The sequence below is a fragment of the Chiloscyllium punctatum genome, chromosome 40 (assembly GCF_047496795.1).
Source record: "Chiloscyllium punctatum isolate Juve2018m chromosome 40, sChiPun1.3, whole genome shotgun sequence".
NCBI classification, from domain to species: Eukaryota; Metazoa; Chordata; class Chondrichthyes; order Orectolobiformes; family Hemiscylliidae; genus Chiloscyllium; species Chiloscyllium punctatum.
Genome location: NC_092778.1, coordinates 55,965,387 through 56,109,565, shown reverse-complemented (window position 1 = coordinate 56,109,565; position 144,179 = coordinate 55,965,387). Strand labels below are relative to the sequence as shown.

Sequence of the window (144,179 nt, the reverse complement as noted above, 5' to 3'; positions counted from 1 at the left end):
GTGGAACAACCTGCCTGAAATAGTAGTAGACTCACTGACGTTAAGGACATTTAAATGGGCATTGGACATACATATAGATAATAATGGAACAGTGTAGGTTAGATGGGCAGATTATTTTCACAGGTCGGTGCAACATGAAGGGCCTGTACTGCGCTGCAATGCTCTATGTTGTAGGTATTCAATCCTGCAGTGTTGCATCAAATGTTTGAAAAAGTGAGAAGTCTTAAAACATTAACATTTCTTCTCCACAGATGCAGCTGAACCTGCTATTTCTAGCACTTCGTCTCTAATCTCATTATCTTTGCTCTTTCATCTGATTATCTTTGCTCATCTTTCTGATTTTTACTTTCCTTTTCTGTTGCCCTTTGCTTGCAGCTGGGAAGTACCTGTACTGTGTAATATGGCAGTGCGTGCTGGGGGAAGGAACCAGCAATGACTGTATGCCCAGGTGGTTGCTCTCAGTTCCCTGTGCAATCACATGCTTCCTTTTTTACTTTCCTTTTCCTACCACCATTCCCTCTTTGAACTGTTTGTTTAGCTGATTTATTCCCTCTTGCTCTGATCTCAATTCATTACCTCTCAAACAAATCTCCATCTGGTTCCCCACCTACTCCACTATTAGGTTTCTGATAAAACCTGATAACCAGCGACTTAATGTTGACATGTATTGGTCGCTGAGATTAAACTTCATTTCAGCACAAGAGACACTTAATACATTGCTGTATCCAAGCATCTGAACAGAGGTTTACATGGTATAATTATGTATTCATAAAATCTCGAGTGTGGATGCAGGCCATTCAGCCAATCAAGTTCACACCAACCCTCCAGAGAACATCCCACCCTGACCCACCCCATGGTTGTAACTCTGCATTTTCCATGGCTAATCCATGTAACCTGCACTTCCTTGAACACTATACGCAATTTAATACAGCCAATCCATCTAATCTGCACATCTTTGGACTACAAGGAACCCATGCAGACACAGGAGAACATGCAAACTTCGTACAGTTGACTGGGGCTGGAATCTAACCTGGGTCCGTGGCACTGAGGCAGCAGTGCTAACCACTACCACTGTTAGCAATGTCATGCATTCTATTACTTCTTTAAATATGGGTAAAATTCACAGTAAAGTGCCTGCACTATTCATGCTTAGTGAGTACTTGGATTGTAAATATACCTTTTTTTTCCTACTTGGATTCCCTTAGAGTCATAGAGATGTACAGCATGGAAACAGACCCTTCGGTCCAACTTGACTATGCTGACCAGATATCCCAACCCAATCTAGACCCACCTTCCAGCACCCGGCCCATATTCCTCCAAACCCTTCCTATTCATATACCCATCCAGATGCCTCTTAAATGTTGCAATTGTACCAGCCTCCACCACATCCTCTGGCAGCTCATTCCATACACAACACCCTCTGCGTGAAAAAGTTGCCCCTTAGGTCTCTTTTATATCCTTTCTCCCCCCCCCCCCCCCCAAAACCTATGCCCTCCAAGTTTTGGACTGCCCCACCCCAGGGAAGAGACTTTGTCGATTTATCCTATCCATGCCCCGCAATTTTGTAAACTCCTATAAGGTCACCCCTCAGCTCCCGACGCTCCAGGGAAAACAGCCCGAGCCTGTTCAGCCTCTCCCTATTCTTACTTCCCTTTCTATAATTAAAGTCACAGTTTCACTATCGTTATTGCATGCCAATGATTGATAAGTAAATTTGTGATTTTTGAGAAGATTTGTAGCTCAAGTGAGGTTTAGGTTGTAAGTTTGCTCACTGAGCTGGCAAATTTGTCCTGACATTTTGTCACCATGCTCAGTAACATCATCAGTGAGCCTCTGGTGAAGCGCTGGTGTTCTGTCCTGCTTTCTAATGGTGTCATGGTCTGTTAAGGTGGGTGATAGTATTTCTGGTTCTTTTTCTCAGAGGTTGGTAAATGGGGGTCCAAATCGACGTGCTTATTGAGGGAGTTCTAGTTTGAATGCCAGGCCTCTAGGAATTCCCTTGTCTCTTGGTTTTAGCCTGTCCTAGGGGAGATATTTTGGCCTAGATGAAGTGGTGTCCTCCTTCATCTATATATAAGGATACTAATGATAGTGGGTCATGGCTTTTGGTGGCTAGTTGGTGTTTGTGTAGCCTGGTGAGTAGGTTTCTGCCTGAGGCATGTTTGTTGCAGTCCTTAGAGGGTATTTTGTAAATTACATTTTTTAGATTAGATTAGATTATTTATAATGTGGAAACAGGCCCTTCGGCCCAACAAGTCCACACTGACCCGCCGAAGCGCAACCCACCCAGACCCATTCCCCTACATTTATCCCTTCACCTTACACTACGGGCAATTTAGCATGGCCAATTCACCTAACCTGCACATTTTTGGATTGTGGGAGGAAACCAGAGCACCCGGAGGAAACCCACGCAGACACAGGGAAAATGTGCAAACTCTACACAGTCGCCTGAGGTGGGAAATGAACACGGGTCTCTGGCACTGTGAGACAGCAGTGCTAACCACTGTGCCACCCATTTGTTTGCTGGTCGTTGGTATAGAATCCTTTTGGTTCATCAGTAGCTGTCTGTGTGTTGGTAAGTTTGTGGGCTAGCATGATGCCAAGGGCTCAGAGTAGGCTAGTAGTCATCTCAGGGGTCTTTGGTGTATGGTAGTATTAGTATTAATGAATATGAATAAGTATTAGTAAAAGCAACTAGTTGCCTTCAAAGTTCAACTAATCCAGGTTAAACCTATATGTTGGTCATTAGAAACCTTCAGTTCTGGAGGGGAAAAAACATTGGATTAAATAAACCTCCAGAATGACGTGAATTACATGTTGTTCTCCTATGACATGTGCTGTAATTGAATTAATGAATTGGGGTCATTGTTTCCAAAGCGCAAACTTTTAAAACGTGTGTTGGCTGTAAGGTGATTATATCACGATACTAAGCATGGTTTCTAAAACACAACATTTCTATAATGCAGGGTTGCAAGAACACAACCACTACATTATATAAGAACTACCCCTATGGAAACTTAATTTCCCACTTTAAACAGAATTGAATTTATAAATCAGGAAAAGCCACAAGTTCACTTGTATAATGAAGGAGACTGAAGGTCTTAAAATGACAGATTTTTTAAAAAAAAGACTTTCATTCCTTTGGTAACTTAAGTATTAAAATACTTACCACTGTCTACAAACTGCACAAATATTTGAAATATTTCTATTTTTACAGCAGATTCAAACAATTTCTTCTTCTTTCATCAGAAAATGAAAGGCATTTTCACAGAAAACATCTATGAAACATTTGATAGCTTTATAACGAGGGTTCTGGACAAGCAACCTCTCAGAGCAGCCACATTAGCGGTCATTGGACTGGATACTTACACAAGGTAACCACAGACTAAACTTGTAATTTTACTGACGAGTTGCTACCAAAGTACAGCACACATTCCAAACTTCCAGTTGCATCAAATATTTATCTGAAATATGGAAAATGACTTTGTTGAAAGTAGTTACATGATTTCAGATGAAGTTTGCCTTTGCTGGGAAGGTAAGAAGTTTGAGTGGAGAAGGAACCCGAGACACTACACGTATAGTGTCTCCCACCCTCCCTCCCCTCCTCTCACCTAAAAAAAAAAAGGACTCAGTCGGCTGAACAGGTAAGCTACTTAGTGTTCTTGTTTTGGAGACTAAATGTAGTTATGGCAGTGCAGGCAGTGGAATGTTCCTCCTGCAGGATGTTTGAGGTAGGGGTGACCACCGATGCTCCTGCCGACTTCATCTGTAGGAAGTCCTCACAGACTGCATTAGGGAACAGGAGCTGGAGGTGGATGAACTGAGGATTATTCGAGAGGCTGATAGATAGAAGCTACAGGGACATAGTTACGCCAGAGAACCGAGGTAGCTGGGTAACAGAGGTGGGAAGGGGAGGAAGCAGGCAGTGCAGGGGATCCCCTGTGGTCGTTCCCCCTCAACAATAAGTATACCACTTTGGATACTGTTGGGGAGGGGGGGGGGAAACGGCCTAGCAGGGGTAAGCTGCAGTGAATGGGTCTCTGGCACGAGGTCCAGCTCTTGAGGCCCAGAAGGGAGGGAGGGAGGGAGGGAGGGGAGGAGAGTGCTAATTATAGGAGATTCTATAGTTTTGAGGGGGAGACACAGGTGGTTCTGTGGACATGGGCAAGCCTCTCGGATGGTTTGTTGCCTCCCAGGTGCCAGGGTCAGAGGGTTCAGAATCCTTAAGGGGGAGGGTGTGCAGCCAGAAGTCATGGTGCACATTGGCACCAACGACATAGGTAGGAAGAGGGGTGGGGAGGTCATTCAGGAGCTCGGAGTTAGCTGGAAGCTAAAAGCTAGGACGGACAGAGTAGTCATCTCTGGGTTGTTGCTGGTGCCACGTGACAGTGAGGCAAGGAACAGGGAGAGTGCAGTTGAACACGTGGCTGCAAGGATGGTGTAGGAGGGAGGGCTTCAGGTATTTGGACAACTGGACTGCATTCTGGGGAAGGTGGAACCTGTACAAGCAGGACAGGTTGTACCTGAACCAGAAGGGCACCAATATCCTGGGAGGTAGGTTTGTTAGCACGCTTCGGGGGGGTTAAACTAATCTGGCAGGGGGATGGGATCCAGACTTGTAGTCCAGCAAGTAGGTTAGCTGTTTGTCAGGATGTCCAAGGATGTAGGGAGGCTGTGGAGATGGTAGCACTGACAGGGAATACTTGCAGACACAGATGGGCTCAAGTGTGTATACTTCAACGCAAGGAGTATCAGAAATAAAAGGTGGGTGAACTTAAGGCGTGGATCGGTACCTGGGACTACGATGTTGTGGCCATCACAGAAATGTGGATAGAAGAGGGACAGGAATGGGTGTTGGAGGTTCCTGGTTACAGATGTTTCAGTAAGATTAGGAGGTTGGTAAAAAAAGGAGGGGGGGGGGGGTGGCGTTGCTAATTAGAAATAGTATAACAGCTGCAGAAAGGTAGTTTGAGGGGGATCTGCCTTTGGAGGTAGTATGGGCTGAAGTCAGAAATAGGAAAGGAGCAGCCACCTTATTGGGTGTTTACTATAGGCTCCCCAATAACAGCAGAGATATGGAGAAACAGATTTTGGAAAGGTGCAGAAGCCACAGGGGAGTAGTCATGGGCGATTTCAACTTCCCAAATATTGATTGGAAGCTCTTTAGAGCAAGTAGATTGAACAGGGTGGTGTTTGTGCAGTGTGTCCAGGAAGCTTTTCTAACTCAGTATGTAGATTGTCCAACCAGAGGGGAGGCTATATTGGATTTGGTATTTGGTAATGAACCGGGACAAGTGGTGGGCTTGTTAGTGGGTGAACATTTTGGTGATGGTGACCACAATTCTGTGACTTTCACCTTGGTTATGGAGAAAGTTAGGTGCGTGCAACAGGGTAGGTTTTACAATTGGGGGAAGGGTAAATACAATGCTGTAAGACAGGATCTGAGGAGCATAGGCTGTCAGGGAAGGATGTCGTTGAAATGTGGAACTTTTTCAAGGAACAGATACGACGTGTCCTTGATATATATGTACATACCTGTCAGGCAGGAAAGAGATGGTCGTGTGAGGGAACCTTGGTTGATGAGAGAGGTTGAATGTCTTGTAAGGAGGCTTACATTAGGTTGAGGAAACAAGGTTCAGACAGAGCGTTGGAGGGATACAGGATAGCCAGGAGGGAGCTGAAGAAAGGGATTAGGAGAGCTGAGAGAGGGCATGAAAAATCTTTGGCAGATAGGATCAAGGATAACCCCAAGGCATTTTATGTGTATGAGAGAAACATGAGAATGACGAGAACGAGGGTAGGTCCGATCAAGGACAGTTGTGGGAGACTGTGTATTGAGTCGGAAGAGATAGGAGAGGTCTTGAATGAATACTTTTCTTCAGTATTTACAAACGAGAGGGACCATATTGTTGAAGAGGAGGAGAGTATGAAACGGACTGGTAAGCTAGAGGAGATACTGGTTAGGAAGGAAGATGTGTTGGGCATTTTGAAAAACTTGAGGATAGACAAGTCCCCCGGGCCTGACGGGATATATCCTAGGATTATGTGGGAAGCAAGAGAGGAAATTGCAGAACCGTTGCAATGATCTTTTCGTCTTCACTGTCAACGGGGGGTGGTACCAGGGGACTGGAGAGTGGCGAATGTTGTGTCCCTGTTCAAATAAAGGGAATAGGGATAACCCCGGGAATTACAGGCCAGTTAGTCTTACTTCGGTGGTAGGCAAAGTAATGGAAAGGGGACCGAGGGATAGGATGTGAGAGTATCTGGAAAGATGCTGTTTGATTCAGGACAGCCAGCACAGATTTGTAAGGGGTAGGTCTTGCCTTACAAGTCTTATTGAATTCTTTGAGGAGGTGACCAAGCATGTGGATGAGGGTAGAGCAGTGGATGTAGTGTACATGGATTTTAGTAAGGCATTTGATAAGGTTCCCCAAGGTAGGCTTATGCGGAAAGTTAGGAAACATGGGATAGTGGGAAGTTTGGCCAGTTGGATAGAGAACTGGCTAACCAGTTGAAGTCAGAGTTGTGGTAGATGGTAAATATTCAGCCTGGAGCCCAGTTACAAGTGGAGCTCTGCAGGGATCAGTTCTGGGTCCTCTGCTGTTTGTAATTTTTATTAATGACTTGGAAGAGGGAGTCAAAGAGTGGGTCAGTAAATTTGCAGATGATACAAAGATTGGTGGAGTTATGGATAGTGAGGAGGGCTGTTGTCTGCTGCAAAGAGACTTAGATATGATGCAGAGCTGGGCTGAGGAGTGGCAGATGGAGTTCAACCCTGTCCATTTTGGAAGGACAAAATAAGAATGCGGAATACAGGGTTAACGGTAGGGTTCTTAGTAAGGTGGAGGAGCAGAGGGATCTTGGGGTCTATGTTCATAGCTCTTTGAAAAGTTGCCACTCAGGTGGATAGAGCTTGTAAGGCGGCCGATGGTGTATTAGCGTTCATTAGCAGAGGGATTGAATTCAAGAGTCGTGAGGTGATGTTGCAGCTGTATGCCGTTCTGGTCGCTTCATTTTAGGAAAGATGTGCAAGCTTTGGAGAGGGTGCAGAGAAGACTTACCAGGATGTTGCCTGGAATGGAGAACAGGTCGTAAGAGGATAGGTTGAGAGTGCTAGGCCTTTTCTCATTGGAACAAAGGATGAGGGGTGACTTGATAGAGGTTTATAAGATGATCAGGGGAACAGATAGAGTAGAGAGTCAGTCAGAGACTTTTTCCCCGGGTACAACAGAGTGTAACAAGGGGACATAAATTTAAGGTGAAGGGTGGAAGGTATAGGGGGATGTCAAGGGGTAGGTTCTTTACCCAGAGTGGTGGGGCATGGAATGCGCTGCCTGTGAGTGTGGCAGAATCAGAATCATTGGTGACCTTTTAAGTGGCAATTGGATAGGTGCTTAAGCTAGGACAAATGTTCGGCACAACATCGTGGGCCAAAGGACCTGTTCTGTGCTGTATTGTTCTATGCTCTATTTTACGTAAACAAGAGGATATTTTCTATAGCTATCCTTGAACAATGGAGATTTTCTGGTTACCAGTGTGGACCAATACACTTTCATTATTTTAATGGACATTTAAACTTTGTGATCATACTTTAAGTGACAGTATCAGACCAGTTTTAAGCCAATATCAAAGAACTTGCATGATAAAGCAATTGAAACATGTTCAGACCACAGCAAGATTAGTTCATTCTCTACATTTCAGCACTCTATGGCTCTATATGTCAGAGTCTCATTCTCTCTCCTCCCCCAGCAGGCCCAGAGTTTTACAATGTAAATGCAAGCAATCAAACTCAAAATATCAAAAGGTCCAAAGATCTGTTCCATATTTTATGCTGAGTGAAAGCAACATATTTGGGCACAGTATCTGAAGAAGGAGGAATTAAGGTTCCAAATCCAGTTTTCAACTTGGACTGCTGGTTGGCAAAGTAGGAAAAAAAATTATGTTCATGTGCAGATGTGTCAAGCTAAATACACCAGACTCAACGTGAACTCTGCTTTCTCTCCACAGATTTGAACAGATACGCTGAGTTTCTCCAGCAATTTTTCTTTTTGCTCCATGCTTAAGTAGCCTGCCCACACCATTTTGGCATCCATACAAAAAGTAATTTTAAGATTGGAAAGAGTTGATTTTAACACGAGAAAAAAAAACTTAACTCAGGGTTGCAGAATTTTTGCTTTGAAAACTATCCTCATTAGTCTGAGCCAAGGCACTCACTATTGAAGAAACTCTATATGGTTTGAAGACTTGATTTTATTTTGAAACTGTTATGATGCTAAAATCCATTCATTTAGGCTAGGAATATAAGCACTACTTTAATGCCTCAGAAAAGAGTAACTTTTATGAAATTATTCAGGGAAAAAGGTCTTTACAGTCCTGTGAAACGACCGAAGAATTCAGAAAAGGAGAGCATTGAAGACTCAGAGTCTTGGGTCAGCAGGGAGCTTGGATTGACTTGTGCAGATTTGGATGAGGTCTGTATTTGTATTTTACATTCGATTGTGTTCTTCCATGGACAAATAAAAATTCTTCACTGTTTAAAAACCAGAGTCAGTGGGTTTAGGAAAGGGTGGATAATGCAGTACAAAACAATTAGACACAGGAAGTGAGGTGGCTTGGAGTGCAGTTCTACAGCTACCCAAACACCTTTATTTACCAATCTTGCTAAAGACCATAAGATTAGGGTCTGCTCCACCATTTGATCTTGGCTGATATGTTTCTCAGCCCCAATTTCCTGCCTTTTCCCATAATCTTTGATCCTTTTTACTAATCAAGAACTTAGCTCGGTCTTAAATGCTCAATAACTTGATCTCTGTAGCCTTGTGTGGCAATGAGTTCCAAAGATTCACCATTCTCTGCCTGAAGAAATTCTTTTCAACTAGAAAGGGTCATTTCTGAACGGAGGCTGTGTAAACATCTGTGTAAACATTTTTTCCACATCCATTGGTATTCCATAAATTTCACATCAGAACCCAAATCATCCTGATAAATTCTTAAGTACAGACCTAGAACTGCTTCTCATGGCAAGCCCTTAATTCCCAGGATCACGCTCATGGACCACCTCCAAGGCTAACGCTTCCTTGCTTAGATATATAAAAAAAAAGAGGTCCAAAACAGCTCCCAATATTCCAAATATGGTCCACTCAGTGCCTTATACATCCACAGCAGTACATACATTCGTTGGTTGATCAAAGTGTGACACAACAGCAGGGAACTAATCATAGATTAATTTAGAATATTGATTGGTTTCAGTTATAGTACAGTAGCACTAAAGCATATTCCTTTAACCCAAACTCTTTGCATGATAGGCTGTTGTTCCATTAGATGCTTTCCCTACAGTGTCTTATGGCAATGGGTAGTGGTCCTACTTTTTCTGCCATAGTGTACAGTCTGTTCTGCCATAATGCAAGTTTTCAACACAAATTGGCTAAAAATGATTGAAACATTTAGACCATTTGTATTTCATGAGTTTTCCTTACCTGTACTAGCTATAATGAGATTCCAGTCCCATTAGATTAAATTGTGTTGCTATTTCATAGAATCGCAGGGGAACAGAACAATTGCACGTCAGAACAGACTGGATTGTAACTTGTCCAAACTGGTTGAAGATGCTGTTTTTAACATGCACTTAGGTGGGGGTTGGTGCGAAGCATTCGAGCAAAGTCTTCGCTCACGGCAAACATTCTCTCCACCCTCCCCCACCCAAAAAAATCAATCCCAAAAATATTGCTTCAAGACCTCATCATAATGAAATCAATTGATTCCCTTGGACTTGTTCATACACCTTAAAGTTTGATTAAACATAGTCCCTCATTATCTTTGAATTGGTTCTTTTTTTTAAAAAAGACAATGCAAATTGTCATCTTCCATTCAAATTATGTTACGTAGTAACAAAGTTCCATTTCAATGTGCTTATGATCTATCACAGATCAACCTGATAACCTATACTAATCAGATTTTAAAATAAGGAATAAGTTGTAATTGCATTACAAAAATGTGGAAATGCAAGATATTAAAAGCTGCTGTATAAAACAAGTAATGAAGTGGATCTGAACTACAGAGAGGCTGAACAGGCTGGGGCTGTTTTCCTGGAGCATTGGAGGCTGAGGGGTGACCTTAGAGGTTTACAAAATTAGAAGGGGCTTGGATAGGATAAATAGACAAAGTCTTTTCCCTGGGGTAAGGGAGTCCAGAACTAGAGGGCTTAGGTTTAGGGTGAGAGGGGAAAGATATAAAAGAGACCTAAGGGGCAACTTTTTCACAGAAAAGGTGGTACATGTATGGAATGAGCTGCCAGAGGATGTGGTGGAGGCTGGTACAATTGCAACATTTGAGGAGGTATTTGGATGGGTATATGAATAGGAAGGGTTTGGAGGGATATGGGCCGGGTGCTGGCAGGTGGGACTAGATTGGGTTGGGATATCTGGTCGACATGGACAAGTTGGACCGAAGGTGTTTCCATGCTGTACATCTCTATGACTATGACTCTAAGTGCATCTACATCACATCAATTTATGAACCCAGCAACCACGTTATACAAGAAAAAGTGTCATGATTAGATATTTGAAGTCAAAGTGGTCCATCATTTACAATCAGTTATAAAAGCAAAAAACAAAATTCTTGAACATCTGTCATCTTCTCAGAGTAGGGATGAACAATCGCAAGTGACACCCACGTTCAGAAAACAAAAAACACACATAAGTAGGGTACAATATTTGAAAGGGGATTGGAATACACACTAACAAAATTCTCAGGCCCATCTTCTCCCACACTCCTTAATCATGACTTCACTTGGTGCATGGAATTAGTGAATTTAACCAACACTCCAGATCATTGATGACGTTTATGTATCAAAATGCTTCTATCCAATTCAAACTTCTCTCATTTCAAACTACAAAGCTGAACAAGCATACAAGAACTACATATGCTGAGTATTGACAACAACCGACCACAAAATGGTTAAGGTTTCTCATCAGATCAGTAAAATAGCCAATATGTTTGAAGCAGTCAACAATGGTCTTTAACTGCACCATCTCACGGCAAGTGAGATGTTTTAGTAGAAATGAACAGCAGACTCCTTTTACTTTGTGGTCTAGCCCATGTCCAACTCACCTTTGTGTCAAAAACAAATTGCTGGAAAAGCTCAGTAGGTCTGGCAGCATCCATGGAGGGAAATCAGTTTGTTTCGGGTTGAGTGACCCTCCGATTATTTGGATTTCTCTCCACAGATACTGCCAGAGGTACTGAGCTTTTCCAGCAATTTTTGTTTTTGTTCGATGTACAGCATCTGCAGTTCTTTCGGCGTCACCTATTTCTATTTTGTGCTCAGGTGCAGGTGGCCTTACAGCTGCAAACACACACAACTGTTTGGTTTTTAGAGAACTGGCAACAATTTGCTGATCATATCGCAACACTTACAAAGGCAATCGCCCGAAGTCCTTTCAAGTAAGTTAAACTTAACTTTTTAAAGCAGATATTCACCAAGAGCTGTACAGAAGAGTGATGATGCTTTTTTCTTAAAAAGAGCAAATTGGGAGGAATCCGTCCTTCTGTCAGAGACAACTTAAAGTTTAATTAAATTTTCTCAAAGTGATTGGTACAATATTTTGGAATCCACAGGGTCCAGTGTTGATATTGCTGCAGAATATTTAACTCAATGCCAGAAGGAAACAGGACAGATATCAAAACAGCAAATTGAAAGTTAATAGGTTTTCTACTCTTGCTACATAATTGTGCTCCAAAAGGAAACCCTTGCCTGACAGCATTACCATGAGGGTAATGCAAAATTCTTAATATATTAAAAATAACTTAGTTTCTAAGTAAAGCGCAGCACAGTGGCTCAGTGGTTAGCACTGCTGCCTTATAGTACCAGGGTCCCAGGTTTGGTTCCAGCCTTCGGTGACTGTGTGGAGTTCGCAGATTCTCCCAATGTCTGCGTGGGTTTCCTCCGGGTGGTCCGGTTTCCTCCCGCAGTCCAAGAGATGTGCAGGTCAGGTGAATTGTCCATGCTAAATTGACCCTTAAGTGTTAGGTGCATTAGTCAGAGGGAAATGGGTTTGGGCAGGTTAATCTTCAGAAAGTCAATGTGGACTTGTTGGGCCGAAGGGCCTGTTTCCACACTGTAGGGAATCTAATCAAACAGTGGTTCATTTCTATTACATTTTTCAGGTGATTGTGAAGGAATATTTAGCCACAAATCAAACCAATGATCAATCATTATCAATGCATTTTAAACACCCCGTCCCCAACCCATGACATCTAGAACCTAGTCAAAATTCCTGATCTTTCTCTTGCATGCAAAAACCAGGATGGTGTTAACAGTGATCACAGTATGTGGCTTATTTACAGTTCTATCAACTCTACAGCACCAGAGTTTATAGAATTACAGATGATTCAGAAATTCCAAATGCAAAATTTAAACATGCTCACAAACAAATTAAACTTTTGAAATAAAGCAACATCTTTTGACAAGATACTCTTGTGAAAATAATTTTGTTTAGAAAGCAGACAGAAAAAGTGACCTTCTCGTTCTGCCCTGATGGGACGTGGTCCACTGGTGTGAAAGTGGATAAGGATGGAAAGGGCCTCCTGAAGTTATGGAAAAAACAGCTTCAGCAGCTCAACAGGATCACCCAACCAGTGGCAATGGCTATAGCACAAGCCTATCCTACACCAAAGCTGCTCTTGCGGGTAATGGCAGCCATCGAATCTCTGCCATTTCTTATTCATTGTTCATACCTGCTCTTTCTTCCCATTGATTCTACATTCATCATTCTGACAAGGTATTTCCAGTGAAACCTCAATTATCTACAATATTCGACATGGAATTAACTCCAATAATTTGATAAACTGCTTTGAAACAGATTTGTTCACAATCATTCCAGCTACATATGCAGTGGATAATTATTTAAGCCACTCCAATTTTAGCTTTAGGCCAAGAGATTGCAAAAGGTGTTTCTCAAAGAATGTATTGATTTTAAAAAAGGAAACATTGAAGTTATCTACACATTGCTATTTATCTAATTCATTTTCTAATAGAGGAAGCAGTTAACAGGAGTAGACTATTTGGATCTTCAAGCCTGCAGTTATTCGATGATTATAGCTGATCCAATGAAAAGCTAAAAACCAAGGTGTGTGTGTGTGTGTGTGTGTGTGTGTGTGTGTGTGTGTGTGTGTGTGTGTGTGTGTGTGTAGAAACCAAATTTACATTTAAATTTCTTCATTCAAATTGATGGCATTAGTTAATTGGATGTCCAACAACAATGGAGTTAAAGGGCATGTAGAGCTCAAGTACCACCTGCTACAGACATGTTAATGTGTCTGAACAGGTTAATTAAAAATATCAGGAAACTACCAGGGGGACATATAATAGATGTCAGCATCTTGTGGTGCAGTGGCAGTGTCCCTTCCTCTGGCCCAAAAGGCCTGGGTTCTAGTCACACCTCAGGATGGGATAGGCAGAGGTCCAAAACACTGTATGGAAAGTGGATGATAGATGGCCACTGGAACTTTGGGAATTTCTAGATAGGGAAAAAAGAACATGTCCCTCTGATTCCTCTCCAGTTTGGGAGATAATTGAGGTTTGACTGAACTTTCATTGCAAATAAACAGTAATAAAATCTATTTTTAAATTAAGAATTAAGCAATACAAACCACAAATGACAGGATCAGTCATTTGCATTAAAATTGTAATTTTCTTTGCTAAAGTAATGTGGAACATAATTTTCCAGTACAAAAGAAAACCATTCAGCCCACAGATATCAGATGTTCAAGTTCCATCTTCTAATTCAGGTTTCCCTTAGTTTGGGATATTTATTTGCTTTTTAAATGTAATTATTTGATTGCATTTAGCAATTGTTAGGGCATGCTGTGCCCAAAATTTAAAATCTCTTAACTTTGCTTTTGTTCTTCTGAATTTAAACTAGACAGCCAGTCACCCCTTCTTACAATGTTCAAAACCCTTTGCAATTCCTTCATTTCAACCTTTTGTTCCAGTTAAAACACCTCCGCGGTCTCAAGAGGTACAACTGGTTCAAATGCAAATGTATTCTATAACTTCTATGGTTGCATTATCTTGCTAGAGAAAAAAAAAAGGCAGGCAGCTAAAAAAGACTACAGTAGTCTATTGGAAGCCATCTGTAGGTCAAGATGAATTGGTTTATGAGGTTTCATTTGTAAAATGTACGATCAAGTGCATTTACTTTTCTGCCACCCAATTGGGAAATCTGTGTACTTGTACCCTCAAGTTTCTCTATCCCAATTACTTTAACACGTTCCTCACTACATCACACAATAAGACAAATCCCAGTGGCTGACTCTGCAACTAGAAACCATTGCACCCCAAATCATAGAGACACCAGGAAGGCCACTTGAACCATCAGGTCCACCCCACATATTCATAGTGTTAGTGAGTATCATGACAACCTCACCCTCCCCAGCTAATAAAATTAAAGTAGGCAATATAGACCCTTAAGCCCACTAATCAAGCCTGTCCATGGCTGATCCCTAGCCCCTTACTGCTCGATCCAGGGTTATTCCACAGGGCACCTTACCAACATTGCCACGTGGCAATGACAATACTCCCATTAGACTGGTTTCTTCCCTTAAACGAGGGGTCATTACATTCGCTCACATCTATGAAGCTGCAGGTATTCCTCCAATGTCTTTGCAAAGAGTAGAACATTAGTCTCGATATTGACTTTGATCCTTCAATTATTAAAACGTCAATTTCAAAATCTCCCATTAAACCTGTTTTAATGAAACTAGCTCGTGCACTTAAAGTCCTTCATCTGTGATGTCCAATTCCCATTCTAGATTAGTCAACTTGCACTGTACAGCTTTGTTATTTAAACAATGAAGTGGTCAAAGAACATTGCAGTGGTCCAATTCAAGAATGCATTGAGAAAGTTAGCTGTGCTGTTTTGATATTGTTAGAGATCTGGATATCATTTTCGGGCAATGAATAAAATGAGACCCTCCCCCAAACCAGTTTCCAACCCTCAGGCAACTGATTACTTACAATGAGCATTCTATATTTTGTCTACAATGAAGCTTCAATTTCGAGAGCATACATTTCTTAAAACTTCATTTATAAGAAGGTTACCTTTGCAATACTCAGTTATTTAGTTTGTGCACAACCATTGCTCTCTCAAACTGGATTTATTTTCTTCTGTAACTGGTTTAAATTGTATCTTTTTAATTTTTATTTCTCTACCTAATGTTTAAAAAATGTGGAAAAATTTAATTTGTTCCAATGTAATTAAGATTCCCCACCAATTATCCATTGGTTCTAATTTCTTGAATAGTGTACTGTTATATTGAGGTTTCTCCTAATCAATATTTATAAAACCAAATTTCCCATTGTCACTGTTCCTTGATGTTGCCCTACTCCTGTAGGATATACTTGGCCAGTTTCAAGTTGTACAACTAAACCCAGCATACAAGGTGAAATAAGTATTGTAATTTATGCTGAAAACATTGCAGAAATTCCACTCCACAGCACTTCTATTCATCTTACCCCAATTTATCTACGGATTATTGGTCACACTTTAATGCAGAACAAAAATGTTGCAGATGCAAGAAAATCAAATCAACTCAAACTATGGAACAATTCAGGTCAGAAACTGTGCAGTTAACATTAAGCAATTAGCATTAAGATCAAGATGAATTATTATTTCTGCAGCTTCCTAAGCTTGGCCTAATAACCCATATAATCCCTTATGCATATATTTCCAAAGAAGCAACAGTTTCCTCATACCTGGACTTTGCATCATCCCATTTCTATTCAATGTTCAGTCAATTCTAGCCCAGCTGTTAAAACTAAACATTTTGGCAAAGTTTTATGCAGATAAAAATCAAAGCTTCTTTAAAATTCACTCAATTGTACCTCAACATTTATGCATTTCAAAGGCTTATAGACAATGCAGCACAGAGTGGGAGAAGCAGAATCTTCTGTCAGAGGTTAAAGTGTATGCTGCAGGAAAACGTGTGGATCGACGAGTTGGACCGGATATATCACGCAGGTTGTATATTTTCATGACTTCGGAAAACTCGGACATAGTTTTGGACAAAAGCGGTTAAATACACGGATCAACAAACACGATTCATTTTACTGTCTGCCTTTGAACATCAGTTATAAGAGAGAGTGTAGGCAGAGTAGATATATCAATAAAATTGGTATTAACAGTTTAGAGAGCCAGACGTCCTGTTAGTAGCACTTGAAGTCTTTTGTGTATGACGTGACAAATTTTAGTGTACTTATTTAGCCTAGTACTCTAAATTTCTCATTGTGTCAGAGTCAAACAGTACAGAAACAGACCCTGCAGTCCAACTCTTCCATGCTGACTAAATTGCCCAAACTAAACTAGTCCCATTTGCCTGCATTTAGTCCATATCCGTCTAAACCTTTCCTATTAAGAGTCTTTTAAACATTGTAACCTGTACCTGCATCTTCTACTTCATCTGGCAGCTCATGCCACATACAAACCACTGTAGAAGTTCACCCTCAGGTCTGTTTCAAATCTTTCTCCTCTTACTAAAAATATGTCCTTAGTTTTGAATCTCTCCACAACAAGGGAAAAGACCTTTGCTATTCACCTTATCTATGCACCTCCCCATTATTTTTAAATCTCTACATTCCAATGAAAGAGTCCCAGCCTATCCTTATCTCTCTCTCCAATCCAGGCAACTATATGAGCAGCATATCAACACAGGCAATTCTTTTAGCACATTGACTGCACATTACCATAGCTATGCAAAAACATGCCAGTATATTCAGCTCAAACCACTTTTTGGAAAATAACTCCTTATGAGCATGACAGATAGGAAATAGCTTCATTTAAAAGGGTGTTAATTAGCAGACTATCACCGATAAAGGTCAGATACTCAAGTTACTGCACTGGAGCCTATGACTGATACCTTTCTACAGTGGACTGGTGTAAGGTAGAGTCAGACTGACAACACAGTAGAGCCAAAAAATTCCTATTAGGGACCACATTCTGAGCTGAAAAGCAAAATGGTGGGTGTAATTTTAATTCATTAGGTTAACTGATGACATTCCTTGAGCCTGCTCCATTGTTCAATAAAGTTGTAGCTGATCACATTATGGCCTTAACACCACTCTCCTGTTTATGATTATACCCTGGATTCCTGTTGAACAAAGATCTAAGCCTTAAATGTTTAATTATCCATTGTGGAGGAAGAGCACACCAGACACCTTGCTCAGAATACCAAATCAGTACAAATTCTGACAAAAAGGGGCGCTAAAATTGGCCTGGAAACTGGCCTGAAGAGAAGGCATAGCCATGAGCAGCTTCATTCCATTCTCACCTGTCCCAGCCCTTCAATTAAACTACTGTTAAAAGCTTCCAAAATGTCTTTATAGTGACAGCAATCCCAATACAGATTATGGTCAAAAGGTGAAGGAAGGACAAAGTTAATTCCTCAGTCTTTCTGACCCAAATGATAAGGCATGTTGTACTGGATCTGGTTGAGAATTCAAGTGAAAGCATTTGGAGAACAGTGGCCACTATTGTTAAGACTTGAGGTACTTGTAGGAAAAAGGGACAAGACTCAAATTCATGGGAAGATAGGTCATTCAAAAGAATGGCCAAGGCCATTTCAGCACTGTGGGCAGGCATGGGGGAAGGCGGCTAGTTGAAGGAATACAAAATGGGAGTAATAGAAAGAGTGGCTTTCTTGAAGGGAGTGAGCAAAATGACAGGCAGATTTGAAAATAAAAGGAGATTCAGTACTTGAGGAGAGGGAACAGTTGACAGATTAGCCGTCAGCCAGGAAGGGCAGGTCAATGGGAATGAAGTTGAAAAAGCAAGGTTCTGAGAAAGAATCACTAGGTTCAAACCATTAACTGTTTTCCCTCCAGAGATGCTGCCAGACCCGCTGAGCTTCTCCAGCAATTTGTTTTTGAAGCAGCAAGTGATGGATCTTTTCCATAAAGTGAGAGTTAGAGGGGGCTAAATTGTACAACGGCAGATGGGCAGTGGCAGATGTTTAAGGAGCTACTCAATTCCTCAACTAAAATAGATCCCAGTGAGAAAGAATGGATGTGGGGAGGGGGTGAAAATCATCATGGCTAAACAAGGAGGTCGCTAATATGAATGCTGGTCCATTGGAAGATGAAACTGGAGAACTCAGATGTTGAATCAATACTTTGCCTCAGTTTTCACACTGGAGGATAATTGTTTCATCCCTTTTGGAACAGGCAAGTTAATGGCAAAAATTAGATAGAATTTAGAGCTAACATTGATTGGAAAAAGTACTAAGTAAACAATTAGGATTGGAGGACAGACAAGTAACCAGGTCTGATGGCCTACATCCTAGAGTATTAAAAGGAAGTGGCGGTGGAGATAGTAGATCCACTGGTTACAATATTCCAAAATTCCCTGGACACAGGAACAGTTCCAGTAGATTGGAAAATGGCTAAAATAAAACATTCAAAAAGGGAGGGAGGCAAAATGTGGGAAATTACAGACCAGTTAGTTTAACACTGGTTGTTGGGAAAGTGTTAGAATCAAGGAAACAATATCAGGAGGAGATTTGGAAAGTCAAAATGCTATTCATAGTCAGCAGGTTTTAAGGGCACATCATGTTGGACTAATTTACTAGAGTCCTTCAAAGTAGTAACAAGCAAAGTGGATAATAGGGATGCTGTAGATGGAATGAAGGGTTGATAAGGTGCCATACAAAAGATTAATTCACAAGGTTGGATCATATGGAATTGGGGTAATTTATTAACCTGGATATATGAACTGGCTGACTGACAGAAGAGAGAATCCAGATAAGTTTTTCCTCCTGGATGGCAAGATGTAACTTGGACCCCAGCTATTTACAATCTACATTAACAACTTGGATACAGGAATAGAAAGCTCTATTACCAAACTTGCAGATGCCAAATTTAGACAGGATGGTAAGTTACAATGAAATAAGAACCTTACAAATAGATATAGGTAGGTTAGAGAGTGGGGTTTAACGTGGATAAGTGCAAGGTCATGCATTTGGATCAAAAAGTGGTTAGGCAGCCTTAATGGGGAGAGACCAGGTGCTTTGTTGCAGAGGGATTTAGGTGTACCAGTCATGAGTCACAGCAGATTAAAACAAAAAGTGGAATGTTGGCTTTTATAGCTAAGGAAATAGAAGATAAAAAAAAGGAAGTATTGTTGCAACTGCACAAGGTTTGGTGAGACCACACCTGCACAGTTTAAGTTAGATTTAGATTAGATTTCATAGAGTGAAAACAGACCATTTGGCCTAACCAGTCCACACAGACCCACGGAAGGCTAACCCACCCAGACCCATTCCCCTCTGACCAATGCAATGACACTATGGACAATCCACCTGACCTGCATATCTTTGGACTGTGAGAAGAACCCGGAGCACCCAGGGGAAACCCACGCAGACATGGGGAGAATGTGCAAACTCCACACAGACAGAGTCACCCTAGTTTAGTCCCCTTTTTTGGAGGGGAGATGTAGTGGCATTGGAGGCAGTTTAGAGGTTCACAAGATTGATTTCAAGATGAGGCGCTTACTGTATGATGAGAGATTGAACAGTTTAGACCTATATTCTCTGGAATGTAGACAAAGGAGGGGAGATTAAACTGACGTATTCAAGATATAAAGTGTATAAAATGTATATGGAGTGGATGCTTCCTCTTGTGGGAAGAAAGGTCATGGCCCTAAGATAAGGGATAGCAAAATTAAAAGTGGAGGAGAAACTACTTCTCCCAAAGGATTGAGAATCTGGGGAATTCGCTACCCCAGAGTGGTGTATGCTGGGACAATGAGTAAAATTAAAAGGAGTTACACAGATCTAATTGGTAATGAGTTGAAGGGATATGAAGAGGCGGCATAGAATGGTGGTGAAGAGCACATCAGCCATGATCAAATAGTGGAGCAAACTCGATGGGCCAAATGGCCTAATTCTGCTTCTATATTTTAACGAACATGAGAAGGTGGAAAATAATTTGGGAAATTAGATTTTATCGTGAGGAACAGAAGAAATTAGCCAAGTAACTGAACAGATCTTGCTTTCTTTATAAAATAGTTTGGGAATGGAGCAAGTCATAATGTTGACTAAATTGATATGTCCAATGAACTATTTCTCCCATTCCAAGAGAAGGGATACCAACTCTCCTTACTCTTCCATTAGAGATGTGCTCCTTTCAAATGAATTAGTTACAATTTTTTTCAAAATACCAGACTGAAAAGAAAGTGGGTAAAATCAAACAAAGTAAGATGCCTGCAACTTGGCAGAGTCTCAGATTTATGAATTATTATTTAAAAGCCTTGAAATCTTCCAGTACAACTACAAATGACATCTGCCCTGAATGTAGAAAAGTGCTCAGATATGTCCTCTGCTTAAAACAGACAAATCCAACTTGGCCATTACCACCTGTGTCTACTCTTGACCAAAGTAATGGAAAAGATCAACAGTGGTATCAAGTGCCATTTGCAAAAACTGGCCGGCTCAGATGTGCAGTTTGGGTTTTGAGGGGGATCTTTCAGTTCCTGCTTCCCCCCCCACCAGGGTCTTGGTTCAAACATGAACAAAAGGACTAACTCGAGGAGAGCAGAGATGAGTGACTGCCGTCTTATATCAAGGCAGCATTTGACCCTGTTCAGCACCATGGAGCCCTAGCAACAATGACTATAGTAAATTGGGGGAAATTCTCCACTGGTTTGATTCATACTGAGCACAAAAGAAAGAAAAATAGTTGTGGTTGCTAGAGGTTAGGTTAGTGATTTCAGTCCAAGTACATCACTGCATGGAGTTCCTTAGAGTAGTGTCCTCAGCTCAATAATTTTTAGCTACTTCAATGATCTTCTGTCCATCATTAAGTTCAGAGGTGGGGAATGTTTGCTCTTGATTGCACATTATTTAAAACTCCTCAGAAACTGACCCATGTCCATATATAGCAAAATTAGTACAACATTCAGGTTTGGGCTGATAAGTGGCAAGTAATTTTCATGCCAAGCACGAAGCATTGACAATCTCCAATATGAGTCTAACCATTATCCTCTGATGTTCAATGATATTTACACCATTAAATCATCTGAGGGCTGCCATTCACCTGGAAAACCGAACAGGACCACATAAATCACGTTGCTACAAATGAAAGTTGGAGGTTGGGCACTGTGGTAAACGACTCATGAATCCTCAATGTTGTCTATATACAAAAAGGCACAAGTCAGGATGGGATGAATATTTCTCACTTGTCTAAATGAGTGCTGCTCTAACAGTGTTCAAGAAACTAGACACCATCCAGGACAAAAGCAGCCCACTTGACTGGCACCCATCCACAAGTGTAATGCAAACTGGCAGTAGCATGTACCATCTACCAGATGCACTACACAACCCTCCTCCAATCGTGTGTATACACACACACACACACACACATATATATAATATATAAAACCATCTGGTTCCCACTGTTTTATAAACAAGTGTGCAAGAAAAATGGCAGCGTGAGCCAGTGCAGATAACAGGCAAGTCTCATTTTATGCAATAAAAAATGAAGTTCTATAAAATCAGTGTCTAGGAGATTAGTTTTGAACTGGAGGGAAAAAGTGCGAGATTGTGATCATAGCAAACAATATTAACAGCTTCCCTTCTAAAACGTCAGACTAAAATCAATCCACCTCAGCTAAGAACAGTTCAAACAATTTAGAAAAAGCCCATTTGATTAGAAGGCTTGCTTGAAACACACCCAATGTTAGCTCAACTTTACTTCAATAAAATATCTACATTATTCTGGAATGCCAAAGGCTATAAATGTTAGTGAAAAATTAACATTACAGTTAACTGAAAGTGGCAAATCTATTTTAAAAACTAAGTTTCGGTACATTTATGGCAAAACAGGAACTGCATTTGTTTCTGATCTAGAAAATTGTACGAAGGCAAAATTTGCTAACAATTTAGTGAGAGATTTATGAAATGAGTAAAAATCCATTTAAAATGACAGAAGGTAGTGGAGGCAGATTTAATTCCAGCTTTCACAAGGAATTGGAATAACACCAACAATAACTTTAAAAATGCAAGGCTGCAGGGAAGGTCCAGCTAAAAATGGCTTGGTTGGCCAAATGACCACCTGCCAATGACAGTACAAATCAGAAGAAGTAACATTAAGATCAAGAGATTTGATGGAACCATAGATTTTAGCAAAATAAACATGTTTACTGGAGAGTAGGCTCAGTTTTAGATATAAAATTTTGACTTTTCAGCCTGAGGGGTCTCTTGGAATTACTTTTTGACCTTGATCATTTGTCAATTAATGACAAAACTGCAAATGAGAAAGGTGCATCAATTGTCTGCAGATTAAAACCACAATCACTGGTTTTACCAAGAAATGGGACATAAAAGCTCAGATTAAATTTGCTAAAGCCATTAAAGTTTATGACTCGTGTTAATTATATCAAGTAGTTTACATAACATCGTGTTTGCATTGTTAATCTTATAATATCAATTAATAGCCTTTAGCACTTTTGTATGCATATGAATTGGTACATTAAGACTAAATGCAGTCTAATTTAGAATAGTCAATGTCATGAACCTTAACCGTAGTATTTTGCAATACAAGCAATTGGTATCTATTGAAAAATCTTGGAGATTTGCTATAAATTTCCAACAAACCTATTGTGCATTAAATACCAACCTCTCCTGGTACCAAGTCTGAGATAGTGTTAATGGAATAATACAATGTCAAAAAGTGGAACAGTTTCCTGCTATTCTCATGGTTAAACAAGCTACAGCACTTCAGTTACATGTCCTTTCTCCCTATTAGGGGAAGATGGGGCAGGTAGTGATCGGGAATAATATTGTGATGACACTTCCAAATAATTACAAGGGCATGCTTACAATTGGTTTTCCAACATTGATAGTTAGCGATATTGGACCAAAACTTTCAGTAGCAAAGCAACACCACACTACTGACCTCGAAGAAAGGAATACATTCTTGTGATGGGAGTTTGAGGGCAATTTTAATCAGCTACAGGCTGAAGGTGATCTCCAGCAATGTCATCATCAAGCCAGGGAAAGCAGTCCAACACATTTGAAGCACTCAAATTGAAAAGCCTGATTTCCCCCTTGCCCCCTCAATCATTCCCAACACAAAGGCAGCTGTTCAGCAGTACCTCGGAAAATTGAAATACACCTTAATGTTTAGTTTTTCCTCAAAAAAAAAACTAAAGGTCAACTGTCAGTCAGTTCTGCAGTTTCCAAGAATGGCCTTTGGTGGGCTCTTGAACAGCATGTCATGGGATTTCTTGCAAATTTGTTTTACAGTGTGCAGATGAATCTAGACAGTGCTGCTGGTTTGAGAAGCTACAGCAAATGCTGTAATTGCTAGGAGCAAAAAAACTTTCATTAATGTAACTTTAAATACTTTTTTGCAAAATTAAAGTTACATAATTAGAGAGAAAACCCAAGCTCACTGGCAGTGTGTGAGACACACTCATTTTAAACTAGAGGAGAGATTAAAAACTAAATTTGGTCAAGGAGTCTGGAACTCAATCTACTGGAAGTTTCAAAATCAGAATGCCTATATACAGTTGTCTACAGCAATGTAAATATCTTTGAAAAGAACTGTTGTTTTGATGTATTCACTTCAGTGCTTGTACGTGATTCCTATAACTTCACATTGTGAAATGCTGTTAGTAACTTTTAATAACTGTACCATTGTATTAATTGGAGTGGTTAAATAAAATTCATGAGTGTTGTATCAGTTCAAATCTCAAGTACCAAGTTTAGAATGTCAATGCCTTCCTACAGCGGTTCTAGCATTACTATCATTCATATATATTAAGTTGTATTGGTCTGCACTTCAGGAGTTACATTTTGCAATCTTCCTTTTACACAAGATCAAATTTATACTAGTAATCATGGGAGTCAGTTCACTGGACAGCTGGTTTGTGACACCAACAGCATGAGTTACATTCCCATAATGGCCAAGGTTACCACAAAGGCCCCACCTTCTCAATCCTTCCCAGAGGCACTGGAATTATTTTAGATTAAAATACATTCCCTACAGTGTGGAAACAGGCCCTTCGACCCAACAAGTCCACACTGACCATCCGAAGAGTAACCCACTCAGACCCATTTCCCTCTGACTAATGCATCTAACTATGGGCAATTTAGCATGTCCAATTCACCTGACATGCATATCTTTGGACTGTGGGAGGAAACCCACGCAGACACGGAGAATGTGCAAACTCCACAGACAGCCGCCCAAGGCTGGAATCAAACCTGGGACCCTGGTGCTGTGAGGCAGCAGTGCTAACCACTGACCTCCCAATGCTCAAGTTAAACTCCCCACAAATCATTTATCTCTACAGGGAGAACAGCTCTGTGGTTCTTTGGGACTACAGAGACTTGATATCTCAATTTTAAAACGTATAGTGTCACAGAAACAGACTCTGGTCCAACTTGTCCACGCAAACCAAGTTTTCCTTAACGGAATAGTCCCACTTGTTTGCGTTTGGCCCATAGCCCTCTAAACCTTTCCCATTCATGAATCTGTCCAAATGTCTTTTAAATGTTGCAACTGCACCTGCATCTATCACCTCTTCTGGCAGTTCATTCCATGTATGAACCACACTCAAAACTCTACCTCAGATTATCTTTCTCCTCTCCTGGCTTTGAACTCCTCCATCTGGGGATGCATGCACCTGCCATCGTCTACGCTTATGATTTTTTGAACCTCTAAACATCACTCCTCAACCTCCGGCACATTCCAGTGGGCCAAGTCCCAGCCCGTTCATATAACAAACTCTCCATTTCCAGCAACACCCTGGTACATTTTTTCTGAACCCTCTCCAATTTAATATATTCCTATAGTAGGGCAACCAGAACTGTACATCATAATCCAGAAGTGGCCTCACCAGTGTCTTGCACAACCTCAACAGGGTGTCCCAAATCCTTTACTCAGCGCTCTTTAAATCTGTTCCTACACCCTATGTTTCCTCTTAACACATTACTTTAAAAAAATTCCTTTGGTCGAGCTTGGAGTCATTTCTCAATTACCTCCTTATATGGAGATGTCAAATTTGGTCTTGTAAAGCTCCTGTATGTCCTGATCGTTCAAGTTATATTTTTTAAATTCTGGGGAGGAATGAAACCCTGGAGATATGTTAAATAATTAAGAGTTCTGGGAAAGACAAAAGACAAAAACCTATACTTAAAAAGTTAAGTAACATTGCCCAACTACCAGAAGAAAGTTTTTAAAATGACAATTTAGTTGTGGTCCTGTTCGCTGAGCTGGGAATTTGTGTTGCAGACGTTTCGTCCCCTGTCTAGGTGACATCCTCAGTGCTTGGGAGCCTCCTGTGAAGCGCTTCTGTGATCTTTCCTCCGGCATTTATAGTGGTTTGAATCTGCCGCTTCCAGTTGTCAGTTCCAAAGCCAATGTAGTGTACAAAATCCTATGAGAGGACTGCACAAAACACTACATAGGACAAACAGGAAGACAGCTAACTATCCGCTTCCATGAACAACTAGCCACGAAACGACATGACCAGCTGTCCTTAATAGCCACACACACACACAGATGACAAGCAACATGAATTCGACTGGGACAACACTACTATTATAGGACAAGCTAAACAGAGAACAGCCAGGGAATTCCTAGAGGCATGGCACTCATCCACAGATTCAAATCAATAAGCACATCGATCTGGACCCAATATACCAACCACTGCAGCGGACAGCTGGAACTGACAACCGGAAGCAGATTCAAACCACTACAAATGCCGGAGGAAAGATCACAGAAGCGCTTCACAGGAGGCTCCTAAGCACTGAGGATGTCACCTAGACAGGGGACGAAACGTCTGCAACACAAATTCCCAGCTTGGCGAACAGAACCACAACAACGAGCACCCGAGCTACAAATCTTCTCACAAACAATGACAATTTAGATTAGCAAAGCACAAGACATTCATAACCAGTTTATTTGCTGTGCGTTAAAACAGAACCAATGTTTTAAAAGATTCAGCTGAATGGGACCTCAATGTACAAAAAACTGACATTGAAAGTTAATGTTCAATGTGCAAAGTAAAACAAGAAAATAAAATGGTCCATAAAGAGTTAAAATTAATCTATTCTGAATTTTCAAATCTCAGTCACTGACTAAAAAGCACCAGCTTTCTAGAGCAGAGGAAAAAATAACAAGCAGCAAAACTTTGTTTTTATAAATCGTCTAATAGGAAAGACTAATTCAAGTTGCATTTGATAGTTATTAGGAACAGACAGAAGCTTGTCATTCCAGTATTTGAAATTTTACTAAGTAATGGTGTACAAAATCTAAAAAGGCAAAAACTGATGCTATTCTGCAATGATTCAACGAGGTCACAAATTAAACTCAAACATGTGGAATGATTCAGTAAAATAATAGGACTAATAAGCACAATAGGAGAAGTCAGAATGGGGCTTACTTTATAATATATGCCCATTTATACATATCTTAAACACTATATAAATCTGGAGCCTGAAATGGTCATGAAAACAGGTAATTTGTTTTTGTTTATAAAATGCCTTATGCCCTTCATAAACAGTTGCCTAATAGTAGCTGTAACCAATAGAACAACAAAACTAAATTGGGGACATAATTTCAGAACCATTGCTCAAAGATTTTTTAAAAATTGGTCCAACGTGGACAGAATGGATATAGATTGCAAAAAGTATTAACTACACTAAAATTTAAATGAACTATTCATTACACAGTTCCCAATCTTACCAGAGTTTTTCAACCAAGTGAATGCAATTACACATTCTTGCTGGCACTGACTCCTCAAGGATCATGTACCTCCCCGTAGTTTATCTGAAAGAAAAATGAACCTCAATCGTTACAAGCAAGCTATGACCAAGTTAAAAGAACCATCATCTTCTCAACTGGGAGGTCACATATAGACGCACACTGAAGAACGCAGACCTTCGATTCTGCACACCATGCCCCACCCCAGAATGACCAACTTTCAACACCCTAATTTTATCCAGTTGGAAGCCAACTCTCAGACAAAAGGAATCAAAAAAATCTTTAAAATCTAGATATCTCATCCAAAGAAATAGATCATGAAGCTTTTAGGCTGGGAAGAAAAGCAGCATGCAGTAAATATTTTAGACAAGCTGAATATTTAATTTGTTTTAAAATGTGAAAGCCCTACATGACCTACAAAAAGCAGATTGAGAAGAATTCTTGAAATACACAGATACTTCTTCTGAAGAGGGTCTTCAGCCATCAATCGAGCATTTCTTGCCAATCCCAGTTCACGAGTCCCCAACAGTTTGGTGGAAGGAGCAAGAAGCATTTAAAAAAAATGAAGTTGAGAGCTTTGATCATCTTGCATTTGGCTCATCATGTAGCAGCACTGGTCCATGTCCATACTAAGTTCTGCAGCTGCAGCAGTTAAAATTGCAGTCATGATTTAAAGAGAAAATCAAACCCATACACGCGTTAAGTCCGCCGGCACCTTTTCCGTTGGCAAGCTTCAGCGTCTACTAAGGAGCTGTCAGAATCACTGCCTGATGAGCTGCACGCAGCCTCTTTGCCACCGCCTTCATGGTTCATAGAAAGGACCCAACCCAATCGATTACGGAGTATGCGCTTCAGGCCTGGGGGTAGGGGAAGAACCTCCAATTTGTCACTGTGATCAGGTAAGAGCTGTCGCAGCCTTAGGCAGCAGAGATACTGGAGAGAAGTCGGGGAGAAACGTGATCTAATCACTTTCATACTGCTCCTTGCTGCAGTCGAGCAAACCATTGGGAAGAACTTCTTGTTTTGCAGCTTAGTAGCTGCAATTCCTTTGTAAAGAAAAACACTTGTTAACATCAGGTAGGCACAAGTCACCATAATACAGCAATATTTTGGATCTACTGGAAAAGGTCATACCAAATTCAAACAGATAATATAGCACAATTTGATTTTGCTAGATTAGTTGCATGGCATGAAGGAACAAGATCATTTTAAAATTCACTGATTAAAAATAGTTGCTATTTTAGGAGAAAAACAATGTTACAGTAACTACAGCTACTTTAAGTATAGATGAATTGCAGATACAATCTGGAAAAATATTGTCAAATCTTACAAATTACACTATAACAAGGCAAACTTTTCACTGCTATAATCATAATTACTATTAATACATGGCAAAAAAACTGAATTCCACAAAAATAAATTGTGCACAGAATGTTGTTTAATCTTTAGTGCACTGCAGGTGCACATACATCAGCAGTAACAGTATTACAATTTATTGTATTGTTAAAATGAAATTCAAAGACCTGGTTGTGTGCAGATCTGATACAGCGAGATTAAAGTTGAAGAAATGTAAAAAAAAACGCTTTAACCAATGTATTAGGGAGTCCTGGTGGCCATTTGGAATGAAGGAGGGCTCATGCCCGAAACGTCGATTCTCCTGCTCCTTGGATGCTGCCTGACCTGCTGCGCTTTTCCAGCAACACATTTTCAGCTCTGATCTCCAGCATCTGCAGTCCTCACTTTCTCCTCAGCCATTTGGAATGCTTAGTGGTTAGATTTTTATATAGTAGCTGAGAAATCAAGAGCATCACAACAAGTCTGCCATTTGAGGGCAGAAGGAACTTTAAGAGCCTTGCATTTAGAGTGGCAATGCATTTTTAAAAAATAAATCCCTAAAAAAAAGGTCATGCCTTGCAACTGATAAGTTAATTGTTTATAAAACACTATTTGACATTTAGATTAGATTACTTACAGTGTGGAAACAGGCCCTTCGGCCGAACAAGTCCACACCGCCCCGCCGAAGCGCAACCCACCCATACCCCTACACCTACCCCTTACCTAACACTATGGGCAATTTAGCATGGCCAATCCACCTGACCTGCACATCTTTGGACTGTGGGAGGAAACCGGAGCAAACCCACGCAGACACGGGGAGAACGTGCAAACTCCACACAGTCAGTCGCCTGAGGCGGGAATTGAACCCGGGTCTCTGGCGCTGTGAGGCAGCAGTGCTAACCACTGTGCCACCGTGTATTGTTTTCCGAGAGAAAAGTGAGGACTGCAGATGCCAGAGATCAGAGTCAAGTGTGTGGTGCTGGAAAAGCACCGCAGGTCAGGTAGCATCCAAGGACAGGAGAATTGACGTTTCGGGCATAAGCCGTTCATCAGGAATTTATTTTACCCCTCCCCTCATACTTGAATTTGCAATAGTGGATCAGTATCCAAACTGATGATCACCAGGTAACTTTAAAGCGCAATGTTTCAAGGAACACTAGGCAAGGTAAAAATTTCCAATAGACAAAAACTGCACTGTACCTATGCATTTTCTGTTTTTGAAGAATGTCAGGGTACCATGCCAGGTATCCAAATGAACACCGATGATAGAGCCTTGTCCAAATCTTGTTGAGAAGTGAATCTTGGCACCTTTGTGATGTAGTACACCTGCAAAACAAATATTTTCAGAGGCTAAAACTTAGGCGATCTGTTACATGTAAAATATACAAATAAAGTAGATTCCTTCAAATATAAAACAATTCTTATGGAAAATAGAAGTTTAAAAACTTGATGACAAAGTTTAGTTTTTGGTAAGGTTGGAGGTGTACAAAGTTTTAAGACTTAGTTGGAGGATCCTTTTCATAAAGAGCTTTTTAAAAGTTGCACCAACAGAAAGTTGTATATGCAAAATAATGCGCATTGAGTTAATCCTGTATGCACAATAATCCAGGGTGGATTACAAGAACCATTTCACTTTGTTCTTCCAAAGTGTCTTTGTGGTCAATTGTTTTTTGTTATGCCCATGCATTGTACTACAGTGTCATTTATTTATCCAAAGCATGGTGGAACAGCACCTCAAAGATTTGAGCAGTTCCAGTGCTCTGTAGTAAGAGACAAACAGTCCCATTCATAGCTCACATGTTTCCATGGCTGGAGCTGAAATGGAGAGGACAGGTTCTAAAAAGAATGCGCCAGTGCAGCAACAGCCACTGAATGTACCTGGTCTACAAATCCTATGGACAGCAAAGTAAATTGAAAGAAAAGCAAGGGCTGGTCATGTTTAAATGAAAGATCAAAATTAAAGGAAGAGTACTTTTTTTTTTAGAAACTATTTCACAGGAGTGGTACCTGTATAGGAGAGCCCCCAACTATTTTCATCTTTTCCCAGTAGGCTGCAAAAGGTATGACGAAATTTGTCCAGTTTGACATCAGTTGTTCCTATTCCTACCATCTAAAAATAGTGCACAAAATACAAACAAAATTATGAAGATGCAGATAAATATTCTAGTTACTGTTCTTGGCATCGCTAGTATATTAAAATTCTAAATATTGCTGCTCAGAACAGAATAGTCACCAATTTCTCTTGCAGGTTTTATTCAATGGAATAATTATACTTGTTTGGTGTAATATGACAATGTTTGGACTTAATATTACCAGAGAATATTGGGAGCAAAGAAAAGCAGATTAATTAGGACAAGCTGGATCATTTTCTGTAGTTAAGATTTTATTTCTGCTTCGAAAGATCCTAGCAAGCCATTCAGTAACTAAACACGAAGGCCAGCTTTCTGCAATATGATAAACTTTCAGCAACAAAGTCAATCAGTTCACAATTTTGCACATTAATTTGTATGCATATTCAACTTGATACCAAATGGTTATGTTTGACCAAATCTGCATTGCTCAATAATCAGAGCTTTCTGAATGGAGTTCAAGGATTCAGTCTCCACTTCAGTTATGACTCAAACCACAAATTTGTCTTTTCAGATGCCAACGAATCTGTTGTACAATACAACCTAGGTTGCTTAAAAAAGTGAGCAATTTCAAACTGCCATAACAGCACAAAAATCAATTACACCACTTCCATTTCATGCAAAGCATTGTGTATTCAAACAAACATGATCCAGTGAATACTGGAGTAAAATTTCACAAATTCTTAATCACCTCTAATAGATGGAGTTTACACTACTCAGCAATGATCAAATTAACAAGTTTATGAAATAAATAGCATCTTATGATCCACTTATTCACATGTACTTAATCTCCTCTACATGGTATGCAGTTACAACTTCAATTGCAATTTGCTAATCTTCATTTAATGAAACTAACATTACTGTTAGGTGAGTAAACACACTAATGGGTGGATAATATGCATTAGTTCCTTTCAATTCACTTGCTGGCTTCTTTGTTTAAAGAGAAAGGAAGAACAAATAATTTGCAAACCAGCCAAAGCATAAGCAGACTGCACTGTCCTCATTCTGCACCAATAGGGAAAAAGTGGAGAACAGGACATGTCCAAGTGAAAGCCCATTTATTGCGTTAAGGATTGATACCAATAATAAACACCTAAATATTGCTCAAGATATTAGTAATGGGGGAACCAGAATAAAGATTTATCTTTAATATTAGTGATCGAAGATGAGCATACACAGTATGAAAATGAATGTCCACAACTATTCACTAACTCGATCTCACTTTTTGAAATCAAAATATTAAAAAATACAGTTCTGCAGTATTGTAGCATTCCTTAAAAGGGGACCATTACTTTTCCTGAAAGGATCATTTCCTTCTAAAAAGGAAAAGCACTTCCAACTGGAAGGACCAACAGCAGCAGACAGATACATGGGAACACCCATTGGATGCAAGTTCTCGAAGCCATTCACCATTCTGACTTGGGAAATATGTCACCTTTCCTGCAGCATTAGAGCTGAAATCCTGGAATGCCCTCCCCAATAGCAAGGCAATCTACGGCATATAGACTGCAACACGCAAGGCAGCAACTCAGCACCATCTTCAACAGCAACCAGAGATCAGCAATAGATGGTGGACAGCCAGCAATGCCCACATCCCATGAACGAACCACCCTTGTGCAATTTAAACTTCTATTCAAAAGATAGAAAGACAAGGTATTAGATGATATTTACTGGACCTACCATATCGGTACCATATACGGGGGATGTCATTTTTATTTCCCAGAAGTGCTGACCTTCACTCATTTCCTTATCGCCACGAATTGCTGCTGTTCCACAACTGTAATCCATGTGAAAGTTCACTTCTCTGTTCTCGCAGCTCAGCAGTGTCGCAGAGGACTTGGTAGAATCATCCCACATCCACTCAAAATCTGCAGAGATTTTTTTAATTAGTTTTTTCAAATTCACACTCATCACTTTGAACACACATTTTAAATGCTTGTTAGTGAAGATAAACAAATTTGGACTTGTCACATTGTTTCAAGTAGTTTAGCACACTGGAGATAAGTACTTGATTCTTAAATTAATTATTTGAATATTCTGATATCACCTGTCAATCAATTTGGAAAACCTGCAATGTCTGCACCTCAAATACTAGTCCTTCAAGTGGAGGTTACTCAGCCTCAGTGTGCAAAGCCAGAGTATATATAATATGCAGTTAAAGACTATTACAAAATGTTGGCATTATGGGCCCACCAATAGCATTCATGATCTGTCAGATGGCTGGCAGCAATCTGTTGGCTCTAGTCTTGTATGGTTTGGATTTCAGCTCTAAAATGGTCACTAGAACAGAGGGATTAAATTACACCTTGAGACCAAATCACCCATGATTCTCCATTCAGTCCATTTGATCAGATCCAGCATTAAAAGTCAAAATTCAAGTACTGTTCACAATAGCACCAGAAATTCTTTAAACAAAGTGCAAACCTTACTGAGAACAGCTATGCCAGTCCATTGCAACCTAATTTTCATCAAGTTGACTGCTGCACTTCAAATTTGTATTTAATACTGGGACACTGTCATAAATGGGGATTGCAAATTTAATAATTTCCCAGTGAACTAGTTTAAAACCTTGATGTATGCCATATGGAATTCTGAGAAGAGCCAATGATAAAGCATTGCATCAGGATTAAACAATTCTAGGATCCTTTTATATTGCTCCCCCTCCTCCCACTCCACTTAAACTGTTGTTGCATTACACGGCTATCAAATCCCTCAAAACAAGAGAGTGTGTAATTTTTATTCATCCTTACATTCATCCTCCTCTCCACAGTGACAATCCTTCATGCGATGGAAGCTACGCATACCACCACAATATCGGGTATCACTTTGACTCGCACAGTCACAGTACGACTCTCCCGTCACAGGTAATGCTGTTGGGATTGACTGTGGCAGATGGAATTCTGGCTCAGAATCAGAGTCACTGTGCTTTAAGGAATGAAATAACATGACAAAGTTACTAATTTCTGGAATTAAAAATTTATTCTTTCATGGTGTAGACTAATTTCTTTGTAGTGTGAACTTAACTGGAAAAAGATGCTTTAAGTTAAGGGACTGTGGAAGATGTGGCAGTTTTAAGTGAGAATTACTAGGGCTTATTTGACATGGCTGCCTTCAACACAGATTAGCTTTTCCAGCCGAGATTAGCGGCATTCAGGAATAAATTCTTGATTGGTTCCCAAGATAGTGGCAGCAACTATTTGTGCAATGCAGGAGAAACATCCAGACTTTCAGGGAGAAAACATCTCCTCCTTTATCAAATCAGAAAAAATTCAGAGCAGATTTGCTCTCTGCAAATGCCCTTCTTAAAAAAGGGAGAAGAAAGAAAACAAAATCACCTTCAAAGACACTGATGGGGAAAATCCTTAATGGGAAACTTAGATTCTGTGTTCACAACCTCTCACCCACAGTCAAAAAGACTCCAGGAACTCCAGTTAACCATCTAATAGATTCTGTAATTTAGACTTGAGCCAGAATTGTGCTGTACTGTGTCTGGTCTCAAGTGAGGCTTTTTAAAAAAATGGTTCAAGTCATTGAAAGTTAACTACTAGCAATTTTGTAGTCTGTTTAAAATCAAATCTGTTTGCAATAAATAGCTGTTTTCTCGTTAAGCACAAATCTGGAGAGTGCTCTTTTAAGCTGGTTTCCACAATCAGGTAAACTATCCCAAGTTTCCAGTTTAATTAAATCTTTACACAATTGCAACAAGTTTAGGAACATGGAGCCTGCTTTCCATTGCACTATCCCAAGTGAGTCATGACATCAGAATATTTACTTGTTAATCCAGTATTTACTGCTCAGCCCTAACTGGAAGTGGCAAGCTGCCTTCTTGAAGGAGTCCATGTGGTGTAGGCACACCAATTTTGATACTGCATAAATAGATCTTCTTACAGGCTTTTGCAATTAGAAGATTGAGAATTCAAACAATAGAATTTGTCCTTTAGAATTTAAAACTAAAAATTGAAATTAACCCCCCCAACAAACCCCCTCACTTATTTTACTGCTAGAGAGCCAGTGAGAAAAGATTTTTCTTAAAGCTGGACACAAGGCTCCAGCTACTTACTTACAAAAAAAAACTAAACACATTAATTCAAGCACTGCAAAAGGAGCAAAGATTTGCACTTTACTGCAGGAACTCTTGGCCAGCTCATGCATCAACTATAAACAAATATAATCTAGACTTGCCCAACTCAGACTAAATAATTAAACTTTAGGTAGATTGTAATCAGTTTATGCTTTTGGAAAAAAGGATTATGCTCAATTTCACTGGTTAACGGTTTTTTTCCCCATTGAGTCATGCCCAATATATTAGAGAAAAATAAACAAGTTTGGGACTCAACTGTGAAAATATATTCTGAAAAATTAGCAATAAGAAATGCAGAGCATTATAAAGATGCTGGAAATCCAGAGTAAAAGGAAAAAAAAAAATCAGAAAAGGCTGGAGAAGTCCAAACAGGTAGTACCTGCGTAGATGAACATTAACATTTCACATTAGTTACATTTGATTAGCTTTGATTCAGAGATGGCTTTCATTTAAAAAAGGGAGAAGATTTACCAACTTGAAACATCACCTGCTACACCTGTTACCAATAATGTGCCTGATTATGGTACTCCCAGGATTTTGTTGTTAAATTTGCCAAGTTATTTTAAGTGGTGAGATTTTGACAGCTTCAATTTTAAAGCATATTTACATTACGCAACAGTTTATTATTTTGATACTCATCCTTTGCAAGTGAAGAAATATATTTCCATAGCTTCAACTGAAACCAAGTGATTAAGTTTCTAGTCTATAGAGCAAGTTTAGTCTTGAAACTGCCTTTAATATATCAAACTAAATATAAAAAAGTGTCTTGCTATTGAAATTTTAGAACGATCACTGGTCAGAGACTTAAAATACTGCTATTGAACTGAAATAAGTTTCAGAGTTGAAAGTGGCTGAACGCTCAATTAAAAAGCAACTGAATCCAGATGAAAAGGCCTTTATTACAGGTTTGATTTTATTATTAACACTTTAAATTTAGCTTTAGATTATGTAGGATATTACTTTAATCTATACAAAAAACAAAAGGCTAGTTTTAAGACAAAAAGGAGTCTACTGTCACCAAATGATAGATCATTAGGTCACAAACTAGCAGATAGTGATTCCTGTCTGCACTGGGCTAATTGCAACGGGCTTCAGCCAAGAGGGATCTCATGTTTGGAAGGAAATTGACATGATTTTACTGATTTGTGGACTACCCAGTCTGTTGAATAGGTTAGCAGCAATGCAATTTTTTTTTTAAATACCTACCTGACCATCTGAGTCATAGCCAGGACCAGGACCAACACCAACTGACCCATCAGGCATTACTACAGCCACAGCATCAGCATCTCGAATACCACTGTACACATACCGCCAGGCACGATTATTTCTGGTACGGCGAGACATGGTGCCCTTAAAACCTGCAGAGGAATATTTGTACAATAATGAGCCACGAAGGGGGACAGAATTAAAAATCTTAAGAACATTAGCCAATTCTTAAAAACCTGGCCCCCGTTGATACTTGACAGCATACTCCATCTACAGAGCTTGAGGTAATTAAAAGCTAAAAATTGTTAATTTGCAAAATATCGTCCATGTTTAAAACAGGTGCCACAAAACCCACTGTTGTAAAAATAGCAGAGGTGTGTTCTGAACAGGTCAGATTCCAGAATAAAATCTGGCTTGATCAATCAAGTTTCTTTAGTTCATTACCATGGCAGTTAATCACTGAAGATATTCATGAGGCTGCCAAGTATTTTGAAACAAACAGTTTATCATAGGAAACAAAAAAAATACTATACGTGGAAGGCAATGAAGGACTTTCAAACAGCAAAAACAAAAAAGTAGATTCTTCCCAATGCTTCAGCACCAATGATAAGAACTGCCATGACAAGTCCAAGTGCTTGTTCAGGACTGCCTCACTTAAATGTGGTTTGTACGTCACAGGACCTGACATTGCATCAGCCATGCCTCTTAACCATGCAGGGCCATTACTGTGGTTCCTACAACAAACATTGTCCACTGAAGTGGTCTCTTAAAAAGTCTTATTTTCAACAAATGCCAGTTCATCGCGCCACGCTCCCCCCAACCTGCCTTCAAAGTTTGGACAGCTCTTTTTGCCAGACGATTGGCTGACAGATGGTATGGAGTTGTCCTTATATAAGGAGTACAATTTGACTTTAGGAAATACTCCAATTCCCTGCTGGTGAAACGATAGCCTGTCATCTGGGACCAATACATCTGGGAGAGCACATATTGCATAAGATGCTTGCAGCTTTATTATCAACCCAGTGTTTGACAAATGAAAATTCCAACCATTTTGATAGGGCATGCCCAATGACAAGAAAGTGGCACCCATGAAAAGGATCACACGCGAACAGAGTCCAGGGTGTACTGATCATTCCCATAAATATGGGGGAAGCTGATGGCAATTTCTTTTCAATTGTTGGTATTCTAGGCACTACTCCACCAGTTATGTCTGCACCCAATTCTGGCCATCAGACATTTTCATTTTGGATAGTCCTTGATGACCCTGGAGGAACTCAGCCAATATGTGGCAGCATTTTTAAAAAAAAAACTTGGGACAACCACACTTGCTCCCCATAATGGAATGCTGCCCTCTGTTACGATCTGATCTCTCTGGGTCCAGAGAGGTTTCCATTCCAGGTGCTATGGCCCTTTTGTTTCCTCCATCACCACCAGCTGTTTTACTTTTACCAAGACTGGAACCTTTTGCGTCCAGTGGGATATGGTCAGAAATCAGAAGGGTGTCCATAAGGTTTAAAATCAGAATGGACTCTTCCAGTAGTGGCACCATCAGAAGGCAGCTCGAGGCATCCCAGGCGTTGTTCAAACTTGTAATGATAAACATTTAGAGAGAGTGTCCCCTGCTGACCTTGACCTGAAGCTATGGGCAGCAAGGTCTTTACCTCTGGAGTAGTACTAGCAGGGGCCATGACTTGTTACTTTTACAGATGCAAATTTGTGAAAGTATTAGTGGAACTGCCTCAAAATGACCACCAAACTTTCCATCTCATCTGGGCATACCTGTGCTCTGCATTAGCCAGAATCCAGAAGGCACATGGTATCAGCCATTCCTCTCTTTTTGGAGATCTTGGAGACAATACTATTCCAATTCTGTAAAGAGAGGCATTACATGTAAACATCAGATCTCACTTGAGATCAGAGTATGCCAACATCTTAGAAGATAGTTGCTTCAATTTCTTAAAGGCTGTGTCATGGCTCAGACCTTTCCAAGGCTGAAACTTTTTCCACAGATAGAAGGGTGCCAGGATGGAGGCCAGATTATGTATGAACTTCCTATTAAAAGTTTAGCAGCCCAAGGAAAAAGACACACACACATTTGATTGCACCTATTGGAAGATCATGAGGGCTACTTGGTCTTGTTGACTCTGTAGTCCAAGTCAGTCACTTTGAGTGCCTGGAACACTTTCCCTTAAAGCATATGCCTACCTTGGGGAGACATCTAGGGCCCATGCTGCTTATTGGTTTTTCCTGTTATTAGCAGGTCATCTAGATAAATTGTGACCTGGGGGAAGACCTTATAAAATTTTCTCCATTAGTCACTGCCACTTTTTCAGCAGACAATGATACCTCAAATAGCAGTCTGATGCTGGTACAAACTTATGGTTATTAATTGTAGTATACATCTGGGACTCAGCTAACCACAACTGCAGGTAAGCTGGACCTGAGTCACACTTCTTGAAGGACAACCACCCTGCCAGCTTTGTGTATAAATCATCTATGCAAAGGACCAAGTGTTTATCCAGCTGAGAGAAGCAATTTATCATTTAAGGTTTCACAAATTGGCATGACCAGTGCTACCCATTCTGCAAACTGGACTAGTTTGATGATTCCTTTACTTTCCAACCTTCTGATTTTGGCCTCTACTTTTGCATGCAAGGTAAATGGCACTGGGTACGCCTTGCAGAATCATGGCACTGCTTCCTAGGCAACATGCAAGATAGCCTTGACCCTTTATATTCAAGATATTCCTGAAAATCTTCCAGGTAATTATGACTTCACTCAGCAGCCATTTTTTTGATCAAAGAGTGTTGCGCCAATCAAGGTGAATTTCTCAATCAAATTCACCCTATCAGGCTTTGGCCACAGCATTTTCATCAGTGGTAACAGAACCAGCTGTTTCTCGTGAGACCAGAACCAAAGTTAACCTTGAGGTTTGGAGCCCAGAGCGAATTAAAGACTGGTTCTGCAATTACTGATACAGCTGTGCCAGTATCAACCTCCATTAGAACTAGGTGACCATTTAATCGGAATTTTGATTGCTTAACACAAATCAGAACCAATTTAATTGTTCTGAACCAGCTGTAGGTGGACTTTCTAGGATGTGCGCTCTCCTGGATAGTGGCCTAGGAGTTCTTGCTCCATTTACACCTCTTTTGCTCTCAAATCCACATACCAGCAGCAACTACAATCGCTTGCCAGGCCAGATCCTGAAGAAAGTTAACTGTTTAGTTAGGTTTGGCTTTGTTTTGGAGTTTTGCTGTGGGTTGACCCAGAGTCTGTCTCTTCAGGATGTATCCCAAATGAGGCTATGCAATTGCCTTCACCCAAATTGTGTCAGTGACAGTGTCCATTTCCATCAGAATATCCTGCAACTCAGCTAACCAGTTACCCTATTTGCCAATGATAAAGCCAGTTGTAGTGCCTGTCTGAAGTCCAGTTGGACTACAGCTAGGTGATTTTGCATTATCCCACATACCAAATGGGGGTCAGTATCTCATTAAGGGTTAAGACAACATGGTTAAAATAACTGGCAGAAACACTAAGTCAGAAATCCTGATGCGGATTCCCCTAATTCTCAAATCAAGTAAAACCATAGCATCTCAGAATTAGATGTGGCTTGGGGTCAAACATTTCATAACTAAATCTGTCAACTCTTGAAAGATTTCAGCATCTGGTGCCTCAGGGAAAGTTAACCTAATAACTGAAAAAGCTGTAGGTTCACCAGCCGCTGCCAAGAGTATTGTTTATTACTCTGCCTCAAATGTCATTTGCCCACATTAAAAAAAAGCACATTCTTTCCACATTCTGGGCCCAGTCTTCGAAGGCAGGATCAAACAAGTCAAGCTTGCCAAATAATGGCATGATGCCAGAAATGTTTACACCCAGCTCAGACTGGAAGTTCTTGGTCCGCCCTGACACACCTTTCGACCACCTCTGGGGCAGCCTGCCCCAATACCTGCCCAGGCTGACAGCGCTGAGGACGGCGACCCACCTTCTGGCTCTCTGTCTGCCCCTATGTACCACTGGGCTCTCACCCACCCCGCTGCACCTTCCGGCCAGTGGGCTAACTTGGCACACCTTCCGGCCACCTCTAGGACAGCCCGTACCCTTCTCTGGGATGACTGCGTGCAGGGTAGCCCACAAGCCGTCCAGATCTCAACCTGCCCCTACGCGCCTTCTGGCTCTTGGCTGCTCTGACACCTTTCGACCACCTCTAGGACAGCCCATCCTGATCACCCCTTCGCGGGATGACAGCGCTCAGAATGGCCTACCCACCATCTGGCTCTCAAGGCAACTGGCATCAGGGTGGCCTATCACCCCCCCGAACACTCCTGGTTATTTAAAAAAAAAATTTTTCCCCTCTACAAGGTGCACGAATCTTTATTCAAATTTCCACCACCAGGAAGAAAAGAAACACCCGAGTGGCCAGTGAATCTGTCAGCTGGGTTCCTTGATCGGGATTTTTAAGCTTGTCCAATCAGGGAACCCAATCTAATGAGGTCCATTTGGCTGACTGCACTCCAATCACTCTACACATTTTTTCCATGGAAGTTGGCCTTGTCCATGATGTGGTGAGACTGATGTTCAGCCAACCTCCAACTCAACACACTTCATAATTGAGCTCACTGCCACCTTTAATTGCAATTTTTTTCCTGTCCCTGTGTGAAAGGACACACCCACCTCAGCTCCTATTGCTTGCTTTCTTAGTGCCCATCCAATTTGAGATGACTTAGCATGCTGCTCAGTAACGTAGCTTTGTTCTTAATTGACCATCAACTTCAGAATCACAGCTTGACTCTGGCTTGACTCACTTCATATAGAAGACAAGCAAATTGTCAGTAGGGAACGGTCATGGTGCAGTAACAATGCTATTTTATACTGGACTGTCAATGTCACATGCCCAGCATTTGCCAGCTATCACCACAAACTGCATGAAGCTTCAACTAAAGCAGCTAATGATCCATCTAAATTGCCACTTGGGTGGATCCTTATCTGGACTAGTATGCCAAAGCATACCTCAAGAGTTCCACACAGCAGAATAAACAATGACTGGAGAGAGAATGATAACGACCATGTTGGAAAGCCTAGCAAAAGATGAAGTATGGCCACTCTGGGGATGCTGCCACATTGCCAAATGGATTGTTTGTTCTCGTCCAGGATGGTGGCCATAATCGGAGTGCTTTGTGATCAGAGTTCAGGGATCCATGTACTTCCAGCCCAGGAACTGGGCAATCCTCAAGTCGGTGTGGGGTTTGGGAGTCCATGCTATGTTGAATAAAAGGAAGAAATGCAAGTCTGAGGATGGGATAAGGACTGTGAAGGGGCAACTCCAAAACAAGAAAAGGCAGAATCCTGTAGAACACTGGAAGGCTTGGGAACTGTAGAAAGGGTTTGCCGTAGTCACTACCACCCTGGCTTGAGTCTGGGAAACTGCAGGGGTTAGTGCATGAAAATGCAGTAGGCCACAGGCTGAGGGGGAAAATAATGTCAAATAGAAGAGGGCAGATTGAAATGCAAGGAACTTGACAGCTGAAGTGATTGACAGTGACAGTTTTAAAAAAGCAACTTGAAGGATGGAGCAGATCTCCAGCTCAGGTGTAGCCAGCTATATTATCCTCAGGAGAAGCTGGATAGCATTGCATCTTCTACTCTGCACACAGTAGAGGATGGAAAATAGCTGCCAGTGCAGTAGGTAGAGCAATTTTGTTTTGCCTGTGGGGGTACAGTTGGTTTGTTTGCAACAAGAGGTCCTTCAAAAGGATAATTCCCTTTAAATCAGGCAGCTGTATGTAGTGATAGCACATGTGCAGCTCATGGATTAACAAATAGTGTACACAAATAAATCTTGGGCACACTAATAATCATGACCATTTAATTCTTGCATTTCAGAAATTTGCCAGTGATCACTTCTGCTCAAGTCTCACTTGGAATCACCAATTCTCAAGCATATTTTGAAGAGTCTATAGAGAGACAAGCCCTCAAAAGCTGGGAGGCAATGGCCTTGTCATCGAGAGATCCAGGTAATGTTCTGGGGATACAGGCTTGAATCTTGCCATGGCAGATGGTGGAATATGATTTCAAGGAGAAACTTCAGCCAGAGAGTGGTGAATCTATGGAATTCACTGCCACAGAAGGAGATGAAGGCCAGGTCATTGAATGTATTTAAGACAGAGTTAGATAGGTTCTTGATTGTAAAGGGAAATCAAGGGTTACGGGAGAAAGTGGGAGAATAGAGTTGAGAAACCTATTAGCCATGATTGAATGGCAGAGCAGGCTTGATGGGCCGAATGTTCTAATTTCTGCTTCTATTTCTTATGGTCAGAAACTGCCATCCTTACCTGCTCTGGCCTACATGTGACTCCAGAACTATAGCATTGTGGTTTACTCGTAACTGCCCTCTGGGATTGGCAATAAATGCTGACCTAACCAGGGATGCCCTCATCCTGGGAACGAATAGAAAAATCCTCAGTGAACACTATACAAGGAACAGCATGGGCTCTTGTAGTCAATGTTATTGCTTGGGTGAATTGGGGCATCCCAATGTTAGACCAACATGGCTTATGTACTGTATATTTATAGAGTATTTGAAGTCAGTGTATTGCAGTCTATGATAAAACCTCATTTGTTTGGTATAACTGCCTAGTAGAAAGTGAAGACTGCAGATGCTAGGGATCAGAATCGAGAGTGGTGTTGGAAAAGCACAGCAGGTGAAAGTGGGAACTGCAGATGCTAGAGATTAGAGTCAAGATTAGAGTAATGCTTGAAAAGCACAGGTCAGGCAGCAGAGGAGCAGGAAAAGTCGAGATTTTGGGCAAAAACCCTTCAGAGTGAGGCTGGGAGCCTCGGGGGTAGAGAGATAAATGGGAAGGGGTGGGGCTGGGGGAAGGTAGCGAGTGTGCAATAGGTGGATGAGGTGGGGGTGAAGGTGATAGGTCAAAGGGGAGGGTGGAGCAGATAGGTGGGAAGGAAGATTGACAGGTGGGACTGGTCATGAGGACAGTGCTGAGCTGGAAGGTTGGAACTGAGGTAAGGTGGCATCAGAGGCAGAGGATGAGGTGTTCTTCCTTCAGACATTGGATGGTGAGGGTGTGGCTGTGGAGGCAGCCCAGGACCTGCATGTCCTCGGTAGTGGGAGAGGGAGTTAAAGTGTTCGACCACATGACATTGGGGTTGATTTGTACGATTGTCCCGGAGAAGTTCCCTGAAGCGCTCTGCAAGTAGGTGTCCGGTCTCCCCAATGTAGAGGAGACCGCATTGGGAGTGACTGATGCAGTAAATGACATGGGTGGAAGTGCAGGAGAAGCTTTGATGGACGTGGAAGGTTCCTTTGGGGCCTTGGATGGAGGTGAGGCGAGGGGGGGTGGGGAAGAGAAGGGGAGGAGGGGAGGTGTGGGTGCAGGTTTTGCAATTCCTGCTGTGGCAGGGGAAGGTGCTCGGAGGGAAGGATGGGCTGTTAGGGGGCATGGATCTGACCAGGGAGTCGCAGTCAGGCAGCATCCAACTGTGCTTTTGCAGCACCACACTCCTACCCCTCAGATGCTGCCTGACCTGCTGTGCTTTTCCAGCACCTCACTCTAACTGTCCAGAAATCGCATTACAGAAGCAAACTAAAAAAATCAATTTTCTGGAGAAACTCAAATCTAGTAGCATCTGAGAGGAGAAAGTAGAGTTAATGTTGAGTCCAGTTACACTTCAGAACTCAGCCCGTACTGTTTCAGACTCTTCCCCTCATATAGGATGTGCATCATTCCTTTTGGAACGGTGAGCGCTTCTGCTGCTGTGCAAGTTCGACAAAGACAAAGAGGCAGGAGAAAAAGACCCAACAAAAACAACTGCAGCCTTCAGCGGAAAGTAGCCATAGAAGGTCATCCAAGAAGTGGAGAAGGAGAATCAGAACCTAATGTCCTCACTAATTTTCTCCAGGTGAAGACTGAGAATGTGTCAGGGTAACAGAATGGATTGGTCCTGCTGCAGGACTCAAAGGGGAAAGGTGGGTACCCCATTCTAGTGGGGAATGGTGGGAGTGCTTAAACCTTTCTAAAACTGGATCATTCCAAGGGTCCACTGAGGACCATGTGGAATATCCCAGTCTTCAACCCATAGATTTAAGATGTAAAAGTAATTTAGCAGAAATGATAATGGACTTGCTGGATTGAAGAGGATGTATCTATGCTGTACGACTATGACCTTCATCACCTCATGAAAAGATCAATGCTGCAACTTTGACAGTGGGATTTTCCAAGCATTGGTCATTTCCAAGTCTGAGGTACTGCAGAACTGTCTCTTTGAATGGCATATTATAATAGAGGTAATTCATTAACAGGAACAGGTCCCACCTGATTAATGTGTAACTCCTCTGGTCATCACCTAACAACTTAAAAAGTTGTCTGTGCCACATATCTGGAAATGCCTATACTTTTTAAACCACAAGCTTGTACCTCATTCCAAGGACTACATGTCACAAATAGATGGCTTTCAGAAGACTAGGGCTACCTTTTCTAAATATGGTAGATGATTCTCTTAACAAAACAATGAGGGAGAATGCAGATAGAATGCAGCGCTTTCACTAGGGCCATCAGAACAGGGGACAGGCCCATCAAGCTTAGTTTTGATTGCTGCGATAGGGTCTTCAGTATACTCCAGATGAAGTGTTGCATTCTGCACAAATGGAGCAAGGAGGGATATTACTTTGGCCAAGGAGCTGGAAGAGCAGCTTCAGAGGAAGACAAGATGACTGATTGGGAGGAACATCATTACAGCATAATTAAATACATAGTCCAGCACAAGCCAGATAACCTCTTTCACACCAGCATCCAAGAAATACAAATTGGGTGATGACATCAAGTTTAAAAAAGTCCTTTTTGTTGCAAAGGCAAACAGTCAATAGTAGGAAAATGCAAACAGTCTTACTTTCTGCTAACAACTATGAAGTTTTGATAGCATCTTCATTCGATTTGTACACTTTGACAGATTATAGGAGAAGCAGTCAACAAGGTTTCAACATTGGATGGGCCAAGGAAAATATGATTGAGGATAATTCATTCATTAGTATGAAGAGAACACTCTGCACAGCTCTCAAGGGTCATTATCAGTTTCAGACAGCTTGCTTAAGTACATTTCATTCCAATTCTATAGTGGAACAGCTGTCCTTAGCAAATTATTCTGATGGGAAAATATATTGCATGAGGTAGAGTTTGAATCTGGACATCACCCATCCATCCTTGAATAAGAGTGTACTCACCTGTAAGACACCTTGGTAGAATGAACCATTATATTTAGAGAAATGTGCACTCAAATGATCATGTACTGACACATACACAAAGTAACCACACTGTAGGCACAAGTAGGGACCAGGGCCTAGATACAAGATATTCAATGAGGAGATGGAGAGGGCAAAAAAGATAAAATGCTGTGTGTCTTGGCTGCAGTTATGAACTTTAGGGTTAAAAATGCCTAAAACCTGCTCCCGTCCAGATGCTTCAAATAAAGCAAGCCTAAATAGGAGCACAAACCCCCAAGTACCTTCCCCTGCAAGTGGAAAAGATGCAAAACCTGCTAGCACACCACATCCCCAGCTAGGGCTCCAAACAGTCCTTCCAGGTGAGAAGGAGGTTCACCTTTCTCTCCTCCAGCCTCGTTTACAATATATGATGCTCCCAATGTGGTCTTCTCTACATCAGGGAGACCAAACGTAAACCCAAGGTACGTTTTACCAAACATCTCAGCTGGGGCTGCAGGGGCTGACATGACCATAAAGCCAAAGTACAAAAGGGATCTGGGAGTGCTAGTAGAGGATTCTCTAAAGGTGAACATGCAGGTTGAGTCCGTGATCAAGAAAGTGAATGCAATGTTGTCATTTATCTCAAGAGGGTTGGAATATAAAAGCACCGTTGTGCTACTGAGACTTTATAAAGCTCTGGTTAGGCCCCATTTGGAGTACTGTGTCCAGTTTTAGTCCCCACACCTCAGGAAGGACATACTGGCACTGGAGCGTGTCCAGTGGAGATTCACACGGATGATCCCTGGAATGGTAGGTCTAACATACGAGGAACGGCCGAGGATCCTGGGATTGTATTCATTGGAGTTTAGAAGATTAAAGGGAGATCTAATAGAAATTTACAAGATAATACATGGCTTGGAAAGGGTGGATGCTAGGAAATTGTTTCCATTAGGCGAGGAGACTAGGACCCGTGGACACAGCCTTAGAATTAGAGGGGGTCAATTCAGAACAGAAACGTGGAGACATTTCCTCAGCCAAAGAGTGGTGGGCCTATGGAATTCATTGCCGCAGGGTGCAGTGGAGGCCAGGACGCTGAATGCCTTCAAGGCAGAGATTGATAAATTCTTGATGTCACAAGGAATTAAGGACTACGGGGAGAATGCAGGTAAGTGGAACTGAAATGCCCATCAGCCATGATTGAATGGCGGAGTAGACTCGATGGGCCAAATGGCCTTACTTCCACTCATGTGTCTTATGGTCTTATGCCCACTAACTCCGCTTCCTACTCCCTTTCCGACATGACCATCCTTGGCCTCATCTATTGCCAGTGAATAGAGATTGCAAATTGGAGGAACACCACCTCACCTTCCACCTGGGAGCCTACAGCCTAGAGGACTAAACATAATTCTCCAATCTTAAATAAACTCCCTCCCCATCCCCTCACTTCCATTCCTCCTTTCTTCCAGCTATCAACTGGGTTCATTCCTCCCAACCACCAACCAGGCCACACCCTCTACCCGTGTTCACCTATCCCTACCTCACCAACCTGCTCCTGCACTCCCCCCACCCAAAACCCTCCCCCACCCCTCCAGTCCTGAAGGGTTACACCTAAAACATTGCAGTGTTCTTCCAGCCTCCTGCTTGTCTACCTTGGATTCCAGCATCTGCAGTTATTTTAAAAAAATCACATCCTCCTTGGGAAGCAAGAAATGGCAGAACGGTGGCTCAGTGGTTAGCACTGCTGCCTCAGTCGTCCCAAGTTTAATTCCAGCCTTGGGTGGCCATCTGTGTGGAGTTTGCACATTCTCCCATTGTCTGTGTGAGTTTCCTCCAGGTGATCCGGTTTCCTCCCACAGTCCAAAGATGTGCAGGTCAGGAGAATTGGCCATGCAAAATTGTCCATATAGTGTTAGGTGCATTAGTCAGAGGGAAATGATTCTGGGTGGGTTACTCTTTGGAGGGTCAGTGTGGACTTTTTGGGCCAAAGTGCCTCTTTCCACACTGTAGGGAATCTTTAAAAAAAAACTCTGACATGACAGCCACAAAGTTAGGTCTGACAGTTAAAATGACATTTGATGTGATCTAAAAGTACATTTATATATTCACATAGGCTCAGATTTTTGAATGCTTGCCCTCCCATAACAAAAAGGTGCTATCATTGAATCTTAAATTGGGATGAAGGTAGGGTGCTCTGTAGTGAAGATTGTTGACTTGGAACATTTTGCAGACAGTCCTGGACATCTGCAGTTAAAGGGTCCATATGGGCTAAGAGAGCATGCTCTGGCCGTGTGCAAATTCAACCTTCGTTGTAATTTTGAGAGTTGGGACAGAAATTGCAGGTTAAGTGGAGCTGAAGGACCTGGCACTTCAAAATAAAAGCATCCCAACAGGAGACTTCTGGGAGGGCTGTCTGGGGCTCCTTTTCTGCATGGGTGCCTGTAAGGACTACTGCCTCCTGGCAAGGAAGGGATATTGGAATTCAGTCTTCATTCCTCATCCTGCTTACCTTGATGTGGTTCAGTGCTTAAAGTGATGGAATCCAGGTCAGCGTGCAAACCTCGCAGATCTCATGGCAGCAACCAATCTAATCATTGAGACAACCAGACACACCATTCTGGAGAGAGTATGATATGATACCAGCATACTCCTGTCAGATAAACCTTCCTGTTGCTTCAAGCAAATGTAGAGCCACAAGTTTTAATTGGTCAACGCCATGGAGGGGCCATGTGCCTGGGGCTGAACAGGTGCTTGATTTACAGCAGTCTTGAGTGCCAAACAGCTGCAGAGACCTGCAGTAATGTGTTCACCTGAACACACTCCTGAATCTAGACTAGAAAGAGAATCCCCAGGAGGTGAAAGCCAAAGCTAAAGGGTGTAGGATTCCTCCTTTGTGGGATCCTGGACATTTCCTTGCTGTGGTTAGGTTTGGAACGGAAAGGAGGTGGAAGCAGATGTGCAGAGGCCTCTTCAGGTTGGAGGCTGTGGATGCGGCTCTAAAAAGTGCTCAATTTGTGTCAGGTAGAGGGGAAGTGGTGGTAAGTGGCAATCTTGAGCACCATAACATGACATTTGTGGCACTGGGACAGCAGCATAGTGAAGCTTACTTGTTTGCTATGACATGGAGGTCTCGGCATCTCCACATGAGGTCTCAGTCCTGTCTCGCTATTCTAAGTGATCTTCTCATTATGGGGCGAGGTCACAAATGTTGGTCGACTCACCACTGGTCTTTGCTCTGTCAGCCTTGTCGTGTGGTAGCTTGCCCTGCAAAAGAGACAAAAAAAAAGGAGGGATTCAGTGGATGTAGAATTGTTTCAACAGGCAGACTGATGCAGAATGTGGAAAATGAAGTATCTAAATTGAGTAGGAAGCCTAGTGGGTAGAAAGGTTAGTAATTTGGGGAGGATGATGTGGACAAGACAAAGGGGATGTGATCCATGTTGTAATGAATATTAACCAACATTAGCCTTAACAGGAGGTTGAGGTGGTTCTCGTTTACTCCAGATGTTATTACTAGACAAGTCAAATCGCAGTCATGAACCTTGCTTGGTATTTCATTTACAGAGTCCATCATATAGTATGGATTTGTCCAAATCATCTATGCCAATCAAGGTTCCCAAAACTAGTCCCATATGTCTCTCAACCTTCCCTATTCATGTGCCTGTCCAAACATCTTTTAAATGATGTAATTGTACCTGCGTCTACCTCTTCCTCTAGCAGTTCATTCCATATGTGAACCACCCTTAAAAACCGCCCCTCTGATCTTTTTCAAATCTCAAAAATATGTCCCTTAGTTTTGATCTCTACCCAAGGAAAAGACTTTTGCTATTCACTATCTATATCCTTCATGATTTTATAAACTGGAGGTTAACTCCCAACCTCTTATGCCCCAGTGAAAAATGGTCTCAGCTTATCCTTAGAACTCAAATTCTCCAGTCCTGGCAAAATCCTTGATTTAGTTTTATTCTAGTGATTGCTTGCTGAAAAATAAGCATGCAAAATTGCTTTTACAAGAAAATGAAAGTTTATTCTAAAAGGATACTTGTTCTATAAATGGAGATGGAAAGCACCACTCCTGGTATATTACCCAAAACCACTCACCGGTTGTACCAAATCCAGAGTGGCATGTTTCAGCAACTCCCAATTCAAAATTGGAAGTACAGGTAACTCCAAGATGGGAGCTACGTACTCTGCTTTGTAATTTTTTAGGGTTTTTAAATCCTAGTACTTCAGGTCCAGAAATATAAATTTCTTCACCCCATGGTAATTTAGTCCACTTATGAGCACAGTTCTACAGTCCTGTTACAAAGTTTTCACAGAACTAACACTATCGGGAAAAAAAGTGAAAATGAGAAGAGTCTGCTTATGGGCATTTCCCCTCAAGCTTTATAAATTTCAGAACTGAGATCTTTGGAACTTTTAGGCCCCACTATTTACCATGTTGGGATTTATGTCCATGTGTGCACAAAACCCATTCATTTTACACCCAGGCTTCAAACAGCCTGTTTTAAGTTCACTTGTCAGATCTTGGCATGATTGGTTGGGCCAAAATTTCCAGTCCTTAGTTGCCATTGAAGGTGGTGGTGAGCTACCTTCTTGAAAAGCTAAAATCTGTATCTGTAGGTTGACCTGAAATGCCATTGAGGGAATTGCAGGATTTTGTCCCAATGGCAGTAGTACATTTCCAACTCAGGGTGGTGAATGGCTTGGAGGGAAACGTGCAGGTGGTGGTGTTCTCATTTAACTTTTCTTCTAAATGATTGCAGTCATGGGTTTGGAGGGTGCCAAGGACCTTTGGTGAATTTCTGCAATGCATCTTGTGGATGGTACATGCTGCTGCTACTGAGTAGAAATGGAGGAAAAGGAAGTTTGTTGATGTGGTGCCAATCAAGCAGACTGCTTTGACTTGGACTATGTCGTGCTTTGAACAACACTCATCCAGGCAAGTGGGGAGTATTCAAACACATCAACTTGTGTTTTGTAGATGGGCAAGTTTGGAGGTAAGGAGTTACTCACTGCAATATTCCTAGCCTCTGACCTGCTCTTTACCATTTTCCAATCTGATGGAACCATTCCAAAATACCAATGCATTAGACTAAGTAATCTGGTCACTGATCCACATCATCCTAGTATTGTTTTGACTATTGAAGTCTATCTGGAAACTTATCAACCCATAATTCAGTTAGGTCATTACCACTTCCCTGGTGACCATAATTTCTCCAAGTACTTCATGTTTAATCTCCATATTTACAGATTTTGTGCAAAATACATTTCTATATCTACAGTGAGGACAGAAGCAAAGTATTTCATTATATTCACTACTTCAACATCAGCAACTGCACCACCCCCTCACTCGAGGAGTGAAACTAAAATCACTTAATCTCTTCCTTTTAAAGACACCTATAGAAACTGTTGTTTTCACACTGAACTGGCTGTCATGTTGAAACGTATTTATCCCATTTAGTCACTTATTGTGTTCACACCAGTCATGTGTCCCTCTCACTTTTCCATGATTACGTGCTTTTCCCATGAATTTGATTCGCTCATCTTTAACCACAGATGGTAGGTTCTCAAATTTCTTCTTTATTACAAGCACACACTTAACATTCTGACACATCCCTTCAATAATCCACCACTGCTTCTCCTCTGATGCACCTCCTACCCTAATATCCCAGTTCATTGCAGTTAAATGTTTTTCTCTTCCTTCACTCGTGGAACATAGGGATCGCTGACTGGGCCAGCATTTATTACCTATTCCCAAGTTGCCCTTGTGGTGGTGAGCTGCCTTCTGGAACCACTGCAGTCCACGTAATGTAGGTTGAACTACAATACCCTCAGGGAAGAAATTCTTGTTAAGCATAGTGAAGGGACTGCAATTCATTTCCAACTCAGGATGGTGAGTGGCACAGAGAGGAGTTTTGTAGGTGGTTTTCAAGAATCTGGTGCCCTTGTCTTTCCAGATTGAAGTGGTTGTGCATTTGAAAGTTAGTGGACCTTTGGTGATCATTTCTGTGGTGCAGGGAGAGGGTGTAGTGCCAATCAAGTGGGCTGCTTTGTCCTGGACAGTGCCAAGCTTCTAGCATTTGAGTTATACCATCAAGACAAATGGGGAGTATTTCAAACACCTGATGTTTGCCCCTATACAGAGGAACCTCGAATATCCAAATTTTGGATTAGCTGGCAAGATCCCGATACTCAGCTAAACTGTTATCCAAGACTCTATTATCTGAGAAAATACTCCCTACCTGTGTTATTCAGATAATAAAGGTTCCTCTGTAGTTGCCTTAATTTAGGTTTACAATGCTAGACATAGACCTGCTCTTTTCAAATTGGACTGCTGTTAAGTGGTGGTGCTTTCAGAAATCACAAGTTTATCTTGACACACTACACAATGCCAAGTCTATCACAGTTTGATCTCTGGTTAGTTCCAGAAAGTTGACTTCACCTCCTGATGCTGTCTAACTTACTGTGTTCTTCCAGCCTCCTGCTTGTCTACCTTGCACAACCTTGAAAGAATTCTATGAACTCCTCAGAGGCTATTAGGCTGAATTTTCTAGTTTTTAAAAGATTAAGTTACTCAATTATTGCTGTCCCTTTACACAAGTATCCAGTATTTCTTCTTGCATACTCCTATATTGTGGTCACTGTTCAGGTCGAGATCATTTCCACATATGAACCCAATCCTAGTCATTCTTTAGCCATCTCTGCAATATCAATTTAGTCACGATCTGTGTATAGTAGTCAAATCAGTTTTTCATTAACTTTTAACTGTGCAGCATCTAGTTTGGACTCTGGTCTTTGATTCTTTGCTTTGGCAGCAGGGGACACATTCTCCACATCAGCATTTTGATTTTCTGTCTCAACCCTGTCCCTCACTTTATTACATTCACCCATACTTGGTTCTTCATCTTACCCTTTAAAGGCATCCCTACTTGAGTTATGGTTTGAGGATATCTGTCAGGTGTAGTACTATTCCCAATATGGAGCATTGGCTCCAATAAACTAGGACCCAATTCTCCTCACTCATCTTACCCATCATGAGCCAAATTGGTGGCAGCTCAGGTAGTAATCTAGAGACTATCCTGGAGGTTCTACCCTTTAAAATTAGCACCTACTTCTATAGTCTTTCAGAATGCCTTTTCTAGATTTTACTATGCAATTGTTATCAATGCAGAATATCAATTATCAATTGCAGATCAACTACTTATCCTCCCCTTCCCACTACAAATTGCCTCCAGTGCAGAACAGATTCTAAACCTCAAATCAGGCAGCTAAAAGCCTTCTGGATTCATGCTTTTTACTACACAGTGGTGACAATTTACCATCCCCATCACTACAGCCACATTCATAATGCTCCCTCTTGAACAGTTAAATAGTGAAGGCTGCTGCTCCAAAGAAAGGAAAAGAAATTTGATGGACAATTGTCATGGCCAAAGCTCCTGCCCCAGATGCATTTACTGATCTAACTTGCAAACAACTGTCCCTATTGAGCAATAAGAATCTAAGCAGTGTTACTGCCTCCTGAAATTAAGCCAAAAGACAAAATCTAGGAAACTTGTCATCCAAGGTGGCAGCATTTGCAACTTATTCTCAGCCCTTTATTCTCTCATATCCAAAGTTGTGGTCTCCAGCTCAAATCACTGATCAGAGGTTCCTGCAGCTACAAGTACTTTTTTGCAGATATGCTTGCCTGGATCACACTTTGTTCCAGAACAGCATATCTCTGAATTAAATTGCAAAGTGCTAATAATTAATACAGCTTACAAAAAGATTTAGTACTGCCAGTATTTTACTATACTGATTAGAGAATACTTAGCAAATTTGTAAAAATACAGTTGATCGACTATTCCTCCTGCTGCACATAGTTAGAAATCAAATGCCAGAGACTGAAAACAGGTAGATTTGATTCTGCTATTGGGAATCATTTAAATAATTCACTGGGCCAAGAATGATACCAGAAACTAGTTTCAAGATCAATTGTACTCAGTAAGGCATTTACCCATGCTAAAATTTTGTATATAAACACTCAAGACCATGTTTTATGTACACCCAAAGAAACGTACATGCATTGTATCGTTTAAGAAAAACAAAGGTCAGGCAGTCAAAAACATTGGTGTGTCTCCATGGCAACCCCTTAACCAATCAGAACCTACCTCAGACCTATTTGTGGTCTGAAAATAAATATTAAAGTTAACTGTTCTTGCCGCATATCCAAGTCAATTATGACCCTGCCAATCCACACCCTCATTTCATGGGATACAAGATTGCATCTCAAGTCCAGTTGTGTCCTAGGTCTGATGAGTGTAGCAAGACTTTAACTTTTAGTCTATTTTGCAGTGTTAATTTTACCAACTATTTACTTAGCAAGAAATACCAAGATGTCGTGGTAAGTGCAAGGCAAAGCTTTAAGACAACCTTTCAATAATGTTGGGTTGCTTTTCAGTTAATAGCAAGAAATTAACAAAAAAAATTTCTACAAACTTCCGCAACCTAGGTTTCTGCAAGTAATGAATGCCCTGCAGCTTGGGTGCACCTGCTCTTCATGACTGAAAGCCAGATTTTTCTGAACCCAACTCACAACTAAATTTACCAATGACTTCAATCAACTTGCTTTTCAGCATGTCATTTATCACAGCGTAAACACTCCAATTAATACCACAGACATCCTGCTAAGACACACTTTCTTTGAAATATTTATTTAGGTCACATATCCAAAGGACTGGCTGACCCGGTTTAAAAAGTTGCCTTCAGGATTGAAACTGAAATCAATCAACCTTAAAACACCCAAATTCAGAAGTCAGTCTCTTTTGTCCATTTTTAATTCTGATCCTCTGCATTGTGTTGTGACACCACAAATAAGAGGCCTGCAAGCCTGTTACGACCAATGCCCCAATTACCTCCCATTCAAAACAGGATTTTTAAAGTTGATGTAGCATTTCCAGTCGCTCAAAATTAAAGTACAGAACACCATTGGACCCACTGTCGTCTGTTCCTGAGAGTGCATTTCCACGTTAAAATAGTCTTAAAATGACAACTGGATCTGCGCTATAATTTTGCCATCGGAAACAAAGCTCTAATGGAGAGAAAACATCAAGTTCATCTTACAAACTGACATCGGTTCTTTTAAAAGTCTTTGCCTGATGTTTAAAAATTGCAAATAGAATCCCACCTCTTAAATGTAGTCTGATGCCACAGAGTTTAGCTTCTTTACAAGCTGATGAGAAAGTCTCTAAACCTAAATGCTTTACTATGTTAATACTGAATACTGCTATACATGACAAGTATACTGCATTGGAGTGTCACATCTAACCTTAATGCTCAAGTGCTGAATTTGGGCTTGAACCTATGCAACTTTCTAGAGTTAAGTGTTAGTAATTGAACCATGATTAACAGAGCAAAAAAAAATTTAAAACCATGAATGGTGCTTTGGACATTTGCTACTTACATGTAAAGCAACCACATTGATGAATTAAAACAAGCTATTAAAAGCATCACGTGGCAAACCATGTGCAGCAATACACAGAAACAAACAAGATGCATAAATGACCTTGATGCAGAGACGTGTCTCGAATACAAAGACAATACACTTGAATATAAAAGCTCAGTTAAGCCTGTATTGACATTTTAAAACAACAGCATCAGAAATAGGAGTAGGCCACACACTTCCTTGAACCTGATATTGAACAAGAAGAAATAAAATCAATTTAAAAAGTGCACCATAGATTTCAGAGCTAGTTATAACAAGATTTAACTTATTACAAATTCGTTTATAGCACTGGGTCTATGACTTCCAAGAAGGGAAAGTCAAGTATTCATTTTGCCAATTAAAAATGGATATGTTTACTTGGTAACATTATCCAGCTACAAAGTGTCAGTCTTTGGATGCAAACATTCACATTATAATCCATATCCACTAATCACATTATGCAGTTCCATATGTCATAACTTACAAGATTGAGGGGTTATCTAAACATTAAAAATATAGAGATAAATTGCAATTGATAGATATGGTTTCCATTTAGATAGCAATAAGTATAGACAGGTTGCAAACAGATTCTGTTTGCAAGCAAGTCGAAATACTGCATGACAATATAAAGGAGCTGTTTGCAAGCACAGCAGGTGCCTGTACATGTCAAATCTTCAAAGTTACACCTCTCCACAAGAGCATGATCACAAAGTGCAACTGGTTGAAAGTTAGACATTAAAATTAGAGAACCCCTGTAACAAGGCAAATCCACAACTTAGAATATGAATTTAGATCAATTTATTACAGCAAAACTCCCAAATTACTATCATGCAGCCATTCATTTTCTTTTAAGTGAGCAAGTAGCACCATTCAGATGTTCAGAACATAGGTGGCCAAGCAAAATGGAAATATTAACTGAATCAATGCTTCTTTTGGAAAAGAACAGGCAAGCTTAAGGACCTGCTAGTCAGTGGTTTTGCTGTATCATTGTCGAGATGCACTAGTCACTAATTAGTGAGGCCAGGTTTTAATAGAAACAGTCTCGGTTCCCCTATACTTTAAATCATGTTTCTGTTTTAACTGCAGTCACATTCAGGCAGCCTAGGGCTGTTTCAATGGGTGACTTTTACAAGCTGCTGAATTTTCAACATATAGCAAAGTTTACAAACCTTAACCTTTATTTTGAAACCACACTAATATCACGTAGCTACGTGTTTCATTTAATAACCTTTGTAGATTTGCTGGAACATTACCAGTAAACCTTTAGTGTAAAAATACAATTTAGTGTAGCTTTTGGTCAGATACCCAATTAAATTGCCGGAAAAACCTCAGAGGGTCTGGCAAGAGAAAGCAGAATTAATGTTTCAGGCCCAGTGACCCTTCTTCAGAATATTCTGCAGAGACCTGAGGTTTATTCCCCCTGGCAATTTTTGATTTTGTTCCTGATCTACAGTTTGATATATTTTTAAAAACCCAATAAATATCTTTGTACTAGTGTTACAACAACCCATAAGTCTAGTAAGCAGGCTCAGTGAAAATCTAGTCAGATGATGTAAGGGTTAACAGTATAAAATTATACAATTCTGATACATGCTCAAGAATACACAGACTTACAACAGGATGTTTTTCAGTTGTTGGCATTAAATGGTATCTGCCACTGATGCACCAGAACCACATTATATACTTGAAAACAAGAAATGAGGACACATTGGCACAGAGTATGCCTTGTGATCAACTAAAATTTGAATAGTTTGGTCCCACACCCATTGATTAATGACATCAAAACAGCCTTCAAAACAAAAGTGGATTTCAATTTGTGCAAATACAGACGACATGAATTAAGAACAGAAGTCTCTATTCAGCATCTTGAGCCTGCTTGGTCATTCAGCATAACAGCCAATCTGCTACAATTTAATATTCCCATCTGCCCTAATAACCTTAGATTCTTGTTGGGCAATGGAATCTACACTACCTTAAAAATATTTAAAGGCACCACCTTCTTTGGCAGAGAAACCTAAAATGACAACAGTAAAAAGGAGAACTCTCCTTCATTTGCCCCGTAAGGCAACCATTAGCTTTTAAAACACTGGCCTCCTCCACAAAAGCAAATGTCTCTTCCACAAATTAAGCAGCAACAAATCATTGTACTACCATAACTAGCTGAATTCGTGGGCACATTTTGTTCTAGAGCGCAACAATTCCTTGATTAAGCAAGCAACGGATAGGTTTGAAAACGACTTAACCACTTTTTTTTGAGCAAAAACGTTCACAATTACTCAAATTAAAGAGACATTGCCTAGTAAAACTCAAACCGCATTTATCTTCTCCTTCACATTCTAGGGGGAAAACAGATTTGCATTTCATTGGTAGCAATACCAGAATTGCCAGTAACTTCACAGACTCATCGCTAGACGAACAATGAAGATGGCACACAGCTGCTCATCTGGACCAAGAAAATAATAAAACCTGACAGCTCATCTTCACCGAGCAAGTAACATGACCAAGTCAGGCTACGCACTCAACGCATTAACAGACGCATGAAAGAAAGGTGCTCAGTTATCAGTTGCGTACATTTGTTTTAAATGCACAGAGGTTGAGCCGCAAAACAAGGGGGCATAGGCTAGGATGAAGAAATTAATGCAATTGAGGCGTTTACTATGGCAAGGGTTTATTCAACGCATTTTGAAAAAAACGCTGGGGGTGAAGAACTGTATTGCAAACCATGTTGCGTAGTTAATATGCAATTCCTAGCTCAACAACAAACATCTCGAGGAAAGGATTCGACCCCATACTCTGCACCGCACAGAGACAAATCTGTTGCCCCTAAAATATTGATCGACATCAAGCTCGTAGCTTGATAAAAAAAACCCATTAAGTGACGGATAAGGACTTGCAATATGACAATGATTTCGCTTAAATAAGCCAGAAAATGATCAGGGAAATTAAACCAGTAAATATAATGCGGAGAGCGCTCCATAAACGGGGGGGGGGGGGGGGGGAGAGAGAAACAGGGGCTGCAGACAGAGTCCCCCAGGGCCTCGGGCCTACTACTACCACCCCATCAATACACATACATTTAAAACGTAAATACGCCATCAGCATCCACCGACACTAAGCAACACGGTCTTAGAAAGCTGCTTCTGCTCCACAAGCACCGCACCTTGGTCAATACCCAATCGCTGCATTTCTTGCTCTGCGGATGGTTCCTTTTTTATTAATCCTCTTGCTTCCAGCCGACTCCGTCCAACTCAATTAACGCTCCCAAAACTGCGCATGCTCGTCTTCCCCTCTTTTTTTTCCCCCCCCGCCTTCTATATATAGAGACGGGCTTCACAACCAAACTTGTATGCCTGCCACCCGTTTCCGATACGTCCATCCGATGTAACGTCGTAGGGATCTGCCCGTTGAATGGTTAAGACACACGTCTATCAGATTCCACTGTTGCCCCGCCCACCCGCCGATCTGAGAGGGTCAGGAGAGCCAAAGGTCCTGTCAGTGGTGCGCATGCGCTTTCCTTGGTCCCAGTTGTGTTGGGGGGGGGAGAAGGGAGAAGGGCGGCGACGAATCACGTGACGGCATGACGGTTGCTGGGAACTCAGACAAGATGGCGGCTGCGGAAGGTAAGTGTGGTCTGGGGAGTTGGAGACGAATGGAAAGAGAAGAGGAGAGGAGATCTTATCTCACCTCATCTCATCTCATCTCTGTCCTCCTCATCGCATTCCTCTCCTCGCTCTCTTTTCCTCTACCGCCACTTCTACTCTTAGGTCCCCCATCTGTTTTCTCTCCTCCTTCGTAAGATTTTTAATAGATTAATGCCTTAAATAATAAGGTAACTCACTAGAGAGGTAGGATACTGCGAATTTTCTAAATCTGAAACTCGCTCAGATGAGCTCCAGTCCAGCTGCTGTTCAATGTACACTTTTGTCAGTTGACTCCATCCGAAGTTTAGGATTGAGCAAACTGGCAGTCCAGATTGTTCAGGGTGTGAATATTTTGTCTATACTTTAAGTGCAGAAAAGTTTCTCATTCATTTGTTAATCTGTACATGGGGTGGTGTACTAGAGCTGGTTCTTGTGCCCATCGAATTGAAGTCCGTCACAATTCCAGCTTCTGCTATCTAAGAACAGGGTACCTTATCATGAACATCAAACTTGGCTATGATACTACTCAATCACAAATAGCACCATTTCACAGAATCATAGAATCCCTACAGTGTGGAAACAGGCCCTTTGGCCTGACAAGTTCATACCAGCCCTCCGAAGAGCAACCCATCCAGACCCATTCCCTTACCCTATTGCTCTATATTTACCCCTCACTAACGCACCTAACATACTCATCCCTCAACACTATGTGCAATTTAGCATGGCCAATTCTTTTAATATGCACATCTTTGGATTGTGGGAGGAAACTGGAGCACCCAGAGGAAACCCACGCAGACACAAAGAGAATGTGCACACTTCATACAGAATTGGAATTGAATCCGGATCCCTTGTTCTGTGAGGCAGCAGTGCTAACCACTGAGCCACTGTGCTGCCTGATATGTGAGGAAACCTGGGAGATTTCCAAATTGACCAAGATACCACAGCTTTGCCAGATTCTGTGACGGGCTACCATTTTCATGAGATAATGTGATAAGATAGAAAAAATTAACACCTGGATATGATGTAAAGGTTACTATAATGTGAGTATTGTTGAGCAGTGCTCCTATGGTAATAACAGTATTGTCGTCTTTTTTACTCTATTTAAAAGCAGATTTGATGTGAAGAACGAGATTGTCTCTCAAATATTTGAACCTTTCTTAAAATATCTGGTATATATTGACACAAATGTACATTCTCTCTCGAGGGAGGAAGATCTCTTAGATAACTGTAGCACCTGTTCAAAGGACAATAGAAACTTGGCATTACTGCATTTTTTAAATATCTAAGGACTTGACTGTACTGAAATGAGCCTACATTTATTTGTCCTGTAAGTTAGATTGTGCCTTGATTATACTTGTGGGTATGTTTGCCAAGGTAGGAAGTTGATTTGCAGACATTTTGCCCCCTGACTAGGTGACATTTTCAGTACTTTGGCACCTCCTGTGCAGTAGTGTTGTGCTGTGTCTTCTGGAATTTATTTGGTTCCGTTCCTGCTGCAAATCTTTATGCAGATCTTGTGTCTTGTTTATGTTTAACCATGATGTGCAAATGTTGATATTGGATTGGTGTGACAAAGTCAGAAGTCTCACAGCACCAGGTTATACTCCAGCAGGTTTATTTGAAGTCACAAGCTTTTATCATTCTGAAAGCTTGTGATTTCAAATAACGTGGTGTTGTGTGACTTCTGACTTAGCAATGTTGAGGTTGTTGAAATGCATGTGATTTTAATGATGTAACTTTTTTTTAACCCAAGACAACCTCGCTGCTGTTGACCACATCCTGCTGGTTCTTTCTGGCAAAGGAGGAGTGGGGAAAAGTACCATAACAACAGAGTTAGCACTTGCACTGAGAAATGCTGGGAAAAGGGTAAGATAAAATAAATGTCACCAAACATGAATATTTCATTAACATTCAAGAAAAAAAATTTGTGTTTGTGTGAAGGATATTAATTTTTTTTCTAAAATTCCCTTTTCTGTGGCAGAATGCTAGCTCTGTGATGAATCCATTAAGGCCACAAAATGACAGTATAAAAGAAATTCTATGCAAAACATGCTACTGGGAACAAAAGAAGCAACCATGAGTTCTAGACATGTGACCATATAAGCTATTTATGTTCCTCTTGCCTGTGCAATGTCTGACTCTGCACCAGAGCTTTAGTCTAATTTTCCTTGGCTTTCTGGTCTTGAAGTTGGCAATCAGGGTGTAAATTGTGCTCAAAATTGCACTGACTTCCTACATCAAAATCTTTTGGCTCAATTAGTGTGAAAGGAAAGGCTAGTATGTATAGGGAATGCTGGATGAGTAAAGAAATTGAGGGTTTGGTTAAGAAACAGAAGGAAGCATATGTCTTGTATAGACAGGATAGGTCGAGTGAATCCTTAGAGTATAAAGGCAGTAGAAGTAGACTTGAGGGAAATCAGGAGAGCAAAAAAGGGACATGAGATAGCTTTGGCAAATAGAATTAAGGGGAATCCAAAAGGTTTTTACAAATACATTAAGGATAAAAGGGTAACTAGGGAGATAATAGGGCCCCTCAAAGATCAGCAAGGCAGCTTTTGTGTGGAGCCGCAGGAAATAGGGGAGATACTAAATGAGTATTTTGCATCAGTATTTACTGTGGAAAAGGACATGTAAGACATAGAATGTAGGGAAATAGATGGTGACATCTTGAAAAATGTCTGTATTACAAAGGAGGAAGTGCTGGATGTTTTGAAATGCATAAGCTTGGGTAAATCTCCAGGACCTGACCAGGTGTACCCTAGAACTCTGTGCGAAGCTAGGGAGGTGATTGCTGGGCCTCTTGCTGAGGTATTTGTATCATCAGTAGTTACAGGTGAGGTGCCGGAAGACTGGAGGTTGGCTAACATGGTGCCACTGTTTAAGAAGAGTGGTAAGGACAAGCCAGGGAATTATAGACCAGCCTGATGTCGGTGGTGGGCAAGTTGTTGGAGGGAATCCTGAGGGACAGGATGTACATGTATTTGGAAAGGCAAGGACTGATTAGGGATAGTCAACATGGCTTTGTGCGTGGGAAATCATGTCTGTCAAACTTGATTGAGTTTTTTGAAGAAGTAACAAAGAGGATTAATGAGGGCAGAGGGTAGATGTGATGTATATGGATTTCAGTAAGATGTTCGACAAGGTTCCCCATGGTAGCAAGAGTAGATCTCACATAATACAAGGAGAACTAGGCATTTAGATACAGAACTACCTCAAAGGTAGAAGACAGAGGATGGTGATGGAGAGTTGTTTTTCAGTCTGGAGGCCTGTGACCAGTGGAGTGCCACAAGGATCGGTGCTGGGTCCTCTACTTTTCGTCATTTATATAAATGATTTGGATGTGAGCATATGAGGTACAGTTAGTAAGTTTGCAAATGACACCAAAATTGGAGGTGTAGTGGACAGCAAAGAGGGTTACCTCATTTCAATGGGATCTTGATCAGATGGGCCAATGGACTGCGAAGTGTCAGATGGAGTTTAATTCAGATAAATGCGATGTGCTGCATTTTGGGAAAGCAAATCTTAGCAGGACTTATGCATTTAATGGTAAGGTCCTAGGGAGTGTTGCTGAACAAAGAGACCTTGGAGTGCAGGTTCATAGCTCCTTGAAAGTGGAGTCGCAGGTAGATAGGATAGTGAAGAAGGCATTTGGTATGCTTTCCTTTGGTCAGAGTATTGAGTACAGGAGTTGGGAAGTCATGTTGCAGCTGTACAGGACATTGGTTAGGCCACTGTTGGAATATTGCGTGCAATTCTGGTCTCCTTCTTATTGGAAAGATATTATGAAACTTGAAAGGGTTCAGGAAAGATTTACAAGAATGTTGCAAGGGTTGGAGGATTTGAGCTACAGGGAGAGGCTGAACAGGCTGGGGCTGTTTTCCCTGGAGCGTCGGAGGCTGAGGGGTGACCTTATAGAGGTTTACAAAATCATGAGGGGCATGGATAGGATAAATAGACAAAGTCTTTCCCTTGGATCAGGGAGTCCAGAACTAGAGGGCATAGGTTTAGGGTGAGAGGGGAAAGATATAAAAGATACCTAAAGGGCAATTTTTTCACGCAAAGACTGGTACGTTTATGGAATGAGCTGCCAGAGGAAGTGGTGGGGGCTAGTACAATTGCAACATTTAAAAGGCATTTGGATGGGTATATGAATTGGAAGGTTTGAGGGATATGGGCCGAATGCTGGCAGGTGGGACTAGATTGGGTTGGGATATCTGTTCATGGACGGGTTAGACTGAAGGGTCTGTTTCTGTGCTGTACATCTCTATGACTCTAAGTGCCTGCTCGCTCATTGACATATTGCTGAATATAAAATATTCTGTCAACCAACCTAAGTGGACCAAGTTTTGCTTGAAAATTCTCTATCTTTTTGTCATACTTCAGCTAAGTTTCGGATGTCTCAAGACATTCAATCCAAACTTATGGTACTGCAAGCAATTCATTTGTAGTTGATGCATATAATTCCCAACGGCTCAATTTTTAATACATTCTTTCTCTTCAACATTGTTCCAATAATCCATACTTTTGAATTCTACACTGCTTCCTTAAACATTATTTGTAACTGCTCCTGAAGCAAGAAGGTCATATTCAAAACTTTGTGAAAAATTTACTTGAAAGGTTCACTTGAAAATTACATCATTTAAGGCAACCCTTTGTTCTAGCATTCCATAGTGCAACTTGATACAATGCCAACAATGAATACTTCCCGATCGCTGTCACAGATCGTTTTTAGCTTTTTTTGCAAAATCTGTCTGAAATTTTGATTGTTTTCATTTTGAAGAGATTCAAAACAAATTTAACAAAGGACATAACTAAGAAAATATTAAATGCTTTAAAACACTTTTATTTGCAAAGAAAGGCTGTTTGACAGGAACAGATTTCAAATGTTCATATCTTGTGTTCTTTCCCAATGTTTATTCATGTCACTTTTCAATTAATTTTTATTGTAGAAACCACTTGTGGGTAAAGCATGCCATGTTCTGGCTCTGTGAAAACATTAGAAGTTCTAGTGTCCTTCTATTTTTTCCAATTTTGGAGTGTGATTTGAATTGTTAAATTTTTCTTTGCATAGTTTCTAAAATCCTTACGTAGTTTTGAAAATCTCCTTCTGAACTTCAAACACCGCCACCTCTTCTGTCTTCTCTTTGCATCTAATAGGGTTCTTCAGTCTTCTAGTCCTAGTTGTTGTCATTCTAGTTAATCTCTGATGTCAGTTTTTTCCCAGTTGTTTGTTTAATTTATTGTTGAATTGTTTTATTTTAGGTTGGAATTCTCGACATTGATCTGTGTGGTCCAAGCATCCCTCGGATGCTGAATGTTCTGAATAGTGCTGTACATCAATGCGATGCGGGTTGGGTACCAGTTTATGTAGACAAAGATAAAACAATGTGCATAATGTCAATAGGCTTTCTGTTGGAGACTCCAGATGATGCTGTGATATGGAGGGGGCCAAAGAAAACCGGTGAGGTCCTATGTCTTTAACTCAAACAACAAAAATAAAGCCCGTGTTGTGGCTCATCAGTAATTAATTAGTAGTAATCTGTTACTCTTAGAACATTCCTTTAGCATGTTGGTGCCTTTCCAAGCATTGCTTGGGTTACGGTAGAGAAAGAAATTTTAGAACTTAAGAATGTGGAGGAGGTGTAGCCAATTCAGCCCCTCAGGCCTGCCTACTGTTTAATATGATCACAGCTGATCACATCTCAGCACACCAAATGCTGCCTCCACTATCCTATCTACCTGCGACTCTACTTTCAAGGAGTTATGAACCTGCACTCCAAGGTCTCTTTGTTCAGCAACACTCCCTAGGACCTTACCATTAAGTGTATAACTCTTGTTAAGATTTGCTTTCCCAAAATGCAATACCTCCTGTTTATCTAAATTAAACTCCATCTGCCATTCCTCAGACCATTGGCCCATCTGATCAAGATCCCGTCATAATCTGAGGTAACCTTCTTCACTGTCCTCTACACCTCCAATTTTGGTGTCATCTGCAACCTTACTGACTGTACCTCTTATGCTCACATTCAAATCATTTATATAAATGATGAAAAGTAGTGGACCAATATCTGGTTAATAGACACTTTGTTTTTGAAGTGCTGATGAAGTTTTACAAATATTTACGAATATGCAAACTTTGAATAACAAATGATTTTGTGACTTGTGCAGACTGAAATTAGGTTTAATATTTAAAGATGAAGGCTCAATGTAACACATCTGCAATCTGGCAACAGTATAAAATTTTGAGTTCCTACAACATTTCCTGTAACTTCTCTTCAGCAATACTGGAAATTAATTGATCCAGACAGTGAAATTTCACAGGCATGTTATCCATCTCCCTGACATATTTATAGTGGGAGACCAGTGTAATACCGACAGAAATGACATAACGGATGAAAATGGGCACTTTAGGTCTCTTTGAGAGTTCCTTCTTTCTTTTAAACATCTTCCACTGTTATGAGAGGGTATTTCAAGTTTAATGCAAGGGTACATTGGCAGTCTTCTACGTAAATATAGATGTAAAAGTTCAAAGGTGATTGCACAGAAATCTAACATCTAGAAATTGCAACTAAAATAGGAAGTGGATTTTGTCTGCACAACACTAGCAATTACTGACAAAGGATGAAGTGGTCCATTCAAGGCTATCTTGTACACGTGATGTCTGGAATGCTTCATACCTTACTTGAGACTATGTAATCACGTACAGTGGCCAACAGAAACACCCAGCCATGTACTATATTTCACCTGGAGACTGCACTTAGTCACAAATGTTTGTTTGCTGTGGATTGGGAGGTAAAAAAAATTAAATTGTGACTCGAAGTTAGAATTTTCATTCTTCATTTAGCAGGAAGCTTAATCTCTACTGGCATGAATTGTTTTGTTTTAGAGTCAGAATTGTATTTAAATCATTTAACGTACAGATTTCAGTTTGAGTCCTATGAAAAGCCCGGAAGGTGAAGATGTATTTTCATAGTGAAATATCATAGATTTAGTCTAACTGGAATTGAATGACCTGTAAGCTTGAGATTTTGACTCTGAATATAATGCTCAAACAACCTTTTTATTAACTTGGCAGTCAAGTTCAACTGTCAGACTTTAATTATCTCTGAACATATGAAATAGCTTAATGTTGTCAAGTTTGCTTTATATTTTAAAAAAAAACTTTTTTCCCTTTCCTCACTTAGCTCTAATCAAGCAGTTTATTTCTGATGTGGCCTGGGGAGAGCTTGACTATCTCATTGTCGACACTCCGCCTGGGACCTCTGATGAACACATCTCAGTGGTGGAGTGCCTTCGTCAGCATAAACCCGATGGAGCTCTGTTGGTTACAACGCCACAGGTGCGTTTACTGAGAGATTCAACTTCTGAGGTCTTTTCAGCTTTCTTTTGTTCATGCCAGATCAATAAATGCTGATACAGACAGCACACATTATTTGTTTCTGTTGTTAGGTATTTGGATGTTTTAAATTGCCTTACACTGACTTCCATCCAGGCAAAATGTATCCCAAATAATTTCAAGTGTTGCGTGGTTCTCCTCTTTTTATGGAGGATGGGATCCATGCATACGTGGCTAGGTGTTTGACCAAAAGTAGAAAACTTATTGGTCTTTTTATTTCCTGTGATTCTATTTCCTCTGTCGCAGCCCCACCCTCTACAGTTGATTTTGGTTTTTTTTGACATTTAAACGCCAGGGGCATGGCTACCTTTGCAGACCCTAATGTGGTTGATGAATCAAATTGCATCATTCTTGCATGTGCCCATCTGTGCCCCCCCCCCCCCCGGCCAGGCTGAAATGTCAGCAAATTTATGCTTCATCCCACCAGCACTTGTTGGATGCACCAAAATCCTTGATGGTCTTGGTCCACATTTTGTTTTGCCAATATCGAGGAACCTCAATTATCTGAATATCAGTTATCCAAATTTCAGATTATCCGAAGAAGATCTCGACATCCAGATAGAAACATAACTTCAAAGAGGTGTTTCAACACTGATCGTGTCTTTTGTTTTTAAATGACTAAAAATGAATCTGGCTTACTGAAGTTCTGCCAAGAACAGTCCTGGACATTGATGGGAGCCCAAGCAACATCTCCAAATGACTGACTGCCTGCCCCCTTCCCCCCTCACACTTGCGCTGGAGTTCTGCACAGGTCTACTCTGAACCCCCTTTCCTCAGATAATCTCTCCAACATTGTCCTGTACAGGGCAAAGGTGGAACTTGTCAAAAAGGTGCAGTAAAAAGGTTTGTGTGTGTATATATACACGTGGGCAACTGCAATTTTGAGACCCCCCCCCCCCCCAAAAAAAAAGCAGCAGCAGCAGCAGCAGCAGTCTTAGTGTTGGTGTTCAGACTGGGGGGGGGGAGGGGGGGAATGCTCGCATGCGCGCAGTACGCTGCTGCTGCCTAGTCTTCTGAATAGGGAGTGGACTTAGCAAGTGCTTGCTATGTCAATCTCGTTGAGCTGATTGGGGGTGGGGTTGGAGTTGGAGGGAAAGGGAGGCTTCAGCAGTGCTGCAGGTCCCTTACAGAAGTGCGTGTGGGTTCAGAAACAAACCCTGAGACAGAGAGAGGGAGCAAGGCAGGCAGAGCGAGGAAAAGGGAAACTTCAGAAAACTCCGAGCCCCAGAGGAGAGGTTTTGAATCAATTAAACAAACAAAATACTGCCCGCCCATCTTGTTCGGATAATCAAGGTTTCTCTGTATAAAGGCATACAGTAATATATTATAATTTAGGCTAATTTGAAGGTGGAAATTTTTGCTAATTAAGCAGTTCCTTGGTTTACATTTATTATTTGGATAGAATCTCTCTCTTCCTCAGATCATCTTCAAAATCTTGCTTTGTTTCATTTTGTACATGCAATCTGAAAAGTATACAACACAGTGATGTTAAGTAAAAGGCATTTCATGTATGATAAATCAGGAAGAAATGTTGGATTTTGTCATAAGCATTTTCTGCTTAATAAGTTATTGCTAGAGTTTGTGTGGGTGGATGGTAAAAAGTTTCAAGCATCAAATAAGTGTTAGTTACTGGAAATTTTGAAGTATAAGAATGAAATGCTGGAAATGCTTAGCACGTCAGGTAGCATCTGCTAAGGGAAAAATAATCTGTTTTAAGTTGAATGTCAGTAACGTCCTTATCAGTGTTTCTCTCACTTGGGTTCGGCAGCATCTATAGAATTTCCAGTTTTTTCTGTTTGGTCCCCACCTAGGGATTGGCATTGCCCTCTAGTATCAGGAATTGGTATTGCAAAGACTACTTAGATGACTATTCATTCTTTTAAATTTTTCAATACATTGCCATTAATTTGCATTTTCTGAATTAGTTGCAATTTTGTTTGCCATTGTAAATACCATACTAGTTGGCTGAATTAAGCGTTAGTTTGTTGGTTTTTCTCACTCTTAACTTCTGTTGTTGTAGTTGTGGAGGGCTGTTTTTCTGACTGGAGGTCTGTGACAAGTGGTGTTCCATAAGGATCAGTGCAGGCCAATATTGCTTGTAATAAATGTGATCGATTTGGATGGAGAGTTAGGGAGTAAGTTTGCAGACTACATAAAAATAGGTGGAGTTGTGGATAGGGAAGTAAGTTGTCAAAGGATGAGCAGCTTATATATCATATGGAAAACTGGGTGGAGAAATGGCAGATGGAGTTTAATCTGGACCAGTGAGGACAGACATTTTCATAGGTCAAATGCAAGAGGAAAGTATGAAGTAAATGGTAGGACCCTAATGAACATTGATATCCAGAGGGATCTTGGGTTTAAAGCTTCCTGAAAGTGCCAGCACAAATGGATAAGATGGTATAGAAGGGGTACGGCATGCTTGCCTTTATCTGTAAGGGCATTGAGTATTGAAGTTGGCAAGTTATGTTGTAGCTGTATAAAACTTTGATCTGCCCACATTTAGAATATTGTGTGCAGGTCTGGTCACCACACTCTAGAATCCTTTTCATGTGGAAAGAGGCCATTTGGCCCAACAAGTCCACACCGACCCTCTGAAGAGTTACCCACCCAGACTCATTCCCCTACCACTGACTAATGCACGTAACCTATGCATCCCTGAATGCTATGGGCAATTTCGCATGGCCAATTGACCTAACTTGCACATCTTTGGACTGTGGGAGGAAACCCACACAGTCACATGGAGAATGTGCAAATGCCACACAGATGGTTGCCCAAGGCTAGAATTGAACCTGGGTCTGTGGCGTTGTGAGGCAGCAGTGCTAACCACTGAGCCACTGTGCTGCCCTGTAGTTAGGATATGGAGGCTTTGGGGAGAGTATAAAAGAGGTTTGCCAGGATGTTGCCTTGATTTGAGTGTGTTAGCTATAAGGAGAGGTTGGACAGACTGGAATTTATTTTGCTGGAGTGTTGAAGGCTGAGGGGTGACCTGTTAAGAGATGTACGAGGCAAATATTTTAATGCAGAGGGTGGTAGGTGCCTGAAACAGACGGCTAGTGGACATGGTAGAAGTAGATATGATGGCACCATTTAAAAGTCATTTAGACAGACTCATGAACATGCAGGCAATTTGTTTATTTGGGGTTAATTTACAATGGTAGCATGGTCGTAAAAGGTCCTGTTCCTCTACTGTCCTATTCTTTGTTCTGTAGTCTTTTTTTTTAAAACTCTAAGTGTGCAATAACGGCTATTGGTCTGCTTTTTAAAAACTTATAACTTAACCAAATTAGCCTGTGGTTTGGATATCCCAAGTCAACTTTATTTCCACTTGTAACTTCTATCAGTCCAATATTGGAGATGCTAACTGCTTTATATAGATAAGTATATTTGTTTCCTTATCCTCTAGTTTGGGTAGTTCTTCATCTGATAAATTTACTTTTTCATCTCCCAATAACTCTGTTGCAATTTTCCTTGTTTCTTGAAGTCTCCTCAAACTTGGTCAGGTCAGTGTTACTCTGTGATTTCCCCTCTGCTTTAAACATATATTTTATCTTTCAGACTTCTGTCCTACCTTCACCCTCAGTTGAATTGTGCTACAACCCCATTCAGTTATTTGTTCATTCACTGAGCCTCAACTATGCCAAACTGCTGACTTCTCTTTAGTTTTTCTGTTCTCTGACAATCTTGGGAGATTTATTAACTCCAGTTTAACATTGCCTGATGTGTGTAGTGTTTTTTCAATCTCAACTTCTGTGCTTGAGAAAAATATTTTTTTCCATCACTCCTGAGAGCTCCTGAATGATGATTCTGTGAGCAGTGATTCACCTACATTGCCTTATCCAAGTGATCATTATTCATATGTGATACTTGACCATGAATGTTGACAAGTTTAATTTTGAAACACCTATTATCACTCCTACTCCTTTTGAGTATCATTTCAAAATATTTTGGTTTATTAACAGGCAGTGTCCATTGGAGATGTAAGAAGAGAATTGACATTTTGCAAAAAAACTGGATTGCCAGTGGTGGGAATAATTGAAAACATGAGTGGCTTTGTTTGCCCCAATTGTTCAGTGAGTATTGTAAGCTGTTTGAAGCTTGTTAACTGTGGGTTTATTAGACCTGTTTGATCATGTGAAGAAACTTGTGTCAGTTTTTAAAATATGGACCTATTACTCGTACCTACTAATGTTTACAATGTTAAACTTTTGAAAATTTTGATTTTTAAGTGTTATAGATTCAAAAAGTGGGTTTTTAAAAATCTTGACTGGAGGTGAAATGTACTTCTAGCTTTGCATATTTCTTAATATTAAAGACCATAAAGCTCTGATCTTTTGAGATATTGAAATGATAGAAAGTAGTATGATTTTCTTATAAACATCACTAATGACCTAAACCAAAAACAATCCAACTGTAAGATTTCCCTGTGAAGCAAGACAGGATGAAATAATTGATGTGAAGTTATAAAGAACATTACTGTGTTTGAATAATTGTAAATATGTTTGATTAAATTTAATTTGATGTGTCTCAAGATAATGTGACATTTATAGGAAGACAATGATGGTGCTTCAGGTTTTGATGTTGTTAAATTATTCTTTTTCAGGAATGCACTAATATATTTTCCAGCGGAGGAGGTGAAGCACTTGCTGAGCAGTCTCGTGTTCCATTTTTAGGTGAGCATCCTAAATTAAACTACTGAAGTTCTAATTCTATTGCAAGTTTTGGAGTTCACTTGATCTTGGCCAAGCATCATGGCAGTGCTTATGCAACAAACGGATTTCTTTATAAAGCACAATCTGTAAAGGTACACTTTATGATTAGTATACAGAGGAACCTCGATTATCTGAAGGACCTGGGCGGGATGTGTTTCGTTCAGTTAATCGAATGTAAGATAACATCTTTAACCAAGTATCGGGACCATGTGATCTTGTTCGGATCGTCCGGAAATTCAGTTAATTGTATGTCGGATATTCAAGGTCCCTCTGTGTCATGTGTTGGGTTCATTTTGTGGAAGAGCTTTGAACAAAATAAAGTTATACTTTGAGTCTGTATGTATTTAGCATTGCACCTTTCCAAGGCACCTAACACTTCTGCAGAATGTTTAGGATTGGTGCGTCTGTGGAGGTTGCTTTTTAATGAATGCATATGAAATTTGAATCATGAAGAAAATGGTTACAAATGAAGGATCCTGTTTGAACCATCTAAAAGAAACATACAATTTCCTGTGTCCCATGTGAATTACTGCATTCACCTATCGCTTAAATTATTTCAAGGTGATATACTACGAGAACTTTTTTTCAGTTTTGCAGACCATTTTGATATTGGTCCTAAACGTGCTAGCATGTGGCCACTTGTTCAGCATTGGCACATTGTCTAATGGACCAGGCATGTAAGCAAGATTAATATATGGGGTCGAAGCACTTGGATGCACGAAAAGAAAGAACATTATTATTCTGAGAGCGGCTTCATGAAAAATCATTGCACATGGTTTTTTTATTAAAGTATATTGCTATAGCGGCATTGAAGAACTACATTTTTTTTAAAATAGAAGAACTCCCTTATGTGTATCTTTCAATAGTTTTATTTTGACATTCCCACCTTAGTGACGTGATGTTCAGCCGAAATAAAAAGAAAAAACTGTGATGTCTGATCCATACATGAATTATTTTGATTGTATAAACTGAATATAATATTTGTATTTTTTATACTTGTATGCATCTCTTTCCTTTTAAAAAGCTTACTCTTAATGAGTGACTGTAACTGTTATAGCTTTAACAGCCTTGAAATTATGGTAAACCTAAGTTGAAAATGTCTGAGTATTTTTAACTGAAGAATGTTAGCCAATGCATGAACTCAACTTTTTAATTTCACCTTGTCGTTTCAAGGCTGTAGGAGGTTTCCTCTTCACTTACTGTAGATGTTTGTTGCGGCTTACCCTAGTTTAGATTTGTTTTCAGTCATAAGCCATTGAATTAATTGATTTGTTGGTGATGATTTTTATTTTTAGTTTTTGAAGTACAATTCTTTTTTACATCTCTTATAGGGTGTGTTCCTCTGGATCCTCAATTGTCTCACAGTCTGGAGGAAGGTCGAAATTTCATCCAGGCCTTTCCAAAGAGTGCAACCTTTGATGCTATTAATAACATAGTGGAAAAAATTTTAAGCAACAATAATGAATCTTCAGCACTTCATACATGAGATCATTCTTGTATATTCATATCAAACTGCTGAGGTGGCGAATTGCAGAATAGAAGCATAAAGAACTCTTACTCTTGGAATGTAAGAATAAAATAATTAAATTTTTTTTTCCAGAAATGGAAACACTTGAATATTGGACCATTAATGCCTTTTGTTGTACCTATGGAAATGTGGAATTATAAATCAATTATTTGTACCCAGTTACTTTTATGGAAGTGCTAAAACACTTTCAACATGTGTTTGAAATTAACTGTATTTACAATGCCAGACATTCTGCTCTAGATATTAATGTGATGCTGAATTAAGATTGGTGGATTTAGGAGGTCATCCGCTCTTATTATTTACAACTCCTTGAGGTGGGAACACTTTGCAGAAAGTACTCCAGCCGCAAGGCTAACCAAATTTGTGCAATATAGAGTGAAACAAAACTTTGGAAAATGAGGGAGAAAAAAGCCTCCATGTTAGGAATCAGTCAGAGATTTTTGAAATAGCTTAAGTTAGCAAAAAAAAATGTAAAAATAGTTCAGAGTCTGTTTGACTGCCCTGTGTAACTCTGTTTATTAAAGATGTCATCTGCAGCTAAGATGTTCACTTTTGGTGAGCATTGTCATCTGTAAACTTAATTTTAAAAGTTTTGCTTTTATTTTATTAAAGAAACTCATTACTATAATCAAATGCTCAAGTGGTTTGCTTCTGAAATTAGGATTCTTAAAAAAATTTAATTCGCATAAGCAAAACCCTGACACAATCAAACACAGAATTATTAATGTGTGCAATGCCATCAGTAGTAATCTGAAGGTAGCTATATTTTAACTATATTACTTGCTGATTTAAGGTTGTTTAATAGCATGATCTCAGTTGGCCTCATAGTAGGGTGTTGCAAAAATAGTGTTATTTGTTAGCCTAGTAACACAAACATTTGTGTTGAGTGACTGATGTGAGGTTTGATTTTGAATTACCTCAAGATTTTCTTGAAAAGCAAACACAAGAGGAATGCTCTGGTGGCATTGTGAGGTGGGACACGACTCCGGATTTGGATTTGTTCCATCCTCATGCCTGAGTGGATATCAAAGAAACAGGAAACAACAAAAATAAAGGAATTGCTTGGCATATTCTGGAATAAGTGGAATTATAATTAAAGAATTAAAGGTGAACCATTTTTAACTACAGCCCAATACTGTAAATTTCCATCCTTGATTTCGGCTGTGCAAGGTGCAAGTTAAAGCTGGGCTGCAGCTTAACTGAATGATCTATTTCTGGTTTATAATGTTCTAACGAGTATCAGTTTTGGATGGCTTGCATTCCTGTGACTTATTTTGTAGGGCAAGTGTATTAATATTAGAAACCTGTTAGTGTTTTCTTGAATCCTATACTTAATTATATCTAATGTGATTATAAAGTTTGAATTCAGATATCCAGAAACCTTTGGCTGGAACAATTGCTACATCCCATCTCAGAGTTGAAAAGGGTGGTGCTGGAAAAACACAGGAATGTCCTGATGAAGGGCTTATGCCTAAAACATCGACTGTCCTGCTCCTCAGATGCTGCCTGACTTGCTATGCTTTTAAAGCATGACCGTTCTTGACTCTGACTTTCCAACATCTGCAGCCCTTGCTTTCTCCTACATCCCATCTCATCGTATGATGGTGCAAGCATTGGGGTATGCCTAAGCACTTAAGTGTTTGAGATCGTTTGCATTATTCTGTTTCATTTGTAAGAGGCATCATTTATGGCCAAAATCATTGTTTCCTGTGTATTGTGCTTGTGTCAAAAATTGGAGTAATGCTTTTAAACTCTCCATTCAGCTTGAAACAAATCACTGCTTCCTTGGTTTGATGTACACATAATTATATTACTTTCCAGTATTCTAGGGAGTCCAGTCAACATGAATAATTGTTCATTGCTGATAGGAAAGGTAAAAAGTCCTTATCTAGCGCAGAATAGTAGTCATTCCTGAGTTGGCAACACAATCAAAAACCCTAATTACAAATCCACATGCTTTTAATCCAATGCACCCCACTTCTCATTCTATGCTTTTTGTTTTCCTTTCCATCAGCTGCAGTGGCTATTTGAGTACCAAGTATTTAAAAAAAAGTCCAGTGCAGCTGCTCTTGCTGATGGATCAATGAAGTCATTTTTAACCAAGTCATTGTTAAACCATCAGGGTGGCCATTATGCTAAGTCTGCAGGTTGTATGAGAAAGAGTATACGTGTTAGGTATCATGATGTAATTTGCTCAGGAAGGGTACACAGAAACTCGGAACAGGATAGTCAGAAGCTCAAAACATAACGGAGGCTATTCAAAGTTTGGTAGAAGATTTGTAGCTCGGGTGCTCGTTGTTGTGGTTCTGTTCGCCGAGCTGGGAATTTGTCTTGCAAACGTTTCGTCCCCTGTCTAGGTGACATCCTCAGTGCTTGGGAGCCTCCTGTGAAGCGCTCTGTGCTGTTTTCTCCAGTATTTATAGTGGCCTGTCTCTGCCGCTATAAATACCGGAGAAAACAGCACAGAAGCGCTTCACAGGAGGCTCCCAAGCACTGAGGATGTCACCTAGACAGGGGACGAAACGTTTGCAAGACAAATTCCCAGCTCGGCGAACAGAACCACAATAACGGAGGCTAAGTTAGTCTGCAAGAAACTGGATTGTATAAATCTATTGTGTAACCATAATTGTTATACAATTGGTGTCTTGTGTAATAAAATTGCATTTGGACAGTCTATTCAATTCCTGATGAAGGACTTACGCCTGAAATGTCAATTCACCTGCTCCTCAGATGCTGCCTGACCTGTGCTTTTCCAGTACCACACTCTTGACAGTCTCAAAGTCTCTGTTACAAATAATTATTTAACTGCACATAAAAGATTCCCTAACAACTGTAAAATGATTCTCTTTCCCCTAAGTTATGTTAAATTATATATTTTAGGAAGATTTTTTATCAAGTGAAGGACCTGTTCAAGACGTTACTGATTTAGGTACAGCAGAGCCTGGTAAAACAGCTTACTGTTTTTCCATAACAATATATCCATCATAACCTCACTATTTTACTCTGTTAATTTGTAAGTAATTTTGAAGAATAGAAGTCGATGAGTCTCCACTACAGTTTATTAATATGGTTGGGTGCTTCAATTCCACATGCCTGCCTTGTTACTCATGTCACCATTGTAGAATGACCCTTTTTAAAATGACCATTTCAGAGTCAGTTTTCAAGTATGAGTCTTCTAAGCTGTGAATGATAAACAATATTGAACTGTGCAGCTCTCTGAAGAGGAACCTTTCTGCTTACAATGGGAGCACTTGCCTAATTAGTCAAGATCAAATCGAAATAGAAAAGCACAGGGTGCCAGTTAATAGCCACCTGGTCCCCGTGTTTCTATCTAATTTTGAACTGCATTGTTGGAGAAAACACAATAAACCATTTCTCCATATGGAGCAAAAAGCAAGAGATGAGAATGGGATTTGGGGATGCTTAGGAGTACAGTGTACAGGAGACAACAGGAAAAAGGTATTTGAAATTTTTCAAAAAAATTTTGTCATTTTGGAGCATGCATTTATTTCAGATCAAACAATGAGCATCATTACTTAAAAGGCTAACAACAAAGCGTTTGGCATATGGACATATCCCAAAGAAACTGACCTAATATCCCTGTAATGTTCATTGGTAACATGCACTACATTAAATACACTCAACAAACATTTTGTCATTTGGTAACAGATTACACTTCAGTTGTCTAAATTAGTAATGAGGGGCAAAATTTCTCTATTAATTATTTGTATAGATTTGAGTGCAATTATTTGTGACTCAAATGTTCTGATATAAATTAATCCATATTTACCCTCCCTGTTGCTGAGACAAGTTTGTCATGTTTAGCTTATTTAGTTTAATTCACAATTTTCTTTTACTTCATATCACGTACACAATCACGGAATTGTTATAGCACGGAACACTCAGACCTATTTTCTACCACAGTGACCCTCTCCTCCAACCCCAGTAGCTTTCACTCTAAAGTGGTAAGGAATTTGTTCCAATCACAGTTTTGGTTATCTGTGATAACTTGTGATACTTTGTAGACATTTTACTAAGGTTAGAGACTAACACTCCAGTCAGTGCTGTTATTATGATTTTAAGACAATGGCCAAACTTTGTTTCTAAAGCTATTATGATGAGCTTAATAGAACACACTAAGCCAAAATGAATTGTCCTATTCATTGTAAATTTGATTGGTAATATTGGGATCCAAACCAAATAGGCCTGTCTAGCCTTGATTTCATTTGGTATACTTATAATTACATATGAAATGTACACCTGGTTGTCACAGTTAAAATACTAGGGCATTGCTGCTTGAGCAAAATACATGTGATGATTGCAGGAATGCATCTTGCTCTTGATATTAACAATTACGAAAATAGTCCTCACTAATGTCCCTCAAATCTGTGCTAGCAATAGTTTTTGGGCTTGCACAGGTGATGTTGTTGTAAGTGTGCATGATTGTACCATCTTCTATTGCTGATTCGAAATAACGGGGAACTACGTGGGGATTCCTTAGACAGTAATCTCTGAGTGACTTTAGCAAACAGTCACAGTGCCAATTGTTACCCCCAAGCAGTAGTTGCTCCAATTGTGTTGCCTGCTCCAAAAGCTGTGGGGGGAAGTGCTTTAAAGAGTTGCTCTTAAGGTTCAGATATTTTAACTTTGTCAAGGGTGTCAGCGTGTAATTATAGAAAAACTCAATGAAGTTCTCCGATAAATCAAGCCACGAGAGGAGGTGTAAAGGTTGAAAGGTGGTTTCAGAAATGTATTGAAGTTCGTTGCATTTTAATAGTAGATACTCCAGATTTGGTACACCAACAAAGGCCTGAACAGATATCTGTGTTAGTTTGTTGTATCTGAAATCCAGTTCCGAAAGCTGTTTTAAGTCACTGAGGCTCTGATTCTCAATAACCGAAATGTAATTGTTTTGCAGGAAGAGTCTTCGAAGGCAGAACAATCCAGAAAATGTGTTTGGTTGAATTCTGGTGAATGCGTTATTTTCTAAATGCAGGCTATGTAGATTAATAAGACCTGTAAATGAATGGTCTGGTAAATTATTTAAGGAGTTGCTGGATAGATTCAGTACAGCTACCTCACGAAGGCCAACAAATGTTCCTGGTTTGATCTGCTGAATCTGATTATTGTTTAGTGTGAGGACTTCCAATTGTACTAACCCATCAAACACATTCTCAGAAAGACTTATGATTTTGTTGTACCCAAGCTGGAGTTCCTCCAGAAACTGAAGTTCTGTGAACGTCTTGGGCTTCAACTGTGTGATGGAGTTGTTGAGCATTCGAAGCACATGCAGATTTAGAAGGCCAGAGAATGTTTCTTCATGTAGTACTGTAATGCGATTGTGGGACAAGTCTAACCATCTGAGCGATTTCATCCCCATAAACGCTCTTGGTACTATAGTACTGATCTGGTTATGACTCATATAAAGCTTCTGAAGCTTTTGCAGCTTCACAAAGATATTCCCCTTGATGCCTCTCAACAAATTTCCTGATAAATCCAGTTCCTTCAGCTCTGTCAAACGCGTAAACAGTTGGGACTGCAGGTAAGTTAATCTATTTCCTGCCAAAATAAGTTCCTTTAAGTTTGGTAAGTCATGAAAGCCTGTAGCAGGCAAAACTGCCAGATTATTCCATCCCAGATTCAGATACCAGAGATGAGAGAGGCCAGAAAACAACTCATCTTCAATTTTGCCAAAGTTGTTATTGTTCAGACTGAGTGATCCAAGAGATGGAGTGTGGAGGAATACATTTGGTACTAGGTATTTCAATTTGTTCCTTTCCAAATGGAGGTGAACTAGCACCTTCAAACCGTAGAAGGCATGTTGCTCGACAGTTACTATATAGCTATTCTCTAGGTTCAAGAAATCCAGATTAGACATGTTCCTGAGAGCATGGGATTGAAGAACTGTGAAGTTATTAGAGTCAAACCAAATGGCTTTAGCATTTAACGGTAGATCGTTTGGAATGCTTGTAAAGTTGCGAGAGCTGCAATAGACATTCAGTTCTTCACTGTAATCATCAAAAATGCAGGTGCATACTTCGGGGCAAGTGAAGTTTTCATCAGCTGACCCTCCTAATGGTAGCTGTGGTTCTGTCCCCAGTAGTGGGATACACCATTGACAGACAATTACTGATACAAGGCAAAATTCTAAAAGAAAAACACACACGTCATGCAATTAGAGGATACAGCACATTCAGCTGATATTTACAATATAATTGTGCCACTTTGACAGCAAAAAGACCAAAACTATTTAGCATCCAGTGTATTATTCTGTTGACTATAACTTGGATTGGCCTTTTAAATCCATATGATCTAGCAATACATCATGAGGTTAACAAAGAGTCTAATTGTTCTCAGCTGCACACTGAAAATAAGTTGCAGCTTTGGAGATCCTTTCCTGACACTTTATTTTGAAGCCTACTTTGTATCTGTAATGTTTGAAATGTGAAATACATTAAGTATAGTTGAGAACTGTTATCTTGCCATAACCTCAAATCTCTGCATTATTTTTGTTTTGACAATGGGGAAAAAATAATTGCTAAAGATGAATTTTGCTCATATAATACCAATTTTGCACTTTGGGCTCAGTTGAATTGAAGTTTTTTTTCAGTTCTCATTAAAGGTTAATTTTTAATTCCATACTTTCTTAAAAAAAACAAATTCTCAGATTTTCTCATTAAATGTAATCCAAGATTGAGGGTAATGGTCCTGCTATTTGGTTCCCCAAAGAACCATAGTGATCAACTTTACCCGTCTGAGTTACCTATTTTAAAACTAAGTTTAAAGGTAAGATTGTATAGAAGGATTGAGGTCCTACTGAGACAGTGGGGGTGGATGTTGGAGATCCCATGATGCTTTTCATCTAAGTTTAGGTGAACAGTCTTGACTAACAGCAGGAGATCAGGTGAAAAGAGCCTTTGACTCATTGCTATTTGTGAAGCTGAATGGTATAAGTGTAACAGCAATGGGATTATATGGTAGGTTTAGTTGCATGTACCCTTAAGTTAGTCCACAGCCTTTTGCATTATCAGAAATATGTATAGCAAACCCCAATTTATTGATGGAACAACTCTGCATTAATACTTCTGTATGGGTCCCCTGCAAGGTGAAGGTGACTAGAACAGTTCAAAACTACAGTGCAGTGAATAAATGCAGATTTTGTTCAGCTTGCTGTTTTTGTATACGACAGACATTACAAAGAAGGCTTGTTCTGACACTTGTCTGAGAAGTGGATGGAGATCTTACAAAATTACTCGTAGAGTCATATAGCATATGTACAGATTCTTCAGTCTAACTGGCCATGCTGAACATAATCCCAAACCAACCCAGAGTCCCACCTGCCTGCTCCTGGCCCATATCCCTCCAAACATTTCCTAGTCATGTATTTATCTTAGTGTCTTTTAAATGTTGTAACTATGTCCACATCCACCACTTCCTCAGAAAGTTCATTCCACACGCGAAACCACCCTCTCTGTAAAAGCAATTGCCCCTTTTTTCTAAATTGGTTCTAAATTTGCAACAAAAAAAAAGAACCATGTCTATGGCTAGGTTCTTAACAACTTTTAGTTGTGTTCTTTCTGAATGTTTCTTGCTCAAGTCGAATGTATGAAATCTTCATGAACTTGCATTACTGGTGAATTTCTATTTTAGGTAAATACAACAAAATTGCAGGAAGGAGAATAAAATACACATGTAGAGATCCATCACATGCTTTAGGTTAGAAAACAAGCATTAGCCTTCCCCCTTCTGAAGAAAAAAATATCTTACCCACAGATTTGTGCATTTTGTCAAGAAGCCTTTTCTGCAAACAATAATAACTCCCTCTTCTGTTTGGCTCCAGATACAGCCACAAACTGTATGCAGAATTATCACTTCATTTTACGAAAGTTCAGGATCAATGGGGCAACTTTTCAGTAGCTAACCAGCCCAACAATGCAAACCTCTCATTTTTCCTGACTACACGAATCTTTAGACTGCACCCTCCCACACACACACACACATACATCGGTGGATTGCGTGGACAACTAAATGGCAATGAGCCAAAATGGGGTCAGGAGAAAAATAAACAGCTGGCACATGGTAAAGAAGGAATCAATATTGTTTACTTAGTGCAGCCACATGTGGCAATATTTAGCTTCTTTGCAGCCACAAAGCATGCTGCCAACACAGTGTCCCTCTGGACACCAGATACGTTCACTTAAATCTGATAAGTTCACCTTGTCTAGCCAGGGTGACATATTTATTTGAAGCATTATGCAATCTTTACCTCCACTTAGCACCTGGCTAAAAGATACCATTTTAACTGTCGTGACAGCAGTTGTGAATTCATTTGGTGCAATTTATAGGGGGCATTTACCACACAAATAAATCATAGTGTCAGTTTGCATTTTTGTCGCACTTTTCACATCAAAATGCAGGTACCACAAAGTGAGGAGAAAACCTTATTGGTAAGGAATAGTTTAGCATAACAATGGAATGGATTGAAAGCAAGCTTTACTCACTAATCCACCTGTTACTCCCATCCAAGACCAACCTGTTTGGAATGATTCATTTCTGAAACAAGCTTTGATGTGCTTATATTATCACTTCAGCATTTCAATTTACTATAACTGTTGGTGTATTTTGGTTATATTTGCAGTAACCAGGAGGAATTAGACTCTAATTGACCTCTGTGTTAATTAGACCATTCAAACTTCAAGGAAAGTCACCTTAGCAGCAGGACAATAAATTCTGCCTTGTATTTCTATGCTTAATTGCACCATCTGACTTGGTTTATCAAATAGATTTATATTGAAATATTAATGTGGATATAATTTTTAAATAAAGTGAGCACCCTTATATTTGAATAATTACTGTAATAAATGAGCAGAAAGAATAGAGTAACTGCTTAGCATCATTAATAAGTTTGTTTGTGGTCAGGGTGAGTTAACTCAGTTGGTTGATGGCTGACTTGTATATAGAGTGATGCCAACAGTGTGGGTTCAATTCCCACACTGGCTAAGGGTACCCTGAAGGACTCTCCATCCTAACTTCTTCCCCTTTCCTGAGATATGGTGGCCTTCAGTTTAAACCACCACCAGTCATCTCTCTCCAGTGAGGGAGCAGTCCTATGGTCTGGCAACTTTACCTTTATTCCGGGGTTGGACAAAATAGTTAAGTTACTCCGTTAGCATCAGCTTGTCAGAAATAAGGGCAGATTATACTTGCATGAAATACAATATTTTACTTTATAAATTGAGGTGGTTACAGTCATCATGCTTGCTTACTTTACAACAATGTCAGGGAAGAGCAATATACCATTGTGATAAAATTTCATTCTGCATCAAAATTTGCTTCTGTGCAGAAGTAATGGGTGCAGGACTTTTGGTATCAAGCAAGTTATCAACTATCCCAAGAGATCATTCACCATATTCCAGTTCCTCCAACACTCTTGAGATAGAGAAGAGGTTCCAAATAAAGTCTGTGCCTTAAAGGCTCCTTTTCATTTCCAACAATTTTGTTGAAATTTGAGGTTAGCATTAAAATAAATAGATCCTGAAAATGAAACAATCGAAGTTATTAGTATCTTGAGATATTAAATTACATTGTTTCTATTAGATCAATTTTAAACTTTATTTCTGTACTAATCCAATTCCTTCAAGCTATACTTACTCATTGGAGCAATTTTACTTATATGGATCATGTCAATTTGATCTTGCATACTTGACTGAAGTTACTATTTTGTATTAACAGAAATTCCAGCTCTGATAAAATTCTGGTGATAATGATTAGTTAATGTTAGAAAAGCATGTCTCTAATGGTCAAGGCTACTGGTGTCAAAAAATGCTGGAAAGATCAGAGTGATAACACGGCACATGACGGGGGCATTGAAAGAGTTATTTTGTTAAATTTAAAAGTCTTCTCACCAATTTTGCCCCATTTCTTTCCTCTCTTCACATGCTTGATTAAACCTGTTATTTCTCTGCCTGCGCTCATACAGAGACAGTTGAGAGTCTTTGCAAAAGGGTACAGTTGGGCTCAAGCCTGTTAGCAACTATTCCCACAAACAAGCACATTCTCCAAGGATATCTGATCGTGACCAGCGTTGGGATACCTGACCGAATCTTCTATTTCTCGTGAACAAAGGTGATCAGACCAAATGTGATGCCGTGACTGCCCCAGTCAAAATCTACTAAAACAGTCAGAACCTCAAGGATCATCAACTCATCCATCAGGCACTGGATACCCTCACAGACATGATGTTGAGTTGAACAATTTTGCATCATAATTTGGATATTCTTGGACAGCTGGAGATGGGAAACAGTTCTGCTGTAGACATTTACAGCTCCACAGGACTCCATCTTTCGATTCTCTTATCATAAACCCCCCCACCTTTGTCCTGTTCCATCTCATTTTTACCACTTTATCATTCCTCCCCTCCATTTTGCCACAGTCATCTCTCCCTGTGCCCATTCATGGTTTTCCTTGGCTCTATATTGGATCGTGTGCCATTAAATTCCTAATTTGTTTCCAGTTCTGATGAAAGGAGATCAAGATGAAATGTTAATTCTGTCTTCACAGCCTGAGTTGCTGAGTATTTCCAGCGATTTGAGTTTTTCTTCCAGTGAATGAAGAGATTGAGTCCAAGCCATTGTTTATTGAATGAACTGAACTATTGGTCTCTACAGTTTAATAGCTCACCATGTGATGCATTTACCCACTGAGGCAGGATAGCTTTCAGAAATCAACTGCATAATTAGAGCTCAAGTTGAGAATGTTACATACACATTCCAGTAAATATATTTAAAAAAATACACCAAACCAGCTTGTGCACTGGTGGCTATTTGATTGACCATTTTGGTGTTTGGAACAATCACTCTGTCACAAATTTCTTTGCAAAAACTGTCATTTTGAAGACTAAGCACAAAATTCAAAGAACTGCGAAAGCTGAAGAAGGGTGACTGAACCCAACCTGTTGACTCTGCTTTCTCTCCACAAATACTGCCAGATCAGCTAAGTTTTCCCGGCAATTTCTGATTTGTTTTTGCGTCATTTTGAAGTGTGGTTTAATGCAAGAGACACAAAAGCCAATTTGCAAAGAGAAGTCTCACAAATTGCAATGTGATTGGAGCAGGTAATTTATTTAGAGTTATAGAGATGTACAGCATGGAAACAGACCCTTCGGTCCAACCCGTCTGTTCCAACCAGATATCCCAACCCAATCTAGTCCCACCTGCCAGCACCCAGCCCATATCCCTCCAACTCTTCCTATTCATATACCCATCCAAATGCCTCTTAAATGTTGCAATTGTACCAGCCTCCACCACATCTTCTGGCAGCTCATTCCATACACACATCACCCTCTGCATGAAAACGTTGCCCCTTAGGTCTCTTTTATATCTTTCCCCTCTCACTCTAAACCTATGCCCTCTAATTCTGGACTTCCTGACCCCTATTTATCTATTGTCTACTTATCCTATCCATACCCCTAATAAGTTTGTAAACCTCTATAACGTCACCCCTCAACCTCCGACGATCCAGAGAAAACAGCCCCAGCCTGTTCAGCCTCTCCCTGTAGCTCAGATCCTCCAATCCTGGCAACATCCTTGTAAATCTTTTCTGAACCCTTTCAAGTTTCACAACATATTTGTGTGCTGTTAATTGATAGTTGGATATTGTTCAGGATGTTTGGATCATCTCCCCTTCACACCTTTTTTAGCCTAGTTTCCTTTCTCTCAATCACCCCCTCCCCAAAGAAAATGCTGCTAAATTGGCAATTGCCAAATGCCCAGGGTACCTAACTAAAATGAAATTTAACTCTGTTATGTCACTAGTGTTTGAAAGCCCAATTCATCTAAAAAACATCACCATAACCCTCCAGTTTTATGTCCTGAACCTCTACGTATCTGTTTCCTTAAAAGAGACACATTTCTCTTACATTCAATGAATTTCAATGCTCAAAGATCCCCCATTCTGATATGACCCCAGCTGATGGCACTACTGGGCATGTCAGATCCCACAATGGAACACACAGTTTTGTTAATGTGAGCATTAGTCATTGAAGCATGCACACATGAGGCTGCAGGCGTTCTTTACTAGCAGACTAATTCCTGTAAGAAGATGGCGGAGTAACAGTGTCTGGGCCAGGTCTTGATCTCAGGGTTTGTCCGCTTCTGCCTGCTTCCTTTTTGTTTCTTCTCTTTTTTAAATTTTGTTCTTTAATTCTGGCAGTGGCAGGAGCAGTCCCCGGGAGTGTCAGTAGCAGTGGGACCAGTTCCTTCCTGGAATATTAGCAACAGTGGCAGTGGTCCCCTGGCATGTCAATACTAGTGAGTGCAGTTCCTTCCTGGAGAGGATCAGTCCCAGTAGGAGCAATTCACTCCTGGGGGTCAGTACCAGCAGGAGCAGTTCACTCCTGGAGGGTCAGTACCAGCAGGAGCAGTTCACTCCAGGAGGGTCAGTACCAGCAGGAGCAGTTCACTCCAGGAGGGTCAGTACCAGCAGGAGCAATTCACTCCTGGGGGGTCAGTACCAGCAGGAGCAGTTCACTCCTGGGGGGTCAGTATCAGCAGGAGCGTTCACTCCTGGGGGGGAGTCAGTACCAGCAGGAGCAGTTCACTCCTGGGGGGTCAGTCCCAGCAATAGTGCAAGCCAATCCAAACGAGTTGCCAAATTAAATGTGGAAATCCAGAAGTTGCTGTCTGAGATGGGCAATTAATTCACCAGCTCTAAATTATGCTGCTTCACTAATCATTGTGCTGCCTGTTCCATAATCCTTCAATCTGATTGATTAAAGAGATATACGGTTGCTTGCTCCATTGACTCAAGTTCCAGCTGTCATTATGCCTCACTCCAACAACTAAATATGGCACAATTAATATTATTAACAGTTTAAACTTACTGAACCATGAAAGTGCTGACCATGACAGGGAGCTGCTGAAAAAAAGCAGGATTTACTTTTGACAAGACTTTGGCTCCAATCAGCTGCAAAGGTAAATATTTAAAATTTGTTTCTACATTGCTGTTCTTTTGAATTGTTGATTCTAACAGCTTTCAAAACTTAAAAGACTTTAACTCAACTCTGAGCGATGAGACGCTTTTCGACAGAGCAACATTATGCATAGACATTAATTTATGATACATCGTTTCTCAAAGCACACTCCAAAAATATGAAAGTATTGTTAATAGGAACATGGTTGGTTCTCTACTACCCTTTCCAATAGGTTTTGGGATACCTTAGTTCCTCTGTTGCCTCCAGAACTAAGTGAAGAACATCAGAAATTTCTGAAAAATCTCTGCAGATCTGATAGCATCTGTGGAGAGAAATCAGAGTTAACGTATCGGGTCCAGTGACCCTTCCTCAGAACAGTGGGCCTCTCCTTTAAAAGTCAGCAGACCTATCACGGTGTGTGGGTGAACAAGGAAATTGAGGCAGAGCAAATGGGAAGGCTGGTGGTAATGTTGCTGCACTAGCAATCTAAAACTCCCAGTCTCATGTTGTGATGGCATGATTTCAAATCCCACCACAGCTGATGGTGAAGCTTCAATCTGATGTTTGAAAAAAATAAACTACTATCAGAAAAACTCCCTGGTTTGCTCATGTCCTTTTAGGGAAGGAGATTGGTCACACTTACATAGTGTGGCCTACATATGACTCCAGACCTACACTGGGCAATTGCCTTCTGGGCAATTAGGATGTGCAACAAATTCCACAGATGGCAAACAAAACAATCTGAAGTGGAAGGAAGTGTCATTCCAATCTGTAAATAAATCAGATGTTCCAATGGTGAAAAAAATGATGGGAATCAAAATTCAATTAAAAGTGGAAAAACTCCCTAGAATTGCTTTGGCCTCTGGAATCTCTTGTTTGTTCAAGCCCTTCTTTATTCGACATCATACAAGACGTAAAGTAAATCAAATCTACACAAAATGAAAAAAAAAGCTAATTATTTGAAGTTAGGAGGTTGCCCTCACCTGAAGAACTCGAAAGGTTTAAATAGATTGACCCATACATCAGTTAAAAAAAGTAATGCTAATGAATGTGGAATTGCTAAATATGATACCTCAGGATGTGTTTGAATCACCACAACAAGTCAACAATGAGATGGAATTATTTTGACTTTTATTGTTTGCAGTAAAATGTACAGTTTCTTTTTTTAAAAAAATTCTATTCTTACACTACAAAGCTATTAAAGTATGAGAGATCTTGAAAAATGTGGCAACCGATTTTAAAATTAGCAAGTCATTGGAAGAGAAAATAATGCATTTGCAAAATAGTCGAGTAAGTTATGATTAATCAGTAGAGACTCAGAACGTTTGCAGTGAAGTTAGTGAATTAATTGCAAGTGTATGTCTTTATGTCCCCACTGCCATTAGACAATAGACAATAGACAATAGACAATAGACAATAGATGCAGGAGTAGGCCATTCAGCCCTTCGAGCCTGCACCGCCATTCAATATGATCATGGCTGATCATTCCTAATCAGTATCCTGTTCCAGCCTTATCTCCATACCCCTTGACTCCACAATCTTTAAGAGCTCTATCCAATTCTTTCTTAAATGAATCCAGAGACTGGGCCTCCACTGCCCTCTGGGGCAGAGCATTCCACACAGCCACCACTCTCTGGGTGAAGTAGTTTCTCCTCATCTCTGTCCTAAATGGTCTACCCCGTATTTTTAAGTTGTGTCCTCTGGTTCGGCACTCCCCCATCAACGGAAATATGTTCCCTCCTGCCAGAGTGTCCAGTCCTTTCATAATCCTATGCGTTTCAATCAGATCCCCTCTCAGTCTTCTAAACTCAAGGGTATACAAGCCCAGTCGCTTCAGTCTTTCCGTGTAAGGCAATCCTGCCATTCCAGGAATTGACCTCATGAATCTACGCTGCACTCCCTCAATAGCCAGGATGTCTTTCCTCAAATTTGGAGACCAGAACTGTACACAGTACTCCAGGTGTGGTCTCACCAGGGCCCTGTACAGCTGCAGAAGCACCTCTTTGCTTCTATACTCAATTCCTCTTGTTATGAAGGCCAGCATGCTATTAGCCTTCTTCACGACCTGCTGTACCTGCATGCTTGCCTTCATTGACTGGTGGACAAGAACACCAGATCTCTCTGAACAGCCCCTTTACCTAATTTGATACCATTGAGGTAGTAATCTGCCTTCCTGTTCTTGCCACCAAAGTGGATAACCAGACATTTATCCACATTAAACTGCATCTGCCATGCATCTGCCCACTCACCTAACTTGTCCAGGTCACCCTGTAATCTCCTAACATCCTCATCACATTTCACCCTACCACCCAGCTTTGTGTCATCAGCAAATTTGCTAATGTTATTGCTGATACCATCTTCTATATCATTTACATATATTGTAAAAAGCTGCGGTCCCAGCACGGATCCCTGCGGTACCCCACTGGTCACTGCCTGCCATTCTGAAATGGAGCCATTAATCACTACCCTTTGTTTCCTATTAGCCAACCAATTCTCTATCCAATCTAGTACTTTGCCCCCAATCCCGTGCGCCCTAATTTTACTCACTAACCTCTTGTGTGGGACTTTATCAAAAGCTTTCTGAAAGTCCAGGTACACTACATCCACTGGATCTCCCTCGTCCATCTTCCAAGTTACATCCTCAAAAAATTCAAGAAGATTAGTCAAGCATGATTTCCCCTTCATAAATCCATGCTGACTCTGTCCTATCCTGTTACTATTATCCAGATGTGCCGTAATTTCATCCTTTATAATAGACTCCAACATCTTTCCCACCACGAGGTCAGACTAACTGGTCTATAATTTCCTGCTTTCTCCCGCCCACCCTTCTTAAAAAGTGGCACAACATTAGCCGCCCTCCAATCCTGAGGAACCGACCCCGATTCTATTGAACTCTGGAAAATAATCACCAGCGCATCCACGATTTCCCGAGCCACCTCCTTCAGTACCCTGGGATGCAGGCCATCAGGTCCCGGAGACTTATCAACCTTCAGACCTAACAGTCTCTCCAACACCAAATCCTCATGCCATACCCCATCCCATTTCTTTTATCATCTCATCCTCATCCCGGTCCCTTCTTCCTATGCCATTTCAATCTCCCATTCCATCACTACCATGCCATCTCATCCTTAACAGTCATACCAACAACCAGTAGAACGATCGTCATGTACAAAATACCTTGCAAAGATTGCAACAAGCATTACATTGGACAGACGGGCAGGAAACTAGCCACCAGGATATATGAGCACCAACTAGCCACCAAAAGACATGACACATAGACAAATGAAACACCAGTTCACCTGGGACAATACATCCATCCTGGGACAGGCTAAACAAAGACATGCATGGGGATTCCTAGAGGCCTGGCATTCAAACTGGAACTCCACTAACAAACACATCAACTTACAACTCATTTACCAACCCTTTTAACTTTCCAAACGTAGACTGGGACTGTGATAGTAATAAGGGTTAAGATGAGGAGGAATTTGCTAAGCGGGTACAAGAAAAATTTCTGATTCAGTATGCGGATGTACCTACTGGAGGAGATGGAAAACTTGACCTACCCTTGGGAAATAAGGCAGGGCAGGTGACTGAGGTGTCAGTGGGAGAGCACTTTTGGGCCAGCGACCATAATTCTATTGGATTTAAAATAGTGATGGAAAAGGATAGACCGGATCCAAATATTGAAGTTCTAAATTGGAGGAAGGCTAATTTTGACAGTATTATACAAGAACTTTCAAAAGCTGATTGAGTGCAGATGTTCACAGGTAAAGGGATGGCTGGAAATTGGGAAGCCTTCAGAAATGAGATAACGAGAGTCCAGAGACAGTATATTCCTGTTAGGGTGAAAGGAAAGGTTGGTAGGTGCAGGGAATCTGGATGACTAAAGAAATTGAGGTTTTGGTTAAGAAAAAGAAGGAAGCATATGTCAGGGATAGACAGGATAGATCGAGAAAATCCTTAGAAGAGTATAAAGGCAGTAGGAGTATTCCTAAGAGGGAAATCAGGAGGGCAAAAAAGGGACATGAGATAGCTTTGACAAATAGGGTTAAAGAGAATCCAAAGGGTTTTTAACAAATATATTAAGGACAAAAGGGTAACCAGGGAGAGAACAGGGCCCCTCAAAGATCAGTGAAGGCAGCCTTTGTGTTGGGCCACTGGACATGAGGCAGATACTAAATGAGTATTTTGCATCAGTGTTTACTGTGGAGAAACAGATGGTGACATCTTGAAAAATTTTCATATTACAGTGGAGGAAGTGTTGGATGTCTTGAAATGGATAAAAGTGGATAAATCCCCAGGACATGATCAGGTGTATCCTCAAACTCTGTGGGAAGCTAGGGAAGTTATTGCCGGGCCCCTTGCTGTGAAATTTATATAATCTATATTCACAGGTGAGGTGCCGGAAGACTGGAGGTTGGCTAACGTGGTGCCACTGTTTAAGAAAAAGCCAGAAAAAGGAAAAGCCAGCGATGTATAGACTGGTGAGCCTGACATCGATGATGAGCAAGTTGTTGGATGGATTTACATGTATTTGGAAAGGCAAGGACTGATGAGGGATAGTCAGCATGGCATTGTATGTGGGAAAGCATGTCTCACAAACTTGATTGAGTTTTTTGAAGAGGTAACAAAGAGGATTGATGAGGGCAGAGCAGTGGACGTGATCTATATGGACTTCAGTAAAGCGTTTGCTGAAAATGTGTTGCTGGAAAAGTGCAGCAGGTCAGGCAGCATCCAAGGAACAGGAGAATCGACGTTTCGGGCATCAGCCCTTCTTCAGGGCTGATGCCCGAAACGTCGATTCTCCTGTTCCTTGGATGCTGTCTGACCTGCTGCGCTTTTCCAGCAACACATTTTCAGCTCTGATCTCCAGCATCTGCAGTCCTCACTTTCTCCTCTTCAGTAAAGCGTTTGACAAGGTTCCTCATGGGAGACTGATTAGCAAGGTTAGATCTCATGGAATACAGGGAGACCTAGCCATTTGGATACAGAACTGGCTCAAAGGTAGAAGACAGTGGGTGGTGGTGGAGGGTTGCCTTTCAGACTGGAGGCCTGTGACCAGTGGAGTGCCACAAGGATCGGTGCTGGGTCCTCTACTTTTTGTTATTTACATAAATGATTTGGATGTGAGCATAAGAGGTAGGGATAGTAAGTTTACAGAAGACACCAACATTGGAGGTGTAGTGGACAGCGAAGAAGGTTACCTCAGAGCACAATGGGATCTTGACAAGATGGGCCAATGGGCTGAGAAGTGGCAGATGGCATTAATTTAGATAAATGCGAGGTGTTGCATTTTGGAAAGGCAAATCAGAGCAGGACCCATACATTTAATGGTAAGATTCTGGGGAGTGTTGCTGAACAAAGAGACCTTGGAGTGCATGTACATAGTTCCTTGAACGTGGAGTTGTGGTTAGATTGGATAGTGAAGAAGGCATTTGGTATGCTTTTCTTTATTGGTCAGAGTATTGAGTACAGGAGTTGGGAGGTCATGTTGTGGCGTACAGGACGTTGGTTCAGCCACTTTTGGATTATTGCGTGCAATTCTAGTCTCCTGCCTATCGGAAGGATGTTGTGAAACTTGAAAGGGTTCAGAATGTTGCCAGGGTTGGAGGTTCTGAGCTAGAGGAAGACACTGAACAGGCTGGGACTGTTTTCCCTGGAGCATTGGAGGCTATGGGGTGAACTTATAGAGGTTTATAAAATTGTGAGGAGCGTGGTTAGGATAAATAGACAATGTCTTTTCCCTGGGTTGAGGGAGTCCTGTACTAGAGGGCATAGGTTTAGGGTGAGTGGGGATAGATATAAAAGGGACCTAAAGGCAACTGTTTCAAAGAGAGGGTGGTACGTGTATACAATGAGCTGCCAAGGGAAGTGGTGGAGGCACTTAGAAGACATTTAAAAGGCATCTGGATGGGTATATGAATAGGAAGAGTTTAGAGAGATATGGGCCAAGTGTTGGCAAATGAGACTAGATTAGATTAGGATATCTGGTCGGCATGAACGAGTTAGACCGAAGGGTCTGTTTCTGTGTTGTACATCTCTATGACTCTCTGACTCTCAAAAAAAAGAACCAGAAGTGAGATTACCAACCACAACAGATCAAGACACATCAATAACAAGCGGGACAGAGCACCAGCACTTCATTGGAGGCTCACTGAGCATATTACCTAGCATAGTGACGAAAAGTCTGACAACAAATCCACTATCTCAGCAAGCAAACGTACAACCTGAGTCACAGAGTCATGGAGGTCTACAGCATGGAAACAGGCCCTTCGGCCAAACTTGTCCATGCTGCTCAGCATTCACAATTTAAACTCGTCCCACTTGCCTGCTTTGGTCTATAACCCTCCATACCTATCCCATCTATGTACCTGTCTAAATGTCTCTTAAATTATGAAATTGCACTTGCAACGCGTTCAAGACACTCATCGTCCCCATGACTCTTTTTCTATCTCTACCCTCTCACCTTAACCCTACGCCTAGACTTGACCACCATGGGGGAAAATCTATACAGCCATTGCATTCCCCCACCCTATGTCATCAGCTTTCATGCTGTTCCTACCGTCCATGCTGCTTGCCAGTTCTGGATTCCCTTCCCCTAGTCAAGGTTGCTTTCTTGTGGGGCTCCTTGGACCCCTTGCTGCATTTTTTGTTACACCAGCCCCATCCGACCTCTGTTGTCCCCAGTAGCTGGCAGCCAAGCATGTGTCATGTCTCCCAGTCCTTGACATGGAGCAGTCTGCACCCTCCGAATCAACACAGATGTCAATCAAACTGCCTCCTATTATTGTTTCACCTGGTTTTTTTTTCCCTCTCTTTCATGGCTGAGAAATAAAAATTACAAGTCCTGAACTATCGGGTAAATCTAATCTATTACATGAAGCCTGTGAGCAAAAACTCGGAAGGCAAATACAGCACAGAAACACCAGCAATAAAACAATCCTGCAAGCCATTTGAACACACTAGCAAAAAAATCAGCAAGGTTGACCAAGGGTTGATTAAACAGTTGCAAAGTCAACACAGGGCATGTCAGTCGGTGTAGAGTAAGGGCAGTGGCACCAATTCCATTTGAAGACAATTGCTAAAAGAAACTTCAGGGGACAACAAAGAAATAAAGAGCTTCTGAAAATCTGGGAGTGTAATTGGTCATATCCATCAAATGCACCAGGTACAAAAAAAGATCATGGGGAGGGTAACAAAGGATAATAAAATAATAAAGTCTCGTCCTACATCAGCGCGATGATTTAAAAGTGCGATGATTCATTATTTGCATTCAACCATTATTTGATCATGAATCCGCCCGACACAGATATTTTAGCTTTGAGGATCGGTGCAGTTTTAATTCAAATTCTCTTTTGCCAGTCGCCCAAAAATATGGATCTGGATTTTCGCTGAGTCAGGATGACTTGGATATCCTTTAAAAATGGTGCGTTGGACCTGATTCCGAGACTGCGGAATCAACAGCCGGACACAAAAAAATGGCAGAAACTATGAACGAGTTTTAAGCATCTGCTTTCGCAGTAGAGCATACAAATTTACTCCTGGAAAAGTGCAGGCAAAAAGAATAGAAAACAATTGTGATTATTCAATAAAGGTACTGAGTAAAGGCTGACAAGTCCCTGGTACCGATAATGGGCATTCTATCGTCCTAAGTGACTACAGAGATAGAACTTGCATTGGTCATGACCTTCCAAAATTCCCTTGATCTGGAAAGGTCACAGTGGATTGGATGGCGGTGAATGTAATACCAATTTTCAAGAAAGGAGGGAGATGAGAAGTCAGTTGTTCTCACATGAGACTATAAGACCATAAGACACAGGAGCAGAAATTAGACCATTCAGTCCATTGAGTCTGCTCCACCATTCAGTCATGGCTGATAAGTTTCTCAACTCCATTCTCCCGCTTTCTCCCTGAGATCCCCTTGATACTCAAGAACCTGTCTATCCCAGTCTTAACTGTACTCAAGACCTGGCCTCTAAAACCTTCTGTGGCAATGCATTCCATGTCTGTCTTTAGCAAATGCATTGCTAAGGGTCATACAGTGGCTCAGTGGTTAGCACTGCTATCTCGCAGCACCAGGAACCTGGGTTTGATTCTAGTCTTGGGCTACTGTTTGTGTGGAGTTTGGATGTTCTCTCTGGGTTTCCTCTGGGTGCTCCAGTTTCCTCCCAAAGTCCAGGTTAGGTGGATCGGCCGTACTAAATTGCCCATTGTATCCAGGGATCTGCAGGCTAGGTGGCATTACAGAGGTTGGATTTGGGTGGAATGCTCTTCAGAGGGTCAGTGCAGGCTGAATGGTCTCTGCCTGCATTGTAGGGATTTTATGGTTCTATGAGATAGTAGCAGAGCATTAGAAAATCCTAATACAATGTCTCAAAGTCAATGTGCTTTTGTGAAAGGAAAATCGTGTTTGCCAAATTTATTGGACGTCCTTGAGGAAGTAAGACTAAGGGTGGATAAAGGGGTGCCAGTAATGTTGTATATTTGGATATCCAAAAGGAATACAATAAGGTGTTAGATCAAAGAGAATGTTGGGGTTAATATATTAGAAGGCCCAGTTTTGCACTGTACCTTGACATGGGTAATAGCAGTCTGGCCTGGCTGTCATTGACAGAGTGAGGAGGACAGATATTGTCATCTTGAGTGATGAATGCAGAATCATGTTCTCGAGAACAATTGTCATTCTTCTAAGGTGACACCTCAGCAATCCTGGTAAACTGGCGGAATCTGGACTGCTGTGAGACCCTGAAAACTTTGAATATCCACAGCTAAGGACCGCTGGTATCTGCAGCACTGTGCAGATAACACACTGTGCACAGGCCACATATGAACATACAAGATGGGAACAGAAGTAGACCATTCAGTCCCTTGAGCCTGTTCAACCATTCAATAAGGTCATGGCCGATCTGTTTGTGTCTCAAATTTCACTTTCCCATCTATACCCAATAACTCCCAATAACTTCCAATAACTCCCGATTCCTCTGCCTAACAAGAAATTTTCAAGCAGGAGTTGGATATAGTTCTTAATGGCTAAAGGGTATGGGGCAAAAACAGGAAAAAATTGGATGATCAGTCATATAGAATGGCCAACACCTATTTCTATTTTCTATGTTTCTAATTTCTTCACTTCTGTTTTAAATATTCAATACACCAGACTTCATCATCTTCTGAGGTAGTAGTTTCCAAAGTTACGCAATCCAATGAGTGGAAATCTTTCTCCTCATCTCGATCCTAAAAGGGTGATCCCTAATCTTCCCCCTTAGTTTAGGACTGACCCGCAAGAAGAAATGTCCTGTTCATGTGCAACTTAGGATCTTGGACACAGCAATCAAGTCACTCCTCACTCTTCCAAACTCCAGTGGAAACAAGCCCATCTGTACAACCTACCCTCATGCATACTTATCTGCTCCTATTGCCCTCTCAGAGGTTGGCTATAGATGTTTGCCCCACTATGGGTAGAGCATCTCTCTCATCCTACCCACTTTCTGCATTACAGACCTCCAAATCTGGATGGCTGAGAATCGAGGAACCTATTCTCTGGCATGTTGTGCGATCCCTGTATCTTTCCAAGGTCTTGGCTCTGGAATGACTTGTATTGATTGACCCAAAACGTGCCTCCCCTTCAAGAAATGCAGCAGTTTGCACTCCCACTCAGGAGTGTGGTCATTCAAAAGGTATGTTTTGGTAGCGCCGTTTGCAATTGTCTAAACGCCCAGGCTGTGTGATGTTTACCTGCTGTCTGTTCCAGACTCAGGTTCATCATGTATCTCAACTGTCAGGCACATTTTTAGGCCGACGCACATTTGTCGCCCTCATGTTTCCTACTTAGAAATTGAGAAGAGAATTTTTTTGAAGTTTTTTTTTGTAATTGCTAAAATTGTTTCTTTAACCTAAGCTTTTGTAAGTTTAATTATTAATTCGCTTTAGATAAAGTGTACCCTTGATATCGAATTGCTAAGAGTTGGCACATTGAGAGACCTTGGCTTAAATCCATCCAAGACCAAGAGATGAAATGTTTTTGCTTCCTGGTCTGTTTGAATCTCAAGTGAAGTGTGTCCATTTGGTTTCAATCCTTGGATAGTGGGTGACCACTGGGTTTTTTGCCAGGTGGGCCTCCCAATATCAAGTTCTGGATTTAATAGAAAAGTAAAGGTACATTTAAGGTTCACAATTTGATATAAACATATATGGATTATTTCCAGTCTCTCATTTGGATTTTGTACTCTGGTCCGGGGTCACTGGACATTTCTGCATTAACCCAATACTGTATACTGCCTCTTCCCTTTGTAACCTCCTGACACAAAGTGGCATGCACATTTTGGTAGTATTAACAGAAGTCAATTCTGTGCTCCTCTTCCTGATTTTATTTTCTCATCTACGTTGGCTGCCATCTTGACTTTGAACGGGTTTGGGTCAATGCGAGACTCAGCGGCCTTGGCAGCATCTGCATTGGTGAGGTGGGCCTAAAGCAGACTCGTGGCAGCAGTGGAGTTGAGTTTGGGCCGGTGAGATGCCTGGCAGCATCGGTGGCATCTGCTTTGATGAGGTCCAGCAAGAACTCATCGTGGTGAGGGCATTGGTGGAGGTGAGATGGCACCAAAGAGTGGTGACTTCATTCTAGCAGCGTGGTGAAGGGGCTCATGCCTGGCCATCAAGGACTATGGCCCATGGCCCATGATGGGGCACTTAATAAGCAGGACTGTAGAGTTGGTCACTTTTTCTTTATTTCTTCATTTCCTGCCGTTATGATGTATGCTTTGGTTTGCTTTTCTGTGTTTTAAGATGGCAACGGAGAGGGGCGAGACTATACAATACTTTTCACTGTGTTTTGTAACAAGATACACATGACAATAAATAAATCAAATCACAGAAATTACATAAAATCTATCTAAAGCTGAAGTCAAATCAGATTTTGATAGAAAGAGTGCGAAAAGTTATATGGAGAATGCAGGAGTATAACAGTTGATAATTATGTTGGTTTGAATAGTTGGTGCAGGCATGAGGGGCTGAATGGCCTCATTTTGCATTGGAACAATTTTGTGATTCTATCCATCTTCAAGCTATAAATTTTGCCCCTACGCCAAAATAAATTCCCATACTCTACTACCAGAGGCCTAATTTGCTTGGTCATTAAGCTCTCACAATGAAAGCAAAACCCTATTATTCTTCAGAAAGTCTCTCATTCTTCTGTGTTTTATCAGACATTACCATGGCTACAATAATTCTTACAAATTAATCATTAAACCTCTTCATCGACATTGGTCAAACTCACATGCCACTATTTCAAAATCCAAACTCTAAAAGAAATTATATTTAACTATATATATGTATTTACAAATTTATATAAATATATATTTAATTTGCACACTTGTCTTAAGTTCAGGAGTGCACTAACACAAGTCTGACTCAATGGTAGAGAAAACCTAGATATTGAATAACTTTGGAGGCAACTTTCAATTTGAGAGCATGTTGGAGGTAATTTTGAATTTGTGTGGAACTGTGCAGTAGGTCATAACAAATTGACAGCCCTTTGTCTGTTTTACATTATTACCCATTGCAAAACATATCCCTTCTGGGTGGGTGTTGAAGGAAAGTTGTAGAGCTAACCTTCTATTTCATTTCTCTGTTATAATGGGTTGCTAGTGGTTCTGTGTGGAGACCAGCTACTATGGAAATCCCACAACGAATCAACATTGGGATCTTTCCTCCTCGCAATCTTTATTAATGATTTGAATGAAGGTGTTGGGGGAATTCCACATAAGCAGAGATTTGTGTGAATGTCAGAACCTTGGTGATGAAAAATCAGCCAGATTAAATCTCGCTACATGGGGGAATTGGGTCTTTATATATGTTATTCAATGTAGATAAATGCAGTGTTTTGTGCGGGGATTAGGTTAATGTCGAGCACATGTATACCATGCAAGATATTGAACTAAAGACTGCTGGTCCTTAGTCTAAGGACTTGGACCAGCTTTCTGCCATGTTGGAAAATCTCCCTGATATGGTTACACGATGGAGGTGGACTAAAATCACAAGTTCCACTCCCAAACATGACATTTCCCATTTCCTTAAGGTAGGAATGGAGTCAGCTCAGTTTTCACAGCTCTGTGTGGTGTTCACAGAGGAAGCTGGCCATTTAAACAGAAAGTTATATCCATTTAAAACCTGTTTTGATACGCTGATCTCATTGGGCCTGCAAGACCACCAATGTACTCAATGTATTTTATTTAAATAGGCAGGGTTCCTCTTTGGAGAAAGGTAAAAACAAGTACTGCAGATGCTGGAAACCGGAGTCTAGATTAGAGTGGTGCTGGAAAAGCACAGCAGGTCAGGCAGCATCCGAGGAGCAGGAAAATCGACGTTTAAGGCAAAAGCCGTTCATCAGGAATAGAGGCAAGGTGCCTGCAGAGTGGAGAGATAAATGAGAGGGGGGGGGGGGGGGGTGGGGTGGGGAGAAAGTAGCATTGAGTACAATAGGTGAATGGGGGTGGGGATGGAGGTGATTGGTCAGAGAGGAGGATGGGGGAAGGTAGCAAAGAGTACAATAGGTGAATGGGGTGGGGATAAAGTTGATAGGTCAGAGAGGAGGGTGGAGTGGATAGGTGGAAAGGAAGATAGGCAGGTAGAACAGGTCATGGGGATGGTGCTGAGCTGGAAGGTTGGAACTGGGGTAAGGTGGGGGAAGGGGAAATGAGCTAACTGCCTTGGAGAGCTGAGGAATTCCTGTGGGTATGATTTCAGGATGCTTTGTGATGGGGCTGACGTATCCTTTGGAGAAAGCACGTAGGTGGCCTTTGGGAGCAAGGTTCAATACCCTTTGGAGGCGGGGGTAGGGTGAGGGTGGGGATCTGCTAGTCAGGTACCATTTGGATTTGTTAACTGCAGAGAAAAATTGCATGTAAAAGCTGCATAACCCTCCTGGAACTGTCAAACCTGTAAAAGACCCATCAAACATATCAACAAATGTCAAACCAACAAGGCCTGTCAATAAGTGTTGAAAACTGTTGCGGTGTGTCAAACATGCCAAGAAGTGTCAAACCTCTCAAGATGTACCAAGACAAGCGGCAGAGCAAAATGTGCAGAGGGCTGAGAAACTTTGCAGAGCAACATAGTTACATGGAATGAGTGGGCAAAAGTCTGGCAGATGGAATACAATATAAATAAATGTGAAGTCATATATTTTGGTATTAGTAATAGTAAAAAGGATTGTTACTTGGATGATAGAAAGTTGCAGCTATGCAGAGGGACCTGGGTATCCTTGCGCATGAATCACAGAAGGGTGGTCTGCAAGTGCAGCAGGTCATTAAAAAGGCAAATGGAATTTTGTCCTTCATTGCTAATGGGATTGAGTTTAAAAGCCGGGAGGTTATGGTGCAGCTACACAGGGTGAAGGTGAGGCCACACCTGGAGTACTTTGGTCTCCTTACTTGAGAACGGATGTACTGGCACTAGAGGGGGTGCAGAGGAGGTTCACTAGGTTGGTTCCAGAGTTGAGGGGGTTGGATTATGAGGAGATACTGATTGGGATTATATTCACTGGAATTTAGAAGATTGAGGAGGGAATCTTATAGAAACATAAAATTATGAAGGAAATTGAAAAGATAGAAATAGAGAGGATGTTTCCACTGGCAGGTGAAGCTAAGACAAGAGGGCATAGCCTTAAGATTTGGGGGAGCAAATTTTGGACTGAATTGAGAAGGAACTTCTTCACCCAAAGGGTTGTTAATCTATGGAATTTCTTGTTCAGTGAAGTAGTTGATGCTGTTTCAGTAAATGTTTTTAAAGCTAAGATAGATTTTCTTTTGAGCAATAAAGGAATTAAGGGATAAGGTGAGAACGTGGTAAGTGCATCTGAGTCCACAAAATGAATGGTGGAGCAGGCTTGAAGGGCCAGACGGCCTACTCCTGCTCCTAGTTCTTATGTTCAATGTTCAAAATCTGAAAAGAAATGTCAGACCTGCGATAGGGTTAGGGCTAGGGCTTGTGTTAGGATTACAGTTAGGGTTCAGGCTCGGTTTAGGATTAAGATTAGGGCTAGGGCTAGGGTTAGGGTCAAAGCTATCATAACCTGTTAAAATTTGGTTTTATGAATAAGAGTACTTTTCTCAATGGAATGTACTCTGTGATATAGAACTATAAGTAATAGAACTTTACTTCCTCGCATGTGTACTCTTGTCATGGGGCAAACAGCTATAATCTAGAAGAAATGTGGGTGTTTGGGATGGTGTCTCTCCCACTGCTATGGGAAGTTTTAACACTCACTGTTGATTGTAGGCTGAGATGTATGGAATCAGAGTGGTTGCAATCTCATGCTCAGGCTGATTGTGCACCATGAAACAACTCAACAATACATCAGGAGAACCAAAGAACAGCAATGGCCCTACAAATGGCCACAAGCGATGACCTAGTTGTTGCTGGATTGTTAATCCAGAGACCCAGATAATGTTGTTGGGACCTGGGTTTGAATCCCACATTGACAGATCGTGAAATTTAAAGTCAATAAAAACCTGGAATTAGGAGCCCATTAATCCGCTGTCAAAAAATCCGACCTGGCTCACTAATGTCCTTCAGGGGAAGGTAAATGCTGCCTTAGCTGGTCTGGCCTACATGTGACTCCTGACCTACAGAAAAGTGGGTAAGTCCTAACTATCCTCTGTGCAATTAGAGATAGGCAATAAAATGCCTAATGTGTAAGTAATGTTCACACTTTCTCCAGACGATTGTAAGGTTTAAATTTTATTGTCACGTGTACTCAAATACAGGGATATGGGAGTACAGTACAGTGAAAAGAGCACAATAGTGCCATTCTCCAGTGCCATCTTAGTGTTCAAAGGTCAGTATTAAAAACAGAAGCAGAAATAAAGGAAATAAAAGGAAACATCCAGATCACGCTCCGGCCTCTGACCTGAGTCCTTGCTGCCAGAAAAGCGATGCCACAAACTCCATCCCTCAGTCTGCGAACACTCAGGTGTCTCGGGTCCCTGCACACCCCCACAGCAGGAACACCACCCATCCTGCCGTCAGGCACCTGGGCCCAGCCACAGCCTGGAGCCATGCGACCATTGCTGGAACCATGTCACCATTCTTCAGCGCTATCTTGCCTTCACATGTGTCATCGCTACCATGAGTCTGCATGCCTCCTGGTTACCATTTCAGCAAGGAATCCACCCCCAGTGGCCTGCTGGGGAGGAACTGCTCCTGCTGGTACTGACCCTCCAGGAACGAACAGCTCCTGCTGGTACTGACCCTCCTGGAGTGAACTGCTCCTGCTGGTACTGACCCTCCTGGAGTGAACTGCTCCTGCTGGTTCTGACCCCCAGGAGTGAACTGCTCCTGCTGGTACTGACCCCCAGGAGTGAACTGCTCCTGCTGGCACCTCCCCCAGGAGTGAACTGCTCCTGCTGGCACCACCCCCAAGAGTGAACTGTTCCTGCTGGTACTGACCCCCAGGAGTGAACTGCTCCTGCTGGTTCTGACCCCCAGGAGTGAACTGGTCCTGCTGGTTCTGACCCCCAGGAGTGAACTGCTCCTGCTGGTACTGGTCCTCCTGGAGTGAACTGCTCCTGCTGGTACTGACCCCCAGGAGTGAACTGCTCCTGCTGGTACTGACCTCCAGGAGTGAACTGGTCCTGCTGGTACTGACCCCCAGGTGTGAACTGCTCCTGCTGGTACTGACCCCCAGGAGTGAACTGCTCCTGCTGGTACTGACCCTCCTGGAGTGAACTGCTCCTGCTGATGCCGATACTCTGAAGAAAAGAAAAAGGCGATAAAAAGGAAACAGATGGAAGAGATGAGCCTCTGCGCTCAGGAACCAGCCTGGATACTGGTAATCTGCTATCACTATCCTCTCACAGGAATATGTCTGTTGTTAAAGAAAATCTGCAGCTTTGTGTGAATATGCTTCCGTGATTAATGCCCACACTAACTAATTTGTAAAAAATTAATGCGTCAAGCCAAGTTTCATTCTTGTCCCATGGTACTGTCAGCTGGGATCAGGACTAAGTGGGGGATCTTTGCAGCAATAAAATTGATTGAATCATCTGTGGGGGCAAGGGACAATGAGAGGGGGTGTGGGGAAAAGGCTGGAGGAATATTTCACATTTTATTCTTAAATGTTAAGTTTTGTAAACAGTGCTAGAGCCTTGAGGCTGACATTTTGAACAGCCGACATCAATAACTGACAACCTTCTCAGCTTGTTCTGGGTCATCTAATTCAATTTCTAATCGAACTTGCCGATAAGAAGAGTGGGGTGTCATCTTTAGAGTTTGGGGATTTGCAGAGTTGGGAATTCTCTCACCTGAGTCTAGAATAATTCCAGGACGTAGGTATTATTGGGATCATGGACAGGCTGTCATGATTTTTTTATATAATTTACACCACTGTGAGAATCTTCACGTGTTGGAGATGGAACCTTGCCTACATTTATCAAGCCTGCAAAAAAAATTCCACAGGCATTGAATATATGTTTTATACTTGAAGAAACATTTCTGGTAGAGTAGAGGAGATGGATTATAGGCTGCGGAACTGTTGAACACGTGCTGGACAAGGCTCTCTCTCACTCTCTTGGTCTCTCAAGCAGAAAAATATCCAGTGTCAACACTGACTAGAAAGAAACATTAGGAACCCAAGAACTTAAAAGATAACAGCAATATTTGCTACTACTGATGGTTCAATCATGGTCTCGCATTAAAACTTTAGACTTCAAGGACACCCAATAGACTCTAAACGGCATATGCTTATGCCTTCCTTTTGTGCAGGACCCTGTCCCCTTTTACACCTGTAAATGTGTGCTGTCCATTGGTAGCCCTGTCCAGAATACTTTGTAAAGTTGACCATTCACAGAATGGGGAACGTTGAGGACATGGAAACAATCAGAGGGAAAAGCTCTAAACGTTCTTCGCTACCAGCATAGATTCAGAGAGTTGGATCCTTTAGATCAAGTAAGGTGTTAACTTTAGGATGATTTAATTGAGTGCTTCTAAATAACGAAATGATTAGACCAAGTCTGTGTGGATGTGCTATTTCATTCTGTTAGGATAGGGAGGGGAGAGGAACGTGTTACATAAACATAGATCTTTGGTGAGATGGCTCAAGATTTTCTCCTTTTCAAAAGGCCATTGACTTTGGAATACATTGCCTGGTTGTTCAACGATTGGAAGTTGCTATAAGTGTTCACAAGGGAGCTGAATGAGGACGTAGTAGATAGTTGAGATATTGGGTGACATTCCTAACTTGTGTTTTCCAGGAAATTATTTGGATGATCTTCAACGGTCGGAGAGAAATTGCCCTGATTTATTTTCCCATGAGTTGGTGGAGAAGTCTTTATTATTTACGTATTTTGCAGAATGTTAGGTGTTTGCTTGCTTCTTTGGGAAGCATGAAACTCAATTACACACTTACTGTAAGGGTCAGTGTCGGGAGGGGGGGTGTCACTGCTCACTTTTTATTTGCTTTTATTTTTGGTCTGTGGGTGCATACCCATGAAGATAAGGAAATTAGCAGTGAGTTCGAAAATATCCGAGTAGGCGTCAACCTTTAATCATTATCTCAGTGTGTCTGTTGTTGCTTTAGATGGACTGTCTGAGGATACAATTGGTTGCCTCTATCTTGCAGTTTGCACTCTGTTTTTCCAGTGATGGTTTGCTTCACAGGGAATGGTGTAGCTATAGTGCTGCAAGTACACACTGCCCAGGCTCCGATATAGATCAGCCTACGATTTGGCTGCCCCTTTCCCTGCAAACAAGAGACAGCGGTCATGAAGCACTTTAAACCCAATGACAAGTTCCCTTTGCTGATCCTCTAAGTATATTCTGAAGGCTCCAATCTGCTGGCACTCTGAAACTGCACAGGGATCACTAAAATGCAGGACCTGATGTCCCTCTGTTAATAAAAGAGAACAGAATAGCGAAAGAAAAGTGTTGGATATTCAAGCACATTATAAATCGATCACACAAGATTCCAGAATCATTGAATTAGCGTTCACTTTACAAAGGCTGTATGATGTATGGATACCCATTGTAACCAAGCTGCTTCAGTTCAAATTATTTTCTTGGAGATGCCGGTGTTGGACTGGGGTGTACAAAGTTAAAAATCACCTGATGAAGGAACGTCGCTCCGAAAGCTAGTGTGCTTCCAATTAAACCTGTTGGACTATAACCTGGTGTTGTGTGATTTTTAACTATTTTCTTGGAGGTAGAATTCTTTTTATCATTATAGAGTCTACTGTCTCACCTTACATCTCATAGCTTCCAGTGCAGATTTTATTCTTTTAAACAGGTTAACCAGTCCCTGATGAATCGGAGGACCAAAAATACAAACTAATGGCTATTGGAAGTTTAGGATAGGGGAACAGAAACAGATTAAATCAAAGTAACATTCCCCCCCTCCCCAGGTTGATGATGCACCCCAGCCCCTGTGGTGCCCACTGGTTGCTAAAGGCCTCTATTGTGCCAGGGAACTCAACATACTCCATCTCCATGGAAACCCTAGCACGGACACATCAGGAGAAGGGGGCAAACAGTTGCATTATGATTACCCCATCCAGGGCCCACTGCTTGGACCTATTAATGGCCGCACTGGCCAGACTCCAGGGGCAGACCCACAAGGAGAACCTCCGACTTTGCTGAATTGATCTGTTTGTTCCTGTAATTAATACTAGTGAAAATGAAATGTTGACTTGCCTGTGTTAACGGCTGTTTCAGTGCTCTGACCAGGCTGCTGTGAATCCGAGCTCAATGGAGATGAATAATAATTAGGCAATGAAGTTATGGGGGGATTGAAATCAGCTGAAAAAGAAAACCCAATTGAAAGAAGTGATAATGTAAAGAGATAAGCCAAACCATATTTCCCTTTTCTGCTAAAGTAATGCAGGTCAAAACCTTCAGTTTAACATTTTGTTAAGAATTATGCGAGCTACCCAGTATGTTTTAGGATTTTAAAAAATAACATTTTAAAATGAGGATTTAAAATAATGAGTAGAATAATAACTAAAAATGGTTAAGATACTAAATGGAAGTTGAGGATGTAACAGGTGATCCATTAGCTTATTTATATAGTTACGGAATACCTCACATCTGTTGTGTAGTAAAGTCTTTTCATCCTTGTCTACTCATGTTTAGTGAAATGGAGAGGTTTTTTTCGATAGATTTCAGTGCGGTCAGCTTTTTAAAAAGTAAGCAGTTTCAGAAAGTTAGTCTTGTGGAAACCCAATAAGAGAATTCACTGCTGCAGGATAATGTGGCCTATTGCTGATTTTATACTAATCACCAAGTGAATTTGATCATTATCTGAACACTTACAATGAACTGAAATAGGTTCATCATTTTAATAAAGAACTGTGGATGCTGAAAATCTAAAACAAGAACAGAAATTACAGACTGTTCTGCTATAATGCAACATGAATTGGCTATAATACAACTGAAGAATTTAGACCATTATTTGTAGAACGTGAACTTTCCTTGCCTGTATTGGTTACAACGTGGTTTCAGCCCTATTAGTTTAAATGGTGTTGCTAATACGTGTTTTTATTATAACACAGGATTGCATGGGAACAGAACTATCGTGTTATATCAGAACTGATTGTAATAGAGAAACTCAGCAGGTCTGGCAGCACCTGTGGAAAGAACGCAGAGTTAGCGTTTCAAGTCCAGTGACCCTCCTTCAGAACTGACAGTAGCTAGGAAAAGTGGTATTTATGCTGACTGCAAGGGTTTGGGGTTGGGGGAAGGAGTGAGAGGATAGGTGGAGATGGCGCCTGGAGAGAGAATTACAGGGAGACAAAGGGTGGGACAACAGTCAGCCAGGAAGCAAGAAACGCTGTTAATGTGTGGAGATGGGCAAAGGAGATCGAAGAAGGTGATTGACTTCATAAAATTATTGAACCTGATATTAGGTCAGGAAGACTGCTAGAACGCCAACCAGAAAATGAGATGTATTTCAGCATGCTATCTTCAGCATAAAAAACATCTTTTCCTAGTTACCATCAGTTCTGAAGAAGGGTCACCGAATCTGAAACATTAATGTTGCTTTCTCTCCACAGCTGCTGTGTGGCCTCCAGCAATTTCTGCTTTTGTTTCAGCTTAACCAATTGTCCCACACATTGACGTACAGATGTAATTTTGTATGCGTTTGGAGACGTCGTCAGAGTACATGGGAGAAACACGTGAATGCTCAGGTCAAGTCAGGGAGTTAGAAGAAATTGTAGCAAATTATGAGCCAACGTTCGCACAACTAAGACCCTCAGATGGATTTTTAAAAAGTGTTATTTCATGGGATGAAATTTGTTTCCCATTCCCAATTGTCCTTCAACAGAATGGCCTGCTACCCCATTTTAGAAGGTGGTCAGCAGTCAAACACTTTGCTGTGGGGCTGGAGTATGTGTTGACCAGACCAGCTCATGATGCAGACCTCGTTTCCTCAGAGATATTAGCACAGATGTTTACAACAATAAACAGTAGTCACCATGACTGAAACTAGTTTTCAATCCCACCATTGTTAGAACATAGTAAAGTCCAGCATAGGACAGGCCCTTTGGCCCACAATGTTGTGCCGAGACTTAATCCTAATGTAAAATATAGTAACTTATCTTACGCACCCCTCAACTCACTGCTCTCCATGTGCATGTCCAGCAGTCGCTTAAATGTCCCCAATGACTTTGCTTCCACCATCTCAATTGGGAACGCATTCCATGCATTCACAACTGTCTGCATAAAGAACCTACCTTTGATGTCTCCTTTATAGCTTCCTCCTAATATCTTCAAACTATGGCTTCCCCTACCAGTCAATCCTGTCCTGGGGAAAAGTCTTTGGCTATTGACCCTATCTATTTCCCTCATTATTTTGTACACCTCAATCAGGTCTCCTCTCTTCCTCCTTCTCTCAAAAGAGAAAAGTCCGAGTTTATTCAACATTTCTTCATAAGGCATGCCCTCCAGTCCAGGCAGCATCCTGGTAAACCTTCTTAGCACCCTCTCCAAACCCTCTGTATATTTCCTTTAGTAGGAAGACCAGAACTGGACACAATATTCCAAGTGTGGTCTCACCAGGGACTTGTAGAGCTGCAGCAAAACCTCGCGGCTCTTAAGTTCGATACTCCTGTTAATGAAAGCCAAAACACCATATGCTTTCTTAACAACCCTATTCACTTGGGTGGCAACTTTGAGGGGTCTATGTACTTGCACACCCAGATCCCTCTGTTCCTCCACACTGCCAAGAATCCTGTCTTTAATCCTATATTCAGCATTCGAGTTCGACATTCCAAAATGCAGCACTTCGCATTTATCCAGGTTGAACTCCATCTGCCATTTCTCAGCCCAGCTCTGCATCCTGTCTATGTCGTGCTGCAGCCTGCAGTAACCCTCTATATTATCGATGACACCTCTAACCTTTGTGTCATCAGCAAATTTACTAACACACCCCTCAACCTCCTCATCCGAGTCATTTATAAAAACTACAAAGAACAGAGGCCCAAGAACAGAGCCCTGCGGGACCCCACTCAACACTGTCCTCCAGGCAGAATATTTTCCATCTACAACCACTTTCTTCCTTCTGTCAGCCAACCAATTCGGAATCCAGATAGCCAAATCTCCCTATATCCCATACTTTCTGACCTTATGAATGAGCCTACCAGGGGGAACCCTATCAAATGCCTTGCTGAAATCCATATACACCACATCCACTACTCGACCATTGTCGACCAGTCTTGACACCTCCTCAAAGAACTCAATAAGATTTGTGAGGCATAACCTGCCCCTCACAAAGCCATGCTGACTGCTTTTAACTACACTATGCTTTGCCAAATAGTCATAAATCCTATTCCTCAGAACTCTTTCCACAACTTTGCTGACCACAGACGTAAGACTGACTGGTCTGTAATTGCCAGGAATTTCCTTATTACCCTTCTTGAAAAATGGAACAACATTCGCCTCCTTCCAATCCTCCGGTACAACTCCCATGGAGAGTAAGGAGGCAAATATCCTTGCCAGCAGCTTAGCAACCTCCTTTCTCACTTCCCGGAGCAGCCTAGGATAAATCTGGTCTGGGTCTGGGGACTTATCAATCCTAATGTTTTCCAAAGTTTCTAGCACATCAACTTCATTAATCTTGATCTGGTCAAGACTGTATCCCAGCTCCTCAAAGTTTTCATTCACAACAAGGTCCCTTTCCTTGGTGAAAACCGAAGCAAAAAACTCATTTAGGGCTTCCTCTATCTGCTCAGACTCCACGCACAAGTTCCCTCTGCTATCCCTGATCGGCCCTACCTTCTCCCTGATCATTCTCTTATTCCTCACATATGAGTAAACCGCCTTTGGGTTTTCCGTAATCCTTCTTGCCAAGCCTTTCTCGTGCCCCCTCCTGGCTCTCCTCAGTCCATTTCTGAGCTCCTTTCTAGCAAGCCTGTAATCCTCTAAAGCTGTGCCAAATCCTTGCTTCCTCCACCTTATGTAATCTGCCTTCTTCCTTTTGATAAGAAGTTCCTCTGTTCTCAGCATCCAAGGTTCCTTAATCTTCCCTCTTCTTACCTGTCTCAGAGGAACAAATTTGTGCATCATTCGCAACAACTGCTCCTTAAATAATCTCCACATGTCTGCTGCGCCCTTTCTGTGGATTGTTAATTTAATTAAAATTTCACCAGTTACTGTGGTAGTATCTGAGCCCAAGCCTTCAGAACATTAGGCTTGGCCTTTAGACGACTAGTCTTGTGATTTTACTGCTACACTGTCATCTCCCTCTGACTGCCCTGTAAGAATCTAGAGCAGGCCTGAATTCCTAACAGTCAGCTCCTCTGTTGGAGGAATAAAGTACACATTTCAGCAGGACTTTGTAGGCAGGAAAGCTATCATTGTGGCAGGAGTTAACATTAACACAATACATGCTCAGTCTTGGGTGAAAGTGAGGACTGCAGATGCTGGAGATCAGAGCTGAAGGGTGGAAAGGAACAGCTGCTCAGGCAGCATCCGAGCAACAGGAGAATCAAAGTTTCGGGCATAAGCTCTTCATCAGGAATGCTCAATCTTGTCTAGTGTTGCTGTATATCTATGCATAACTGTTCAATGTCAGAAGTAACAAGACATCTGGTTATAGCCCAACAGGTTTATATTAAATCACAACCTTTTGGAATGCTGGCTCTATCCTGAAGTGGTGTGACTTCTGATTTTGTCAACCCAGTCCAACAGCAGCACCTCCACATCATAACGGCTTAACAGGATATCTGTGTTGTGTTAGCTAATGTTCTGCTCTTTTGTGCAAAAATGGTCCCCCTGAACATTTCTTTTTCCATTGTAACTTGACATAAAATAGCTAATGTGACATAAATAATGGTTGCACACTGACATAAAATGATATTACGGGAGGATAACTTTATTAGGAAGAACTTCAAACATTTCAGGTTGTCAAGGTAACCCCAGATAAGGGTCATAATCAGTTAGAAAAAATGGGAGAGATAAAGAACGATGAATAAAGCTTTTCCACCACTAATCATAATATATGCTTCTCGATAAATGAGCAGCAGAACAGATTAGATTTTAATGCGGAGTGCTTAAGCCAGTGATAGTGAAACTGTAGAAAGTAACATAATTAAAGATAGGTGAGTCAGTCTAGGATAATAAGCAAATTACTGAAGGAAAGCAGTTAAGTGAGACTAGAAGCAGAGAGATGTGCTCTTGTAAATCAGATTAGAAGACTCCAACAGTCTTGTGTTATGTTCATGCCCGGGACACACCAGAAGACAAAAAGGAATCATGTGCTAATGCTGCCAGGTATACAGAGTGACAGCATCCTGGAATGGGATGTATGGATTGGGGAACTTATTATCTAAATGATGAGTACTTGCAAATGGATCTGAGTGTCCTAGTTCATGGATTGTAAAGGACGATGTCCAGGTACAGCAAGAACACTACTGGAATGTTTGTGTTCATTGTGAGGGGAATTGAATACAAAAGTTGAGAGACAATGCCTATTATAAAGGGTACTGGTGATACAGGGCTACCCCCTTATCCGTGGAATCGTTTTCTGTGGTTTTAGTTACCTGTGGTTTAACGTGGCCCAAACATATTATCGGGAACTTTCCAGAACCAGGGACCAGGAGGCTGCTGGGAAGGTAAATTTCCCATTTAAATGAATGGGTTTGCTCCTATCAGTGGTTTCAAGCTTCCACGGTAGGTTTTGGAATGTATCCTTCGCGGGTACGGGGGGGGGGGGGGCGGAATACTGTACTACGGCCGTGTACAATATCAGCCTCGATATTTAAGGAAGGATATAAATGTATTGCAAACAGATCTGTGAGGTTTACTCATGGCCTAACAGTATTACCGAAACTATTAAGTAGCTAGACTATTAATCCTGAAGCTCACTCAACGTTTTGGGGACTCAGGTTCAAATCCCATGATGGCAGATGGTGGCATTTGAATTCAATTTTTAAAAACCTGGAATTAAGAATCTAATGTTGATCATGAAACCATTGTCGATTGTTGGTAAAAACCCATCTGGCTCTCGCTAATGTCTTTCAGGGATAAAACTCTGCCATCCTCACCTGGCCTGGTCTACATGTGACTCCCTACCTACAACAATCTGATTAAACTTTCAACTGCCCTCTGAAATAATGTTGGAAGCCATTCAATTGCTATTGAGTCTCAACAAATAAATGAAACCGGATGGACCATCTGATGTGGGCACCATAAATAGCAATGCCAAAGGCAACCCTGTCAATCCTGCAAAGTTCCTCCTCATTAATATCTGGGAGCGAGTGCCAAAATTGGGAGAGCTGTCTCACAGACTAGTCAAACACCAGCCTTACCTAGTCATACTCATGGAATCATACCTTACAGACAATGTCTCAGACTCTACCATCACCATTCCTTGGATATATTCAGTCTCACTGACAGGACAGACCAGCAGGTGTGTCAGCACAGTAGTATAGAGTCGGGAGAGAGTTGCCGTGGGAGTCTTCAATGTTGACTCCAGACCCCATGAAGTCTCATGGCTTCAGGTTAACCATGGATAAGGAAGCGACCTGCTGATTACTATATACTGTTCACCCTTGGCTGATGACTCAGTCCTCCTCCATGTTGAAGAACATTTGGAGGAAGCACTGAGAGTGGCAAGGTCACAAAATGTACTCTAGGTGGAGGACTTCAATATCTACCACTAAGAGTGGCTCAACAGCAGGACTACTGATTGAGCTGGTCAGGTCTTCAACGACATAGCTACTAGACTGGGTCTGCGGCAGGTGGTGAAGGAACCAAGAAGAGGGAAAAATGTGCTTGACTTCATCCTTACCAATCTGTCAGCTGCAGATGCAACTGTCTGTGACAGTATCAGTAAGAGTGACCACCTCACAGTCCTTGGGGATACCAAGCCCTGCCTTCATGCATAATTTCCTGTGGTAATATCAACAAATGAGACTGACTTCAAACCAATCTAGCAACTCAAGACTGGGCATCCATGAGGCGCTGTGGGCCAGAATTGCAGCAGAATTGTACTCCAGCGGAATCTGTAACCTCGTGGGCCAGCATATCCCCCACTCAACCATTACCATCAAGCCAGAGGATCAATCCTGGTTCAATGGAGGGTGCAGGAGGGAATGCCAGGAGCAGCTCCAGACATATCTGAAAATGACATGTCAACCTGGTGAAGCTACCAAACCTGTCTACTTGCATACCAAACAGTATAAGTAGCAAGTGATAGACAGAACTAAGTGATCCCATAACTAAATGATTGGATCTAAGCTCTGCAGTCCTGCCACATCCAGTCATGAAAGTCTATCGTGCAGATTAAACAGATCAGCCATGGTCTGATTGAATGGTGGAGCAGGCTCGAAGGGCAGATGGCCTACTCTTGTTCCTAACTCGTACACATATGTGTTCTTCTAAGCTTCATCTGTGGACAACAAGAGTTTAATATTGGTGCCAATATGATTCTATTTGCCTACTTTATAATTTTCCTGCATGATTTCTATATTCTATGCTGAGATGGAATCCACACTAAAGGTGAAGACATCACCTGACAATGCATGATATATCTCAGTGAGGAGAAAGTGAGGACTGCAGATGCTGGAGTCGAGAGTGTGGTGCTGGAAAAGCACAGCAGGTCAGGCAGCATCCGAGGAGCAGGAGAGTTGACGTTTTGGGCATGAGCCCTTCATCAGGAATGAGACTTGTAGGCCGGGGCTGAGAGATAAATAGGAGGGGAGTTGGGGTTGGGGGGGAAGGTAGCTGAGAAAGCGATAGGTGGATGAAGGTGAGGGAGAAGGTGATAGACAGAGGGGGGAAGTGATGGACAGGTCCGGAGGGCGGTGCCGGGTTAGAGTCTTGGGACTGGGATAATGTGGGGAGAAGGGAAATGGGGAAGCTGTTGAAATCCTACCTCCTGTAAAAATGCCATCCATAATCCCCAGTTCCTCCGTCTCCGCCGCATCAGTTTCCGGGATGACAATTCCACCTCAGAAAGTCCCAGATGGTCTCCTTCTTCCATGATCGCAACTTCCTTTCCGACATGGTTGATGATGCCCTCCAGCGCATCTCCTCTACTTAACACACCATCGCCCTTGAACCCCATCCCTCCGAATGCAACAAGGACAGAGCCCCCCTGGTCCTCAACTTCCACTCCACCAACCTCCGCATACATTGCATCATCCTCCACCACTTCTGCCACCTCCAAACGGACCCTACTACCAAAATATATTTCCCTCCCCACCCCTATCAGCATTCTGGAAACACCATTCCCTCCGTGACTCCCTCGTCAGGTCCTCATCCCTCCCCCCTCCCCCCCCCCCGCCACCAGCCCAGACCTCACTGCTGGAACGTTTCCCTGCCGCCACAGGAAGTGCAAAATCTGTGCCCATACACTCCCCTCACCTCCATCCAAGGCCCCAAGGAATCCTTTCACATCTGTCAGAAATTTACCTGTACCTCTACCGATGTCAGCTACTGCATCCGTTGCACTCGGTGTGGTCTCCGCTACATCGGGGAGACAGGACGCCTTCTTGCAGATCGTTTCATAGAACATCTCTGGGGCACGCACACCCACAAACCCCACTGCCCCATCGCTGAACACTTCAGCTCCCCCTCCCACTCGATCAAGGACATGCAGGTCCTGGGCCTCCTCCACCGCCAAACCATTACCACCCGACGCCTGGAGGAAGAACACTTCATATTCTGCCTTGGGACCTTGCAACCACATGGGATAAAGGTGGATTTCAACAGCTTCCTCATTTCCCCTCCCCCCACATTATCCCAGTCCCAAACTTCAACTCGGCACTGTTGTCCAGATTTGTCCATCACTCCCCCCCAACCTATCACCTTCTCTGTCACCTTCATCCACCTATCGCTTTCTCAGCTACCTTACCCCACAACCCCACCCCCTCCCATTTATCTCTCAGTCCCGACCCACAAGTCACATTCCTGATGAAGGGCTTATGTCCTAAACATCGATTCTCCTGCTCCTTGAAGGCTGCCTGACCTGCTGTGTTTTTCCAGCAACACACTCTCAACTCTATATCCCAGTGAGCCAAGTATAGAGTTAAGTATATCTCTAGTTAACACTTATTTGTAGGGTTTTATGCTCTACTTGCAGGAATTACAAGGATAGAAGATGGTGGCCAGTGGTGCTTAAACCAAAGAAATAATGAGCAATAAACCCCCCAAACCCCATTTTAACAAGTAAAACCAGACAGGCTTTCTTACATGGTGTTCCTGCAGTGCGAGGAGCTGGATAATCAGGGCTGGTCAGTGGAGATGAGAAAGCATATGTTTGAGGAGCTGAAGGATTGAAACTGCCTAGAAAAGGAAAAGATAAAATTTTAAAAAGGAAATATATTTAGGGTGTAGGTTTGCTCGCTGAGCTGTAGGTTTGATATCCAGACGTTTCATTACCTGGCTAGGTAACATCATCAGTGGCGACCTCCAAGTGAAGCGAAGCTGTTGTCTCAATATATTGTTGTTTCAGCCTATTGATGCCCTTCATAAAATGAACTATAACTTCAGATTGGCTTAGTTACTGATTTTCAGCCATTGGGTTCTGGCAGGAATGTCTCGCATATTGTTCAATTCACTCAAACCTCCGAGGTAGGTGCTGAACTGGTTTGAGCTGACAACTCCAGTTGAAACAATTTTAGTCAATTCTGGATTTATGGAAGTCACGAGTGGGGATTGTGATAGGAGGATTAGATAATAAAAACAAATTTTGCTGACATCACTGCAATAGCAGTAGATAAATCTCAAAACGGGGGCGTCTCTGTGGAATGAGTTTTATTGAATAGAATTGAATTGAATTGAATTGAATTTATTGTCACGTGTACAGAGGCACAGTGAACAGCTTTTTTATATTAAATTGATCAATTTCTGAAACCTTTGTTTTCCTGAAGAGGAATGCCACCAGGTTTTAAAGACGAGGGCCTTCAAAAAGTATACCATACAGTGGAAGTCTGCTAAACCATAGTTCAACATACTGCAAATTTTCTTAGTTCACAGGGGTCTCTAAAGGAGGTAAATCATTAGTTAAACCTTCTTTTGCTATGTTGAAGAGTTTTCTTATCAATGTGGTGCTGCTCTAAAGTTTTAACATCAATGTTCTAACAAACTTCCACTGTAACAGAATATTAAACAGGCACTTCCTCAATAGCATTGACAAAGCTTTTAAATATTTATGCTCAGTTGCTTTCCTCATTTTCAACATAATAATTCTAAATGTAGTGGTTAATTGTTTACTGACTTTATGCTTCACTTGTACAACACAATTTAACCAATTAAAATTTATAATCTACTCTCATATGCTTTAATTTATCTTGTCACAGAAAATAATAGGTTGTTATTTTTTCAGACTTCTGAAATTCATAAGCTGTTTAAATTACCTTCCATCCCAATTACACAAGCAATAGATAAGGTAAAATACAAAGACTTTTTCCGCACTGTAGGGGAGTTCAGAACTTGAGGGCATAGGTTTAAGGTGAGAGGGGAAAGATTTAAAAGAGCTTTGAGGGGCAACTTTTTCACACAGAGATGGTGGCATATATGGAATGAACTGCCAGAGAAAGTGATAGATGCAGGTACAGTTACAACATTTAAAAGACCATTTGGATAGGTACATGAATAGGAAAGGTTTCGAGGGACACGGGCCAAATGCAAGCAAATAGGACTAGCTTAGTTTGGTGAAGCTGGTTAGCATTGATAGGTAGGACTGAAGGGTCTGTTTCTGTGCTGCTTGGCTCTGTGACTGTGTTCAGATGAAACGCGGAATTGTGTACAAAGTACAAAAAGACTATGTGATAGATTCATGGCCAGATAGCGAAGTACAAAGTTTGTATTGATTGTTGGGTTTATTTGCAGAACTTAAGAATATAAGAAATAGGAGCAGAAGTAGGCCATTTGGCCCCCGTCAAGTCTGTCCCTGCAGACTATAAGATCATGGCTAATCCGCTCCAAGCTTCTTTAGTGTTAATTCCTCATCATCTTCAATTCCACGACAATTTCAAAACTCTATCTATTTCCCTTTTAAAATACTCGCTGCGATCTAGCCTCTGCACTTGTCTTGAGTAGAGAAATCCAGACATTCTCAGTCCTCTGAGGAAGCAATTCTTTTGCAACTCAGTTTTAAATTAATTTTTCCTTATGATGCAACTGTGGTCCCTCCATTTGAGATAGCCCCACCAGTGGTAACATCTTTTCAACATCAATCTTTAAGAGCCCCCCTCAGAATCTTGTATGTTTCTCTAAGATCCTTCCTTAGTCTCTAAATTCTAATGAATAGAGGCCTAAACTGTTTAACCATTCTTGAGGAGTCAATTCCTTCATCCCAAGTATCAGTCTGGTGAATCTCTCTTGAACTCCCTCCACTGACAATATATTCTTCCTTAAATGTCGGGACTGTACACTGTATGCCAACCTAACATATTGGAAAAACTTGTCACAAGACCTCTCTATTTTTAAACTCCAACCTCCAAGCACTAAACCAAAAACATTCCAATTGCTTTCCTAATCCACTTGCACGCTAACATTTAGTGTTTCATGCACAAAGACACCCAGGTCACTCTGTGCTCGTTGAGTTAAGTCTCTCTTGATTTAAGGAACAGTCTGCCTTTTGATTCTTCCCTACCAAAGTGTTCACTCACTTTCCTACATTAAATTCCATCTGCCAAGTTTTTGCTCCTTTAGTCAACATCCCCTTGCAGATTCCTATGTCCTCATCATAACTTGCCCTCCCACCTATCTTTGTACCATCAGCAAATATGGATATATTACACTCAGGTCACTAATATAGATAGTAAATAATTGAGGCCCCAGGATTGATCCTTGTGGCACTCCACTAGTTATGTCTTTCCAACCTGACTCTCTGTTTCCTGTGTGCTAACTAATCCTCAATCCATACAAAGCTTGCCCCAATACTGTGAGCTGCTCTCATGTGTAATAACCCTTTAAGTGGCACCTCGTCAAATACCTTCTATAAATGGAAATACACTACATCAACTTGTTCTCTGTTATTATCTCTACTCATTCTCAAAACACTCTAGTAGATTTGTCAAACATGAATTCCCTTGCACAAAACCATGTTGACTCTTATGGATTGCACTTAGCTTTTCTAAATTTCCTGCTATTTCTTCCTTAATAATGGACTCTAATTTTAACTCAATGATAAATATTAGGCTAACTGGCCTTTAGTTTCCAGTTTACTACTTTCATCCCTTTTTGAACAGTGGCATCACATTAATGGCTTTCCAGTCTGGCGGAAGTCTCCCAGAATCCAGACAGTCCTGGACTACTTCTACCAATGCCTCAACTGTCTCTGTAGCCACTTCCTTTAACACCCTTAGATACAGGCCTTCAGCTTCTGGTGACTTGCCTGCTTTCATTCCCATTAGTTTGTTAAATACATTGTCAAGATACAGACTGCTATAAGACTTTTTCTCCCAATGCCACCTTATTTATTTGATATCTTTTGAGTGTTTACAATGTCCACTACCATGAAAATATAGGATTAAATTAGCTACCAGGTAAAAACAATGACTGCAGATGCTGGAAACCAGATTCTAGATTAGTGGTGCTGGAAGAGCACCCGTCTTCTCCATTAATAATTCCCCATGTGCATCCTCAAGCGTCCCAACTGACTTTAGCTACTCTCATTTTTTATATAACCATAGAAGCTCTTGCTGTTTGTTTTTATATCTGTTGTTAATTTACTTTCTGTCTCAATTGTCTCCATGTCTTTAATTACCTAGTACTACTTCCTGAAAAAAAATCTCAATCATCTGATCTTCCACTTGTGTTTGCTGCTGTGTATAGCTTAGTGTTTGATTGGGTACTCTCCTTGACTACATTTATCAACCATGGGTGTTCCATATTTCCCATCAAGTCCTTCTTCTGACTGCTAAGAGGTTTTGCTGACCTGTTGCACACTCCTCCCACTCTGCTTCACTGTAATGATGACTTGCTCCATGTTAGTTCCAGCTCTGCAGCATCATATATGTCTGCTTCATATCTACGAATCTAGTGTTTTAGCAGTCACTCTTTTAACAACAGCAGTCATCTTGTTGTTTTGAATATAATTAATGGTATTGGTAGAAACATGGTTCACAGCAGATCACCTGTGTAACTCTTTTCAGGAAGGAGCTATCAGGCCAAACATTACCACCTTAGCCAGCATCATTAAAACAGCATCATTATCTGGTTGTGGCCACATTTGTGGGTGGCTCAGTGGCTCAGTGGTTAGCACTGCTGCCTCACAGCACCAGGGATCTGGATTCAGTTCCAGCCTTGGGTGACTGTATGTGTGGAGTTTGCACATTGTCCCTGTGTCTGTGTGGGTTTCCTCCAGGTGCCCTGGTTTCCTCCCACATGTGCAGGTTAGGTGGATTGGCCATGCTAAATTGTCCAGAGTATTCAGGGGTGTGTAGGTTAGGTGCATTACTCAAGGGGAAATGTAAAGTAATAGGGTAGGGGAAGTGGTCTGGGTGGGATGCTCTTTGGAGGGTTGGTGTGGACTTGTTGGGCCAAATGGCCTGTTTCCACACTGTAGGGATTCTATGATTTCTGGTTGTGTGACCATGTTGTGGTGAGATTTTGAAAACTGTGATGTAAAGTTAAGTCTTTCCTTCTTTTGCTGGATGCAGCACTTTCTTGTTTTCCCTCTCTTATTCCAACTAGTATTCAGCCTCTAACCTACTTGCCCTGTCTGCATTTGTGAATGAGGAGAAAGAGCCTTTCCTACCTGGCATTCTAGCTGTAGGCATCATAGGGGGCTGTGTGTAGCCTGACTAAAGTGAAAGTGCATAAACGGTTAACATTCACAGGATAAAACAAAGTAGTTCATAACTAGTTCATAGCAGAGTTATTGGGGACATTTAAGCAACTGCTGGGCATGCACATGGATAGCGGTGAGTTGAGGGGTGCATAGGTTGAGTTACTATGTGTTACATTAGGATTGTGGGCCAAAGAGCCTGTTCTGTGCTGTACTTTTCTATGTTATACATTCTATGGTCTAACTTTATTTGCAATAAGCAATATGATGAAGGGCTTTGATCCCCCACTCCCTTAAACATCAGATAATCCAGAACTCTTCCTAGTTTACACAGAATCCCATTTATTTATCTTGTGTTTGTTGATCTATACTGGCTCAGTTAAGCAATGCCTTGATTTTAAAGTTGTTGTCCTTGTTTTCAAATCCCTGGATGGGTTTCCCTCACTATCCAAAAGTAGAGTGTTCCTCTGAAACCTTTCATAAGCCGTAATGACATAAAGCAAAGAAGCATTAATTAATGTGGGAAAAAGTTCGCCTTTTTTGTAAAAGCGAAAAGCCTCTTCGGATTTCTTTCAGTTAGCGAAAATGGATATAACGTAAGTCTTTCGTAAAGGTGAATTGGCGTAAAGTGAACTTTCAAAAAGCAATGGTTACCTGTATGGCCTTGTCTCCCTTTATCTTTGTAAGTTCCTGCACCCCTTTCAACCCTCTGAGATATCTGTGCTCCTCTAATTTTGTTTTGTTTAAGCATTCCCAATATCATGACAATGGATCTGAATCCTGAAATACTAATGGAACATTTCAATTCTAGCATGTGTTTCTATTTAAAGAGGACTGCTACAGCCAAAGGATGACTGCAGTGACTGGCAAAATGACCCATGGAATATCATATTTGTACAGAGTCAGGGAAACTTTAAACAGAAAGGCTAAAAACGAAGAGCCTATCAACAGGGAGCCATTTCCTTGAGGCATGTTTGTATTTTACTGTTCCAGGGATATCCAAAAGAAAGGGTTAAAAGCCAAATACAACTTTTCTGTTCATGTGTTAATGGCCTGCCATTTTAGTACAGTGTACTGTGAAGATCACAGTGCGAGAACAGCCACTAAGCACCCATGCACTGTAGGTAAAAGAGCAAAGCGATTCTCTAATTGTCTGACAGCCAGCCACCATCAGAAGGAAACAGGATGGAAAATGTCAGTTAGCCTGCAAATAAGACAAGAATATCAAAAGCAACTGCTGAACCACCAAAGTCAACATTACTGGTGCCACGCCATGTAACAACTGCAATGTTCCAACAGCTACAAATTATTCAAAAACAGTTTCACCCTGTACTTTTTTTGAATTCATCTCTCATTCCCAATTCATGTATTTGTGCGCTGCATCATTATTTCTTCTCACTTCCAGTAATTAATAAATTCAGTCCTTTTAAGAAGGAAATCTGGTCTGGCTGACATGTGACTGGCAGATCCATAATAATGTGGTTGAATCTTAACTGCAATGACTAACATCATTGAACATTGAGTGTTCATTTAAAAAAGAGCATTTAAAGCCCTACTACAGTGTACAAACAAACTGTGCTGGCAATTCTCATAGAATTACAGAAGGAGGCCATTCAGCCCATTCTGCCTATCTTTGGAATTAGTTTCTCTTCCCTCCTGTTCTTTACCATTGTCGGATTGGAAAAAATGTGCTCTTCAAGTTCTTTATTAAATTTCCTTTTGAAAGTTGCTATTGATTGTTACCAGTACTTGTGCCCAAATGTTTTCTCTATTGGGATGTGGGTGTGACTGACAAGGCCAGAATTTGTTGCCCAAACCTCATTGCCCTTGAATTGAATGAGTTTGGGAACTCAGCCGTTTCATTGGGTAGTTAAGAATCAACCACATGGCTGTGGATCTGCAATCACATTGAAACAGATTGGTAATGATAGCAAATTTCCATCCCTAAGGGGCATTAGTGAATTAGATGGATTTGTACAGCAGACAATGATAGTTTCATGGAAAACAAAAGGTGCTGGAAATCACAAGGTCAGGCAGCATCTTGACTAAGAGTCATCTAGACTAGTCATCAACTTGGTGTTCAAGCAAATGTTAGCCCCTTGTTCAAGAGGGTGAGTACAGACAACTCTGGTAATTATAGGTCAGTGAGCCTTACTTCAATTGTGGGTAAAGTGTTGGAAAAGGTTATAAGAGATAGAATTTACAATCATCTAGAGAGGAATAAGTTGGTTAGGGATATTCAACACGGTTTTGTGAAGGGTAAGTCATGCCTCACAAACCTTATTGAGTTCTTTGAGATGGTGACCAAACAGGTGGATGAGGGTAAAGCAGTTGATGGGGTGTATATGGATTTCAGTAAGGTGTTCGATAAGGTTCCCCACTGTAGGCTATTGCAGAAAATACGGAGGCATGGGATTGAGGGTGATTTATCAGTTTGGATCAGAAATTGACAAGCTCAAAGAAGACAGAGGGTGGTGGTTCATGGGAAATGTTCATCCTAGAGTTCAGTTACTAGTGGTGTACACAAGGAATGTTTTAGGGCCATTGCTGTTTATCATGTTTATAAATGGTCTAGATGAGGGCATAGAAGGATGGATTAGTAAATTTGCAGATGCCGCTAAAGTCGGTAGAATTATGGATAATGGCGAAGAATGTTGCATAGATAAGCTGCAGAGCTGGGCTGAGAGGTGACAAATGGAGTTTAATGCAGAGAAGTGTGAGGTGATTCACTTTGAAAGGAGTAACAGGAATAAAGAGTACTGGGCTAATGGTAAGATTTTTGGTAGTGGAGAAGAGCAGAGAGATCTCGATGTCCATGTACATAGATCCCTGAAGGTTGTCATCCAGGTTGATAGGATTGCTAAGAAGGCATATAGGGGATTAGCTTTTATTGGTAGAGGGATTGAGTTTCGGAGCCACAAGGTCATGCTGCAGCTGTACAAAACTCTGGTGCTGCCACACTTGGAGTATTACATACGGTTCTGGTTGCCACATTACAGGAAGGATGTGAAAGCTTTGGAAAGGGTTCAGAGGTTTACTAGGATGTATACTGGTATGGAGGGAAGGTCTTATGAGGAAAGGCTGAGGGACTTAATGCTATTTTCGTTTGAGATAAGAAGGTTGAGAGGTGACTTAATTGAGACATATAAGATAATCAGAGAGTTAGATAGGGTGGACAGTAAGAGTCTTTTTCCTTGGTGATGACTAGCACAAGGGGACATAGCTTTAAGTTGAGGGGTGATAGATATAGAACAGATGTCAGAGACAGCTTCTTTACTCAGAGAGTGCTAGGGGTGTGGAATGCGCTGCCTGCAACAATAGTAGACTCGCCAAGTGTAAGGGCATTTAAATGGGTCATCAGATAAACATATGGATGAAAATGGAATAGTGTGGGATAGATAGGCTTCAGATTGGTTTCACAGGTTGACACGACATGAAGAGCTGTAAGGCCTGTACTGCGCTATAATGTTCTATGTTTTATGTTTTAGACTTGAAATGTTAGCTTGCACTCCCTCCATGGATGCTGCCTGACCTGCTACGATTTCCATCAATTTTGTTTTCAATACAGATTCCAGCATCTGCAATGATAGTTTCACGGTGAACATCAGAGACTAATTTTCAGCTTCGGATTTTATTAAATGAATTGAAATTCCCCTGCCTGATGAAACTGAATTTGAACCTGAGTTCCCAAAGCATCTGTTCTTCCAGCCCAGTGACATTACAATGACAGCACCATCTTCCCTGTCACAGTGCGTATCATCTACACAATGAACTGCATCAAGGTTCCTTCTCCATCATCTCTCAATTCACCAACATCTACCATTAAGCATCCAGACACTGTAGCTTGATGAATCAAGCACTTGTTACCTTCTCTTCTTAATCATCCTGACTTAGAACTATAATACCATTCCATCATTGTCACTGGATTGAATTCTGAAAGGTCTGAAGCATTGGATGTGGAACATTAACTCTGCTTTCTCTCTCTACAGATGCTGCCAGAGTAACTGTGTTTCTCCATCAGTTTTTGTTTTCATTTCAGATCTCCAGCATCTACTACATTAGGTGCTTGACTGGATGTTGCTACTAATGCACTTGGGTTTGTTCAGCAAGTGGTCTCTGCTCTTGGAATCACATCCGACTGTGCAGTTGTTATTTTGTTTCGGCAAGGACAGTCTGGTTGACCAGAATCTGTTATGAATCACCAAAGGAACATGCTATCAATACCATGATATCCTGAAAGGATTATATGTGGTAACTTGCTTTTTTTGGAAGTTTTGAACATATCCTCACCGCCCGGCCTGAAATCCGTTATAAGCCAACTCCCGAGGAGATTGCTTACCTGATGTTCCAGCTGGAGCATAATTCGGAGGCGGGTGCATTCCAAAATAGGCTGGAGGTGGAGGTCCATAAGGACCATACATAGGAGGAACTGGTGCATAGTAACCACCTGCAGGCAAAAACAAAATTAATATTTCAACATTTGAAAGTGACAGGACAGGTTAACAAAGCACTTTAATAATGCACACGGTATCCTGGGTTTTTGAATTAATGGCATAAAGTTAAGGAGAAAGGCAGCTGTGCTAAACCAACGTAAAACACCAGCTTGATCCTAGCTGAGGTATTCTATCTCATTCTGGGCTGTGCACTTTATAAAGGAGGTGATGGAGAGGGAGCTTTAGTGGAGGATTATCTGGCTATAGTCCTCCACTTCTGAAGGATTATAGCCGGATAAGAAATAGGCCAGAGAAGCTCCTTAGAGAACAATGTTCTGAATTCTGCCAGTAGCCAATTCAGTGATTGCAGTCCAATTAATGACGGCGTTCCACCACTAGGACCTGTGGCTCCAATCAATGCCACAGCAGCTCAGCAGCGCCACCATTAGCAGTGGTCATTGCTGAAGCTGCTGCTAGAGGAAAAGGTGCCTCAAAAGCACCTTTGGTTTCAGGGAATGGGATGTGGGTTGGGGAATGCCAGAACAAGGCAGGGATGCCAGTGTGATCAGTAAGATAGGCAGGGAGGGTGTAGGTTGCAAAGTGTAGACAGCATGGTAGTTGCTGGGGCAGTTTCAGGGTTATTTGCCCTTCATACTATCTCACCTCCTCTCACCTGCCTGTAATGCCCACTAATATACCCCCTGCCTCTCCATCCGGCTATCTGTTCCAAGTGTTTCTGTGAATGCAGTTGCACCCCCCACCCCCACTCTCAGAAAGTTGAATCAAGAATGCTCAACTGAGCAAATGGACAATGGAGTCAACTTTTTAAATTCATTTGTGGGATGTGAGTGTTGCTGGCTGGGTCAGCATTTATTGCTCACCCCTGATTGCCCAGAGGGCTGTTAAAAGTCAACCACATTGCTGTGGGTCTAGAGTCACATGTAGGTCAGACTAGGTCAGGTTGGCAAGGGTCAAGTGACCCTTGATCTAATCACCAGAACGGAAATGTTAACTCTACTTTCTCTCCTCAGATGTTGCCAGACCTGCTGAGCCTTTCCAGCAACTCCTGTTTTTGTTTCTGATTTACAGCATCCGCAGTTTTATCAGTGTAATGAGGGAGGGTGGGACATGAGGGCTACAGGGACCAACACCCCTGAAGTGAAGTGGATGACGTGCCAGTAAACAGTGGCTGGTCTTCTAACGAGAGTGCCTTGACCATCGTTTCCTTTGTAGCTGCCTCCGGCTTGCCCAAAAGAGGCAGCAGATTCTGGTTCTGAGTCGTCACATCTCACAAAGCTGAAACCACTGTGGGAAAGGGAGGACATGATGGAATCGGGATTTGCAAAGTTAGGAAATGGCTCAACTCTCAGTTCCTGATGCTGAGGGGAAGGTGCAACACCTTCATTCCAGTTATTCTCCGCAAATTGGTATTTTTGTGTTGCACTTGTGGATCGACTGTGTCTGTATTTGTTTCTTGAATGCAGAATAGGCACATCTTATTGGGAAACAAAGAGGCTGACAATAAATATTACAAGGGAGTACACGCAAAACCTGCCAGAAAAGAGCCTGACCTGTAAAATAGGAAAGTGTTTTGAAAAACAAAATTTTCATAACTTACAATAGCTAATAAAAAACACAATTACTTTTTGTGGGAACAATATTTGTCCTTTTAAAGGATTGCTTTATATTGAAGACTGAATGTTATCATTCTACATTCTGATGATCAAGATCTCAGATAAAAGAGTTAATATTACCTGCTGGTGGTGGTGGTCCAGGAACATACGTGTATTGCTGTTGAGTTTGTTCTACAACTGGAGTGGTTGATGAAAAAAATCTGCTGCGTCTTGTTGGTATAACACTAATTGTTTCATAGACATATACCACAGGTGTGTAAGGTGATGGACCTCTTAATGCTGGAAGGAAATGTTAAAATTGTAATGAGCAACATGACTAAACATCACATATTACAACATCCCCTGCATAACAATTTGTCATCAGTCCTCGCTGTTTTATGCCAACCATATGTTTTTCTTTTGTAAAGCAGTAATTGTAGTCATCTGGAGTATTTTGAGGTAAAATGTTGGTGCTAACTTCCCTCTTGCATGGTTGATGGGTGGGGTGGAGGGGCATGGGGGAGGCAACAAGGGATGAGATAGCCTTTCGATATTTCAGCTTCCCCAGCACCTTCCCCTCAGTGATGACCATGACACTCACCTCTACCCCCCGACCCTATTGGCGTTCTGGTAATGCTGCTGGTGTCTTCCACTGTGAAAACTGATGCAAAGTACCTATTCAGTTCCTCCACCATTTTTTGGTCCCCCATTACTATTTCTCCTGCCTAATTTTCCAGTGAGCCAATGTCCACTATCGCCTCTCCCTTACTTTTTAGATATTTTTTTAAAACTTGCAATTTTCTTTGGTATTACTTGCCAGCTTACTCTCCCATTTCATCTTCTGCCCTCTTATTGTTTTCTTCACTGTCCTCTGCTTGTTTTTAAAGGCTTCCCAATCCTCTGGCATCTCTTCCGCTGTTTCCCTCATCAAAGCATATTAGGGATCGGTGGGACTTTTGTCACTGAATGAGCTTCCAGTTACCTGCTAATTCCACACACCACCACGCCCTTTGACCCAGACTTCTGTCATAAGCGTGATGCAGTGTCTCAGTGAACCTCAGTGCATGCTTGAAGAACAACATCTCATTTTCCACTTGGGGACCCTGCAACCACTAGGACTCAACATTGAGCTCAATCACTTTAGAACCTGATTCCATCCTTCCATGTTTTTTTTACCCAGCCCCTCCACCCTGTCCTGTTAAGAGATGGGTTGCCTTTAGCATTGTCACCCATCCTCACCTAATCCTATCACATTATAAGGGTCACCGGACTCTGAGTTCACTTCACAGATGCTGCCAGACCTGCTGAGATTTTCCAGCAACTTCTGCTTTTGTTTCACATTATATGGGCTGCTTTCAATACAGCTCGCCCATTTTCTCTTTTCTCTTAGTTCTTATTATCACTTCCCCATGGTAGGGGGAGTCTAACACTAAAGGACATCGGTTTAAAATGAGAAGGGAGATTCAACAGGGTCCAAAGGGGACAGCTGCTACATTGGCCCTGCAGCAAGTGGTGAGGGAAACAACAAAAGGGGAAAACAAAATTGACCTCATCCTTATCTATCTGCCAGCTGCAGATACACCTTTCCATGACAGTATTGGTAAGAGTGACCGCCGCACAGTCCTTGTAGAGACCTTGTCCACTTTCACATTGAGAATAACCTCCATCATGTTGTGTGACACCATTGCCGTGTTAAATCTAGAAACTCAACACTGGGTGTCTATGAGACACTGTGGGCCATAAACAGCTGCAGAGTTGTACTCCAACGCAATGTGTAATGTTATGGCCTGGCATATCTCCCACTCAACCATTACCATCAAACCAGCGGATCAACCCTGATTCAATCGACAGTGCAGGAGGGCATGCCAGGTGCAGTACCAGGCAAATCTGAGGATGAGCTGTCAATCTGGTGAAGGTACCAATCAGGACTACTTGCATGCCAAACAGCATAAGCAGCAAGTGATAAACAGAGGTAAGCGATCTCACAACCAACGGATCAGATCTAAGCCCTGCAGTCCAGTCACATCGAGTCATGAGTGGTCATGGGCAATTAAACAACTCACTGGAGGAGGATGCTCCACAAGTAACCCCATCTTCAATGATGGGAGAGCCCAGCACATCGGTGCAAAAGACAAGGCTGAAGCTTTTACAACAATCTTCAGCCAGAAGTGCCGAGTGGATGATCCATCTCAGCCTCCTCCAGTGGTCCCCAGCATCATAGATACCAGTCTTCAGCCAATTCAATTCACTCCACGTGATGTCAAGAAACGCTTGAAGACACTGGATGTAGCAAAGGCTGTGGACCCGACAACAATCAGCAATACTACAGAAGATTTGTGCTCCAGAATTTACCACTCCCCTTGCCAAGCTGTTCCAGTACAGTTACAACATTGGCATCTACCCGACAACGAGGAAAATTGCCCAAGTATGTCCTGTATGTAATAAGCAGGACAAATACAACCCGGGCCAATTCCCACCCCATCAGTCGACTGTCGATCATCAGTAACGTGATGGAAGATGTCATCAACAGTGCCATCAAGCAGCACCTGCTCAGCAATAACCTGCTCAGTGACGCTCAGTTTGGGTTGCGCCAAGCCCACTCAGCTCCTGACCTCATTACAGCTTTGATTCAAACATGGACAAATTCCCTAGGGTTGGTGAGAATGACAGACCTGGACATCAAGGCTGCATTTGACCAAGTATGGCATCAAGGAGCCCTCGCAAAACTGGAATCAATGGGTACCAGGGGTGAACTTCCCAGTGGTTAGAGCCATGCTTAACACATAGGAAAATGGCTATGACTGTTAGAGGTCAGTCATCGCAGCTCCAGGACATCTCTGCAGGAGGTCCTTGGGCAGTGCCCTAAGCCCAACAATCTTCAGCTGCTTCATCAATGACCTTCCCTCCGTCACAAGATCAGAAGTGGGGATGTTCACCGATGATTGCACAATATTCAGCACCATTCGCAACTCCTCAGATACTGAAGCAGTCCATGTTTAAATGCTACAAGATCTGGGCAATATCCAGGCTTGGACTGACAAGTGGCAAGCAACATTCATGCCAGTCAAATGCCGGGCTATGACCATCACAATAAGAGACAATCTAACCACTGCCACTTGATATTTAGTGGTGTTACCATCACTGAATCTCCCAATGTTAGCATTGACCAGAAACTCAACTGGACTCACCACATAAACATCGCAGCTATAAGAGCAAGTGAGAGGTTAGGAAAACTGAGGCATATAACTCACCTCCTGACTCCCCAAAGTCTCTTCGTCATCTACAAGGCACATATCAGGAGTGAGATGTAATACACCCCCCCTTGTCTGGTTGACTGCAGCTCCAACAACACCATCCAGAACAAAGCAGCCCACCTAAATGGCACGACATCCACAAACATCCATTCCCTCCCTATTGATGCTCAATAGCAGTAGTGCGTATTGTCTACAAGACACACTGCAGAAACTCACAAGATCCTCAGACAGCACCTTCCAAACCCATGACCACTTCCATCCAGAAGAACGAGAGCAGCAGATCATGTGAACACCTTCAAGTTCCACTCCAAATCACTCACCATCCTGACTTGGAAATATATCAGTGTTCCTTCATTGTTACTGGGTCAAAGTCATGGAATTTTTTTCCTAATGGCATTGTGGATCAACGCACAGCAGGTGGACTGCAGCGGTTCAAGGTAGCTCACCCCCTCCTTCTCAAGGGGCAACTAGGGACGGGCAATAAATGCTGGCCCAGCTAGTGACACCCACATCCCACAAATGAATTTTAAAAATCTTAAAACAAGAAACCCTGTCCTTCAGTTCCTCCTATAGCCTACTGAGAACTGTGATATTTTTAAGAAGTTATGGGGAATTGTAGCACATTTAACAGTGAGCTTAACCTTTTGGAAGGGAATTCAAAATCTATTGTATATAATGCATTTGAATATAGTATTATTTGTACTTGAAAATAACAGAATAATAAAGCGTGAGTGAATTAGAATTTTAAAATACAATGTGCCAGACTATCTATTCAGTATTATAACGGAGCCTCAAAGCTCTTTTAGAAACCATGATGCCATTTTTAATTGTGGTTATTTCAGGCTGAGTTCTGTCAGATTTTCTTAATTATAAACTGCAGTTCACACCCTTTTTGTGGGATAACTGTCGACTAGTTTCTCTATTCCTTTCTGCTTCACATGGCTTAATTCTGGGGGATTTGGGACCATGATTGGGCCAAGGCAATTGGGGAGTATCTTTAAAGGCTCTTACTAACTTTCCCATGACTTACCGTGAGAGGCAACTTCTATCATTGCCTTTCCAAAGTCAATTGCTCCTCCTGAATTGAATGACAGTTTGAAAGTTGCTGTTCCTTCCCAGCCACCTGGTTCAGAAGACAAACGCTGTGACAATTGCAAAAACTTGCATTTCGAGTCAGTGCATCTTTGATGGCTGTTACTTATCTAAGGTGTTTGTATGCTTGGTGCTTTGCTTAGTTGCTTTGCACTTAAACCAAAATTCAGATTGTTAAATAATGAAATATTTACAAAGTTTCTTGGCTGTTGGAGGTCTGAAAATTCAGCAACCTGTGTCTCATAATTGTCTCCTGGAATAACCCCTGGCCCACGAATAACCTATTCAGTGAAAGCACCTCACATATTATTTGTAAATATTTACAAATACAAAGTGCACTTTATTTTGCTACAGGTAACGCACGAAAATGTAAGTTTGATTTTGATTGATTCATTCAAATGTAAGAAGTAGTCCTTTCATAACAAATGAATAATTGACTTGTAGACAGATAGGAATAAAGTCGTGGTTCAAAAGAATTAAAGAGAAAATAACAACAATAACTTATGCTTATATAGCCACTTCTAGGAAATAAAATGTTGCAAAACACTGGTCAAAAGCATTAAAATTCAAAATATGACACTGAGCCATTTAAGAAACTGCACTCACTTGTAAAAGGATAAGAACCAGAAGGCAACAATTTAAAGTGATGCATAAAAGAAGCAAATGTGAGAAAAACCATTTTCATATCGTGAAAGGTTAGGGTGTAACTTGACCTTTTGCTGAGGGCTTTTGCCCGAAACGTCGATTTCGAAGCTATTTGGATGCTGCCTGCACTGCTGTGCTCTTCCAGCACCACTAATCCAGAATCTGGTTTCCAGCATCTGCAGTCATTGTTTTTACCTTTTGCTGAGTACCCTAACCAATGCATTACAGACTCAAATCATAGAGTCATAGAAGTCTACAGCATCGAATTCAGCCCAACTGAACCTGCGCTGGCTAAAAACAAGAACTATTCTAGTCCCAGTTTTCAGCACTTGGCCTATAGCTGTGTATCCCTTGACATTGGAAGTGTACATCTCAATACCTCTTCAATGTTATGAGGGTTTCTATTTCTACCACCCTCACAGACAGTGAGTTCCAGATTCACACCACCCTCTGGGAGAAAGAATTTTTCCTGATATCCCCTCTAAACGTCCTGCCCTTCAAGTTACCTTACTTAATCTATGTCCCCCTGCCAGCCCTGGTCATTATTCCCCCTTCTGAGGGGAAATGACCCTTCCTGTCTATCCTACTTATGTGTGTGCCACAGGAAAAGGACAGCAGGTAAGACTGAATATGCACATTCCTGATGAAGGGCTTATGCCCAAAACATCGATTCTCCTGCTCGTCGGATGCTGCCTGACCTGCTGTGCTTTCCCAGCACTGCACTCTTTGACTGTGGCTCTCCAGCATCTGCAGTCCTCACCTTCTCCTATCCTATTTATGCCCCTCAAAATGTTATACATCTCAATTGCATTCCCCCTCAGCCTCCTCTACTCCAAGGTAAACAACCCCATTCTATCCAATCTCTCCTCCTAACATCCTGGTAAGTCGCCCCTGCACCCTCTCCAGTGCAAACATATTCCTCCTATAATGTGGATTCCACAACTGCACACTGTGTCCTAGCTGGGTCCTAACCAATGCTTATACAGCACCTGCTCTTAAATTCTATGCCTCAGCTAAAGTCTCTGTATTTACAACTTTGTTTTTTTCTTTTTGTTAACAATAAAAGAAGAGGCGTACTCCCCAAACTGCAGGGAACAGTTATCCCTCAAACTTTTATTGAAATTTAGGAAAGTCAACTCTGAAGCATTGCCATGGGGAATGCATCAGGAATTGGTTGGTTGCTGTTTAGTTGGAAGAGGAACATTGGCTGGACATGTCCTTCCAGAGGACAGGTCCCTGCCTGTCAATGTCAATCCGAAATGACCTCTACAAATAAAAAACTTATTGACTAATTTGCTTACAACTGTGCTTTAAAATTCCAACTACCTAGCCCTTGGCCTTCCATTTATCACAACAGCAATAATACACAACAGTCTCTACAGTTACCGATTTGCTCAATTTATGTTGATTCCATTGTCCACAATGAAGTCTTCACTGTTTCTCACTCCAGCCTAGAGCAGGCCTCATCATCACTTCTTTAAGTGCAAGAGATGCAAAGAAATTATTTGGCAGGCAACTGCCAGATCTGGCTGGACAAAATACCATCAAATCCTGCCCTTGTCTGCTAAAACTGTGCTCTATTCCAGTATTATCCCTCTCACCTCCATCTGCTTCCCTCCCATCACAAAGTGCTCCTCTCCCCAGTCTCCTTCATCGTGACCTCCAGATACGTGTGAGGGCTCAGTTACTTGTTTGTCACTAAGACCAAGCGACAATATGATCAGCTGAGTTCTGAGAAAGAGTCACTCAACCCCAAAAGTTAACTCTGATTTCTCTCCAGGGATGCTGTCAGATCTGCTGAGCTTTTTCAGCAATTTCTGTTTTCACTTTTGAATATGATCAGCTGTCTGTGCTGCATCATTGGCCCACCAAGCTAAATGTTCTCTAAAGCTCACCCTAGCCTAGTCTTGAACACTTATTTGTCTTTTGTTTCTCTCCTATTTTCCCTATCCAGCTGACCATCCAACTTAATCTCTCGGTCTCCATATTGACTGATATTATTGATGGTTCTGTCTCTTCTATTGTAGTCCCTCTTATTCTGCTATATTCATCTCCTCACTCCTAAAACAAACCCCTCAACTATACAGTTCTTGCAAATAGTTGTTCCATCTCCAATCTGCCTTTATCCTGGAAAATCCTTGAACATGTTGTCACTTCTCAAATCCATTCCCATCCTCCATGGGACTCCATGTTTCAATCCCTCCAATGAGGCTTTCTCTCATCTGCCACTCTCTCAAATTCACAAATCACATCCCATGTGATAGATTGAAGCAAGAGTCAGGATTTTAACATTGTAGGAAGAAGAAAACTCTGACAAAGCTAAGGAGTCATAACAGAGCATTATTAAGAGGTTGAACCATCCAGGTGGAGTTGGTGGAGGAGCAGAGAGCAGATTAGGAGCAATAAGAAGGGACCAGTAGCTATTGTTGTATTGACGATATAAGACTCAAGTAGAGCTATAGTGTTGATTGAAAAAGGTGAGAGTGGTGGGGCATTAGAGGTTTGAGATAAAAGAGCAAACACAGGCATTTTTCTTATGCCCGACTCCCAGGAACCTCTTTACATTTAGAGAGCCATTCACTTTTGGGAAAGCATCAGTTTTTATAGATTGTTACCAGGAAAAAAACAAAACATGAGGCACAGAAAAATAAATCAAGATTTTCTAAAGAATGTTGAAAATCGCACAACACTCAGGTTATAGTCCAACAGTTTATTTGGAAGCACTAGCTTTCGGAGCACTGGTGTTGTGTGATTTTTAAATCTGTACACCTCAGTCCAACACCGGTGTCTCCAAATCTAAAGAGTGTTATTATTCACAAAGGATGCAGGCATCTTTACCAGTAAATTGGGCCGATGGGTTCACAGCATTTCTAAGGTAGAAGCTTAAAATAAATGTAAAATTTGCTTTACAATACGGAACAGGATTTTTTAAAAGAGATAAATACAAGAGATTTGATAATAGTTTATCAGAGTGTACTTATAAATAGCAGAACCACATAAAATGTGAGCCTGGTGCTGGAGTTTAGAAAATGTTGATGCTTTACTTATACACCTGACTTTGGCTGGCTTTTCAGTGGCAAGGTAACCTGACTCCGCTTCTAATATGCGACAGTACTAAAGGACTGATGTGGAAGTGAATGAACTTAACCTGGTGCTTCGTCTGGTAATTGTGGACCTTGATTAAGCACAATTTTGTAAAAACATTAATGTCTTCCTGAATCGTCTAGAGTTACCTATTTGAGCATTGAACATTTTAACACCTTATTTTTCACACAAGGTAATTGTCACTTACCCCCAGGCTGAGCATGAATTTTACCCTTGATGTAATTGGATACCAAGAAGCCCTGTTCGACAGTACATCTTTCCATGTAATTGAAAGGCATTGAGAAAGACTTCATTGATTTGGACTGATTGCTTGGTATGAATATCACCTGATGAGCAAGCAACCATTTAAAGAGAAGGTAATTTCAAATAAATCAATTTCTTTGCTGGAATTATATCAAGTAATTTGTTTTAAAATATCCCTACCCTCTGTTGTGTGAGGAAAACCTTTCCTTTCTTCTTGCCTTTGAATGCTTCGGGGATGGTCTTCATATCTTGCAATGTCAACTGAACATTGCCAAAACTCAACAGAATTCTGATAATGATTAAAGTATTTGGTTACAGTGAAAACTTAAACAGGTTTGTATGAGACTTATCTTTATATAAGTTCAATATTGTTATGTTGTATGACAAAAAAATCGAAGTGCTAATAAGCAAAAGAAAACATGAATGCTCATCATACAGTTGCTTACCAAATTTTGTTAGACAGCACCCCATAACCAGTTCCATCTAGAAGGACAATGGCAGCAGATACATGGGAACACCACCACCTTCAAATTCCCCTCCAAACCACTCACCATCCTGACTTGGAAATATGCAGCTCTCTTTAATCTGTGCTGGGGTCAAGATGCTGGTTACTCTCTTCTGAACAGCTTTATTCACTTTACGTTCGCCACTAGGACAACAGGTGTTAAAGAAGGCAGCTCAGTAGAGATGGGAAATAAATGCTGGCTGATCAATGAATTTGAAAACGCATCGAAATAAAACCTCATTACAAACATCTCCAATGTGATTATTCTTTTCTAATTTTCACCACTTCTTTTGAAATGCCAGTGTTCAGTATGAAGGCAGGCCCTTAGCAGACAGGCAGGAGGTTGGAAGAACACAGCAAGGCAGGCAGCACCAGGAGGTGGAGAAGTCGATGTTTCGGGTGAAATCCTTTTTGAGATCCTTGGCTAATTGCCTGCAGACATTTCTTCCTGAGATGTTTCTCTTGGCAGTGGTTTACACTTTCAGGAGGCAGCTGGAACTTGGCTGTATTGCTGATGTTAGTCTGAGACATATGCACAGCCTTCTAGGCGACTGCGTTAACTCACTATCACCATCCCAGCTCTGCTTCATTATTTCAAATTAAAATGAAGTGGGTAAATTGGCTGCCTACCAACAGTGACTACAATGTAAAGGTATTTCATTAACTGTCATTAACACCGACAATTTCAGGACTTTGAAAAAAAATTACTGAAGATTTACACTATCAGGAAGCACATTCTGGAAGATGAATACTTTGACCAGTCATTAACTAATCTGTTTTTTTCAGCTTCCACCTGAACAGGCCCAGTCAGTTATAGAGTCATAGAGTCATACAGCCCCTTTGGTCCAATTCATCCACACTGACCACACATCGCAAACTGACCGAGTCAGTCTATAAAAACTGATGCTTTCCCAAAAATGAATGGCATTCTAAATGTAAAGAGGTTCTTGGGAGTAGGACATAAGAAAAATGCTTGTGTGTTTGCTCTTTTATCGCAAACCTCAAATGCCCCGCTCCTCTCACACTTTCAACCAACACCATAGCTCTACTTGAGTCATAGTATGATAGAGTCATAGAGGTGTACAGCATGGAAACAGACCCTTCGGTCCAATCCGTCCATGCCAACCAGATATCCCAACCCAATCTAGTCCCACCTGCCAGCACCTGGCCCATATCCCTCCAACCCTTCCTATTCATATACCCATCCAGATGGCTTTTAAACGTTGCAATTATACCATCTCCACCACTTCCTCTGGTAGTTCATTCCATACACACACCACCCGCTGCATAGAAATGTTGTCCCTTAGGTTCCTTTTAAATCTTTCCCCTCTCATTTTACACCTATGCCCTCTAGTTTGGACTCCCCCATCCCAGGGAAAAAATCTTGTCTATTCACCTTGACCATGCCCCTCGCAATTTTATAAACCTTTGTAAGATTGCCCCCTCAGTCTCTGATGCTCCAGTGAAAAAAGCCCCAGCCTATCCAGCCTCTCCCTATAACTCAAACCCTCTGTGAAGTGAAAGTCACTTTCTCAAGAAGACTGAATGTTGCTCTCTCAAGAAAGAGAGATGACTGATGGTGAGTTTAACCTGAGGGTGAGTACTCCACAGATGTAGGGTGCGGCTACCTCAGCAAGTGAAACTACACTGTTTGGATCACTCTGAATTGCAAACCTGCTATCCAGTCAACTGAGCTAACCAACATGCTGGCCAACTACGTTGCCACATGTCAATGTCAAGATATCTTGGCATCCCACTTGATTGTACATTGGCCACTCAGCAACACCTCCAAAACACCAGGCACAAGTCACGACGAGAATGAATCTCATCCATAAACTAATGGTTAAAAGTGAGCGGTACACTAGCACTGATTTACCAAATCCCAGAATAACACACTCAACTTGACTCAGGATCCATCACACCAGTGTATCCACCTCCAGGAAGTCATGCAATGCTTTCTGGAACATTGCAGTCAACACAACTCAAATGGCTTCCTGTGCCCACGCATATTGAACCTCCCAAGGTCTGCAGGGAAAATATCCTCCACAGAGAACACCTCCATCAGCTGACAGCTAAGAAAACATTGGCATTGACATCGGCATTCAATAGTAAACTCCACACAGTCGTCTGAAGTTGCTTGGTCCTTGCTGGTAGAAACGTCACACTCTACAAACTGACGAAAATCCTGCTTCCTGATGGGGCTTTTCCTGGACGTTTGCAGACACCCGCAAACTCAATCTGGTAACTGATCCAACTGGTTAAGACCCAGGATTCAACTTTCCAATGGAGAATCTGGAGAAACCTAAACAGATCAAGGATGGGATGGAGATGATGTGTCCCTTAAGTGGAACCAAAGCAGCTCAAGTTATGATGTGGTCACCACAGTCAGCCAATCTCCATGTAAATTAGGTATACAGATTCTGCTTACGTGGAGATCTCTGGTGTGTTTATTTGCAACTAAACTTGTACAGACAGTACAGAGTAATCTCTAGACACATCCTTTGTCTAGGGTGTTACAATACAGAATGATTACGGTCTATTGTCATGTGTTGACACGTACTGGGCTCACCTGTATCTTACAGAGACATTACTCTAAGTGATATAACAAACTTCTTTTTCCTCTCCAAAGATAGATCTTTTATTCTACAGTGGAAACATATAGATCATTGGACTATAACAAAAGTAGTTATACAGAGGTAGAAACTATAAAATGTATGAGTTTTGAAGTCTGAGAAGCCAAGTATCTATTCAGTGGTTGGACAACTCTTCTAGAACTTGGTGTGGTAACCTTCTGGAGGTGCAGATTTAACCCTTGGCTGTTCTCAATTCACAGGCATGTTGCTAATGTGTTGGCTGTCATGCTATTCTGTCACATTTCTGTCATCTGGGTGTGTTCTTTCATGTTGGAGATGCACGGTTGATGTATTGTGCATTTCCTTTAGCTGGCTTCCATTCCTCTTCAACATTTTTTGTTGGATGTTGTGACCTCACAAGACCCAGGATTACTGCACATTTGGATACCTTTGCAGTTCATTGTACCCTCAGTCTGGGATGTGTGACTTGACTTTTTATCCAGGGTTTTTGATGGTACATTACAGTTAAGGCAATAATTATATCTTATTAAACATGCAGTTCAAACATAATAACTGCCACATGAATTGTAGTGCAACAACCTTACTGCATTATAAGCTTTAGAAAACTAGGTTGAGTTTCAACTCAATTAATCATGAGAAAAATAGGATACTGACAACTAAATCTTTGGAAATTTGTTAGCTTTTAATGACTTGTAATAGTGTAGCTAGAAAACAATGAGGCCTAATCCCATACCAAAGTGCAGGTTTTACTGTTAATGAATTTACATTGGTGAGATACTAGCCTAACTTTAGAAATAAATTTCTGAAATTGCGTGTTCAACAGAAACAGAGGGTTGTGTATATACCTGCCAAAGCTACTTTATTTCAAATTCATTTTAGTTGAATTATTAAAAACTATATATAAATGCAAGTGGTTGTGGCTCCCAGAGTCTTTTGCCCGTATTGTTGTTACATCCAAAACTGAGTCAATGCATTTCCAAACAAGCTGGCCTCACTTTTGAGAAAACATTTCCAAATCGACCCAAAGACTTTGGCAGAAAATGCAATCATATTCAAAAGCCTTGTACTTCAGATCGTTTCTAATGAACCTGTTCAGAGATGTTAGTACACACCTTTGGAGCTGATAGGGCTTGAATCCAGGTCTACCTGTCTCAGGCAGAGATTTTACTATTGTGCCTCAACAGCACCCCAGCCTTGTGCTTTATTTTGTTTAAATTTTATAAGCCTTGTACTTTAAAAGGATTATTTCTCGCAGGATCAGATGAGTCCTGGGTTCCCTTCTATTTAGTCCTGTGCCCAAAAGAAATGTCTCTCCTAACGCTTAATGCAGGAGAGGTTAGGGACTTTTCTGGTCTGGTCCACCAGTCATTTGCCAAGGAATGAATAGACTCTCTTCCATGGAATTGAGATGTTTTCCTATGTTAAAGCTGCTATATCAGAAATGTTACTGCTCTAAGCAAGGGAATGGAATCCAACACTTAGTCATTGGTGGTTTCTGATCTTAGTAAATCGTCACTGGTCCTCAAACGGAATACTAGAACAGACACTAATGAAAAGTCATGCAGCCTCGAGATGTTAGCTTGCTTTCTCTCCATGGATGCTGCCTGACCTGCTGTGACCTTCAGCACTTTTTGTTCTCACTAACGACTAAATGTTAACTTGCTAGCCTGAATCCACAGGACAACTCTATTATTAAACTCTGACTCTACCCGGTAGCTAATTCTAATCTTTTAGAAATCCCCAATGTAGAAGTTCAAGGGAGTATGAGGCATGCGGACTTCACCAAATTCCTGTCTCTCTCCAAGCTATACACCACTCTGACGTGGAAACATATTGTCGTTCTTGGGTCTGCTGTTGGGTCAAAATCCTGTAATCCTCTTTCTAACAGCACTGTGGGTGACCTTACACTTGAAGGACTGCAACAGGTCACAAAGAGGAAGGACATACTGAGACTGGAACGTGTCCAGCGGAGATTCACACGGATGATCCCTGGAATGGTAGGTCTAACATATGAGGAACGGCTGAGGATCCTGGGATTGTATTCATTGGAGTTTAGAAGATTAAGGGGAGACTTAATAGAGACATACAAGATAATACATGACTTGGAAAGGGTGGACGCTAGGAAATCGTTTCCGTTAGGTGAGGAGACTAGGACCCGTGGACACAGCCTTAGAATTAGAGGGGGTAAATTCAGAACAGAAATGCGGAGACATTTCTTCAGCCAGAGAGTGGTGGGCCTATGGAATTCATTGCCACGGAGTGCAGTGGAGGCCGGGACGCTAAATGTCTTCAAGGCAGAGATTGATAGATTCTTGTTGTCTCGAGGAATTAAGGGCTACGGGGAGAATGCGGGTAAGTGGAGTTGAAATGCCCATCAGCCATGATTTAATGGCGGAGTGGACTCAATGGGCCGAATGGCCTTACTTCCACTCCTATGTCTTATGGTCTTATAGCTCCCCACTCCGTTCTCCAGGTCATTTAGGAATGAACAATAAATGTTGTCCAAGCCAGCAATGCCCACATCCCGTGACTAAATTTTAAGAAATCACCAATATTTGGTCCTAGCCTAACCGTAAATCTGTGTTGGCAAAGATAGTTAAGTGATCTATGGCTAGCTGTAAACTGTGACATGGTCAATGGCACAGGTTGGTTACATTGTCAATGGTTGTACCATGTTTTTAACTCTCCCCAACCCATTCATTCTGAAACAAATTGTTCCAATCTTAATTCTGCCGGTTAATATTATTTAATTATACATCAACCATGGGGCCTTCAAGTAGCTTGGCCAATAACTGAGAAGTTATTGGGGAAATCCTTTAAATAAGAATGTTGCAGATAATTAACTGTGGAATTAGCGACTAAAAGGTATGGTATTTCATCTCACTTTAGATTTTATCATGAAATACAATTTGGAGCATAAACAAGGCTTCATCAGCAAAATACTCTTCTGAGAATAAACCTTACTGAGTTGAACCAACATGATATTTTCTTCTCAAACCTGTTTGAAACCTAGAAATGTAGAAGATGGGAGTAGGCCATTCAACCCCTCGAGTCTGTTCCATCATTCAATATGAACATGGCTGATCATTGAGCACATACTCGAGTCCTGCTCTTCCCCCATTTCCCTTGAGCCACAAGAGTTATATCTACTTCCTTCTTGAAAGCATATAATGTTTTGACTTTGCAAGATTGGCAGTGTTTGGAGAGATGCATTTCTACATGGAGTGCTGTCTGGCTTGCTATAGCCATGTGACCTCCACTACTGTTGTAAGTTGCTTTCACTTTAGTTTGTGGTGGCCATTAGATCTGCTTATTCCATTAGATAGGCAATTTGAGAACTTAAAACATTATTGGGCTTCTTGTGATTGGTGGTTGTGAGATCATTGCTGAAGTATAATTCAACAATGACAGAAACCATGGTAATAAAGTCCTGACATCATCTGTTTCGATATGCAGTAGCTATTCTGGTGATGTCATGGATGCAAAGTGTAGAGTAGAGCATCTAGAACTTTCTAGTCAACATGTCGAGATATGTTATTGCACACCTCTGAAGCAGTTGGGACTTGTACATGGGTCTTCTAACCCAGAGGTAGGGACATTACCACTGCGCTACAAAGTCATAATTGAGTAGACTGTCTAAGCTTAGAGAATGAGATGAGTGATATTTAATTGAATTCAATTGATTCAGTTGTCTTGATCAGATCCCTCAAAGTTGCCACCCAAGTTGATATGGTTGACAAGAAGGCATATGGTGTATTGGCTTTCATTAGCAGGGGGATTGTGTTTAAGAGCCGTAAAGTTATGCTGCAGCTCTATCAAACCCTGATTAGACCACATTTGGAATACTGTGTTTAAATCATGGTCACCTCATTATAGAAAGGATGTGGAAGCTTTAGAAAGAGGGCAGAGGAGATTTACCAAGATGCTGCCTGAACTGGAGGGCATGTCTTATGAAGAAAGGTCAAGGGAGCTAGGGCTTTTCTCATTGGAGCGACGAAGGATGCAAAGTGACGTTATAGAGGTGTACAAGATGATGTGAGACATGGGTAGAATGGATAGCCAGAGACTTTTTCCGAGGGCAGAAATGGCTATCATGGATGGCATAATTTTAAGGTAATTGGAGGAAGGTTTAGGGGAGGTGTCAGAGGTAGGTTGTTTACACAGAGAGTGCTGGGTGCGTGGAATACAGCACCAGTAGTGATAGTAGAGTCAAGTACATCAGGGACATTTAAGTGACTCTTGAATAGTCACATGGAAGATAGTACAATGAAGGGTATGAAGGTTAGTCTGATCTTAGAGTGGGATAAAAGGCCGGCACAACATTGAGGGACAAGGGGCCTGTACTGTGCTGTACTGTTCTATATTCTATATTCTATGTTCTATAGACCAGAGACACAGAAAGGATCTTTTGAAGAGTTGATTAAATGATTACATAACACTGCTATTAAGGGAATAAAGCACAGTGTGGTGTTCCCATTGGTGGAAGGGTCAAGGATCAGAGGTCACAGGTTTCAAAGGTTGGCCAAAGAAACAAAGGCGACAAATGGGAAAACTGCTTTATACAGTGAGCAGCTACGAATTGGAATGCACTGCCTGAAGTGATGGTGGACACTGGATCAATCATGGCTTTCATAAGAGAATTGGAGACATATCTGAAGGGGGAAAGGCCGTAGGACTACGGGGAAAGAACAGAGGTGTGGTACCAGCTGACCTGACCTTGTATGACATCTTAATCCAGGAGATAGCGTCCTTTTATAATTACACAGCTCCTTTTACTGAAGCTTCACTGCCTGAAGTAGAATTTTAGATGAGTTCCAGGTTGGTGAGAATGGAAGTGCTGGTTTTATTCATTCATGTGACGTGACCAACGCTAACAAAGATGCTTGGTAATAGAGTGATGGACGGCTGGCTTTCTGTTTGACCTATCACAGTCCTATGGTAGTGTTGTTACAATCATGTGAGTATAGGCACATTGTGAATGTATTTCTGCATACAAGACCTATCAGTTTGACATTATTAAAATTGGAAATGACCAAACTGAATCCGCTATAAATGAATGCTATAACTGAGGTAGCAGGCTGTGCAGCTCATCTGGTGGTAATGATTTTATCTTTCAGTTTTTTACTGTGTTATTTGATGCCTGCTGTAGTGTAATGGATTAACTATATCTTTTCTCCAAGAAGATTACTGAGCCAGTGTGTAAGAAACTAGATTAGATTAGATTACTTACAGTATGGAAACAGGCCCTTCGGCTCAACAAGTCCACACTGACCTGCTGAAGCCCAACCTACCCAGACCCATTCCCGTACATTTACCTCTTCACCTAACATTACGGGCAATTTAGCATGGCCAATTCACCTAACCTGCACATTTTTGGATTGTGGGAGGAAACCGGAGCAAACCCACACAGACACGGGGAGAATGTGCAAACTCCACACAGAGAGTCACCAGAGGCAGGAACTGAACCCAGGCCTCTGGTGGTGTGAGGCAGCAGTGCTAACCACTGTGCCACCGTGCCGCTCACAACGATGTCATAATAATTTCAAATCACATGGAAGTGAGACTTCAATGTGTAGGGTTGCAAAAGATTTCCTCTCTTCCCCCTGCTGTATATCATGTATTTACTTGACCAAGGTTTTAATGTTCACTTGCAAGTGTATGTACTGTCATCTACCAACAATCCAGATATGATCTCACTACACCAGGGATATATTGATAATTGTAAGGAACTAACATGATGTTATTTCTCAGTGTTTGTTTTGATATAAGATAATACTGAGTAGATCAGGAAGCAAAGACCTGAAATGTTAACTCAGTTACAGATACTGCCTGACATGTTGACTGTTCCCAGAAGTTTTAGTTTTTATTTCAGATATCCAGAATTTTTAAAAGGTCGCTTTTGTATTTTCATGACGTGGCTAATGAACACACTCAAATTCAATGAGTAGTTTGAGAAGAATTATATGCAACTTGACCTGTGTTATGTACTGCAAAATTGTTTGTGTTTCAGTAATTAGGCATTATGTAGGGTTGCACTGGAATGTATTATGAATTATGTATTATTCTAGCAAAGTCAAGGTAGAATGAGAATATGTGAAGTTCTATCTAATGCTAGTCTGCTATTGTCCTTTCTCTGCTAAATGGGATATAGTGTAAGGGATTGGATGGGCAGGGACAGCCAAAGGCAATGATAGATGGAAGATAGAAAGTGCTTTTTGGGCTGAAGATTGGGCTGAAGAGTGGTCAATAATGCAACATCCAGTTCTAAAATTATACTCTAACCTTATTACGACAGCCACCAGAACAATAAGTATTACAGAAGTTAAAACCAATTTAGTTACAGATGTTATGACACGGGGTAAATCCTCCTGCTTAATTTAAAACCAGCAACACAGAAAAGTTTTATCCCATGCAGTAACCTGTAAAAATGCAAGTGGCCAAGAACTATTTAAAGTAAAAAGTAACAACTTTATTTCTTAGAGTATAACAGAGAATAATGAACTAATAACTATTTACAATTCCTTCCTCTAACATGCCTTTTATCTTCCCTTCTATAATACTAGTCGGATAAAACTCCCAATTAAGATTTATAGAAAATTCAAATTTTAAAACCAGCCAGCAGTCAAATTTTCTCTTTATCTTTGTTGGCTCCCTAGGTAAGTGCTGTGGTATTCATCTGTGCAAACTTCTTCTATTGTGACAGCTCTCCTCTCAACTCTTCAATTTTCCCCGGTTTTATAACCAAAGCATCTGATTGTGTCATTGTCTTTTAAGATTATCAATATACTCAATTCAAACTTGATTGGAATTTGGTATTTTTTGGCGTATAATTTAAACTGATTGGCCGAATTCAAATCTGGTTTTGTTGTTTCCAGGTAACCAGCTACCCCAGTAGCTGGAGCACATGTTACATTGTGTCTTATTGAGAACACTTGGTGCTGTCACTGCTAGCTTTTACTCTCCTAAAGGTATAATACACCCACATCTTCATACCATGGGGGGAGAGGCATTGCAGATAATATGGGAATAGTCACAGATGATAGTGATCCATTCATGTTCCATGTGACTCCTCACAAGATCAGTTCATAATGCTGCAACCTTTTGTAAAGTATAAGGTATAAAGATACTGAGTGGAGACTGGAGACTGAGGCATAGTCAGAAGCTGAGCTAGACTTCATCCAGCTCACTAAAAAACTCCACTTAGTATTCAGAGAGCAGGAATATTGTTGGTCGCCAAGCTGAAGCAGAATTGTGAGGCCCCAGTAGCGAAAGATGGAAATGTCTGTCATTTCCATTGTGATTGGCATGCTTTGTGTGGATTTTGTTTTAGTCAGTAATGGTTCATGGATGTCATTGGCCAGGTGAGTACTTATTGTCCATCCCTGAATGCCCAGAGGGCAGTTGAGAGTCAACCATACTGCTATGGGTCTGGGGTCACATAAAGCCCATTCTGGTTCCTTCCCTAAAGAACATTCATGAACAGATGAGTTCTTCCGACATCAACAACAGTTCATTGGTCATCATTAGACTCTTAATTCACCAAAGCTCCTCAGACAGCACCTTCCAAACCCAACACGACTTCCATCTGGAAAGACAAGAGCAGCAGAGATGTGGGAATGCCACCACCTCCACTACTGATTACTGTCCGTTTGAAGTGTGCATAGGCAAGTTCCTTTTGGCAATTTGGAATTTAAGTTATAAGTTGGGCTAATTCTTTGCCGAACAAACATTCCAATATTTCTCCCATTACTGTAGGAAATGAAGTATTCATTTCTAGAAACTTGGGATCTGACCCAACTCTTAAACTTGGTACTACATGTGGGCCATGCAACTTTTAATATGATATCTTTCTGTTTCAATTGCTTATTATTGTTATTACAAGATGCAACAGTGAGTCGTTTAGTTTCCTCTACATGAGCACAATTTGTGAATATTAATAACTTCTTTTGCACCATTTTGGTATTAATATCTCTACCTTTCTGGATCTTGTAGAGTTGGCACTCCTTTCTGTGATTCCACTGTATTCAGTGCCATTCTTTTTCTCAATTTTTCTCTATGCCCCTCACATCACTGCTGGTGTGAAAATGTTGCCTTTTCTGCCTCTTCCTTTCTCTTACTCCTGTCCTATCTTCAATACATTTTCCTTTCCCCTTGCTTCTCTTTTTTTAAATCTCTTGTTCACCTGCTTTTTCTTTCTCACTTCTCACTCTTTATCTCTTTCTCATTTTCGCCCTCCTTTTTACCCACCCTCTCGGTCTCTCTTGCCTCTTTCTCTTCTTTTTCTCTGCCTCCATCCCCATGTAACATATGTCATAATCATTGACAAATTTATATGTCATCAGCTATGGGTTTCAATGCCAGGTTTATACAAGCAAGGACAGATGGCAATTTCAAAATGTTCAAAGTCAAACAAATGTGCCAAACTCAACATAATCCCTTATGAGCAAACAAAAAGTGAACATGTTCTTGTCAAAAGTTATCTTTTATATTTGATCATGTTCTTTGCTGGAACTATTGGGGTCTGATACAAGTTCAGGCTACACTTGTAGTCACTGTTAATGCTTATGTTTATTCTAGCTTTGCATGTAATAGTAAGGCTTTGGAGTAAGAGACACCAAGCTATATAGGGTCCAATGTCTTATTGGAACTCTACCACATGACCATTGAGGTCACAATTACATCACTGCTTACAAGAGAGACTTATTTACATCAAAACCTCTCCCCAAAGTACTTTTCCCATTCCCAATCGAAGATGCTTCAGACATAGACACAGAGTATATAGGAGGGGGAGTAAGTCATTTGGTCCTACACCATTCAACATGATCATCGCTAATCAGGCAACGCAGTACCCATTCCCACCTTCTCCCCAAACACTTCAGTCTCTTTAGCACAGAGAACAAGTCTAATTCCTTCTTGAAAACTTCAATGTTTTAACATCAACTGCTTTCTGCGGCAGAAAGTTCGACAGCTCACAAGCCTCCAGTGAAAATAATTTTCCTCATCTCAGTCCTAGCTGGCCTCGATCCTTAATCTGTAAGACTTAGTTCTGGACTCTCCAGTCACCAAGAAAGATTCTGTCTCATCATAGCGTCAGAGTCATACAGCAAAGAAAGAGACCCTTCAGTCCAACTCGCCCACGTCAACCAGTTATCCTAAATCAATCTTGTCCCATTTTGCCAGCATTTGGCCCATATCCGTCTAAACCCTTCCTACACATCCAGATGTCTCTTAAATGTTGTAATTGTATCAGCCTCCGCCACTTCCTCTGGCAATTCAATTCATACATGCACCACCCTCTCCATGAGTGAAAGTTGCCTCTTAGGTCCCTTTTATATCTTTTCCCTCTCCTTAAACCTATGCTGTCTAGTTTTGGACTTTCCCCAGGGAAAAGAACTTGTCTATTCACCCTATCCATGCCCATTATGATTTTATAAAGCTTATTAATGGTCACCCCTCAGCGTCCAATGCTCCAGGGTAAACAGCCCCAGCCTATTCAGCGTCTCTCTATAGGTCAAACTGTCCAACTCTGGCAACATCCCTGTAAATTTTTTCTGCATCCTTTCAAGTTTAACAACATCTTCCCTACAGGAAAGAGACCAGAATTGAATGCAGTAATACAAAAGTGACCTTAATAATGCCCTGTACAACCACAACATTACCTCGCAACTCCTAGACTCAATGCACTGACTAATAAAGGCAAGTGTACCAAACATTACAATTTTACAAGTTTCCATGAGATCCTCCCCCATTCTTCTAAAGCCCAATATAGCCTTAACCGATCCAATCTTTCTTTACAAGCTATGCCTGTCATAGAGTCATAGAGATGTACAGCATGGAAACAGATCCTTCGGTCCAACCCATCCATGCCGACCAGATATCCCAACCCAATCTAGTCCCACCTGCCAGCACCCGGCCCATATCCTTCCAAACCCTTCTTATTCATATATCCATCCAAATGCCTTTTAAATGAAGCCTCCACCACTTCCTCTGGCAGCTCAGTCCATAAATGTACCAGTCTTTGCGTGAAAA

At 41.3% G+C, this 144,179-nt stretch overlaps 4 protein-coding genes across 10 annotated transcripts in view; 2 read left to right on the top strand and 2 right to left on the bottom strand.

The window, feature by feature from the left end:
* Window positions 1–23,741, top strand: part of LOC140464636 (probable crossover junction endonuclease EME2) — a 32,007-nt gene extending 8,266 nt beyond the window's left edge. The window contains exons 4-8 of one of the 3 annotated variants that reach the window (XM_072559970.1): window positions 3,250–3,374; window positions 8,354–8,471; window positions 11,327–11,442; window positions 12,498–12,687; window positions 15,907–23,741. In XM_072559970.1, the coding sequence (XP_072416071.1) occupies window positions 3,250–3,374; window positions 8,354–8,471; window positions 11,327–11,442; window positions 12,498–12,687; window positions 15,907–16,077 (720 nt within the window). In that variant the 3' untranslated portion in view covers window positions 16,078–23,741. Of the gene's footprint in view, window positions 1–3,249; window positions 3,375–8,353; window positions 8,472–11,326; window positions 11,443–12,497; window positions 12,780–15,906 lie in introns of all 3 variants that reach the window. The other 2 variants (XM_072559968.1, XM_072559971.1) reach the window with 2 other exon arrangements.
* A 3,375-nt stretch (window positions 23,742–27,116) lies between these two features.
* LOC140464637 (SPRY domain-containing SOCS box protein 3-like) lies at window positions 27,117–57,493 on the bottom strand. 5 transcript variants are annotated; one of them, XM_072559972.1, is made up of 9 exons: window positions 57,353–57,493; window positions 47,834–47,990; window positions 37,289–37,378; window positions 35,510–35,661; window positions 32,973–33,147; window positions 31,903–32,090; window positions 30,101–30,203; window positions 29,294–29,419; window positions 27,117–27,804 (listed from the first exon to the last, which is right to left on the bottom strand). In XM_072559972.1, the coding sequence occupies exons 3-9, from the start codon at window positions 37,299–37,301 to the stop codon at window positions 27,458–27,460; spliced, it is 1,104 nt and encodes a 367-aa protein (XP_072416073.1). In that variant the 5' UTR covers window positions 37,302–37,378; window positions 47,834–47,990; window positions 57,353–57,493; the 3' UTR covers window positions 27,117–27,457. The 5 variants fall into 5 exon arrangements, with proteins under 5 accessions (XP_072416073.1, XP_072416074.1, XP_072416075.1 ...); XM_072559973.1 differs by having other exon boundaries at window positions 57,267–57,485; XM_072559974.1 differs by lacking the exon at window positions 37,289–37,378.
* Window positions 57,494–57,727: 234 nt separating this feature from the next.
* On the top strand, window positions 57,728–72,105 carry nubp2 (nucleotide binding protein 2 (MinD homolog, E. coli)). Its single transcript, XM_072559967.1, has 7 exons — window positions 57,728–57,812; window positions 59,587–59,699; window positions 63,096–63,294; window positions 65,018–65,172; window positions 69,192–69,302; window positions 69,833–69,902; window positions 71,273–72,105. The coding sequence occupies exons 1-7, from the start codon at window positions 57,770–57,772 to the stop codon at window positions 71,425–71,427; spliced, it is 846 nt and encodes a 281-aa protein (XP_072416068.1). The 5' UTR covers window positions 57,728–57,769; the 3' UTR covers window positions 71,428–72,105.
* Window positions 72,106–75,536: 3,431 nt separating this feature from the next.
* Window positions 75,537–142,457, bottom strand: LOC140464744 (uncharacterized). The gene is made up of 11 exons (XM_072560239.1): window positions 142,351–142,457; window positions 131,232–131,340; window positions 130,996–131,134; window positions 126,997–127,089; window positions 122,854–123,012; window positions 121,006–121,113; window positions 112,121–112,213; window positions 103,121–103,225; window positions 100,816–100,871; window positions 100,017–100,185; window positions 75,537–77,616 (listed from the first exon to the last, which is right to left on the bottom strand). The coding sequence occupies exons 1-11, from the start codon at window positions 142,455–142,457 to the stop codon at window positions 75,815–75,817; spliced, it is 2,940 nt and encodes a 979-aa protein (XP_072416340.1). The 3' UTR covers window positions 75,537–75,814.
* Window positions 142,458–144,179: the final 1,722 nt, after the last annotated feature.

Coding starts and splice junctions, on each gene's coding strand:
- LOC140464637 (XM_072559972.1), bottom strand. Junction 33,148..35,509: donor GCTATGACTCAGATGGTCAG/GTAGGTATTTAA, acceptor CATTCCTTAAAG/CACAGTGACTCTGATTCTGA. Junction 32,091..32,972: donor CTGTGGAGAGGAGGATGAAT/GTAAGGATGAAT, acceptor AAATCTCTGCAG/ATTTTGAGTGGATGTGGGAT.
- nubp2 (XM_072559967.1), top strand. CDS start 57,770: ATGACGGTTGCTGGGAACTCAGACAAGATGGCGGCTGCGGAAG. Junction 69,303..69,832: donor TTGTTTGCCCCAATTGTTCA/GTGAGTATTGTA, acceptor ATTCTTTTTCAG/GAATGCACTAATATATTTTC. Junction 69,903..71,272: donor GTCTCGTGTTCCATTTTTAG/GTGAGCATCCTA, acceptor CATCTCTTATAG/GGTGTGTTCCTCTGGATCCT.
- LOC140464744 (XM_072560239.1), bottom strand. CDS start 142,457: ATGTTACATGGGGATGGAGGCAGAGAAAAAGAAGAGAAAGAGGCAAGA. Junction 123,013..126,996: donor GATAGAAGTTGCCTCTCACG/GTAAGTCATGGG, acceptor ATTTCCTTCCAG/CATTAAGAGGTCCATCACCT. Junction 103,226..112,120: donor TCGCACTGCAGGAACACCAT/GTAAGAAAGCCT, acceptor TTTCTTTTTCAG/CTGATTTCAATCCCCCCATA.